The sequence below is a fragment of the Loxodonta africana genome, chromosome 10, assembly GCF_030014295.1.
Source record: "Loxodonta africana isolate mLoxAfr1 chromosome 10, mLoxAfr1.hap2, whole genome shotgun sequence".
NCBI lineage: Eukaryota > Metazoa > Chordata > Mammalia > Proboscidea > Elephantidae > Loxodonta > Loxodonta africana.
This window is the reverse complement of record NC_087351.1, coordinates 10,176,285-10,300,607: the sequence shown is the minus strand read 5'-3', so window position 1 is coordinate 10,300,607 and position 124,323 is coordinate 10,176,285. Positions and strand designations below refer to the sequence as shown.

General features: G+C 43.6%; 1 protein-coding gene, 2 long non-coding RNA genes and 1 pseudogene across 3 annotated transcripts; 1 reads left to right on the top strand and 3 right to left on the bottom strand.

The window, feature by feature from the left end:
* Positions 1–9,934: 9,934 nt before the first annotated feature.
* Positions 9,935–16,372, bottom strand: LOC135232578 (uncharacterized). Its single transcript, XR_010323098.1, has 2 exons — positions 16,111–16,372; positions 9,935–15,744 (listed from the first exon to the last, which is right to left on the bottom strand). It is a non-coding gene; the product is annotated as an uncharacterized LOC135232578 (long non-coding RNA).
* Positions 16,373–16,579: 207 nt separating this feature from the next.
* Positions 16,580–77,348, top strand: SQOR (sulfide quinone oxidoreductase). The gene is made up of 10 exons (XM_003420152.4): positions 16,580–16,676; positions 55,601–55,851; positions 57,903–58,073; positions 58,655–58,708; positions 64,064–64,258; positions 66,216–66,425; positions 69,667–69,850; positions 74,865–74,932; positions 75,234–75,412; positions 77,047–77,348. Exons 2-10 carry the CDS (start codon positions 55,618–55,620, stop codon positions 77,102–77,104), a joined length of 1,353 nt encoding a protein of 450 aa, XP_003420200.1. The 5' UTR covers positions 16,580–16,676; positions 55,601–55,617; the 3' UTR covers positions 77,105–77,348.
* LOC135232577 (uncharacterized) lies at positions 58,050–73,161 on the bottom strand. Its single transcript, XR_010323096.1, has 3 exons — positions 72,520–73,161; positions 62,562–62,638; positions 58,050–61,730 (listed from the first exon to the last, which is right to left on the bottom strand). It is a non-coding gene; the product is annotated as an uncharacterized LOC135232577 (long non-coding RNA).
* On the bottom strand, positions 62,651–63,875 carry LOC135232495 (polyadenylate-binding protein 4-like; annotated as a pseudogene).
* Positions 77,349–124,323: the final 46,975 nt, after the last annotated feature.

The following is a 124,323-nucleotide window of genomic DNA, read 5'->3' as shown; positions in this document are numbered from 1 at the left end:
CGTTCACTGCAGCACTGTTTACAATAGCAAAAAGATGGAAACAATCTAGGTGCCATCAATGGATAAATGGATAAATAAATCATGGTATATTCAACAACGATGAATCCGTGAAATCTGTGAAACATTTCATAACATGGAGGAATCTGGAAGGCATTATGCTGAGTGAAACTAGTCAGTTGCAAGAGGACAAGTATGAGACCATTGTAAGAACTCAAGAAAAAGTTTAAATGCAGAAGAAAATACTCTTTGATGGTTATGAGAATGGGGAGGGAGGGAGAGGGGTATTCACTAATTAGATAGTAGACAAGAACTATTTTAGGTGAGGGGAAGGACAACACACAATACAGGAGAGGTCAGCACAACTGGACTAAACCAAAAGGAAAGAAGTTTCCTGAATACAACCGAATGCTTTGAAGGCCAGAGTAGCAGTGGCAGGGGTCTGGGGACCATGGTTTCAGGGCACATCTAGGTCAATTGGCACAACAAAATGTATTAAGAAAATGTTCTGCATCCCGCTTTGGTGAGTGGCGTCTGGGGGTCTTAAAGGCTAGCAAGTGGCCATCTAAGATGCATCAATTGGTCTGAACCCACCTGGAGCAAAGGAGAAGGAAGAACACGAAAGACACAAGGAAAATATTAGCCCAAGTGACAGAAAGGGCCACATAAACCACAGACTCCATCAGCCTGAGACCAGAAGAAGTAGACAGTGCCTGGCTACCACCAATGACCGCCCTGACAGGGAACACAACACAATCCCTGATGGAGCAGGAGAAAAGTGGAGGAACCCCAGAAGACATGGCCCCCAGACTCTCTGTTAACCCAGAGCTAAAACCATTCCTGAGGCCAATTCTTCAGACAAAGAATAGACTGGACTGTGGGACATAGAATGATACTTGTGAAGAATATGCTTCTTGGTTCAGGTGTAACCAAGACTGAATGGGCAGCTCCTGTCCAGAGGCGAGATGAGAGGGCAGAATGGGCACAGGAAATCCGAGGTGGGAAGGGGGACTGTACAGTCACATTATAGGGACAGCAATAGGGTCTCGTAACAATGTGTATATAAATTTTTGTAGGAGAAACTAACGAGCTGTAAACTTTCACCTGAAGCACAATTAAAAAAAAAAAAGAGAACCCAACTTCCTAAAGTTCTTCGCTCTTCTCTGAGAGTGAAAAATAGTAGCTGCTACTTTTAGTGGTTCGGTAAGTGCTTTACAAGGGTTTCTGTGTATAAAACCCATAAATAATGGAAATTTCCAAATAGAGTATTTTAGGCCAGTCTTCGGACTGCTGGGGAAGGGACCTCTATGTAGCCACTGGAGAGGGCGTGAACTCCCACAAATTTCTTAAAGATTTTTGTGTATATGTATTTTTCCAGGAATCCATAAAAAAAAAAAAAAATAGATACCATTAATTCTTAAAAAAAAAAAATTCTTCCAAAACCATGCTTTGTAATCATCAAGCCGCTAAACCTCACTGTGCACAAATTAAGAAAAATTACTTTGTGTTTCTGCATTTTCCTTTTGGATGAGTGTAGTTTCTGTTTTCCATGTTTGTTCAGATTAACTGAATGTTCAAGACTTGTTCTGTAGCCAGCGTATGCGCATTGTTCTAGGTCAGTTTGCTTGTATGAGGCCAGATACCGTGTAGTCTTCAGGGTTAGCATTTGGGTGAGACTAGATTTGTTTTCAAAGCCAGCAAGAGAGTGAAGGGAGTAGCCAGGTAGACAGTTCTGATGACTGATTTAAAAAGCACGTGGAGCACATTTCCAAAGAAACAGCGTAAAGGAGAGGCAGTCAAAGAGAAACCAGGTACAGTTGGGGGGATGTAAGAGACGGGTGCCATCACCCAGCTGTCAGTTCATCATACTGTGGTGGCTTGCATGATGGCTGTGATTCTGGAAGCTATGCTACCAGTGTTTCAAATACCAGCAGGGACACCCATGGTGGATAGGTTTTAGTGGAGCTTCCATACTAAGACAAACGAGGAAGAAAGACCCTATGGAGCAGAGCAGAATATTGTCCCATGTAGTGCTGGAAGATGCGCCCTCTGAGAAGGCACTCAAAACACACCGGCCGCAGAAATGGACTTGAGAATGCTGATGGATGTGAAGGTGACACAGGGCCGGGCGATACTTGGTCCTGATGTACATGGGGTTGTCGTGAGTAGGAGCTGACTCGGTGGCAACTAACAACAACCGCAGGGAGTGGTACTCGAGAAAAAGACCAAGACGGAGGTGGAGCGGAAAGGCAATCCCTCCAAGCAGCTGAATAAGGGAGGCCACATAGGCGTGTAAGGAATAATAAATAAATAGAAATCCACCTATTTTAGGACAAAAATAATGTAAGTTTGCCGCCTATTGGTCACTTCATCATAAATGAAGACAAGGTTATAGGTGTTCGTTCTGGTTTAGACCATAAATATATTCCTAAATGTGCTCCAGGAAGCCTGCAGTGCTCAAATCCGGTTAAGGATGGGGCTGAGAATCACTCTTAAGTATACGTGGGTGCAGCTCACTCTATTCTGGGCTTGACTTATTAGTCCATTGGCAGAAACAGTCAAAGTGTGTTGAATATTTCATGCAAGGGAATACTAAGAAACAAAAATGCGTATATAGACTTGAAGGTTCTGGCCTCTGCTTTGCTAGTAAGATTTTAAACTTTAAAGCATATAGGGCCTTAGTAACATAGTAGTTAGGACTGGGGGCTGCGAAGTCAGACTGTTGCTTCATATCTCTGCTTGAGACTTGGATAAATTAAGCCCCGTGTGGGATTTTCACTGCCTAACCCGTGCCGTCAAGTCGATTCCGACTCATAGCGACCCTATAGGTCAGAGTAGAACTGCCCCATAGAGTTTCCAAGGAGCTCCTGGCAGATTTGAACTGCCAACCCTTTGGTTAGCAGCTGTAGCACTTAACCACTACGCCATATAGGGTCGCTATGAGTCAGAATCGACTCGACGGCAGTGGGTTTAAAGGATTCTAGGCTGTGAAAATGGTGTAAGTGGTTAAGTGTAGGAAAGTAGATGCTGCAATAACTGTTGAGATTTAGTCTTTCTCCATCAACTATTGGCTACTCAGGTCTCTTCAAAATTGGTTTTAGGGAAGAGGTGGACAGTTTGAGGGGGGGAAAAACAAAAACCCTGTAAAAAAACAGATGGGTTAATGCTGCCATCTTGTGGTACTCTGCTCCCCTAGGTCTACAAGTTCTAGTATCGTTTTAATAGGTTTGATCAAGAAGTTTGTCCTAAGCTTTTCAATTAAATTTTTTTTAGATGAATCAGAATTTTCCATATGGTCTGAACTTTTGTTTAAACAGTGAGATATTTGAAAGTGCTCTATCTGAAACATCCGATAAGATTTAAAACTTTGTTTTTCTAACTTTTCGAGTCTCCTAGTTTGATGGGATTGAGATTTTGTTTTTGTCTTTTCCAATTATGGTCAATTAATCTATCATCATCAGTCACGCTCAGAATCTTCCTAGAAAAATATTCCAGGCTAAAGATATTTTTCTGTGGGCGAAGGCCTTGGAAGTTCTGTGTTTTTACGAGGTAGGTAGGGCCTCAGCTGACTGGACCTGGGACGGACACCTGGCCCTCACACTCATGAGCAGTGATGAGCTGGCCTGGCAGGAAGAGCTCTGCCTAGATGGGGACTATAGCGAATCTCAGTGGGCTAGTTAAGTGTTTGTTAATTATTGTCTTGGGGGTTTGCATCAGGACACTCACTCCGAGAGAATCAGCCCTTTAGGAATTGAAGGAGAAGCCGACAGCGAGGGCAGCTGAGTGTTAAATGAGGACCTGTAGACTTACGTGAACTACTGCTGAACTAATGGTACCAAGATGGAACAAGGTGACCAGGGCCCTCAAGACGCCCTGGATCTTGAGTGAGCTTCCTGTACAAGACTCAGGAGACCTGGGGCTGGGTTTTTCTTGGATCCCTAGGGGATTTGGCTACTGGGTTAAGATTCTCGTTTCCACATTTCCACAGATATTTTTACAATACCACCCCTGCTCCCTTCTTCTCCCATTTATGAGATAATCTTAACACACTTAATGTGGTAACTACAAGCTTCTAGCATTATCGTCGTTGTTTATGTCCCTCTCGGCGTTCTCGTTGCTGCTGAGTGGATTCTGACTCACAGTGACCCTATAGGACAGAGTGGAACTGCCCCACAGGGTTTCCGAGAAGCGGCTGGTGGATTCAAACTGCTGCCCTTTTGGTTAGCACCCGAGCTCTAGCATGTTACGTTTCTCAAAGTGTTTTAGTACGCTTTATCTGATTTAATTATAAGGATGCTATATAGAGCTTGTGTATTTCCGAGACTGCTAATCCAGGGATTCAAGGAAGAAGATGCCCGTGACCAGCACCCAGATGCAATTCTGCAGTCAGCTCCACCCGTTTTCATTGCTCACTGAGTTTTTCCCTTGTTTTATCCAATTTCTTTTCTTCCAGTAGTCTCATCTCTGGCTGGATTTCAAAGCCCGGGTATGTCGTTGTTAGGTGCCGTTGAGTCAGTGCCAACTCATAGCGACCCCACGTACAACAGACGGAAACACTGCCTGGTCCTGCACCATCCTCACAAACATTGCCATGTTTGAGCCCATTGTTGCAGCCACTGTGTCAATCCATTTCACTGCTGACTGTCTACGACCCCAAGTATACTCCTAGCTTATTCCCAAACCTAAATTTCAGAGTCCCAGCTCTTAACGCTTTGTAACTTCTGAAGTTCTAGAGACAAAAGAGCTCCGGTAGGAATTGCCCACAGAAAGGTCTGGCCTATCTTCTTACTAAAAAGTTAAAGAAATGGATGAACCAGGAAGGAAGAGATCAGCTGTCTGGACACTAGGCACTCCTGGCTGATTTGTAAGAGCCAAAAGGAAATCCCTGTCTAGCGTTTCTGACAGCAGCTTCAGGAGATGGGTATTGCTGGTAGCGTTTTATGGCTGTGGAAGCTGAGACACATTGAGTCTGAGTAACCACCCAGCTCAGTAGAGCTGGGATTTGATTCTTGGAAAAAGCTGAAGCTACCACATCTCAGGAATTTTTGGGGGGTTGGAGACCCCAGGGAGGGAGATAGAAATAGACCTCAGGAATTTTACTTTAAATCTCTTGATAAAACTACACCCATGATGGGGAATTAGATGGATACACCATTTTACCTGCTAATCCCTTTAATGCGGTCTGATAATACTAGAAGAACTGGTGGGAGGGGCATGAGTCTCCCCATCAGGAGAGAGCCTAGTGGGAAGGATGCACAGAACTCTTGATTTTCCTACAAGCCTACCTTTATTCTAGGTAGGCCCTGAAGCCCCACACCTTTTGGGATAGAAACAAGCAGCAGTAAGACTAGAACTGGGTGAGATCTTCTCTCGAGATAACCACGATGCTGGAATAGACAGAAAAAAGGCAGAGCTGCTGGGAGAAACGAGCAGCCCCAGAATGGCCAGGACATTCCCGTTAAGGCAGGGCCATTCTGAGACGTTTCACCAGAACCACTACTTTGATAAAGCTGTCTTTGGTGTTGCCTTCCTGGGCCTGCCTTTCTGAGTCTGCATCCTACCCCTCAGCTCCATCTCTTTTTCGTACTTTCATGGCTTTGGGGGAAGAGCACAGCTAGGACGAGAAGGCAGGTTTTCTCACTGGGTTGCCCTGAGCAGTTGAGTTTCCTCCACTGTTGGCTGATGGGCAGTCTTTAAGTAATAATAGCACCAATCCATCTATTTGACGCAGTGGCAGCTTGGAGGCAAATGCCCTCATTTTCTATGGGGTGTTTCTGGCCGTTAACCATCTCACAGCCTGGGCTTTAGAAGAAAAATCTCGAGATCACTGAATTCACCCTCTTGGAAAAGGGGAGCAGGGAAGAGATTGCTTCTGAGTTAGGGCAAATGCTCCTTTCCTGCCTGGATTGAAAGTATAACGGCAAGGAGAGAAAAGGAGGCGGGGTGCACATTAGTCATGATACCCCTCTGCAGTCTGCCCTGGAGCCCTCTCATTCTACTGACTCACCCGGCCCGATGCCATCGACAGCGGCAGCTTGTGCTACCTTACAAGTCAGACCTGTTACGAAGACGCAGACTGCCATTCCCAGCAGGTGGTGTCGCACCCACCTTAGTCCTCCCCTGGGCTCCTGTGGCAGTTAGGAGAGATGGATACACACTTCCAGCTACAGGGAGCGTAGCTGACCAAGGGCCCTGGCTGCTGTGCTTCCAGACCCATATGCATTTTGCACAGAGACACTTCCTACAGGGAACTCGGGAGAATGGCTGGTGGTGACAGAAGATGGCTCTGTTGCTGAGAGACATGGGACTTCTCTAAAGGCCAACTTTTGTGCAAGGACTCCCTTTTGGTTTTGCTGAAACTCTGCTTGGCAGCCTAGGGTGCTTCCACACAGCCTTTCTTCCCTGTTCTCCACCCCGGGGCGGGGATCAGATGTGTGTCACAGGCTGATGCTTTTCCAAACTTTTCCAGCTCCCCTCCCACTTTGTCTCACAAGTGTTTCCCGGGATCAAACTCCTGCATATTTAATCTCACCTTGGCATCTGCTCCTTGAAGGATCTGGACTAACACAAGTAGTGGCCAGAAGTTGTCCAAGAAAACCAGCACTAAGAAGGAGACTGGGACTGGCTCACTCACTGCCTGGTAGGTGGAGAGAACCCCATCCTGACTGGTAGGTGGAGACCAGAGAGTCCTTGGGGGAAGATGGCAGCTCAATTGCTAAAGATTTCGCTGGCGATGACCTGAGAGAATATCCTGGTGGATGGAATGCTGTGGCAGGTGCAGCGATGCAGGCATTTGTATGGGGAAACAATGCCTACAAAGACAGCAGAGCTGGCAGATTACTGCTAAGTTGTATCGACACTCTTCAGAAGGATAATGGGAGACTGGTGGCTACTAACAAGTAGTTAATGGCTAAGTGTGAGAGCCAAAGGGTCAGCTTAGAAAGCTGCCCTACACCCCTGCAGTAGAAGGACAGAAGCAGTTGAGCAGCAGGCTGAAGGCCTAATTGCTAAGAGCTGCAGAGCTCCGAGGAAGCCTGAATGATTAGCCATTTTGGCTTATTTGAAGGTTGGCCCCTTTGGAGAAAACCTGGGATCCTGAAACCTGGGACAGGACATCTGGATGGATGCCCCTGATGATGCTAACTCTGTAGTCTTCCCTGGACCATCAGGGCTTGCAGAGCGGCCTACCCTCCCCTAGTAAGAACTAGCACTACCACTGCGCTGGAAGATGTGACAGATGCCTCTTCCTTACAAGGCAACAGGTGCCCCGTTCAGGAGCTGCTCCCACCTACTGTCCTGGCTGCTATCAGGGTTAAATCCCAGCATAACCTGACTAGGGCTGTGCTGGCCCTGATTAGGGAGGAAAGAGACTAAACACCTCAATAATTAAAAGAATTGCCTGGCATGTTCCAGCAGGAGACTGGGATTGGATTTGAGGGTTTTTGATCACTGGGGCCAGAATATAAGACTTGATAAGCAAGAATCCATTGACTTGGGTGCATTTTCTCTAGGAATGGAACTTAACACCCTACCAAGAATCCAGGGAATTGGGAAAACTCACTGCTGGAATGGCTCTTAGAAGCCTGAAAAAAACAAGGGCCTGTTCTCAACCAAGTAAAAATGCCTGATCTGTACTGGCTGACAGTAGAGGAAGAACTGAAGACCATGAGGGAAGTGAGGATATTGGAAGGGCTGTATTATATAAGGCAAGAAGACCCACCAGAAGATATGTGCCTGTGAGCAAAAGCCCTGTTCTCTGACCTGCCGATCTTGGGTTCGCCAGCCCCTGTGGCTGTGTGAATCAGGAGACACCTCTATCTTGATCCATGGACTTGGGGTGTTCCAACCTCCACAAATGTGTGAGCCATTTCCTTGATATAAATCTCTCTATATATGTATTTATCAGCTTTACTTGTTTTGCTTCCCTAGAGAACCCCATCTAAGAGAGAGCTCCTGGTCCCCAAAGGAAACAAACACTTGCCAGGGACATTGTTGAGGTCTTACTGAACTATAAGTTATGGCTGCTGACAGGGCACTTTGGACTGTTTGTGTCCAGGGACCAGCAGGCAAGAAGCAAATACTTGGGAGTAAGTGACCGTGGTCATCAGAGGAAGTAAGTGCTTTTACACAATGGGGGCAGGGACTGCATGTATGGAACCCAGGTGATTCACTAGGGCCCCTCCTGTACTCCCTTACCCCATTGTAACTGTGAATATAGATATGCAGCAACCCCAGTCTGAGAAGAATTTGATTGTCAAAAGTTCAGACCCCTCAGGAATAAAGGTTTGGGTCATACCATCAGGTAAATTGTCAAGACCAGCTGAGTGATAGCTGAGGGTGAGGAGGATATAGAATAGTGAAGAAGGGAGAAGGGGGAGGATGAGCACTACTTGTGGCCCTGAGATAACCTGTAATGATCTTGGGGGGCGTAATTATCCAAGAACCTCCTTCTTTTGAGTTCCCTTCGGAAAGAATGCCCCACAAGATCCCCGGAGGAGCTGCTCCTTGGACCTGTATGGAGAAGTAGATCTATGCGGCACACAGGTTGCACTGTGGTGGCCTTATGAACATGCCTCACAGACCTCCGACTACGGTGAACTTATTTGACCAGAAGCTCCAGCTGCTTCACTCTGAAATCCATCTCTGCGTTTGTGCTGAAGCCGTGCTTCCCACAGGCTGCTTTTAGGCAGTAACTGGGCCCAGCAGGGATACTAAAGCAGGCCCATTTCTCTGAGCACGACTGGCTACATAATATGCAAAGCCCAGTGCAAAATAAAAATATGGGGCCCCCTCTTCAAATATTGCTAAGAATTTCAGGGTGGCAGCAGCAGAACCTTAAATCAAGTGTGGGGCCCTGTGTGACTGCACAGTTTGCTTGGTCATGAAGCCAGCTCTGCTTGGGAAACAGGGGACTCCTGTAATGGTAGACTTTGGCTTGAGGATTCCCTGACAGCCTTGCTGGACCTTCCTTAGATGACATAGCTGTCTAAGAAGCTTCCATTCAGCCTTCCTTTCCTCTCTTCTTCTTTAGGGATCAGACTTGCATTGCAGACTGATGGCTGTCTCAACCTTCTCCAGCTTCCTCCTCATTTTCTCCTCTTAGAGTTTCCCTAATAAAATCCTTGCATGTTTAATACTGTCTTGCTCCTTGTAGTACCTTGACCAACACAGCCCCTCAATCCTGCTGTCCATCACATATGTATATAACAAACCCTTCGTTATGGCTTTGAGTTTACTCTCCTCAACAATTTCTAGTTGGGTTCCAGCTGGGCATTGCTTACCCGTAAAATGATCTGACTTCAGAGGTGCAATGCAGGTCATGCAGAGACTAAACTTCTTTTGTAACCCGTTTTCTTTTTTTAAAGATTTCCAGCTTTATATTTTAATGTTCAAGTAAAAGCATTCATCAGAAAAACTCCCACCTACTTGAATGAGCACACTTTGGCTCTTGTGGATGTGATCTAATTTTCTTCAGTTTTAACTTGAACTTGCATATGAGCAATTGATGGTCTGTTCCAAAGTCAGCCCCTGGCCTTGTTCTGACTGTTACTATTGAGCTTTTCCAATGTCTCTTTTCCACAAATATAGTTGATTTGATTCCTGTGGTGAGGCCCACATATATAGTCACCATTGATGTTGGTGAAAAAAGGTATTGAGTTGAACACTAATGACTGAAGACCAGACGAGTTGTGGAATGACATCAAGGACATCATACATGAAGAAAGCAAGAGGTCATTAAAAAGGCAGGAAAGAAAGAAAAGACCAAAATGGATGTCACAGGAGATTCCGAAACTTGCTCGTGAAAGTCAGGTAGCTAAAGCGAAAGGAAGAAATGATAAAGTAAAAGAGCTGAACAGAAGATTTCAAAGGGTGGCTTGAGAAGACAAAGTATTATAATGACACGTGCAGAGACCTGAAGGTAGAATACCAAAAGGGATAAACGTGGTCGGGATTTCTCAAGCAAAAGGAGCTGGTCAACGTTCAACCATTTCAGGAGGTAGCATATGATCATGAACCGATGGTACTTGTCTTAGTCATCTAGTGCTGCTATAACAGAAGTACCACAAGTGGATGGCCTTAACAAAGAGAAGTTTATTCGCTCACAGTCTAGTAGGCTAGAAGTCCAAATTAAGGGTGCCAGCTTTAGGGCAAGGCTTTCTCTCTCTGTCAGCTCTGGAGGAAGGTCCTTGTCATCTGTCTTTCCATAGTCTGGGAGCATCTCAGCACAGGAACCTCAGGTCCAAAGGATGTACTCTGCTCCCTGCACTGCTTTCATGGTGGTATGGGGTCCCCATGTCTCTCTGCTTGCTTCTCTGTTTTACATCTCAAAAGAGATTGGCTTAAGACACTACCTAATCTTGTAAACCTCATCAGTATAACTGCCATTAATCCACCTTATTACATCATAGTGTTAGGATTTTCAACACATAAGGAAATCACATCAGAAGATAAAATGGTAGACAATCATATAAGGGAATCATGACCTAGCAAATTGACAGACATTTTTGGGGGACACAATTCAATCCATTACAGCACTGGAGGAAGATGTCCAGGCTACACTGAAGGCATTGGTGAAAAACAAGGCTCCAGGAATTGACAGAATACCAGTTGAGATGTTTCAACAAACACATGCAGCGCTGAAAGTGCTCACTTGTCTATGCCAAGAAATTTGGAAGACAGCCACCTAGACTGGAAGAGATCCATATTTATGCCTATTCCAAAGAAAGGTGATCCAACCGAATGTAGAAATGATTGAACACTATCATTAATATTACATACAAGTAAAATTTTGCTGAAGATCATTCAAAACAGTTGCAGCAGTATATCCACAGGGAACTGCCAGAAATTCTGGCTGGATTCAGAAAAGGACATGGAACCAGGGATATCATTGCTGGTGTCTCCATACCTGTTTCCAAAGACCATCAGAATTAGTTTTCCTTCAGCCGATAAGGCCAATAATACACCTTCAGTTGCCTACCTCAGCGCTACCTCAGCTTTCCAGCCCCATGTCATAATTTAGTCCACAGGAATCTTGATCACCTTTCCTTCTACAAGACATCGCATGGTCTGTTACATTGAAGACATTATGCTGATTGGACCTAGTAAGGAAGAAATGTTAATGACTGTGCACTTAATGGTAAAACATTTGCATGCTAGAGGGTGGAAAATTATTCCCACAAACATCCAGGCACCTTCCACCTCAGTGAAATTTCTAGGCGTCCAGTGGTGTGGGACATGTCGAGATATTCCTTCTAAAGTCAAGGATAAGTTACTGCATCTGGCTTCTCCCGCAACTGAAAAGGACGCACAGTGCCTAGTGGGCTCTTTGGATTTTGTAGGCAGTATATTCCTCATTTGGGTGTATTGTTTTTGTTGTTGTTAGGTGCCATTGAGTCAGTTCTGACTCATAGTGACCCTGTGTTCAACAGAACAAAACACTGCCCTGTCCGGTGCCGTCCTCACAATCGTTGTTATGCTTGAGCCCATTGTTGCAGTCACTGTGTCAGTCCATCTCATTGAGGGTCTTCCTCTTTTTTGCTGACCCTCTACCTTACCAAGCGTGATCTCCTTCTCCAGGGACTGGTCCCTCCTGCTAACGTGTCCAAAGTATGTGAGAGGTGGTCTCACAGTTCATACTTGTAACAAGCATTCTGGTTGTATTTCTCCCAAGAGAGATTTGTTTGTTCTTTTGGCAGTCCATGGTATATTCAGTATTCTTCGCCAACACCACAATTCAGAGGTGTCAATTCTGCCTCTGTCTTCCTTATTTATCATCTAGCTTCCTCACGGATAAGAGGCGATTGAAAACACCATGGCTTGAGTCAGGTGCACCTTGGTCTTCAAGGTGACGTCTTTGCTTTTCAACACTTTAAACAGGTCTTTAGTAGCAGATCTGCCCAGTGCAACGCATCTTTTGATTTCTTAACTGCTGCTTCCATCGGTGTTGACTGTGGATCTGAGTAGCATGAAATCCTTGACGACTTCAGTCTTATCTCTGTTTTTCATGATGTTGTTTATTGGTCCAGTTGCGAGGATTTTTGTTTTCTTCATGTTGAGGTGTAACCCACACTGAAGGCTGTAGTCTTTGATCTTCACCAGTGTTTCAAATCCTCTTCACTTTCAGTAAGCAAGGTTGTGTCACCTGCATAACGCAGGTTGTTAATGAGTCTTCTTCCAATCCTGATGCCCCGTTTTTCTTCATATAGTCCAGCTTCTTGGATTATTTGCTCAGCTTACAGATTGAATAGGTATAGTGAAAGGATACAACCCAGACGCACACATTTCCTGACATTAAACCGTACAATATTCCCGTGTTCTGTCTGAACAACTGCCTCTTGATCTATGTACAGGTTCCTCATTAGCACAATTAAGTGTCCTGGAATTCCCATTCTTCACAATGTTATCCATAATTTGTTATGACCCACACAGTCGAATGCCCTTGCATAGTCAATAAAACAGGTAAACATCTTTCTGGTATTCTCTGCTTTCGGCCAGGATCCATCTGACCTCAGCAATGATATCCCCATTGAGGGCAGGAACCGTATATTCTTCATCTTTTTGTCCTAAGGGTTTAGCACTGTGTCTTTTACCCCATACAAGTGTGTTGTGTTCAACTGAGTGGTTCCTTGAAAAAAAAAAGCACCTTGCCATTGAATCAGTGTCAACTCATGGTGACCCGTGTGTTAGAGCAGAACTGCACCATGGGGTTTTCTTGGCTGTAACCTTAATGGCAGCAGATCACCAGGCCCGTCTTCCGCGAGGTGGTTCTCCTGAGGCAGAAGGAACAACGCAGATCACCAGGCCCGTCTTCCGCGAGGTGGTACTCCTGAGGCAGAAGGAACAACGCAGATCACCAGGCCCGTCTTCCGCGAGGTGGTACTCCTGAGGCAGAAGGAACAACGCAGATCACCAGGCCCGTCTTCCGCGAGGTGGTACTCCTGAGGCAGAAGGAACAGCCACCTGCATTCATTTGTTTTGAAGGAGAGACCGGAGTCTCCTTCACTTTTGGCTTCATCTTTTGTGGACATTGCTTCCCTCCCAGGTTCAGAGTTATATTTAAACAGGCGCTTTGCCATCTGCCTACCCTGTAAACAGCTTTTCCACAGCGCACGTAATTCCCATCTTTGAGAAACCGTCTTCTTTTTCTTGCCCTGGGCCTGATATTCATACTGTTCCCTTTGTCTTAAAGGAGGGATGTTTTAACTTCATTCTCCTCAGCACCTGGTACCACATCTGAGTGAGCATTTCTTAACAACAACAGCAATAAAATAATACTAGCACCTACCACCTGTTTACCAGGTAATTCTTCTGTGCCAGGTATGGCAGCATTCACTTTGTATGTATTAACTTATCTAATTGTCATTAAATCAGTTAATACATCTAAAGTGATCGGTCCCATATCTGGCATAGAATAGCACTCACTTGTCTATGCCAAGCAATTTGGAAGACAGTGACCAGGTCAACTGACTAGAAGAGATTAGCATTTGTGCCCATTCTGGAGAAAGGTAATCCAACAGAATGTGGAAATTATCGAGCAATATCCTTAATATGACACACAAGTAAAATTTTTCTGAAGATAATTCAAAAATGGTTGCAGCAGTACATCGACAGGGAACTGCCAGAAATTCAAGCCTGATTCAGAAGAGAATGTGGAACCAGGGATATCACTGCTGATGTCAGATGGATCTTGGCTGAAAGCAGAGACTACCAGAAAGACGTTTACCTGTGTTTTATTGACTCTGGGAAGGCATTTGACTGTGCGGATCATATAACAAATTATGGATAACATTGGGAAGAATGGGAATTCCAGAACACTTAAATTGTGCTCATGTGGAACTTGTCATTTGAACAGAACGGGGGGATACTTTTGTGGTTTAAAATCAGGAAAGGTGTGCATCAGGGTTGTATCCTTTCACCATACCTATTCAATCTGTATGCTGCATAGTTAATCGGAGAAGCTGGACTATATGAAGAAGAACAGGGCATCAGGATTGGAGGAAGACTCATTAACAACTCGCGTTATGCAGATGACGTAACCTTGCTTGCAGAAAGTGAAGAGGACTTGAAGCACTTACTGATGAAGACCAAAGACTATAGCCTTCAGTATGGATTACACCTCAACATAAAACAAAAATCCTAACAACGGGATCAATAAGCAACATCATGATAAATGGAGAAAAGATTGAAGTTGTCAAGGATTTCATTTTACTTGAATCCACAATGAATGTCCATGGAAGCAGCAGTCAAGAAATCAAATGACCTATTGCATTGGGCAAACCTGCTGCAAAAGATCTCTTTAAAGTGTTAAAAAGCAAAAATGCCTGTAAAGATTATAGCCTTGGAAACCATATTTGGGAGTTCCATGAATTGGAGTAGACTCAATGGCAATGGGTATACACTTGAGACAGGAGGATAGATTTTATCTCTATTTTATAGATGAGGAAATCCAGGCAAAAAGAATTGCCCAAAGGTGAGTTTGGGACTAAACTTACCAGAAAGACTTGATTTCAGAACTAGCATTTTTCTTATGTCCTAGAAGATCCCACTGGAGAGAGTAAGTTGGCCAGAGCCACACCTGCGCTCTATAGCATTCTACTGTCTATCTGTTGTCTCTGGTTGGTGCAAGTGGTTTGTACTTGACTACTAACCTAAAGGTTGGTGGCTCACACCCACCCAATGATGCCACAGAAGAAAAGCCTGGCGATCTGCTTCCCTAAAGATTAAACCAAGAAAACTGTGGAACAGTTCTATTCTGTAAAACAGCGGATTGCCATGAGTCGAAATAGGAGAACACTTTGTTGCTCTAGGGTGGAGTATTTTCACTACTGTACCATCTTGCTTAGGGACTCGGAATATTCATTAGCCAGAAGAGTGAAAGCTTGAATGAGTGAGTAAAATTCCAGTCCCCTTTCTCACTGTCTGGTGGGCAAGTGACTACCCTGTTCTACCTTTTATGCCTTTAGCTACTCTCAAGTGTTCTTTGTTGCAGTGGAAGGAGGGGTCTTAGGTGAGATAATGGAATGAGGACAGGTAGAAGCCCTCAGCATATGGGATCTTCTCAGGACATGTTCCTTCACTCTGAGTCTGATTCCCCAGCCACCAATCTCAAACCACCCTGCTTGTATCCTTCTCATCTAAACCAGGGTCTCTTAGCTGGGCTGGGGAGGTGGTGGGACTGGAAGGTGGGGCAGGACATTTTAGAAACATGGGGGAGTTTTTATTTGTCAGACGATTAGAACACAGTCTGTTGGCATTTAGATGGTGGAAACCAGGGTTGCTGACATCCTGTGCTGTGTGGACGGTCCCATACAACTATTCACCGAGTTGGAATATGACTCGATGGCAAGGGTTTTTTTTTTTTTTTTTTTTTAAGTCCTGCATGCTTTCTGGGGTCCCCTACTCTGTCCCAGCACTCAAGCATATGAAAATCAACTTTGGGGGGAGTTAAAAAAAATTAGATTCTAGGCTCAGATAATTATAAACACTAAGCATTTTGCATGGTTTTAATATACTGAACTTTCCAGGAATGGATCTTTTGGAAGAACTAAGACTGGGCTTCCTTTGTTCAGAGCTGCTTTGCCAGAGTTGTTCCCCGTATCAGAGAATCGCGTCCCAGAAGCAGGGCTGCTGGTAGCGCTGAGTTTGCCGATAGAGGCCTACAGTTCGCAATTGTAGCTGTGGAGCCGTCATGGTTTTATTGTAGAGGCAACCAGTGCCTCCGAGTGAAGATAAAAAACGGTGCTTGAGCTAAAAAAAATTTAAAAGAACTAATTATTCAAAATTTACAAATAAGTGTAAAAAAACAGTTTTAAAGATTATAAGTTTGTAGCTTCTAAGCTTCTGAAATTATTAAAGCTGAAAAGTGCAGTGATACTTTTGGGACACCCCGTATACAGTATAAAAAGGGCCGCTGGATCTGATGGGGTGGAGAACCACTCACTTCAACTTTGCACGTATCTAGAAAGAGCAGACAAATAAAACATTCTGGTCACACAGTTGGCCCAGAACACGTTGTGGAGGCGGGCGGCTGAACGCCAGCTCACCCAGCCTGCGCCCAAGGTCTGAGCGCGGCTCCAGCGCTTCCCAAGGGAAGTCGTTGCGCTTCTCTGTTACCTTATCTGTGAAATGAGCGGGGGAATTGGTGACTCTCGGGATACTCGTGGGAACCAGGTGGGAAGCACGGGGAGCGCTGGAGGACCCAAAGCGAACTGCCGGAGCTTTTATCGGCAGCGCACAGCCTCGGCTTTCGCCCGCCGGGTTACGCAACGCGGTTGACACCCTGGGGGCCGGAGCGTCCGGTGGCTTCCGTGGCCTCCGCTGACTCGCGAGGGCGCCGGGCAGCGCTCCAGGGCACGCGGGGGTCAGGGGCAAGTCGGGCCCCGCGGGCAGGGCAGCGGGCCGACTGGACTGGCGATCCCGGCTCCGTCCCCTGTGCGCGCTCCGGGCCCGGGTGCGGTCTGCACTAGTCCATGGGGCCGGGGCTGGGGCGCCGGGCGGGGCCGGCGGCGGGACCTTCCGGGACCTCTGGGGCGAGCCGCGCTCTCCCCGCCTCCAGCCTCCGCGGGCCGGGGGGGGACCGGGCGGGCGGGCGGGGCCCTAGCCGAGGCCGCGCAGCCGGGACAGGGAGCGATAGCTGTCGCTGCGCCACCGCTGTGGCCGGAGGCTCCGCTGGCACCTGGGTAAGAGGCATCTAGGGGTCGATCTCCGGCCCTTGGCCAGGGGAGGGGGACCGGGCGGGAACAGAAAGCCGTCCCAAGGCCCAACTCTGCCCCCGCTGCTGGGACTCCGCAGACCCCCGTCCTGCGCTCCAGACCGTTTTCCTTTTCCTTTCCCGCCCCCGGACACCCGCAGTTTTTGCTGCCCTGGCCCTGGACCCCGGGTTGCTGGGCTTTTCCTCCCCCAAATGTCGAGAGTCCCGGGCCAAGAGGCCAACCTGCGAGGGGCGGGTTAAAAACCAAAGTGGTCTTGGTGTGTGGGAATTTCTGGAGGCTTCCAGTTGTTGGCTGTGTCTCTCAGCAGGAGTGGGTGCTCAACCACGGGGGAGTCTGGGACTGGCGTCGGCCCTCCTGCCCGCAGGGGTGACATTTATCCACTAACAGTGCCCGAGAGACAGATGGGCGGTGGAGGGGTGAGCGGAGGCTGGAACCGGCGGAGGAGGACCTTTAGGGGTCGTGCTGGACAGAACTGGGAAAGGGGGGAAAGGCTCCTCTGATGGAATCGTGCTCCTTTCCTGTCCTCCTCATCTCTCTCTGTCAATGATGAAAATCTCAACCCGGCTCCTTGCTCAGGACACAGCGCGCGGAGCCTGCCTTTGCCAGTGGTCCCGCGGGGGAGGAAGGGCTCCGACCATGTTTTTTTCTTTTTATACCCGTTTGGTAGTATGGTGACGACTAAGGACCCCTTCTCAGAACAACGCTTTTAAAGATAAAAAATAAAAAGCAGAGTATTATAAAGGAAACTAATTCCAAAACACTTGTCACAGTAAAACAATTTATGATTTAATAATTTATGCGCTTCTTTACTAATGCATTAAATAAGAAGATCTGGCAGTGGACCTAATATCTGCCATACTTCTGAAGTAGTAATGAGCATAAGCGCTACTTTCAGATAGAGACAACTCCTGCGGTGTAACGAACTGTCTGTGGTTTCTACAGGAGGCCATCCCAGACACCGCTAATACTGCTGTGGCTTGTTGCCTCTGTTTATTGTTGAGTAAAATGTTAAATTTCTGTTAGAGATTATTGAAAATAAAGACGTAGCTTTTTTCCTACCCAAGTTTACCAGCCCCAGGTTAAGAGCCTTTGAGATTGGAAAAGGCACAGCCCAGGAAGTCAGGTGACCAGGCTTCTGTACCTGACACTTAAAAAAAAATTTTTTTTTATTGTACCTTAGATGAAGGCTTACAGAACAAATTCGTTTTTCATTGAACAGTTAGTACACATATTGTTTTATGACATTGGTTAACAACCCCACGACATGTCAACACTCTCCCTTTTCAACCTTGGGTTCCCTATTACCAGCTTTCCTGCCCCTCCTGCCTTCTAGTTCCCCACCCCTGGGCTGCTGTGCCCCTTTAGTCTCGTTTTGTTTTATGGGCCTGTCCAGTCTTTGGCTGAAGGGTGAACCTCAGGAGTGACTTCATTACTGAGTTGAAAGGGTGTCTGGGGGCCATACTCTCAGGGTTTCTCTAGACTCTGTGTACCTGATACTTTCATTGACTAGTAGCATAACCTTGGTTTTTGAACTTCTCTGTACCTCTTCATTGTACAATGAGGATAATGTCTTCCAGAGTATTGAAGGCACTTAGCCCTGCACCTGGCATACAGGGGTGAAATAAGTACCATTTATTAGTGCCTGTTCCCCTGACTGGAGCCCTGGTGGGTGCAGTGGTTAAGAGCTCCACTGTTAGCTAGTTTGAATCCTTCAGCCGCTCCTTGGAAACCCCATGCGGCAATTCTGCTCTGTGCTGTAGGGTCACTATGAGTCAGAACTGACTCGAGGCAATGGGTTTTTTTTTTTTTTGGTTCCCTCACAGAACTGCAAGCTCATGGCCATTACCATTGTACCCCAGTCCTAATACATGGAAGGTACTCAATAAATATGTACTGAATGAATAAGTGGATTGGGGAGGGTTGCTTATGATTACATCTAAAACCCGCAATTTGTCGAGGAGATAACTGATGGTTTGAGAAATAACCGTGTTTAATTTTTAGGCTTGTTTTTTCACTGGCTGAACAAATACATAGAGACATCTGGAGCTGGAGCTCTGGAGATGTCAGTCAGGGGCCCCAGGCCTGTGAGTGCAGTGGTCTGGCATTCTGCCAGGGAAAATGAACTGGAGTGTTGGTAGGAAACCAGCATTCCTTTGCATAACAGTTTCTCCCTCCATCTTGCCTGTGCTAATCCTATGTGTTGTAACATGCGAAGTGTCTCAATCAGGGTTGGAGACAGACCCGTGACGAGGCACTTCTGGGCACGGATGCATGTTCATCTTTCCTCTTTTCAGCTTTTCCTGCCCCCCCTCCACCCACATGCCTCCTCTCTGACCCTGCAGCTTTGGTAAATAGGAGCAGTGGGGTTAGGTTGCTAAAAGCTACCCAGACCAGGCCTGAAGTCAACTATGTAGTTGCTTCTTAATTTCCAGCCTGAAAAGTCTTTATAATCTAGCAAACGTAGTTGGCAAAAAGATGAAGAAAAGCAGGTCCAGCCAAGCATCCCCTTAGTGCTAATTTTGGGCAGCAAAATGGAGAGAGAACTTTGTAAAAAACAGGAAGTTCAGAACGCATTGGGGCTATCTGTGTCCCTGGGTGGTGCCAGTGCTTTGTTCTCGGCTACTAACCTATAGGTTGGCGGTTCAAACCCACTCGGCAGCGCTGCTGAAGAAAACTCTCCATCTGCTTGTAAAGGTTACAGCCAAGAAAACCCTGTGAAGCAGTTCTAATCTGTAATACATGGGTCACCATGAGTTGGCATTGACTTGACAGCAACACGTTCTGGGGCTATCTATGCCTATAACTTTGGGAAAGGCAAAAACTGGACGACTTCTATGCTAAGCCATGATTCCAATGTGCTTTTAGGGTCCTCCTCCCTCCTGCCCCAAACTACCCAGAAGAATATTATATACACTTTCTACAGACATTCTTTATGGTCCCTAGAATCCTGTCTGAGGTCATTGAGGCCTTATTCACCTCGATGATTCTGACTCACATGAAAAAAAGAACTGGGCATCTCCAGTTAATGACCTAGTTTATCTCTTGTGTCCTACATAGTAGGTGCTTTATAGATGCAAGGTGGGTGATGGTGTCGATGATCTCCCTTAAGTATCAGGAACTGCCGTTGTTATGTGCCATGGAGTCAATTCCAACTCATAGCGACCCCATTTGACAGTACAAATGCCCCACAGGGTTTTCTAGGCTGCAATGTTTACAGGCGGAAACCCCGGTGGTGTAAGGGTCAGCAGTTCAAATCCATCAGGGGCTCCTTGGAAACTCTATGGGGCAGTTCTACTGTGTCCTATAGGGTTGCTGTGAGTAGGAATGGACTCGACGGCACTGGGTTTGGTTTTTTTTTTTTTTTGGTTAATCTTTATGGGAGCAGATCGCCAGGTCTTTTCTCTGGTGGAGCCAATGGGTGGGTTTGAACTGCCAGGCTTTTGGGTAGCAGCAGAGTGCTTAATGATTGCGCCACCATGGAGGAGCTACTCCCTTCTAATCACAATGAGTTTCCAAGTTTTGACCCCAGCCCTGCCCTCAGGAAGCTTTTATTCTATCTGGGAGCTCCAGCCCTGTCTATGTCAATGGAGAAGACATACCTGTGTATTTATCTTGGGACCAATTCCTGACTTCTGGAAGGAAGGCCTGTGTATTTCACTCTGTGATACTTTTATGTTTCCCGGGCTATTTGATCTAAAGGTAGCCCATGATGTTGCCATAGGAAAATAATGTGTTTTAACCAAGGCTTTGAATCAGTTCATTGTGGTTCGAACCCATTCACATTTCTAACAAGTTCCCTGCTGAGAATTTGCATTTTTACACCAGATATACTGAACCAGAATCTACATTTTAATAAGATCCCCAGGTGATTCTTATGTATAACTTGGGCAGAGGAGGGACTGGTTAGAAATGTTCAGAGCCCTGGTTTTTTTTTTTTTTTTGTAGGGGAAGGGATGATTTTGTTATGTCTAGGATAGTGCATCTACTCACAACAGTTGCCCAGCCAATCACGGTTGATAATGGTCCAGGAGTGGGACTTGGGGGAAGAGAATGGGAGATATGCTTTCCATTCTGATTATGCTCCAGGTCTGTCATTCTTATGTTCTATGTCCCTTGTTATTCTTTGCCACAATAAGTCACAGCTCCTGTCAATCTGAGGAGTTAGTGGAACAAGTATCCCCACTTGAGTGCCTTTTTGTGTAACTCTTTTTCCCTCTTCCCCTCGTTTATAGAATCACAGGGTTTTAGAGATGGAAAGAAACTTTGAAGCCGCCCAGTCCAATCCGTAATTCCATCAATGAGGAAAGTGTGGCCCCGAGTGGGTAAAGACTAGCCCTACCTGGCACTGCCTGGAATGTGGACTCAGGTCTCCTGATTCCTGAAACTCCTTCAGACAAGGCTTTACCAGGGCGATAACTGTGCCATTTCATTGGGCATAGTAATGATATGAGCTGTTAGGGAACCTGACACACCTGCTACCTGCCTACACCTCATCCTATCCTAACCATTAAGGGATTGAGTTTAGTGTCTCTCCAACTATTTTCAAATAACAGATGTATAGCCTTTAATTAAAGAGTCTTTTTCTTGTTGTGTCAAGACCTCACGCACTGGATGCCCAGTCACCTGATTATGGTGAAACTCCACCCTTCAGGGCTCCTTTCAATTGAGACTCTGAGCAGGAATCCCAATGCTCCTGAGGCCTATGACTAATTTTATTGAAATCGTTGAACAGGTCCAGGAAACCAAGGCCTAAATTGAGCCCTGACGTGTGACTGAGAGTGAACTAATTCCGTATCAGGCCTCCTGCTCCAGTGCATTGTCTGGGGATGTGTACACACAGGCGTACAAAAACCAAACCAAACCTACTGCCGTGGAGTTGATTCCGACTCATAGCGACTCTATAGGGCAGGGTAGAACTCCCCACAGAGTTTCCAAGGAGCGGCTGGTGGATTCAAGCTGTGACCTTTTGGTTAATAGCCAAGTTCTTAATTACTTTGCCACCAGAGCCCCACAAATAGGCATTCGCAGACGTTAAGAGAAAACTTGAAATATGCTTACTAGAGGCTCACTGTGAAAGATGGAATTGAAGAGGAGCTAAGTTGTGCTTATTTATACAATAGAACTTGAGACGTAAAGCTCCCACTGGCTAAAGCAAGCAGAGTAACAAGACATTTTTTTCCTTCTCTAAAATTTAGTCAAAACCTTTAACTTTACATTGAAATAATCCAGTTGACTGACTTATTATTTTTCCTTTCTGGTTCCAAAATGTGAGTTTTCCTTCTGTAAATTTTTGTTTTGTGCTTGGAAATTATATTGATTTGGTGAAATTGTCAATCCCTTCTCATAGTAATATCTTCTCTGATTGTAAAATAAGTATCCCATTAAAAACCCATTGCCGTTGAGTTGATTCTGACTCATAGAGACCCTATAGGAACAAGTAGAACTACCCCATAGGGTTTCTAGCAGGGCTTTGAACTGGTTCATTTCGGTTTGAACCCCTGCTGAGGATTTGCATTTCTACCCTAGATGTGCTGAAGCAGAATCTACATTTTCACAAGATCTCCAGGTGATTCTTATGTACACACAAGAATCCTTACGCCTAGGACAGTGCATCGACCCACAACAGCTGCCACAAATTCTTATGTATTCATAAGAATCATCTGGGGGATCTTGTTAAAATGTAGATATTGATTCAGTATATCTGGGGTGGAAATGCAGATTCTCAGCAGGGATTAGAACCGGAATAAACTGATTCGAAGCCCTGGTTTCCAAGGCTATAAATCGTTTTTTTTTGCTTTATGTGATTTTTATTTTAACAACTGTTTGCACCATGCAGGGTCTCCCAGGACACTCCACAATCCTGTGTACTGAGCGTATCTCAAACAGGCCATGCTGTGTCCATTCTCAGGGCTTCTCAATGTGCCTTTCTCTGCCTGCTTTGCCTTTTCCTTGTCCCACTAGCAAGCTCCTGCTCGTGATTTAGCAGGTCCTGCTTCCATGCTATCCCTCTGACTCTTTCCCTTTCATCATCGCCTGCGTCCCCACTGTAGTCTGTGTGTATCTGTATCAGGAAAGTTACAGAACACACCAGGGTGTGGAAGAGGAAAATTAATACAGACGTCTTAATTTGATTTTTAAGGTTTTCCTTACCCAGGACACCAAATATTAACCATAAAAAGCCTGACACAAACTGCAAAAGCCTGCCAGAAACTGATTTATAGTGATGTAAATTTGTCTTATCCCGCTGGAAAAGGAAGGGCTGTAAATCTCTACAGAGGCAGATCACCAGTCTTTTCCCCAGTTGAGCTGCTGGTGGATTTGTGTGCTTAACCAGGGCCCCACCCATTAAAAGAAAGCTGTAGCCATTGGGTCGATCCACCTTAAATAGCAGTGGGAACATAAAGAAGTATAGGCTAGGGAAACTTGTAGGGAGCTTTCAGCAGCAAAGGGAGCCACTGTTTTACTTGTAAAGTGCCCATTAGCCAACCTACCAGTTGCTGTCAAGTCGATTCTGACTCATGGAGACCCCAGGCATTGCAGACTAAAAGTGCGTTCCGTAGGGTTTTCATGGCTGTGACCTTTCAGAAGCAGATACCTGGGCCTTTCTTCCAAGGTTTGAACCACCAACCTTTTGGTTAGTAGCCGAGCGCTTAACTGTTTGCACCACTGAGGCGCTCCTGCAGTACTCATTTTTAGTAACTTCTTAAAGAAAATTCCTACAACTCATCCCTAAAGAGTTAAGGAACTGAAAAACTCAGTGGCTCCAGACCTTGAGTTATCAGGAAGTTGTATACCATTGTTCCCATTTCGTGGATGATAGTCCTTGTCCACCAGTGGGGCTTCACAGCTTAATATTTAAACAAATGTTTGGCCTTTTAACAGCTCTGAAGGTACAATTCCAGCCTGGCCCTGCAGGGCTAAATGAAGATTGCTGTACCCTCTTTATTTGTTAACAATATAGTAATCCACTTCCTGCATACCAGGAGAGGATAATGCCAGCATTACACAAGAGGGTGTGTGCCAGGAAAAAGGGTGCAGCCTGTATAATCCTGTCCCATAATAACACTTATTTGGTATTCAAGGGGGGCGGTGTCCTTCTCCCTCTTTGGACCTTTGCTACACATAGAGTAATCCAATACTGTTAACTTCCTCCACCCTCTCTTCGATATAGCCACCTGAAGAAGGTCATAGCTTTTCTATCACATTCTTGTTCTTTATCCCCTATTGCAATTTGTTGCAAAACTTTCTTCAACATGTGCCTTCATTTCTGTTTCCATTGCCTAGACCCAGCCCTCGCTGGTGCCTGAATTTCTGAAACAGCCCCTTAAGGGATCTTCATATCTATGGTTTTTCTGTGACACTAGGCCCTTCTCTGCTGGTGTAGTGGTTAAATGCTCAGCTGCTAACTGAAAGGTCAGCGGTTTGAACCCACCAGCCGCTCTCCAGGAGTGGCAGTCTACTTCTGGAAAGATTACAGCCTTGGAAACCCTATGGGGCAGCTCTACTGTGCTTGGTTTGGTTTTTGGTTTCTTATTCATCGCTGTCTCCCTAACGCCTAGCACAATATCTGGGCTTAGCACAATGCCTGGTTTGAAGTAAGTACTCAGAAGTGTTGAATTCAACTGAATTGCCCCAATTCATCCTCTTAATACTTCCCAGGAGGTCTTTCTAAGACTTTGGTTTCATTAAGAACCTCCAAGGATTCTCATTGCCACTAGCAGGGACTGAAACTCAAATGCACACCAGGAATGCACACCAGGGCCAAGCAGGTAATGTAAATGAGTGACAGAACGAGGGCGAATTGGAACCCTGTGCAGGTTTGAGGTGAGCAGTGGCTGTGCAGTTCTGGCCAAGTGTTGCCGTGGGAGAACGTGGACCCAGTGTGGTCAGAGAGGCCAAAATCCTGGGCTTTTTTTTTTTTTTTTTTTTTGGTGAGATAGCCAGAATTTTTAATGTTGGCAACTAATTTAAAAATTAAAAAATACAACCTGGTCTGCATTTGGCCTGCAGGTTGCTGGCTTGTGACACCTAGGTGGGATTACGATTATCTAGGATTAAAATTTGAAACCTAAACTTTATTAACATACGCCCATCCAACCTAATTTCTTCCTTTTCCCAGTGTGCACCTGCTCTAGACTGCTGCCCTCCTTCTTCACAGTCATGGAATGCTCATTCCAAGCAATCTCACTTCCAGAACTTCAAACCAATCTCTCCAAAATTAGCCCAAACAGGCTTTGCATTGAGTTCCCCGCTTCTGCTCACAGAACTCCTTTTTCTCAACTGCCTGGATGTGAACTTTGGCTTGTTTTTCTCCCAGGGGCTCTTCCCATTCATTCTCTCTTCCCAATTTCCATCTTATCTGAATCTTTGCATTTTTAATGCTAGCGCCTAATTCAGTCACTCATACCTGGACCACTGCAGCACCTTCCTGACTTCCTGTAGTGATTTTGTCTCCCCTCCCTGACCCCAGATGCATCTTCTCAAAGTTGCCCCTGTGTTCTGTTACTTCCCAGAACATTGTTTTTCCATATAAAGCCTCAGTTCCCTGGCATGGCCTTTTAAAATTTGGCTGAAGATATTTCTTCTTGTCTGGTTTTCTCAACATCAGTCAAATCTAGTTGGTCTTCCATTGCCCAAACTCACTGTACCAGTCAGGGTCTCTGGGCAGCAGTACTGTGTAGGAGGGTTTAATGAAAGGGCTCTTTACAGAGGTGGGGACAGGGTTAGGGGAGGCACACAGGGTGGTGGGGGATCTTGGGCCCTGGAGCAACAGGTAGAGAGTGGTTACTAGAATTCTGAGAAAGAGCTGTAGCTCAGGAGAGGGTCACCACACAGGAACCAAGGGCTTTGGCTCAGGAATATAGGCACTGCCAAGCTGAGGCTTTGCAGGGAGGGGGCTGGGGGAAAAAACACCTGACCTCACTCTGTTCTCACCCTAACCTCTTACCTTCCCATTGCCTGAACCCAACTGGAAGCCAGAGGGCAAAGGAGGCCAGTTGATGGACTCCTCAGAGGTAAGCTGTCAGGGCTCAAAGCACCAGCAGAGAAGGGCAGAGAGTGTATCTCCAGGACAGTCGCAGCCTCTTTGAGTCACTTACCATGCTATTCCCTCCACTTGGTATATCCTCCCAAAGCGTTTCCACTTACCAAACTGCTCTCAGTCTTTTAACTCCTGCTCAGATTTCACCTGTTTTGCTAAACGTTCATTTGTTACTACTTCTCTCATCAAACACGTGTATGGTTTACTGTATTGGGCACTTTGCTTCTGCTTAAGCTGAAGGTAGGTGGATGTGGACACATCACCTTTTTAGCTTGGATAAGACACGTCCTAGTTATCTGTATTTTCCTCAGTACTCAATAAATATGTTTTCGAGTGATTGAAGTTCTACCTTCGTTCGTTGTGTACAGTGTATGGCATGTAAAGGTATTGAATAACCATTAATTCATTCCTTCTTTTTGGCAAATATTATTGAGACCCTTCATTGTGCCAGGCGCTGTGTAGGTGCTGGGAATAAGATGGCGAACATGTCATAGCAGGACCATGTGCTGACAGAGCTTACATTCTAGAGGAATGGAGTACGTGTTAGTCCCACTTCATCCTGCTTTTTGAAATGCCCTTTTTTGTTTCCTCATCTTAGTCATGGACCAAAGCCCAGCCCGAGTCCCAGCTTTTCTAGTTCCTCCAGTCCATGCTGATCCTACCAGTCATATTGCTACCCCACCCTTCTGGAACTTTCTTGGGTCACTGAGTTATTTGTTGATGTTTTGATGCATCTGCTGTCCCAGAGAGCCTGAAACCTCTCAGTGGTTTTAGACTCTGATTTTGGACTCAGGCCCTACCCGTCCCCTCTGACACTTGTGGAACATCTAGAACATCTGGGCCCTTCCAGTCATTCCGTGGGGTGGTTCAGATGGGTGTTGGTGGCAGGCCCATTACTTCTGTAGTCTACTAAGAGTGCAGCACTAAGTTCACTGGCCGCCTTCTCAGGAATGGTTGCCAAAAAATGGGGTGCCTTCATTTCCAACATTGAAAAGGGTGTTGGAGTTAGCATCCAAAGACTTGGGTTTATATCCCAATTCTTATATTTAACTTGCATGTTATTTCTCTGAACCTAAGTTTCAGCGTCTGTAAATAGGAACAACAATACCTACATTATGGGATTGTGCAGATTATGTAAGATGATGTATTATGGGTTAGTTTCGTATTGCTGCTAAAACAAATTACTGCACACTTGGTGACTTAAACAATGCAAATTTGTTTTACAGTTTTGGAGTTCAGAAGTCTGGTATGAGTCTCACTACGCTAAAATCAAGGTGTTGACATGGCTACATTCCTTCTGGAATCTCTAGGGGAGAATCTGTTTTCTTGCCTTTTCCAGCTTCTAGAGGCTGCCCTCATCTTTGCCTCATGGCTTCCTTTCTCTGTTTTCAAAATCAGCAATGTTGCATCACTCTGACCGTTCGTCCATAGTCACATCTCCCGCTGACCACAGCTGGGAAAAGGTCTCCACTTTAAAGGACCCAAGTGATTATAGTTGATCTACCTGCATAATGTAGGATACTCTCCCCATCTCAAGATCCTTAACTTAGTCATATCTGCAAAGTCCTTTTTGCCACATACCCAACCCACCCAGTGCCGTCGAGTTGATTCCGACTTACAGGGACCCTATAGGACAGAGTAATATATTCAAAGGCTCTAGAGATTATGACATATACATTTTTGGGAGTCTACTATTGGAGCCCTGGTGTTTTTGTGGTTAAGAGCTCGGCTCCTAACCAAAAGTCAGCAGTTCAAATCCACCAACCGGTCCTTGGAAACCCTATGGGGGCAGTTCTACTCTGTCCTATAGGGTCACCGTGAGTCAGAATGGACTCGACAGCAATGGTTTTCTTTTTTTTATAATTATACTGTCAGGAATCCTGGTGGTGCAGTGGTTAAGTGCTTGGCTGCTAACAGAGACGTCGGTGATTCAAAGCCACCAGCTACTCCATGGGAGAAAGATGTGGCAGTCTGCTTCTGTAAAGATTACAGCCTTGGAAACCATATGGGGCAGTTCTACTCTGTCCTATAGGGTTGTTATTAGTCAGAATTGACTCGATGGCAATGCTGGCCCCCAAAGATTCATGTCTGTCCCACATGCAAAATATACTCACTTCAGGTTTCCCAAAATGTCAACCCATTACAGCATCAGCTCAAAGTCTGAAATCTCATTTAAATTTCATCATCTCAAAAGTCTCAAATCTCCAGACACTTCACCAGTCAGAACATTCAAGCAGACAACAAATATGTGAAAAGATGTTTGTGATCATTAGCCATTAGAGAGTTGTAAATCAAGACAATGAGATACCATCTCACCTCTGCAAGAATGGCACTGATCAAAAATTTGGAAAACAATAAATGCTGGTGAGGTTGTGGGGAGATTGGAACTCTCATATACTGCTGGTGGGAATGTAAAATGGTATAACCACTATGGAAAATGATATATATGGTGCATCCTTAAAAAGCTGGAAATAGGAATACCATGTTGTTGTTGTTGTTAGGTGCTGTCAAGTTGGTTCTGACTCACAGTGACTCTGCACAACAGAATGAAACACTGCCCGGTCCTGTGCCATCCATACCATCGTTGTTATGCTTGAGCCCATTGTTGCAGCCACTGTGTCAATCCACCTCGTTGAGGGTCTTCCTCTTTTCCGCTGACTCTGTACTTTGCCAAGCATGATGTCCTTCTCCAGGGACTGATCCCTCCTGACAACATGTCCAAATTATGTAAGACACAGCCTTGCCATCTTGCTTCTAAGGAGCATTCTGGTTGTACTTTTTCCAAGACAGATTTATTTCTTCTTCTGGCAGTCCATGGTATATTCAATATTCTTCGCCAACACCACAATTCAAAGGCATCAGTTCTTCTTCGGTCTTCCTTATTCATTGTCTAGCTTTCACATGCATAGGATGTAATTGAAAATACCATGGCTTGGGTCAGGTGTACCTTAGTCTTCAAGGTGACATCTTTGTTCTTCAACACTTTAAAGAGGTCCTTTGCAGCAGATTTACCCGATGCCATGCATCTTTTGATATCTTGACTGCTGCTTCCATGGCTGTTGATTGTGGATCCAAGCAAAATGAAGTCCTTGACAACTTCAGTCTTTTCTCCGTTTATCATGATGTTGCTCATTGGTCCAGTTGTGAGTATTTTTGTTTTCTTTATGTTGAGGTGCAATTCATACTGAAGGGTGTGGTCTTTGATCTTCATTAGTAAGTGCTTCAAGTCCTCTTCACTTTCAGCAAGCAAGGTTGTGTCATCTGCATAACACGGATTGTTAATGAGTCTTCTTCCAACCCTGATGCCCCGTTCTTCTTCATATAGTTCAGCTGCTCAGGTTATTTGCCCAGCATACAGATTGAATAGATATGATGAAAGAATACAACCCTGGCACACAGGAATACCATATGATCCATTATTCCCACTCCTAGGAATATATCCTAGAGGAATAAGAGCCATCACACGAATAGACATATGCACACCCATATTCATTGCAGCATTATTCACTGTAGCAAAAAGATGGAAACAGCCTAAGCGCCCATCAACAGATGAATGGATAAACGAATTATGGTACATACAAACAATGGAATACTACACAACGATGAGAACAATGATGAATATGTGAAACATCTCACAACGTGAATGAATCTGGAGGGCATTATACTGAGTGAAATAAGTCAATCACAAAAGGACAACTATTGTATGAGATCACTATTATGAAAAGTCAAGGAAATGTTTATACACAGAAAGAAACAACCTTTGATGGTTATGAGGGAGGGGAGGGTGGGAAGAGGAAATCACTAACTAGATATTAGGCAAGGGTTAACTCTGGTGAAGGAAAAGACAGTACACAATATAGGGGAAGTCAGCACAACTTAATCAAGGCAAAGGAAGACTCTTAGAGGGACACAAGAAAAAAAAAAAAAAGAACCACAGTAAATACTACAGCATATACAACCCTACAACAACAGTAAAAATAACTTACAAGCAGATACTTATGAAGATAGGTGTGCTGAATAGGGGAGGGAGGGCATATAGGAGTATACCCACGTACATATGTAGGTTAGGCTGTGGATATTTTTACATACATATTTGTATATACAGCATGAATATTCATATATATTATAGAGCACAAAGGAGGCACGGTCATGGAAGATTCCCAGAAGCATCCAAATACTTTGAGGGACTGAGTTACTGGGGCTGAGGGCTGAGAACCATGGTCTTGGGGGACATCTAGGTCAATTGGCATAACATAGTTTATGAAGAAAATGTTCTACATTCTACTTTGGAGAATAGTATCTAGGGTCTTAAAAGCTTGCAAGCGGCCATCTAAAATACATCTATTGGTCTTATCATGTTCAGAGTAAAGGAGAATGAAGAAAACCAAAGACACAAGGAAAATATTAGTCCAAAGGACTAATGGACCACATGAGCCATAGCCCTCACAAGCCCCAGAATTAGATAGTGCCCAGCAACCACTACCAGCTGCTCTGACAGGGATCACCACAGTGGGTCCTGGACAGAGAAGGAGAATAATGTAGAACAAAATTCAAATTTACAAAAAATACCAGACTTACTGGTCTGACAGAGACTGGAGGAACCCCTGAGACTTTGGCCCCTGGACACCCTTCTAACTCAGAACTGAAGCCACTCCTGGAGTCCACCTTTCAGCCAAAAGTTAGACAGGCCTATAAAAAAATAATATTACATGTAAGGAATGTGCTTCTTAGTTCAATCAAGTATATGAGACCAAATGGGCAATATCTGCCCAAAAGCAAAGACAAGAATGTGGGAAGGGACAGGAAAACTGAATGACTGGAAATGGGGAAATCAGGGTGGAAAAGGGGAGAGTGCTGACACATTGCAGGGATTTCAACCAATGTCATGAAATAATCTGTGTATAAGTTTTTAAATGAGAAGATAATTTGCTGTGTACAAGCTTTCACCTAAAGGTGCACTATTTAAAAAAAAAAGTCTCATTTAAATCATCTAAGGTATGGGTGAGGTTCTGGGTGTGATCCATTCTGGGGCACAATTCCTCTCCATCTGTAGACCTGAGAAACTAAAGAAACAAATATCTTCACCCAAAAGAGAAGGTGGAGCAGGCACAGGATAACAGTATCAACATTCTGGTTCAAAAAGGGAGAAAATAAAAGGAAAAATGGAGTCACTTTTCTCAAGAATTTCAAAATATCCAGCTGGGCAAATTCCATAAGGTTTTAAGGTCTGGGAATAATTTGTATGGTTCTTGGCTTTGCCCTCTGGGCCTATGGCTCTGCCCTCTGAGGCTTCCTTCATTTTTTATGAAATGTAGCATGTGTTTGGAGCCCTGGTGGCATAGTGGTTAAAAGCTCAGCTGCTAACCAAAAGGCCAGCAGTTCAAATACACCAGGTGCTCCTTGGAAATTCTATGGGGCAGTTCTACTCTGTCCTATAGGGTCCCTATGAGTTGAAGTTGACTTGATAGCAATGAGTATAGCATGTGTTTGCACTTGAGTGGTTTTGTCGGCCTGTTTCCTGCAGGTAGAAGCTTGGAGATCCAACATCTTTCATTTGGGGTTGGGGAAATAAATACCTGAACTCACTCTCTTCCCACCCTCTAATCTCTTACTGGTGCCTCCCATTGACCGAACCCAATTGGAAGCCAAAGGGCAAGGGAGGCCTGTCCAATTTGGCAGTGTTTCTGCTGTTATAAAATTCTCAAGAATCCTGTGGGTCTCCTGTGTATGTGACAAGGGTTCACTCCAGTAGATAGAAGATCTTTCCTAGATAATACCATCTCTATTTTCGTCTTCTGCTGAAATGACTGAGGGGTTCTATGAATCACAAGCTTCTTCCCTTCAAAGAACCTTTTGTGTAACTGAATAATCTGACTTTTTGAACTTTCTGAGGTATTAGCAAAAGGTTGTACAGACATCTTTGTCTTTTTCTCTAGAGCACACTTTCCTCACTCCTATCTCTTAATTTTAACATATTTTCCAATCTGGATAGGCTTGGAATTTCCCAAATTATCAAGTTTAGTTCCTTTTTTATTTAACAGTTCTTCCCTTGATTTATCTCTTTTCTTCCATTTACCTAAAAACGGCAAAAAGACACCAGGCCACACCTTCAACATCTCCTTGGAAATATCCTCAGCTAAATGTCCAATTTCCTCATTTACAAGTTCTGCTTTCCACATAGCTTCAGGGCACAATTCTGTTACGCTTTCTGCCACTCTATAACAGGAATTCCTTTCCTCCAGTGTCCAATAACATGCTCCTCATTTCCTTCTGAACCCTCGCAAGCAGTGCCTTTAACATTCATATTTCTGCTAATTGTCTGTTCATGACAATTTAGGTATATTCTCTAAGGTTTATGTTTTGTTTTCCATGCTGCTCACTATTTTTCTGAGTCTTCATTAACACATTCATTAATATTCGTACTTTTACTAACAGTCTGTCCAAGGCAATCTAGGGTTTTGTTGTTTTTAAATCATACTCCTCAACATTCTTCTAGCTTCTGTCCACTGCCCAATTCCAAGCATAACCCAAAGCCAGGAAAAAATGGGAGATAAATACCCCAACTGCTCTTTGGACTCCCTCTGAGCTCCTGCTAACACCTCCCACTGGCTGAACCCAACCAGAAGCCAGAGGATGAGGGAGCCCAGGTGATGCAGTCAGCCTCTCCAGGCATAGCAGGGCAGAAAAGGGTGCAGGTTGTATGTAGAGGGAGGGAGCAAATGGAGAAAAACTTGGAAGAAAGTTTAAAATTTTTTGAAGTATTTAAATCATTGATATTCTCCTTTCTGATTTAGGTTCTTGGTGTTGTGCTAAGGAAGTTTTTATCTTACTCAGAGATAACATCAATGCCACTTAATTTTTTTTTCTAGCTCTTTTGTGGTTTGTTTTTAACATTTAAATATTTAAATTAGACCTTGTAATATTTAAAAACTTTCCCCTGAAATTTGGCTCACCTTATGCTTGGCCTGTGTTATCAGCCGCTGGCAAGCTCTGCTGTTCTTCTCTTAGTGTCCAAAGCTAATAGACTGGGAGTGTGACAAGGGCTGGCTGGGGCAATCTATCAGTAGAGGTCCTTCCAGGTAGCAGACAACCAATGAATACTTGTGGAAACATTCTTAAGTAGCAGCAGGTTTCATGTATTGTTCTTTCCATAATGATACACTGATATATGCGTAGTAACTAAGTGTATACATTTTGTGCAGGAAATAAAATCTGTAAATAAACATATAGCTTAGATTGTGTGTCCTGATTTTCAGTTCTGGAAATTTGGTCACTGTAGGTTTGTGACAAGTTCAATAGTGGCATAAACCTGAATTTTCACACGTACCCTCCAGAAAACCCAATCCTTGAGCATCTCTCCCAGCATTTCTGCCTGATGACATTTCCCTCTTTATCAAGGTTAAATGAATAAAAGAGATGTGAAAACTTTCCTTGGTGAAAAAGATAGCTCCCATCCCCACGGGATGGGTGGTATAGTTGACAAAGGAAAGGAAATCCAGGTGCTTTATTCCTCCAGAGTAATTATTGCATTAAAGGATCATACTGTAACTGTTATTTAGTTGCAAAAATTTGGCCCAACCACCCACATAATTACAACACTCTACACTAATATGTAATTAAATTGCGTTGCATTCTAAATGCCACCTGTTGGTTCACTGGACATGTAAGGAGAAGGAACCCAGCAAAAATTTGTTAAACATTTAAAATCTTCCATCTGACCAAACGCTCGGTGCATGCATTTTAATGTACGACTCACAGTAGCTCAGGAAGACGAAGCAGTCAGTTGCCTCCCTGGTTTCACGAAGTGTCTAATCCCGTGCCGAGATAAATGCTATGAGTTTGCATACATTATTAGTAAGTACTTGAAATTAAGATGAAATCATGTTAAGGAACCATAGCATTTATGGGGCAATGTTTGACGTTTTCCCGGCACCCAAAGCAGTGCTAATTCAGGGACAGTAACAATTTCTTTCCTGATATTTCTCCAGATTTGGATTTTTACGGTTTAAATCACAGGCTGAAGGGTTTAATCCCTGGAGTGTCCTCCATATAATAGGCAAAGCGGTGATGTTTGCTTTGGTTCTCTCCCTTTCTCCTTCCCTTTCCTTCCAGTTGGAATCCTGGTTTTGTCCTTTATTGGCCGTATGCCTTGATGTAACGAGTACCCGCACTTTTCCCAGTTGTCAAATGGGGATGGCAATGCCCACCTGGAGTGCCTAGCATGGTGCCTGCACACAGGAGCCTGGTATAGAGCAGTGATGAGCAAGTTTTACAATAGGGGTTGTGATCTAGTTTCGGATTGTCCAGAGCAGGTATGTTATGTGAGAAGGGCTTGACAAAGCTCGCCCCTGGTGTAAGGAGGGGTTTCCTAGTTCAGCGAACTCCTTAAGGGTGGCTTTCTTAGTCACCTAGTGCTCCTATACCAGAAATACCACAGTGGATGGCTTTAACAAACAGAAATTTATTCTCTCACCGTTTAGGAAGCTAGAAGTCCAAATTCAGGGCACCAGCTCCAGGGGAAGCTCTCTCGCTCTGTTGGCTCTGGGGGAAGGTCCTTGTCATCAATCTTCCCCTGGTCTAGGAGTTTCTCAGCGTAGGGACCCTGGGTCCAGAGGATGCGCTCTGCTGCCAGGGTTTCTCTCTTTTTTCTTTTTTTAATTGTACTTTAGATGAAGGTTTACAGAACAAACTAGTTTCTCATTAAACAGTATACAGGTTGTTTTATGACATTGGTTAACAACACGATATGTCAAGACTCTTCTCAACCTTGGGTTCCCTTTTACCAGCTTTCCTGTTCCCTCCTGCCTTCTAGTCCTTGCCCCCCCTGGGCTAGTGCACCCCTTCAGTCTTGTTTTGTTTTATGGGCCTGCCTAATCGTTGGCTGAAGGGCGAACCTCGGGAGTGACTCCATCACTGAGCTGAAAGGGTGTCTGGGGGCCATACTCTCAGAGTTTCTTCAGTGTCTGTCAGACCAGTAAGTCTGGTCTTTTTGTGTGTGTGTGTGTGTGTGTGAGTTAGAATTTTGTTCTACATTGTCCTCCAGGTCTGTCTGGGACCCTTTATTGAGATCCCTGTCAGAGCAGTTGGTGGTGGTAGCCAGGCACCATTTAGTTGTACTGGACTCAGCCTGGAGGCTGTGGTAGACATGGTCTATTAGTCCTTTGGACTAATCTCTCCCTTGTATGTTTAGTTTTTTTTATTCTCCCTTGCTCCCAAAGTGGTGAGACCAGTGTTGTATCTTAAATAGCTGCTCACAGGCTTTTAAGACCCCAGATGCTACTCACCAAAGTAGAATGTAGACCGTTTTCTTTATAAACTGTGTTATGCCAATTGAGCTAGATGTTCCCCAAGATCATGGTCCCCACAGCTCTCAGCCCAGCAATTCTGTCCCTCAGGGAATTTGGCTGTGTCTATGGAGCTTCCATGACCTTGCCTTGTACAAGTTGTGCTGGCTTCCCCAGTATTGTGTACTGTCTTACCCTTCACCAAAGTTATCTATTTTCTATTTGGTGTTTTTCCATCTCCACCACTCCCCTCCCTCGTAACCATCAAAGATTGTTTCTTTTTGCGTGTAAACATTTTCATGAGTTTTTATATCAGTGGTGTCATACAATATTTGTCTTTTCATGATTGGCTTACTTCACTCAGCATAATGCCCTCCAGATTCATCCAAGTTATGAGATGCTTCACAGATTCATCATTGTTCTTTACCGTTGCATAATACTCCCTCTTCTTTATGTACTGTAGTGTGTTTATCCATTCATCTGTTGATGGGCATCTAAATTGTTTCCATCTTTTTGGTATTGTGAACAATTCTGCAGTGAACATGGTTGTGCATATGTCTATTCATGTGACGACTCTTATTTCTCTAGGGTATATACCTAGGAGTGGGATTGCTGAACCATATGGTATTTCTATTTCTAGCTTTCCGAGGAGACGCCATATCGTTTTCCAAAATGGTTGATCATTTTGGATTCTGACCAGCAGTGCATAAGAATGCCAATCTCCCCACGGCCTCTCCAACATTTGCTTATTTTCTGTTTTTTTGATTCGTGCCAATAATGCCGGTGTGAGATGGTTGTGGTTTTAATTTGCATTTCACTAATGGCTAGTGATGGTGAGCGTTTCCTCATGTGTCTGTTGGCCGTTTGAATGTTTTCTTTGGTGAAGTGTCTGTTCATTTCCTTTCCCCATTTTTTAATTGGACTATTTGTCTTTTTGCTGTAGATGTGTTGGATTTTCTTGTACATTTTAAAGATAAGACCTTTGTCTGATTTGGAATAGCTAAAAATTTTTTCCCAGTCTGTAGGCTCTCTTTTTACTCTTTTGGTGAAGTCTTTTGATGAGCATAAGTGTTTAATTTTTAGAAGATCCCAGTTATTTAGATTATCTTGAGTTTGTGTGTTGTTGGTTATGGTTTGTATCCTAGTAATGCCATGTATTAAGGCTCCTAGCATTGATCCAATTTTTTTTCTTTTATGATCTTTATAGTTTTTGGCCTTATATTTAGGTCTTCGATCCATTTTGAATTAGTTTTTGTATATGGTGTGAGGTATGGGTCCTGTTTTGTTTTTTGCAGATGAACATCCAGTTTTGCCAGCATGTTTGTTAAAAAGACTGTCTTTTCCCCATTTGATGGACTTTGGGCCCTTGTCGAAGTTTAGGTTACAGTAAGTGGATGGATTTACATCTGAGTTCTCATTTCTGTTCCATTGCTCAATGTATATCTGTCATTGTACCAGTACCAGGCTGTTTTGACTACCATAGCTGTATGGTACATTCTGAGGTCAGGTAGTGTGAGTCCTCCTACTTTATTCTTCTTTTTCCAATATGCTTTACTTATTTGGAGCTTCTTCCCTTTCCATATAAAGTTAATGATGTTTTCCCATCTCTTTAAAGAATTTTGTTGGTATCTGGATCGGGATTGCACTGTACTTGTAAATTGCTTTGGGTAGAATTGTCATTTTCACAATGTTGAGCCTGCCTATCCATGAGCATTGTATGTTTTTCAATTTATGTGGATCTCTTTTGGTTTCTTGTAGTAGTGTTTTGCAGTTTTCTTTGTATAGGTCTTTCACATCCATGGTTAGATTTATTCCTAAGTATTTTATCTTTTTAGGGGCTATTATAATTGGTATTGCTTTTGTGATTTCCTTTTCATCCTTCTCTTTATTGGAGTATAGGAACCCAACTGATTTTTGTATGTTTATCTTGCATCCTGCTACTCTGCTGAATTTTTCTATTAGTTTCAGTAGTTTTCTCGTGAAGTCTTTTGGGTTTTCCGTGTATAGTAGCATATCATCCTTAAATAGGGACAGTTTTACTTCTTCACTACCAATTAGAATGCCCTTTATTTCTTTTTCTTGCCTTATTGCTCTAGCTAGGATTTCCAGCACAATGTTAAATTAGAGTGGTGATAAAGGGCATCCTTATCTTGTTCGTGTTCTCAAGGGGAATGTTTTCAGCCTCTCTCCATAAAGGATGATGTTAACCATTGGCTTTGCATAAAAAAAAATTTTTTTTTTTTTTAGATGCCCTTTATTATGTTGAGAAATTTCCCTCCTATACCTATTTTATTGAGACTTGTTATCAGGAATGGGTGTTGGACTTTGTTGAATGCCTTTTCTGCGTCAATTGAGGTGATCATGTAATTCTTTTCTTTCCTTTTATTTATGTGGTGGATTATGTTGACTGATTTTCTAATATTGAACCGTTCTTGCATACCTGGTATGTATCCTACTTGGTCATGGTGTATTATTCTTTTTGATATGCTGCTGAATTCTGTTGGCTAGAATTTTGTTAAGATTTTTTGCATCTGTATTTATGAGAGATATTGGTCTGTAATTTTCTTTTTTTGTGGTGTCTTTGCCTGGCTTTGGTATTGGGGTTATGCTGGCTTCAGAGAATGAATTTAGAAGTATCACTTCCTTGTCTATGTTCTGACATAGTCTGAGTAGTACTGGCGTAAGCTGTTTTCTGAATGTTTGGTTGAATGCTCCAGTGAAGCTGCCTGGACCAGGTCTTTTTGGGGGGAGAGGTTTTTTTTTTTTTTTTAATTACCTTTTCAATCTCTGCTTTTGTCATGGGTCTGTTTAGATTTTCAACATCATTTTGTGTTAGTTCGGGTAGGTAGCGTATTTCTAGAAATTTGTCCATGTCCTCTAGGTTTTCAAATTTGTTGGAGTATAGTTTGTCATAATATTCTGTTATGATCCTTTTTATGTCAGTTGGGGCTGTTGTAATGTCCCTCGTTTCATTTCTTATTTGGGTTATTTGGATCCTTTCCTGTTTTTCTTTTTTCATTTTGGCCAGTGGTTTGTCCATTTTGTTGATCCTTTCAAAGAACCAACTTTTGGTTTTGTTGATTCTTTCTATTGTTTTTCTATTTAATTTATTTCTGCTCTGATCTTTATTATTTCCTTTCTTCTGGTGGCTGTGGGCTTTTTGCTGTTCTCTTTATATTTGTTTGAGTTGTGTAGCTAATGTTTTGATTTTGTCCCTTTCTTCTTTTTTTGATGTGTGCATCTATTGCTATAAATTGACATCTAAGGACTGCCCTTGCTGTGTCCCAAAGGTTTTGGTATGATGTGTTTTCATTCTCATTTGATTCTAGGAATTTTTTTATTCCATCTCTGAGTCTGATTTTTTCTATTACCCAGTGGTTTTTAAGTAGGGTATTATTCAGTTTCTATGTAATTGATTTTTTTTCCCTTACTCTTCCCGTTGTTAATTTCTACGTTGATGGAGTTGTGGTCAGAGAAGATACTTTGTATTATCTCAATGTTTTGGATTTTGATGAGGATTGCTCTGTGGCCTAAGATGAGGTCTATTCTGGAGAACATTGCATGTGCATTGGAAATGAATATGTACTTTGCAGCAGTTGGGTAGAGTGTTCTATATATGTCTATGAGGCCAACTTGGCTGATTGTGTACCTTTGTTGAGTTTCTTTCCAGATGTTCTATCCTTTACCTAGAGTGATGTATTGAAGTCCCCTACTATTATTGTGGAACTGTCAATTTCTATGTTCAGCACTGTTAGATTTTGTTTTTTGTATTTTGGGGCCCTGTCATTGGGTGCATAAATGTTTATTATGGTTATGTCTTCATGATGGATCATCCCTTTAATCATTATATAGTACCCTGTTTGTCTTTTATGGTGGGATTTATTTTGTTTTGTTTTTTTAAAATAATTTTTATTGTGCTTTAAGTGAAAGTTTATAAATCAAGTCAGTCTCTCACATAAAAACATCATATATGCCTTGCTAAACCCAGTACACCTTGCTACATACTCCCAATTACTCTCCCCCTAATGAGACAGCCCACTCTCTCCCTCTGCTCTCTCTTTTCGTGTCTATTTCACCAGTTTCTAACCCCCTCCACCCTGTCATCTCCCCTCCAGGCAGGAGATGCCAACATAGTCTCAAGTGTCCACCTGATCCAAGAAGCTCACTCCACACCAGCATCCCTCTCCAACCCATCGTCCAGTCCCATCCACGTCTGAAGAGTTGGCTTCGGGAATGGTTCCTGTCCTGGGCCAACAGAAGGTCTGGGGGCCATGATCACCAGGGTCCTTCCAGTCTCAGTCAGACCATTAAGCCTGGTCTTTTTATGAGGATTTGGGGGGCTGTATTCCACTGCTCTCCTGCTGCTCCCTGAGGGGTTCTCTGTTGTGTTCCCCATCAGGGCACTCATTGGTTATAGCCGGGCAACATCTAGTTCTTCTGGTCTCAGGATGATGTAGTTGCTGGTTCATGTGGCCGTTTCTGTCTCTTCGGCTCGTAATTGCCTTGTGTCTTTGGTGTTCTTCATTCTCCTTTCATCCAGGTGGGTTGAAACCAATTGATGCATCTTAGATGGCTGCTTGCTAGCGTTTAAGACCTCAGACACCACTCTTCAAAGTGGGATGCAGAATGTTTTCTTCATGGATTTTATTATGCCAATTGACTTAGATGTCCCCTGAAATCATGGTCCCCAAACCCCTGCCCCTGCTACACTGGCCTTCGAAGCATTCAGTTTATTCAGGAAACTTCTTCGCTTTTGGTTTAGTCCAGTTGTGCTGACCTCCCCTGTGTTGTTTTGTCTTTCCCTTCACCTAAAGTAGTTCTTATCTACCATCTAATTAGTGAATACCCCTCTCCAACCCTCCCACCCTCCCCCCTCTCGTAACCACAAAAGAATGTTTTCTTCTCAGTTTAAACTATTTCTCAAGTTCTTATAATATTGGTCTTATACAATATTTGTCCTTTTGCAACTGACTAATTTTATTCAGTATAATGCCTTCCAGGTTCCTCCATGTTATAAAATGTGTCACAGATTCCTCACTGTTCTTTATCGATGCATAGTATTCCATTGTGTGAATATACCATTATTTGTTTATCCATTCATCCTTTGATGGGCACCTTCGTTGCTTCCATCTTTTTGCTATTGTGAACAGTGCTGCAATAGGTGTGAATATATCTGTTCGTGTAAAGGCTCTTATTTCTCTAGGACATATTCCGAGAAGTGGGATTGCTGGATCATATGGTAGCTCTATTTCTAGCTTTTGAAGGAAGTGCCAAGTTGATTTCCAAAGTGGTTGTACCAGTTTACATTCCCACCAGCAGTGTAGAAGTGTTCCAATCTCTCCACAGCCTCTCCAACATTTATTATTTTGTGTTTTTTGGATTAATGCCAGCCTTGTTGGAGCGAGATGAAATCTCATTGTAGTTTTGATCTGCATTTCTCTACTGGCTAATGATTATGAACATTTCCTCATGTATCTGTTAGCTTCTTGAGTGTCTTCTTTAGTGAAGTGTCTATTCATATCTTTTGTCCATTTTTTAATTGGGTTATTCATCTTTTGCAGTTGAGTTTTTGCAGTATCATGTAGATTTTAGAGATCAGATGCTGATCGGAAACCTCATAGCTAAAAATTTTTCCCAGTCTGTAGGTAGTCTTTTTACTCTTTTGGCAAAGTCTTTGGATGAGCATAGGTGTTTGATTTTTAGGAGCTCCCAGTTATCTAGTTCTTCTTCTGCATTCTTAATAATGTTTTGTATACTGTTTATGCCATGTATTAGGGCTCCTAATGTTGTCCCTATTTTTTCTTCCACGATCTTTATTGTTTTAGATTTTATATTTAGGTCTTTGATCCATTTTGAGTTAGTTTTTGTGCATGGAGTGAGGTATGAGTCTTGTTTCATTTTTTTGCAGGTGGATATCCAGCTATGCCAGCACCGTTTGTTAAAAAGACTGTCTTTTCTCCATTTAACTGTTTTGGGGCCTTTGTCAAATATCAACTGCTTGTATGTGGATGGATTGTTGTCTGGATTCTCAATTCTGTTCCATTGGTCCATGTATCTGTTGTTGTACCAGTACCAGGCTGTTTTGACTACTGTGGCGGTATAATAGGTTCTAAAATCAGGTAAAGTAAGGCCTCCCACATTGTTCTTCTTTTTCAGTAATGCCTTATTTATCCAGGGCCTCTTTCCCATCCATATGAAGTTGGTGATTTGTTTCTCCATCTCATTAAAGAATGTCGTTGGGATTTGGATTGGAATTGCATTAAATGTATAGATCGCTTTTGGTAGAATAGACATTTTTATAATATTAAGTCTTCCTATCCATGAGCAAGGTACGTTTTTCCACTTACGTAAGTCTCTTTTGGTTTCTTGCAGAAGTGTACTATAGTTTTCTTTGTATAAGTCCTTTACATTTCTGGTAAGATTTATTCCTAAGTATTTTCTCTTCTTGGGGGCTACTGTAAATGGCATTGATTTGGTGATTTCCTCTTCGATGTTCCTTTTGTTGGTGTAGAGGAATCCAACGGATTTTTGTATGTCTATCTTGTATCCCGATACTCTGCTGAACTCTTATTGGTTTCAGTAGTTTTCTGGAGGATTTCTTAGGGTTTTCTGTGTATAAGATCATGTCATCTGCAAATAGAGATACTTTTACTTCTTCCTTGCCAATCTGGATGCCCTTTATTTCTTTACCTAGCCTAATTGCTCTGGCTAGGACTTCCAGCACAATGTTGCATAAGAGCGGTGATAAAGGGCATCCTTGTCTGGTTCCTGATCTCAGTGGGAATGGTTTCAAGCTCTCTCCATTTAGGGTGATGTTGGCTGTTGGCTTTGTATATATAAAAAAAAATGCCCTTTATTATGCTGAGGAATTTTCCTTCTATCCCTATTTTGCTGAGAGTTTTTATCATGAATGGGTGTTGAACTTTGTAAAATGCCTTTTCTGCATCAATTGATAAAATCATGTGATTCTTGTCTTTTGTTTTATTTATGTAGTGGATTATATTAATTGTTTTCCTAATGTTGAACCATCCCTGCATACCTGGTATGAATCCCATGTGGTCTTGAGTTATTTTTTTGATATGTTGTTGAATTCTATTGGCTAGAATTTTGTTGAGGATTTTTGCATCTATATTCATGAGGGATATAGGTCTATGATTTTCTTTTCTTGTGGTGTCTTTACCTGGTTTTGGTATCAGGGATATGGTGGCTTCATAGAGTGAGTTTGGTAGTATTCCGTCCTTTTCTATGCTCTGAAATACCTTTAGTAGTAGTGGTGTTAACTCTCTGAAGGTTTGGTAGAACTCTGCAGTGAAGCCACCCAGACCAGGGCTTTTTTTTTGTTGTGAGTTTTTTGATTATCTTTTCAATCTCTTCTTTTGTTATGGGTCTATTTAGTTGTCCTACCTCTGTTTGTGTTAGTTTAGGTAGGTAGTGTATTTCTAGGAATTCATCCATTTCTTCTGGGTTTTCAAGTTTGTTAGAGTACAATTTTTCATAGTGATCTGATATGATTCTTTTGATTTCAGTTGGGTCTGTTGTAATATCACCCATCTCATTTCTTATCCGGGTTATTTGCTGCCCCTCCTGTTTTTCTTTTGTCAGTTTGGCCAGTGGTTTATCAATTTTGTTGATTTTTCAAAACACCAGCTTTTGGTCTTGTTAATTCTTTCAATTGTTATTCTGTTTTCTATTTCATTTCGTTCAGCTCTAATTTTTATTTGTTTTCTTCTGGTGTCTGTGGTTTCTTTTGTTGCTCTCAGTCTATTTATTCAAGTGGTAGGGATAATTCTTTGATTGTGGCCCTTTCTTCTTTCTGTATGTGTGCAGTTACTGATGTAAATTGGCCTCTGAGCACTGCTTTTGCTGTGTCCCAAAGGTTCTGATAGGAAGTCTTTTTATTCTCATTGGATTCTATGAATTTCTTTATTGCATCCTTGATGTCTTCTATAATGCAGTTGTTTTAGAGCAGGGTATTGTTCAGTTTCCAAGTGTTTGATTTCTTTTCCTTGCTTTTCCTGTTATTGATTTCCATTTTTATGGCCTTATGATCAGAGAAGATGCTTTGTACTATTTCAGTGTTTTGGATTCTGCTAAGGCTTGCTTTATGACCTAATATGTGGTCTATTCTAGAGAATGTTCTATGTGCACTAGAAAAGAAAGTAGAGTTGGTTGCTATTGGGTGGAGTGTTCTGTATATGTCTTTGAGGTCAGGTTGGTTGACTGTGGCATTTAGATCTTCCGTGTCTTTGTTGAGCTTCTCTCCGGATGCCCTGTCCTTCACCGAAAGTGATGTGTGAAGTCTCCTACTATTATTGTGGAGTTGTCTATCTCACTTTTCAATGTTGAAAGAGTTTGTTTTATGTATCTTGCAGCCCTGTCATTGGGTGCATAAATATTTAATATGGTTATATCTTCTTGGTGTATTGTCCCTTTAATCATTATATAGTGTCCTTCCTTATCCTTTCTGATGGATTTAACTTTAAAGTCTATTTTGTCAGAAATTAATATAGCCACTCCTGCTCTTTTTCGATTGTTGTTTGCTTGATATGTATTTTTCCATCCTATGAGTTTGAGTTTGTTCGTGTCTCTAAGTCTAAGGTATGTTTCTTGTAGGCAGCATATAGACAGATCTTGTTTTTCAATCCATTCTGCCACTCTCTGTCTCTTTATTGGTACACTTAGTCCATTTACATTCAAGGTAATTATGGATAGGTATGAATTTAGTGCTGTCATTTTGATGTCTTTTTTTGTGTGTTGTTGACAGTTTCTTTTTCCCTCTTAATTTTATATGCCGAGTAGATTATCTTTATATATTGTCCTTTCCTCATATTTGTTGTTGCTGATTTTGTTTCTGCTGAGTCTGTATTTTTTTCTTGTATTTTATTTTTATGAGTAGGATAGTTTGTCTCCTTTGTGGTTACCTTATTATTTACCCGTATTTTTCTAAATTTAAACCTAACTTTCATTTCTTTGTATTGCCGTATCTTCCTCTCCATATGGAAGGTGTATGATTACATTTCTTAGCCCCTCTTTATTATTCTAACGTTGTCTTCTTTTATATAATAACATCGCTGTTACCCTGGTTTAAGCTTTTTTTTTTATAATCTTGCTTTGTTTTTTTTTGGTTTCCCTGTCTGGGTTGACTTCTGTTTGCTCTGCCCAGTGTTCTAGTCTTGGGTTGATACCTGATATTATTGATTTTCTAACCAAAGAACTCCCTTTAGTATTTCTCGTAGTTTTGGTTTGATTTTTATGAATTCCCTAAACTTGTGTTTATCTGGAAACGTCTTAATTTCACCTTCATATTTAAGACATAGTTTTGATGGATATATGATTCTTGTCAGGCAATTTTTTTTCCTTCAATTTTTTAAATATGTCATCCCATTGCCTTCTTGCCTGCATGGTTTCTGCCGAGTAGTCCGAGTTTATTCTCATTGGCTCTCGTTTGTAGGTAACTTTTCATTTGTCCCTCGCTGCTCTTATAATTCTCTCTTTATCTTTGGTTTTGACAAGTTTGATTATAATATGTGTTGGTGACTTTCTTTTAGATCTACCTTATGTGGATTTCAATGAGCATCTTGGATGGATATCTTCTCATCTTTCATGATATCAGGGAAGTTTTCTGCCAACAAATCTTCAATAATTCTCTCTTTATTTTCTGTTATCCCTCCCTGTTCTGGTACTCCAATCACTTGTAGGTTATTTCGCTTTATAGAGTCCCACATGATTCTTAAGTTTTCTTCATTTTTAAAAATTCTTTTATCTGATTTTTCTTCAAATATATTAGTGCCAAGTGATTTATCTTTGAGTTCAGAAATTCTAGCTTCTACTTGCTTAATTCTGCTCCTCTGACTTTCTATTGAGTTGTCTACTTCTGTAATTTTATTGTTAATCTTCTGAATTTCTGATTGCTGCCTGCCTGTGGATTTTTCCAGCTTATTAAACTTTTCATTATGTTCCTGAATAATCTTTCTAATTTCTTCAATTGCTTTATCTCTGTGTTCCTTGGCTTGTTCTGCTTATTGCCTCATTTCCTTCCTGATGTCTTGAAGGGTTCTGTATATTAAACTTTTGTATTCTTCATCTGGTAATTCCAGGAATGCACTTTCATCTAGAAGATCCCTGGATTGTTTTTTTTTTTTTTTGAGAGCCTGTTGAGGTGATCATGGTTTTTTTCTTTATGTGGCTTGATATTGCCTGTTGTCTCCAAGCGATCTGTAAGTTATTGTATTTAGTGTATGCTTGCTTATTGTGTTGTAGCTGCTTGCTTTTTTTTGTTTTGGTATACCCCTGTGGGTTGCTTGAGTGAGCTAGCTTGATTATTTTTGCCTTTGGAGCTCTGACATCCTGTTCCCAGATGGCTAGAGCTGTTATTCAGGTATATCAGTCTAGGAGTCTATTCAGTTTTCTTGTATGAATTCATCTCAGGTTTCTAGGTAGCTAATCATCAAGTATGTGGTATAGGCTCTCTCCTACAGTCTCAGAGGGGCATGTGTGATTGGCGTATATACCGATATCTGATTGTAGCAGGGGGTCACACTCTGAACAAGGCAGGGGACTGAGAACGGACTCCTGAGTGTCTCTGAGTATAGTGCGTCCCTGTTCCCTAGAGTGTGCAGGTGAATGGGTTCTGCAGATTCACCATGGGGACCCAAAGTTTTTGGTTGTAAGGACTGGGAGGTACCAGTTATCTTTGGCCCCTGTCGTGGATGGCTGGGTGACCTGAGTGGAGCTACCAGTCCTTAGGTCTCTGATGTGGGTAGGTGAGGACCTTGTTTAATAGGCAAAGCAATGTCAAACATCAAACACCCACCTCTCCACTGCACAATTGAAATCGTTGGCGTCTGCCAACAAGGGCCTATTCTTCCGAAATAGGCCCACACAGGTCCATGCAGAAGGGAAAGGTGCTCAACGTCCATGGACGGTTTATGCCTGGACAGAAGCTGCTTCTGGCCGGAGCTCCCCAGTTAGTGGAGCTAGCAAATTATCTTTTCCCCCAAATGCAAATTTTTTCCTTCCCCAAGGCCAGGAGGATGGCTCTAGGTGCCTATCTCAGGCCCAGGGAATTCAGCAGCTGAAGCCGATTTGTGGGCGGAGGGGGGTGGTGCATTAAAATATACGCAAGTGCTTAGCTTTTGCTGAGAGCGCCGTTCTCCTCAGGTTCTGGAGGTTTGATTAGGCTGTGTGGCTGGCTGCTTCTCCCTGAGGAAACTGCAGCTGAATGCTAGTAACAGCCTGCTGCAGCTGCTACCACCGCTCCAGGAACGATGCCTGAGGGTGCCCTGTGATTCAGGTCCGGTAACTCCTCTCCACTTCTGAATGGTCTCTTCCTCCCCCTGCCCCTGAGTTCGTTTTCTAAGCTTGCTTTTGAAGCTCAGGGCGCCCAGTGTGTCACAAATAGACTTGTTTCACTTTTTTTTTGGGTCTTTGTTGTAAAGAGGGCTCGCCAGAAGCGAGTGTCTATTCCACCATCTTGGCTCTGCTCCCTCGGTGGATTTTGTTTTAAAGTCTATTTTATCTGAGATTACTGTTGCTGCTCCTGCTCTTTTTTTGGTAGCTGTTTGCTTGCTGTATTTTTTTTCCATGCTCTGATTTTTCATAAATTTACGTCTTTGTTTATAAGGTGTGTCTCTTGTAGAGAGCATATTGATGGATCCTGTTTTTTTTTTTTTTAATCCATTCTGTCAGTCTGTGTCTCTTTATGGATGCATTTAGGCCATTTACATTCAGTGTAATTATTGATAAGTGTGAGCTTATTTCTGTCATTGTATAGTGTTTTTTTTTGTGGTGCTGACATTTTATTTGTTCCTCTTACTCTGCTGTGCTGAATTCCTTTTGTTTGTGGATTTTTTAAAATTTCTTTTATTTTTGTGTTTACTGAGACTCTACATTTTTCTTTTAATAAGTAGGTTTGTTAACTTCCTTTGTGGTTACTTTGAAATTTACCCTTATCATCCTAGGTTTGAACCAGTCTATTATTGCTTGGTATCATCTTGATTTCCTCTCCATTAGAAAGTTCTATACCGACACAGTTTATTTCCTCTTTTATTGTTCTGTCGTTGCCATTTACAGATTAACCTCTCTGGTTCTCTGTCGTAATATTTTTGGTTTTGGATAGTCCTTGAGAGTTCATTTCCTAGGTTCATGTCTGGCTGGTTCAATCTTGCATCCTAGATTCAGGCTGTGGTGTAATGTTGTTTGTCCTCAGACCAAAGGACTCCCTTTAATAATTCTCTTAAGTTTGGTTTGTCTTTTACATATTCCCTTAATTTCTGTTTATCTGGGAATGCCCTAATTTCACCATCATATTTGAACGAGAGTTTTGCAGGATATATTATTCTTGGTTGGCAATTTTTTTTTTCACGGTTTTATATATGTCATCCCATTGTCTTCTTGCCTGCATGGTTTCTGCCAAGTAGTCAGAGTTTAGTCTTATTGTTTCTCCTCTGTATGTGACTTTTTGTTTTTCTTGAGCTGCTCTTAGGATTGTCTCTTTGTATTTGATTTTAGCAAGTGTGATTATGATATGTCTTGGTGCTTTTGTTTTGGGGTCTGTCCTATACGGGGTTTGTTGAGCTTCTTGGATGGTTAGCTTTTCACCTTTCATGATATTAAGGAAGTTTTCTGTCAGCAGTTCTTCAATGATCCCCCCTGCATATTCTGTTTTCTTCCCCTGTTCTGGAATTTCGATCACTTGCAAATTTTTGCTTTTGATTCTATCCCACATAATTATCAGACTTTCTTCATTTTTCTTCGTTATTTTTTCTCATTTTTCCTCAGAGTAGTATCCAAGTGTTTGTCTTCAACTTTGCTTATCCTGCCTTCCATCATTTTAGACCTGCTCCTCAGCCCTTCTATGACACTGCCCATTTCTGAAATCTTGTTGTTTATCTTTTGGATTTCTAGTTGTTGTTTTTGTATGAATTCTAGTTGTGAATTAATTTTGGCATTTTGTTCCTGTATTATTTTCCTGAATTCTTCCGTTTTTTGGTCTGTATTTTCCATGAATTTGCCTGCCTTTTCCATAAATTTGTCTATGTTTTTGTCATTTTTGCCTACTTTTTGCTTCAACTCTTTGATAGATCTGAATATTAGGGATTTGAATCCCCTATCAAGTAGTTCTAGTGCCTTTTCTTTGTGGAAAGTCACCTGGTGCTTTATTTTGGATGCCTAGTGGAACCATCCTGTCCTGTTTTTTTTTTTTTTTTTAATGTTTTGGTATGGTCTGCTGTCTTTGGGACATTCAGTAGTTATTTTATTTGTTGATTGTTGATTTTTTTTTTTTTTTGTCCTGCTTCTTTGTTTAATTTGGCTGTGTCTGAGCAGGCGGGCTATATGTTCTTTGTTGTTTGCTCATCTGTGGGCACAATACTTTTCACTTCCTTGTCCAGTGGGCAGGGCCAGTTGCTCAGCTATGGTGCAGCAGGGCAGGTCCAGCTGAAGGGGAAGGGCTGGGATAGGTTGTTTTTGGCATGTACTAGGGCCAACAGGGTGGGCTGGGAATCGGTGCAGGGCAGGTTCCAGTAGGCTGTGCCTGTGCTGCTTGGAGGTGAGATGTTCAGTGCATGGTGCAGAAGGTGTGTGGGGCCACTTGGCTGTGCCCTGTCCAAGCAGAGAGGCCATCATGAGATCTGGATCTGGGAGAAGTTAAGCCTGGGAGCTTCCCCACCTCTGAATCTTTAGCTCCTGATAATGTTTCTGCTGCTGCTGCAAATGGCATTCAGAAAAATTTGCTCTATGCAGAAAGAACTCATCCTAGCTATGGCCCTGCTCCTAACTCATTGTGTGACCTCACCTCTCTGAGCCTCAGTTTCCCCTTTTATAAAGTTGTAATAGTACCTCAAGTGTGGGCTCAAGTGTGAGCACTGTGAATTGTCTGTTTTCTTCATTGGTTTTGTAAGTGTTCTACAAAAATGATCTGTTGAAGGTTGGCCCTGTGGTTATGGTTATTGTTGTAGGCTTGAGATAAAACAACTATGAACCCTACAAAAAAGACTGACAGTCTCCTTAAAAACAAAATTGCTGAAATGTTGATGATAAGCCTTGCTGGCTTGGTAGACATTTAAGAATGTCCTGACTAACCCTGCTTATTCCCTTGCTTAGGGGTGAGCTCTTTTTGAACTCAGCCAGGTGTCATAGCTGCTCACAACCCATTGCGTGGCATGTCACATGACATGAGATCACGGAGCTTTTGACATGGTGATCTGCACTGTTTGTCCAGGGAGGGCCTGCTGTGGAAAGGTGGACTCCTGAGACTTGTTTAGACCAGGGCCTGGAACCAGTGGCCAGCGATGTAAATAGGGGATGCTCAAGAGGCTGTCTTATCTCTCGACAATCAACAGTGATTTTTACTTCACCAGTTAGGTCAAAGATATACAAAAGCATTTATTTTGATTTTTTGAAGGAGGTATTCAATTGATGTAGGATTAAAATCATGACATTACTTAATTGTAAAATGTATTGTGCGTGCCACTTGTGAAATGAAAATTAAATTTGCCTTATTTATTGATTTTTTTGAAAGTGTGTGTGTGTTCCACCTTGTAAAAATGTAGAGAGAAAGTGGCTACATTCTTCTGTACCATTGGTAAAACCAAAAAACCAAACCCATTGCCATGGAGTGGATTCCAACTCATAGCAAACCTATAGGACAGAGTAGAACTGCCCCATAGGGTTTCCAAGGCAGTAATCTTTACGAGAGCAGACTGCCACATCTTTCTTCCATGGAGTGGCTGGTGGGTTCAAACCACCAATTTTTCAGTTAGCAGTTGAGCACTTAACCAGTGCACCATCAGAGCTCCTGTATCATTGGTAGTTAATTCTTATTTCCTAACCTCACAAGTACATACATTTAAGGCTAACTTCTGAGGAGACTAAGAAGTCATATTAAACTCAAGTTTTTTAGTTATTTTGTTGACAGAAGTTTTCTGCAACTTCAAGTTTGGCTTTTTCTTTCTTTTTTTTTGGCCTTTTGGCTTCTGTTGTTAAGATTGTGTGACCGTTGCTTGCCTCAATTGTCTATTGTTTAGTTGTTGAGGTAGACTTGGCTTAGATCAGGAATTCCCGTTGGTTCCTAAGTGAAGTATTAAAAATAATGGCTATGCATTGTTGCCCTGGGTTGTTTCTAGTCTTTGGTGTTGTATCATGCTCTGCTTTCTACACAAACTGCCTTAGATTACGGCTCTGGCCTTTCTGATCTGGGAGTTTAGGTAATGTTATACTGTTAGACTAAGAAAATTATCAAGATTTTCAGGTGGCAAAGGGCCAGGGATTTGGAAACTTGGGATATTTCCTTTAATACATTCTTCTGTAGTTTTGAAATTGTTTATAGCTCAAAAGTGAAATTTGATTGCAAAAGCGTGGGCATTCTGGTGGTAGCTGTTATTAATGAAGTTAATAAAACTGGTTCAGAGGACTTTGTGTTTATAAATGTGAAATCCAGCAATGGGTTATGGATAACTGCTGAAATAAAACAGAACCTAGCCTTCATGGCTGAGTGAGAAAAATATTTGCATAACATCTTCCTCTTTCAAGAGGAAGAACCATGGGGTGTTAGGCTGGAAGGGAGCTAGAAGGTCAAATAACCTCAGATAGTGTTATGAATTGAATTGTGTCCCCCTAAAATGTGTGTCAACTTTGCTAGGTCATGATTCCCAGGGTTGTATGGTTGTCCTCCATTTTGTGATCTGATGTAATTATCCTATGTTGTAAAGCCTATCCTCTATGATATTAATGAGACAGGATTAAAGGCAGTTATGTTAATAAGGCAGGACACAATCTACAGGATTAGGTATCTTCAGTCAGTCTCTTTTAAGATATAAAAGAGAGAAATGAGCAGAGAGACGGGGGACCTCATACCACCAAGCAAGAAGTGCCAGGAGCAGAGCGCATCCTTTGGACCTGGGGTCCCTATGCTGAGAAGCTCCTAGACCAGGGGAAGATTGACGACAAGGACATTCTCCCAGAGCTGATAGAGAGAGAAAGGCTTCCTCTGGATCTGGAGCCCTGAGTTTGGACTTTAGCCTCCTAAACCATGAGAGAATAAATTTCTGCTTGTTAAAGCCAACCGCTTGTGGTATTTCTGTTATAGCAGCACTAGATAACTAAGACCAGTGGGGTAGCTGGAAACCAGAAACTTAGCCAGGCCACCTCCTAGCTAGATCAACCCCCCCTCCCCCCCAAAAAAACCTGTTGCTGTTGAGTCTATTCTGACTCGTAGCAGCCCTTGTAGGACAAAGTAGAACTGCCTCACAGGGTTTCCAAGGAGCACCTGGTGGATTTGAACTGCCGAACTTTTGGTTAGCTGCTGTAGCTCTTAACCACTGTGCTACCAGGGTTGCCACCTCCCAGATAGGTGGTCTTTTTTTTTTTTTTTTTTAAACTCTTTCCATTGGCTAATGGGGCTAAGACATAGATGTCTGGGCCATGAGAAAATAGTTTCCCTTTTCTGGAAAGTGAGGGGTTTTGCTGTGATTCTGTCATTTTGAGGACACCTAGAAAGAAAGGCAGGATTCACCATATAATTTCTTCTTCCTTCTGAACCAAACAGGAACACCCTACTTGCTGATTACTTCCACTCATCAACCTTAAAAAAAAAAAAATCAAATCGAGTAATTAAAACATATTAAAATGTAGAGCTCATTAAAGAAAACTTGGGAAAAGCTAAGAAATACAAAGAAGAAGAAAATATCAATCATAGCCAGTACCATAAAAAAATGGCTTCTGTATTCTGGGAAGTGTGGGTTTTTTTTTTGCATTTAACATTTTTCTCATCAGCATTTTTGTTGTTGTTGATACATAGTTCTTTAAAGATCCTAGATAGCAAAGCAGAGTGGTTTAAGGCTGAGGCTCTGGCATCAAAGCGCCTGGGTTCAGATCACAGCCCACTGCTTACAGGCTGGACAACCTAAACAGAGTAACTGCTCCGGCTTCAATTTTAACATCTGTAAAATGGGTATGATAATGGTGGCCAATTCAAGTTAAATGCTTATTTATGTGATTACTTAATATGCTTTAGTTATTATAATTAAAATAAATAGTTTATAAGTATAAGATTAATATATGTACGAGGGTAAGTCAAAAAGTATTGCTACAAAATCATAGAAACTTTTATTAAACAAAAATATCAAAACGTGAAACTATTGTTTCCCGACATATCTAGGTCTCTACACTTCTGAAGGCCGTGTTTCCCTCTCTCTAGCCCTTCCCTGAAGAATTCTGCACTCTTTGATTTACACCACGTCAAAATGGCAGTTCTGGCATCCTTGAGGGACTCAAATTGTGTTTCTTTTAGATGTTCTTTGAGTTTTGGGAACAAAAAGAGTCTGAAGGGACAATATGAGGGCTGTAGGGTAAATGGGGTAAGGTTTTGCAATAAAATTCTTGTAGGACAGCCCTTGCTACCCTCAAAGAATGACCAGGTGCGTTGTTGTGATGGAAAAAAATTCCTCAGTGCAAATTTCCTGGCCTTTTTCTCACCAATGCAGTTTTCAATTTTCTTCAAACTTCTTCATAAATAAACCCCCAAGGTCGTCCTGTGCCCTTCAAGAAAACTTATCAAGATTATCCTTTTGGGGTCCCAAAAAACAGTCACCATGACCTTCTCAGCGGTCTTCCCTCCCTTGGCTCATCTTTGAGGTCTTTCCCACCTTCCTTAAAACACTTGATTCATTTAAAAACTGTTGTATCATGTGGGGCAGCATTCCCATAAACTTGTTGCAAAGCTTCAATGATTTGGGAAGATGTCCACTTGAGTTTTGTTAAAAATTTTGATTTTAGCCCTGACCTTAAAATTGTTTTTTTTGTGGCACAAAAAGTATTCTTTTTTTGGAAGACAATGAGACTAAAACAAGTGTACTACTGCGAGGACTTGTCTGCAGCCAGCCACTGATTGCAGAGGCGTGTTTGAACACGTTTTGTTTGAGATAAACCTGTGCATGTATGAACTGGAGCCGTTGTAGCAATGCTTTTTGACTTACCCTTGTATATGATAGAAACTTTTATAAAATGCAGAAAAGCAGAAGAAATCAAAACCACCCATTTTTCTACAACCCAGAGGAAACCACTCACACAGTGGTGACTTTGGCTATCTTGTTTTTTCTATGTATTTTCTTTTGCGTAGTTGAGATCATATTGTATTTTCAATTTATATCCTGATCATAACATAAGCATTTCATATGCTGTTTGGAAATATAATTTTAAAAGGCAACACAAGTCATCGCGTATAACTATATTTTACTTAATCTTAATCTTGCCTACCCTTCCCCCAACCATATTAAATTGAAATAATCATAGATGACTCTTGGCTTAATCAGTCACAGACCAGTGCCTTCCCTGATCTGTGCACAGCCTAGAGTGTTTTTTTTCTGTCCCCAGAATGTAATCAGGTCCAACCTACAAACTAGTTAATTGAGGATGGACCATATCATGAATACGTGTGAGAAGCATCTTTGCGATAGGTTTTTCCCCCTTCTTCTTCAATCTTACAGGTTATTTCCTTAGACTAGATTCCCGGAAATGGAAATGCAGGGTCGAAGGATGATAAATGTCGTTTTCTAAAGGTCTATACTAATTCTAAATTGGCAGCAATAATGTATGAGCCTCCCCCCTTTACTGTGGGCCTCCAAGGCCCCTTGTCCAGCTATGTGTTGCTTCTCAGATCTGAAATGTTGGGGACATTTTCAGGGGTGCCAAAACTCTGGAATAGAGTTAATCTTAATTAAAACAAACACCCTGGCCCCTTCTTCCCACTCCCACCCCTCTCGCTTCCTCTTCCCCAGGGTCCTTCCTTTCACAGCCCTTTCTCCCTTCCCACCTTTCTCTAATTCCCTCATGGAGCAGTCCTCTTCTCTAATAAGTGGGGAAATGATATAATTAGATCATTTCCATGGAGAAGTTAGCCACCTTAGCAGTTGAAAGCCTTACTCCCCAGCTGGCTATTTGCATTTTAATAAGGAGTTCTTGGAGCAGTATTTCACCCAAAGGACTGAAGGTGATGGCGGAATTTGGAGCACTATAATGTACAGAGAGGGAGATACTTGAAGTCTGGGCCTTCCAGTTATACTAAGTAGATGACGTCCTAGATGTAAGGCCAGTTCTATGGACAGGGTGAAGCAAAAACCGGCCTTTGAGAAGCTGTAATTTCCTCACTGCTAAAAGTAGAAACGTTTTTCCTGAAGGTAAAGGACATCTCTTGGAGGAGCTATTAAGGAGAGATTGCTTACTGAATTGGATATAATGAAAGGCTGGTCAGCAGCGTGTGCAGATATGGCACATAATATATAATTTTATGATCGCAGGCAGGGTTCCTTTTATGATTTTTTTATCATCTAGTTGAAATTGCTAAAGGCGTGGAGGGCCTTTGCTTGCGTTTCTGCATGCAGTGGTTTGATTAAATCGCATGTCCCTGGCACAGAACCAGGAGGCCTCTAAGAGGGACTGAGGCCTTGGTGTGAAATCAGTTCAGAAGGTAGGTCCTGAACAGTGGGTTTCTTGCTGGACTGCTCCTGTTCCTGCAAGGTCTCAGGTACCCTTTGTGGTCAGAATTATACAGTCTCTATCTGTGGACTCATTAGTCAATTCTGATGGACTGAAAAGGCAAAGACAGGGTTGAGGAGTATGCCAGAGAGGGGAATGGGTGGCTGCTGGATATACCAGATGATGCCCTAGATTTTATGGGTGGGCAGGCATGGCTACAGACTATAAGGAAGATCTTAAAGGGTGGGGGATACCTGGTTCAGACAACATCCTAAACCAAAAACAAACAAGCAAGCCCCCGCCTCCAACCCCAAACCTGTTGCCGTCAAGTCAATTCCCATGTGTTACAGAGTAGAACTGCTCCATAGAACCGTAATCTGTACGGAAGCAGATCAACTAGGCTTTTTTCTTCCATGATGCTGCTGGGTGAGTTTGAACTGCCAACTTTTAGGTTAGTAGTTGAGCACAAACCATTTCTGCCATCCAGGGACCTATAACAGCATTGGAACCGCCTCAAAAAACCCAAGCCCATTGCTGTCAAGTCTGACTCATAGGGTTTCAAGGCTGCGATCCTTACAGAAGCAGACTGCCACATCTTTCTTCTGGTGGGTTTGAACTGCTGGCCTTTCATTTAGCAGCTGAGCACTTTAACCACTGTGCCACCATGGCTCCTTTGTATTAGCAGCCAAGGTAGCTTAAGGAATCCTGATGGTGCAGTGGTTAAGAAATTGGCTGCTAATCAGAAGGTCGGCAGTTCGAATCCACCAGCTGCTCCTTGGAAACCCTATGGGGAAGTTCTACTCTGTCCTGCAGGGTCCCTATGAGTGGGAAACACTCGATGGCAATGAGTTTTAGATAGCTTAAAAGGAGGGGGAAGGGGAGAAATGGAAATTTTAGTCAAAATTGTTAGCTATTAATTGAGCTCTCTCAGGAGACCTTGGGAACATAGCCAAAGGGGAAAATGGTCTCAAGAGGAGATTGAGGGCAGCTGGAGCTGGGCGGATCTCGACCTCCACTTCCTTCCTGAAAGAAAACGCTCTGGTGCCATAGTGGTCCGTTCCTTAGCACTCAAAACCTTGTCTATTCCCTTCTAGCCTGACCTACCCTAAAGATGACCCTGCTGGTCCCTGTGGTGTCCAGCCCCCGTACCCGGCTCTTTGCCTGTTTCCTCAGGCTGGGCACCCAACAGGCTGGCCCACTTCAGCTGCACACAGGAGCCAGCTGCGCAGCCAAGAACCACTATGAGGTGCTGGTGCTGGGTGGGGGAAGTGGTGGCATCACCATGGCTGCCCGCATGAAGAGGAAAGTAGGTGCAGACAATGTGGCCATCGTTGAGCCCAGTGAGGTAAGTCTCCCTTGTTGAGGGCCTGAGTGTGTACATGCATGTGAGTGTGTTAGGGAGGGGGTGGGATATCTTCCAGAGCTTCTCCTTCTAGGCATAAGAAGCAGCATGTCCAAAAGGATTGGGAGAGAGTAGAGGGAGGCAGGGAGGGAGGACAGCTTTTTTGGCTTTCTGTGTTCCCTTCCCACCCCTAGTCTCTTGTCCAGAAGAAAATCAATGGCCATTGTACTTTCTTATCTCTGTTCCTGCCTGGAGGAACTTGAAATTGCACTACCCCCCATCTCCTCATCCTTCTCCAGGCAGAATCAGAGATAACCTCTTGAGAGGAGTCAGTGGATTTGAGAAATTTAAGTGCAAGTGACAGGGGTCAGGGAAGATGGAGCAAGGGAGAGAACAAATTCTAAGGCAGAAAAAGGTAGCAGACACTAGAAGGGAAGACTAAGTTGGGAAGTGTTTATAAGGCACTATTTCATGAGAAGCATTTTAAGATTGTCCAAAATCTTCAGAAAAATATTCAGGATTTTGGTGCCATGCCTGTTTCCCAAAGGACTAGACGTGCACCAGCTGAGAGCTGTGTCCTTGTGCAGGAGAGCAAAATGGATTCAGTGCCTGTTTAGGTGGGAGTAGGGGTAGACATCATTTTCAAGATGTCTCCCAATATTGAATAGGCTACCCCGGGCTTTGTGGTAATCACTCTTGCCTTCTCTGTGTTCTGAGAGGAGGCTAGAGAACTCTCTGTGTCACTTTCCTTTTCAAGGTGTCTCTTCAATTCAGTGATGACATTTCAATGAGAATGATCAGAGAGCTGTATCAGGTGGACATTCCCTCTGGTGTATAGTGTATCATGACCAACCCATGGGCACTTTCCCACCTGTGCCTGGTTTAGTGATTGCTGGAGCTCATGCTTGTTCAATGTATAAAAAAACCTGAGTTTGTATTTTCATTCTGCTTCCTGTTCAAGGTGGTCTTGAAATGGATGAACTCTCATAGATGGTGACCCCTCCCCATCTCCTTTTTGACCACATCCATTATTGGCTGAGGGGAGCTTGCAAAGGCATTCCTCATGTCCTCTCACTTCTCTGTGGGTTCTGAGCAGTCCTGTCCTACTACTTTGAAGGATTTAGGCAATATTGAGAGCTCTTGGGTCCCTTAGTCCACTCCATGAGTGAGCTGGAATTCTGAGAGACCAGTTAGCCAATTTGCCCTTTGCCACCGAGTCTAAAACTTTCACAACTAAATCAAGAGTGGACCATCAAGAAAACTCCAGAAAACAGTGAAAGTTTGGCATATGTTGCTTTGTGATATAGGACCTGGTTCCTACAGACTTTGGGGGTAAGACCTTTGAGAAGTAGAAGGGGAATAAAAAGGGAGTGTCTGCAGTCCCCCACGGGCTGTGGAAATACAATTGGAAGTTGATGACGTTAGGAGGCTCTTCAGAAGTGGCTGAAAATTTTCCAGACTTACCATAGTCCCTACATACTTCTGAGGAGCCATATTTAGGCTGCTGGGCTTAAGTTTTTTTCTACTTTTGTATACAAATACACTGATAATATATGTGTATATATGTATGTGTGTGTATATATATATATATATAAACCCAAAGCTGTTGCTGTTGAGCCAATTCTGACTCATAGTCACCCTATAGGATAGAATAGAATGCCCCATAGGGTTTCCAAGGAGTGCCTGGTGGATTTGAACTGTGGACCTTTTGGTTAGCAGCCATAGCTCTTAACCATCGCCCCACCAGGGTTTCTTGGGTATATATAGCATGTATGTATTAAACACGAAATTAGCTTTTGGCAATAAGCAATGCAGTGGTTGCTAAAGATAGTTTATGACTTTTTTTTTTTAGGATCTTGCGAGAAATTCTCATGGTTGGGTGACCATCTTTCAGAGCTTAACATAATGGGAGAAGCCAATAGGGGAAACCGGCCTTCTGGAGACCTTCCTATGCTATGCTCCAGGGGTCAGAAGGGAGTAATTGAGAGTCTAGCTCATGTAGCCTTTTGATCAGCCTCAAACTGAAATGAACCCCCAAATACTTTGTTTCTCAGACACATTTCTACCAGCCAATCTGGACGCTGGTAGGTGCTGGTGCCAAACAGTTATCCTCATCTGGTCGTCCCACAGCGAGTGTGATTCCGTCCAGAGTAGAATGGATCAAAGCGAGAGTGGTTGAACTTAACCCAGACAAGAACTGCATCCGTACAGACAATGGCAAGGAGGTAACAGAATTGAAGAAGGGACTTTTCCATCCCATAAAAAAAAAAAAAAAATTTTTTTTTTTTTTATACAGATCATTAAATCAAGTACACTGGATCACATTCTTTTCAGTGCTTTCCAAAGAGCAGTTTCCCAATGATAGTATTGGTCTAACCCATATGACAAGTCAGTTTTGCTTGGGATTCACACATTACACCATAGATTTTAAAAGAAGCGATTGTCTTTTAAGATTAGGAAGTCATTCCTCTGTGCCTCAACATGAAAAAGTATTAATATAAGCACTGCCCAAATAAATGTAGCTTCTTTGCTATTATTCTCCACTGTGTAAAAATGCAGGGGTACCCAGCTTCCAGGAGCTAGGTGGGTTACTTGGTGTCTGAGAAGCAGTGAGCTGTGAGGCAGGAGAGCATCGGGGGCACAATGGAGGGCTGGAATGTGCATCCCTCTCTTCCTGCCTGCTCACCACCCACAGCCCCAAGTCACCCACATTAGAAAGTGAAACACATACATCTGAGGCCCGAGTTGGCCCTTGGGCTGCCACTTCTTGGGTACTGGTCTAAAATGGCATTGTTTTGTGTTGCAGATCTCCTACAAATATCTTATCATTGCTCTTGGAATCCAGCTGAATTATGAGAAGGTACTGTTTTAAACTGTTTCTATGCTCCATTGACCTATTTATCCCAAGATCAAGCACTGCACTTAATTGTTTTATATTAATTTGACAGGAAAAAGTTCTAAGAAATCCTCTTCTAGTTTTACTTCTCATAAGTCTTTGTGGTTTTAAAAAAGTCTTTAAGATTCCATCAATGACAACAATTTATGTTCTAGCTTTAAGCTTTAATCAGAGTTCAGCATATCCACGCCTTAGTGGTAATTCTTGCAAAATAGCAGCCTTTTTTACACTTACAAGAAAACTGCCTTTGTATGTAGGACTAAGTTGGCTATATTAAAGATTAAATTTTACTTTGTAAGTAAGATTTAGGGTATGAATTCTTAGTTATCTAGTGCTGCTGTAACAGAAATATCACAAATGAGTGGCTTAAACAAATTTATTTTCTCACAGTTTAGGAGTCTGGAAGTCTGACTTCAGGGTGCTGGTTCTAGGGGAAGGCTTTCTTTCTCTGTTGGCTCTGGAGGAAGGTCCTAGACTTTTTAGCTTCTTCTCCTGGGTGATCTTCATGTGCGTTGGCATCTCTCTTCCCCCATCTCTGCTTCTCTTGCTTGCTTGTTTAATCCCTTTTATATCTCAAAAGAGATTGACTCAAGACACACCCTGCATTAATCCTGCCTCATTCACATAACAAAGACAACCCATCCCCAAATGGGATTATAGCCACAGGCACAGAGGCTAGGATTTACAACATGTATTTTTGGGGGACACAATTCCATCCATAACATTCCACTCTTTGGCTCCCCAAAATTCCAGACCTTACCACATGCAAAACACATTCACCCTATCACATCATCCCCAAAGTCTTTAATTAAACTCCAAATCCAAACCTCATCTCCCGAATCATCTAAATCAAATATGGGTGAGACTTTAGGCGTATTCCATCCCTGGGCAAAATTCCTCTTCATCTGTGAACCTGTGAAATATAGAATGCAGGTTGTCTGTTTCTAAAGTACTAGAATGGAACAGGCACAAGGTAGAGATTTCCATTACAAATGAGAGAAGTTGGAGGGAAAGAAGGGGTAATGGGTATCAAGCAAGTCCAAAGCCCAGCAAAACAATTTACATTAGCTCTCAAAGGCTTGAAAATAATCTGCTCTTCTCTGAAACCATCTGGGCAACTTCCCTGCCCTCCAGACTCTGGGTGTTGGCCATGCTCTCTGGATTCCGGGTGGAGGCCCCTTGGCCCTGGGCTTCAGCTCTGCCTCCCAGGCCCGATAGGAGGGTAACTCTACTCCCTTGGCTTTGGGTGGCCTCATTTTCCTAGTCCATCTGAGTGGTGACCCCACTCCCTTGGCACATCTCTAACCCCATCTCTGCTTCCCTTGCTTGCTTGTTTAATCTCTTTTATATTTCAAAAGAGATTGTCTCAAGACACACTGTACATTAATCCTGCTGCATTCACGTAGTAAGGACAAACCATTCCCAGTATAACCACAGGCATACCCATTGCAGTCGAGTCAATACTGGCTCATAGTGACCCTACAGGACAGAGTACAGCTACCCCCTAGGGTTTCCAATTAGCAGCTGGTGAATTTGAACTGCTGACCTTTTGGTTAGCAGCCAAGCTGTTAACCACTGTGGTTAACATAGAGGCTAGGATTTACAACACAGATTTTGGGGGGACACAATTCGATTCATAAAACAGATTTTAAGGACATAACACCATTAGTAAGCTCATCAGGCGCTGTGAGCACTTCTGGGTTCTGTTGTGTAGAGGCTGGAACTTGTCATATGAAGTGGCTGGTGCAATATAAATGCTACCCTTGCAGTTCCTTAGATCTCTTTTTTAGCAAACTAGGGAGCTCTATGCTATCTGACAGTTAGTTGTGAGGTTCAGGTTTGTTTTTCTAGAACATAATGGAGTATTTATTACAATCTCCAGTATTTATTATAACTTCCAGACGTTTGTAGGGACTGTGGATAAATACTTGGAGCACATAAAGCATAGTTATCACCAGGCCACAAGCTATAGGAATGTGATCCAGGCGAGGATCTCATCTGAGTTGGCTCAGTAAGGAATGTGTTCTTGTGTAACTTGTATCATGACATGTCCAGGATGAAGTAGGTAAAAATGCCTTGGGATGTGTTCTGCAAGGTTCAGAGAAGACATGGATTGGTGTGACGGTTGGGGCACTGTTTGAGTCATGGTGCCATGATTCATGAGTCTCGTATAAGAGGACAAACTAAATCTGTTAGACTATATGGAGAAAAGTGCCAATTACAAATACTCCTGGGAGGTCCATACATCTTTAAAAAGCCCCGACCAGTGTTGACTGGTGATGCAAAGACAGTGTTATCTACACAACTCCAGTAACATGCCGGTTGCCGCCCAGTACGGCAACCCCATGTGTGTCAGGGGAGAACTGGGCTCCGTGGAGTTTTCAGTGGGTGATTTTTTTGAAGTAGGTCACCAGGCCTTTCCTCCAAGGCGGACCTGTGTGGGTGGACCTGAACCTTCTGCCTTTCAGTTAGCAGCTGAGCACGTTAACTGTTTGCACTACCAAGGGACTCCATCTACACAACAGTGTCTCCCAAACAGCCTGCAATGCCATGGGAGGAGGACTGTTTGAGAGACCAGAGCTGAGAATTCTTAGCAGCCTCTTGCAGCAAAACGACAATGACATTTAAAAGTGCCTGTTATCATGGAGTCTGTGCTTTCTACTACGTTAGGAATCCAGTGCTGATTCCTCACAATCACTTCTTCACTGAACAGATTTGGAGACTGAGGGTAGGAGATGGTAAGTAATTTAACCATGGTTACTGTGTTATTTAGAACCCTTTGATTGCAGGCACAAGAAAACTACTCAGGTTAGTGCAAACAAAAAAGGGGTTTATTTATGAGGATACTGAGGCATTTCTGGAACTCCAGGGCAGGAATGTAGGTGGACACTGGAAGGACTGGATCTCAGATGTGGGTTCTGTTGGAACCCCGGCAGCCCTTCTCTGCCTACTTGTCTCTCTTTTTCTCACTGGTTTCCCGAGGTCTCTGCAGACAGACATCCCCACTTGTTGGTCGCTTGGTGTGATAGGACAGTGCACATCTCAGTGTACAGCCTGATACTGTACAGCCAGAGGGGGAGCACATCCAATCTCTCACTCTGACCCTCATTCCTCCCTCTCTCCTCCCTCCCTCTCCCCTTTCCTTCCTTTCCCCTTCCTCCCTCTCCCTCTCCCTCTCCCCCTCCCTCTCCCTCTCCCCCTCCCTCCCTCTCGTCCTCCTCCCCCTCCTTCCTCTCCCCCTCTCCCTCCCTCTCCCTCTCCTTCCTCTTCCCCCTCTGTCCCTCTCCCTCTCTCCTTCCCTCACTTCCCCCTCCTCCCTCTCCCCCATCTCCCCCTCCCTCTCTCTCCCTCTTCCCCTCCGTCCCTCTCCCCCTTCCTCTCCTCCTTCCTCCTCTCCGTCTCTCCCTTCCTCCCTCTTCCCCTTCTTCCTTCTCCCTCTCTCCCTTTCCCCCACCTCCCCTCCCCCTTCCTCCCTGTCTTTCTCTCCCCTTCCTCCCTCTCCCTTCCTCCCTCCTCTCTCTTCCCCTTCTTCCCTCTCCCTCTCTCCCTACCTCCCCTCCCCTTCCTCTCTCCCTCCCTCTCCTCCCCTCTCTCCCCCACCCTCTTCCCCCCTCCCTTTCCCCTCCCTCTTCCCCTCCCTCCCTTTCCTCCTCCCTCTCTCCCTCCCTCCCGCTCCCTCTTTTTCCCTCTCCCCATTCCTTCTCTCCCTCTCTTCCTTCCTCCCTTTCCTCCTTCCTCCCACTCTTCCTCTCTTCCTTCCTCTCCAGTCGCAGTTCCCAGGGAAGCAGCTCCCACTGGATGAGGGCTTATAACTCACCCTTCATGACTCAGGTCTTCCTAAAAGGAGCTTGTTACTACTTAAAGGGCAGCTTTTTCCTTAACAAAGTCTTCAGACTAGAGAAAAATGACAAAGGAAGTAAAAGATCATCTGTTAGTTTTCCTCTTGCATAGCAAGTTTTGCTCTGGGGTCCAGGACGTGTGGCAGTCCTTTGGGAAGAGCCTTTGGCTGGTGGTCAGGGGCCTCAGTGTCCAGCTGTGAAAGATTCTGGGAGGGCCTCTCAACTTTGTTCTGCTTACAGTTTCCTCATCGCTTCTGTAGGCTTATGATAGTTCCCTAGCACCCTCAGATGTGTACGATAAGAACCCCGTGTTGGCATAGAGTATAACTGAAACATTCTAGGTGTTTCATAATTGACCTTTTGATACAAAATGATGTATTAAACTTGCAATTTTTGGTTCTTGATGTTGAGGACCATAGGACAAGCTAGGAAGTCTTCAAACTTGAGCTGAAATCCATAAGGGGCTATTTGGCTTTTGAATTGGTTTTTCCTTGTCTGGGAGGTAGCAGTAGCAGTAGCACCCACCTTCTGGGCAGCATCTTTCTTGGCACGATGAGCCTGTAGAACTGCCACAGCTTCATCTACTTTGGAGCAGACAGACTCTGGAGACCCCAGCATGTGCTGCAGCTTGGAGTTGATGACCTCCAGCAGCATCCTGTAATCTATCCAGCTAGGCTTGAATGCACTGTTTGGACGAGTGGGATCTGCTTGTGCTCCCGCGGGCGTGCTGTGGCCAGCATGGAGGTGGTCAGGGGCTCCTTTCCCTGCACGTGGACTGCAGAGGCTGCATCGTAGGGTGAGGGCTGTGGACGCTGGAGGCATATCTGTATGGTGCCACAGCCCGAGGAGCAGTTCTGCACAGCTGTGGGAACACTGGCTTTCTGAGCGGTAATAGGGAGGCCAGGAGAGGCCAGGGCATTACCAGCTGGAGCCAGATGGCAAAGAGTTGGGCAAGGCCCAGACTGGCGTATAGCACTTGGCATTCCTTGAAAGGCTTGAGGTCTCCCATCTTGGTGCCAGCGTGGGTTAGGCCTCATCTGTGCTAGCTGGTAGGTGTGTAATACGGAGGTCTTCCTTGAACCTGTGGAAATCTGGCACAAAGTAGCCACAAGCTGAAGTCTGAAACTGATTTATGATGGTGTTGGCAGGGAGTGTGCTCATTCCTGCCATCTGCTTCATATCTTGGCTGGTCAGGTGAGCCCTTCTCTCTTCCTTCTCTGAGCCAGGGCAACACACAGTGGCTTAGGCAGAAGGGTTCCCCTGGGCTGAGTCCCTTCTACGGTTTGACCCATGACTTCATGTGCCACAGATTGGGTCTTAGCAGACCCCTCGCCCACCTTGCCTGCTCCGTTATGGGTGAGTATTAGCAGTAACAAAGATGCTGAAATACTAGAGAGGTTGTAGAAATAACAAAGAGCGAGGGCTATAAAGCCGTTTGCACTTCTGTTAAAAAATAGTTTCTTTGTGTGCTTTGTTGCAGATTAAAGGCCTACCAGAAGGTTTCGATCATCCCAAAATAGGGTCCAATTATTCAGTTAAGACGGTGGAGAAGACATGGAAAGCTCTGCAGGACTTTAAGGAGGGCAACGCCATATTTACTTTCCCAAATACTCCCGTGAAGTGTGCTGGAGCCCCACAGAAGATCATGTATCTGTCGGAAGCCTATTTCAGGAAGGTATGCTTCCCGTCCAGTCGCAGAGACCAGGGCAGCAGACAGCACTAATTCCACCATGGCCAGAATTGCATTTTTATCGCTGTCACAACACCTTTTTGTTTCTAAATTTTTATTATATATGTACAAAATCATGTAACTGAAAGTTTACAAAATAGAAAAAAGGAAGAGGAAGTCTCTCATAATCCAACCACTTTAATACAGCTGCTGCCGTCAATTTGACACGTCCTAGGTAGTTGTTTTCCTACTCGTGGCTTTTTTAAAAAAACATGGTTACAATCATAATACACATTCCCATGTAGATATATTACGTGTTATTAAATAGCCTTTGTAACATAACTGTTTATGTGTAAAAAGTCTACTGGGGAGATATGCTGGAGATTGTTTATTCCCGTATGGGTAGATAACTTGATAGTTTCAAATTGTTCATTTTTGTACATAATATCCTCAGCTGTTCCCACTCAAGTTCAAGTTGTGAATATTTTCTGGCTCTTGATATACCCCTTTTGGAAACATAATAGGCAAAACTTACAACTTCAAACCTGAGTGGAAAGGGCTGAAGAGGCCTCTTGTAAGAACAGGTGTACGTGACACAGGCCCTGAGGAGAGCTGCTTGAGCGCCCCTGCCCTTGCCTGGGCTGTGACATTCGGTTTACCGAGGAGTGGTTTGAGCTGACACAGTGGCAGGATTCAGAGCAGCCTGTGTTTCTGTAAAAGCACAGGTGGAGGAGGAGGGGGGAGATGGGGTGAAGAGCTGTTGAATGCGTGCTCAGTACCTGGCACTGGCCAAGCCTCCCCCTGGGCTGTGTAAACTCGCAGCCACCCTGTGGGCGTGGGAATTAAGGAAGAGTTGCAGTAATTGCTTCTGGTTAAAAGGACGTTCATTCTGGGTCTTAAGGGGCTGCAAATGGTGAGATCGAGGTGAGCGAATCTTAAAGGAAGCTGAACAAAGGAAAAGAATAAGAGACCAGCTGCTGTTTCCCTTGCGGAAATCCTCTTTTCATAGCTCTTTTTCCCCAAGAGGAAAGTGAGCGACAGCCTTGCTTGTGAGCAGGAAGCAACACCTTGGGTAGTTCAAGGATTGATAGGGATGTCTTTCACCTTGGAATATGCTGTCTTTAAACATCTTTCACCTGTGCATAAAAGGAAGTTTCTTTTTCAGGTGACAAAATATCTGAGGGATTTGGGGGAATACTGCCCTCCCTGAAACAAGTGAACAATTCTAGAATGTAACAGCCAAGGAACAGGAGATCCGTCTGCTTCACTGCTGTTCCCTCAGCACTTGGAACAGCACCTGGCCAACTGTTGTTGTTAGCTGCTGTCAAGCTGGTCCCCAACTCATGGCGACGCCATACACAAAATGAAATACTGCCCGGTCCTTTACCATTCCCATAATTGCTTGCCGGTCAAACCATTGTGATCCATAGAGTTTTCATTGGGTGGCTTTTGTAAATAGACACCAGGCGTTTCTTCCTAATCTAGCTTAGTCTAGAAGCTCCCCTAAAACCTGTTCAGCATCCTAGCAACATTCGCTGACAGATGGGTGGCGGCTTCACATAAGATGCATTAGCCAGGAATCGATCCCTGGTCTCCCACATGGAGAATACCAATGAACCACAACTGCCCCCCCCACCTTCCAACCTTGTTAAATATTTATCATCAGATCAATGAATGTATGAATAAACAGTTCAGCTCTATCCACCTTTACCTGAACTCGATATTCACTGCTAGCCTTTAACTCAACAGTGCCCACCTCAACCCACACTCAAGGGTGCACTTGGTTCCTGTGTTGCTAACAGAAGATGAGGTGGTGGATTGGCCCACCCATCACCCCGCTAGGGCACAGTGATGGAAAAAGCTAGCAAGGTTTCTTCTGAGGGTTTTAATCCTTGTCTAGGTTTTTAAAAAAGTGGATGGAGTGATGCTTTGGTGTTATTTCTCTTCTTTCCTTTTTTCTCAGACGGGGAAGCGACCCAAAGCCAATATCATTTTCAACACTTCTCTGGGAGCAATTTTTGGAGTGAAGAAGTATGCAGATGCCCTGCTGAAGATCATCCAGGAGAGGAACCTCACTGTTAACTACAAGCAAAACCTTGTTGAAGTCCGAGCCGACAAACAAGAGGCTGTTTTTGAGAACCTGGACAAACCTGGAGAGACCCAAGTGATCTCAGTGAGTGGCAAGGCTAAGCTGTTGGCCTGAGGTGTCGAGCGTGGGACAGTGCCATAGATGCCGGTGCACTGCGGCTCCCACCTCCCTGTCTGCCATCACGGTGTGTTGGGGCAGGCTGGCTAAAACGACACCTTAGGGCAGTGATAGGGTGAGAAACCCATTCCTGTTGAGCAACCCTTTAAGACAGAGTAGAGCTGCCTCCTCCCCCCAATAAGGTTTCCAAGGCTGTAATCTTTACAGAAGCAGATTGCCACATCTTTCTCCCTCAGAGGGGCTGGTGGGTTCAAACTGCTGACCTTTTAATTAGCAGCCAAGAGCTTAACCACTGTTCCACCAGGGCTCCTGATAGTGTGAAAAGGTGAACTCAAATGAGTGGGGAAGAGAAAGAAGCGAGAAGTTGCACCTGTGCAAGGAGAGGAGGGCTTATCTACTGCTGCTGAGTAATTTTTATCCCATCCCTTTGTCAGTGCTTTTCCTGGCTCCAAGTCCCTTGAAGCAGCCAAAAATATCCCAGAACTTCAGTTATCGTCTAGTGTTCAGAAGCCATCGAGTCAACTCCAACTCCTGGTGACTCCATGTGTGTCAAAGTAGAACTGTGCTCCTAGCGTTTTCAATGGCTGATTTTTGGGAAGTAGATAGCTGGGCCTTGCTTTCAAGGCGCCTCTGAGTGGACTCAAACTTCCAACTTTTTGGTTAGTAGCTGATCTCGTTAACCATTTGTAACACCCAGGGACTCCAGAGTTCAGGAAAGCCTTCCTTAAATGTATGATCTGGTGATTGTCTCAATCTCTGGCTTTTGAGAGACAGCCCTGCTTGTGAGCAGGAAGCAGCTTCGGGGGTAGTTCAACAATTGACAGGCGTGTCTTTCACCTGTGGAATGTGCTGTCTTCAAGCATCTTTCACCTGTGCATGAAGGGAAGTGCTTAAAAATCCTTCTTGAAACGGCTGGCAGAGCTACCACTCTTCTTGGAAAGGCCTACCTTTGTTGTATGGGCTTGGCCTTTTTGTGTCTCAGCTGCTTCTTCTGTGTGTGGAAATAGACTTTTGTTCCTGTTCATGTGTGAAGAGGATTAAGAAAAAGATGCAAAAGCACCTGAAGAGGTGTGCATGGAGGAAGCATTTGTTTACATCATCCTGCCAAGTGCTGTTAGCAAAATGAGAAGGCATTGCACAGTCACATTTTACTCATTCAGCATTTTTAGAAGAATGAAGGTTTCCATAAAATGAATTTTGAAGTGAACCAAAGATTAATCTTTTAAACATCAGAACTTCAAATTTTAAACTTTTTAACTCAAGCTTTTTCTAAAATGTATTACACACATCTTTCCTTTCTTAAATAAAGTGTATTGAACACTGAAGTTTTAGTGTTAATGGCTAGAGAAGAAGCTACAACCACAGTGTTCATTTTTAATAAATCCATAAAATTAACTATAATGGTAATTTTTAATAAATCCATAAAGCAGGTCCTAGTATTTCTTTTGAGTAGGATTTTAGCTCAAGTAAAACTCTATACCTTGATCATGATTTTGTAAAACTACTTGACTTTCCTTCTAGAGAAGATGTATGAAATTTGGCTGTACCGGGGAAATTCAAGCACATTAACTCCAGCAGATAACGATGGCTCTGGTAAGGCTTAGACCTCAGTTCATAAAAGCAGCTCTAGTTGACTGCAGAAATGCAGAAGTGGCCCTAGTCATCTGGTGGAACCTCAACCATCTGGTGGAGACTGGTTGTTGGCCCTTCATCCATTCTCCTGCAGACACACTGTATTAGTTTCAACATACACAAACTATGTAGCTTAAAACAAGAGAAGCTTATTCTCTCATAGTTCTGGAGACTAGAAGTCCAAATTCAGGTGTCAGCAGGACCATGCTGTCTCTGAGGAAAAGGGGAAGGCCCTTATCCCTCCCAGCTTCAGGTAGCTCCAGGTGTTCTTGTGTTGTGGACACAAATCAATCATAACACACGTTCAGCGCCTTAAGGTTACTGAAGCTTATAATTTTATAATCTGAGAATTAGAAAAAATATAAGTCATCTTCCTATTTCCCCTTCCTTCAGCGATTGCTGCTGAGCCTGGATGGAGGTATGGACAAACTTCTCATGGGAACTAGCAGCTATCGGGAGCCCTGGTGGTGCAGTGGCTAAGAGCTTGGCTGCTAGCCCAAAGGTGGGCAGTTTGAATTCACCAGCCACTCCTTGGAAACCCTATGGGGCAGTTCTACTCTGTCACTATGAGTCAGAATGGACTCAACAGCAATAGGTTTTATACAGCACCTATCGACTCTTACAGGCCGGAATTGCTCTAAGATGCCAACAGTTTTTCACTCTAATGAAATATTACTTGAACATTTGAATCAATTTGTCCTAAAGTGGACCACCAACAAATTGAAATTGCTAGATGTAGTTCTTTAAAGCTAAATTTTAAACTTTTTATTAAAAAGAATAAAAAGAATGAACTTCAAAAAGTAGAAGAACATTACCTAAACAAAAAAATTAAACAAGCCATCAAAAGCAATCAAGATGGGTCAATGCACTATTGCCAAGGGTAACCCTGATACAGTTTTATTTTTTTGAAGAAAAGTCCACCATTGCCCCTTGTACTGCTAAGTAAACCCAGTACCAAATCAGACCTCTTGCCCCTCCAAAGTGCTAGTCAATATGCTTGACATCTCTTATTTCATTTTAAATTGGTTTTTGACTGTTTCCTTTGTGTCTTGTGAGATGACCCACATTTGGGAATGGTGTTTATTTACTAGCTCCTAACGTGGCCTTGACACGTTTTAGGAACTCTGATGACCTTTTTTCAGAATAAAACTGAAGTACCAGATTTTTCAAATCCATAGCTGAGGGTCAGAAAGGCAGTACCAGATTTTACAGATCCATAGCTGAGGGTCAGAAAGAGAGCAACTGCAACACACCTTAATTTTAGTAATGATAGAAACACCAATGGATTCTTTCCAAATATTAGGTTCACCCCAGTACCTTGCATCCCCCTTGCCTACTGCTAAAGGCATCACTTGGACTCTGTATGGGGAGAAGAGAATGGTTATTTATTTTACCACCAGTCTCCCTGGGAGTATGTAAGATCTTGGAGAAGGCACGAATGAGTATAAGCACTAACCTGTATAATACTTCATGCAGTCATAATACATAATACAGGGTAAGAGAAAGATGGCGGAGAACTTGCAGGGCTGGGGAAATAGTGAAAACCCACACATTTGGATGTTCTCCTTCTGTGTAGTATGAAATGCTCCATGTCACACCACCGATGGGCCCGCCAGATGTCATCAGGACGAGTCCTGTGGCCGATGCTGCTGGCTGGGTGGATGTGAATAAAGAAACTCTGCAGCACAAGAGATACCCTAACGTGTTTGGGATTGGGGACTGCACCAACCTGCCGACATCAAAGACCGCTGCTGCAGTGGGTAAGATAAAGAGCTATGGTTCTCCCCTTCTCAAAATGATGTCACCCCAAGACACTGTCCTAACAAAAACAGACGTTTGGCACCAACAGCATTCCACTAATAATGAGGAAACTTGTTTGCTGTAAAAATGACTTTGACCTCCCTGACACAGAAGCGAGCTGTCAGTGAACCAAGGGCTGTGAAGAGAAGGAACCATGGTTTCAGTGCTGTCCCCAGAGAAGCATGGTCTTCTCCACCTTTCCTAGGTCAGAGGCTTGTTTTCAGGGGAAGGGGCGTTACAGGGAGGGTAGCACTTTTCCAGCTTTCTGGAATTCTGCTACTTCTCATACTGTGTGCCCACATCCCTGGCACTCTTTGCCCCTGATGCCAGGCAAGGTGGCTGTTTTTCTTCTGCTTGAACCACCGTAAAACTAAGGAATCATTTGTTTCCCCAGAACACACGTGGAAGTCAGTGAAAGCTTGTGGACCAGAAAATTGCTCTGTTAAGACAAATACAGCAAAGCATGCCCTGATTGGTGCATGATTAAGGCCTCGGCCTGAAAAACTAAGTCCTTAACCTCACTGTTCTGCACTAGCAGTGACTGGGAGAATTGCCTTTTAGGTTGTGTCCTTTACAGACAGGAGCTGTCTCCTCCAGAGGCTGTAAAACATGGGCCTCCCTGCTGTGTTTTGTGTGAACTACATACCGGCATAGCATGTTGTGTTACTTTCACTATTTCAACGTAAGAAAGGCTTTCTAGGAAACCCACTGAGTGTCTTTTTTATTATTATAGTAACTCCCCCCAATAGAAGATCTCAAATATCAGCAAAATTTGAAAGAAAGTACAATGAATAGCCATATCGTTGTTGTTGTTAGTTGCGGTTGAATCAGTTCCAACTCATGGTGACCCCGTGTGTGCAGAGTAGAACTGCCCCGTAGGGTCATCAAGGCTGTGACCTTTGGGAGCAGATGGCCGGGGCTTAGTAGTTTAGTGCTTGACCGTTTGCGCCACCCAGGAACTCTTGACACCTACATGCCCTTCAGGTAACCAGCTATTAATATTTTGTGACATTTGCTTCGTCACTTAATTTACTTATGTACTTTTTTTGCTGAGTCATTTGAAAGTATAGACATGATACTTCACCCTTAAATACTTCAACCTTTATCTTCTAAGAAAAATGACACAAGACCATTATCAAGCATAAGAAATTGATCATTGCATGATAAAAGCATCTAATATATAATACAGTTTGAATTTCTCCACTTTTCCTAAAAATGCCTTTTATAGCCCTTCTCTCCTTCAATCCAGGATCCAATCAAGGGTCACATACTGCATTGGTCGTCACATTTCTTAGGTCTCTTTTAATCTAGAACAGCCTTCCTGACATTTGATTTTTTTTTTTTTTTTTTACTTTCATGGCATTGGCATTTTTAAAGGGTGCAGGCCAGTTATCTTTGCAGGATATCCTATGATTTGGAGTTGTCTAGTTGTTTTCTCAGGGGGCTCTGTCAGCGCAATGGTTAAGCTCTTGGCTGCTAACTCAAGGGTTGGTGGTTTGAACCTGCGCAGTGGCTCCCTGGGAGAGAAGACCTGGTGATCTGCTTCTGTAAAGACTACAGGCTAGGATATCCTATGAGACAGTTCTACCCTGTCACGTGGGGTTGCTATAAGTTAGAACTGACTCCATGGCACCTAACAACAACAACAGTTATTTACTCAGGTTAGAGTCAGGTCACACAACTTGGCAAGGGTCTCCTCGGTCATGCTGGTACCTCCCACTGCTCACCTCAGGACCCATCCACTTAGTTTGACCCGTTATTGGTGAAGCTAAATTTTGTCATTGGGTCAAGGGGGTGGGATGTCCACCAGTTCTCTCCATTATAAGGAGACTTTTCTGTTTGTAATTTATAGGTTGTGTGTGGGGCGGTACTTTGAATACTTTTACATTTCAGCCAGTGTAAACCTACTGAATTTATGTGGTGAAAATGCCTGTGAAGTATGTGAGACCCAGATTACCCCGCCTTTAAAAAAAGCCTACTTAAAAAAAAAAAGACAAAACAAGAAACCCAAACATTTAATTCAATGTTTTGAATAAAAAAAAAACCCCTGTGCTGTCGAGTGGATTCTGAATAGATAATATTAAATATGATTAGACAAAAAGCTATAAAGGAAAAGCCTTGCTCCCAGCCCTGCCTTCCATCTGCTCAGTATCCACATTACTCGTCACTTTTCTTTCTTTTTTAACTTTCCAGAGTTTCCTTATCCAAATACCAGCAAATAAGAAAAACGTTCCTATTTTCTCCCTTTTGACACAGAGTGTGGCAGACTGTGTACACTGTTCTGCCTGCTGCATTTTTCACTGAATGTATCTCAGGACATAGCGTCCACGCTGTTTTTACCATCCGTATTTTATTGTATGGTTGTTCCAAAACTCATTTAACAAGAGGACTTTGAATTTGTACTTGGGTTGTTTCTGACCCATTGTATTTCAAACAGTAGCGCAGGGAGTGTTCTTCTTCACGGGCTCTTCTCTTTCAACTCTACATAACGAGTCCCAGTGGCCCCGCAGGAAGTCTCACTTCTCACTCTCTGCTCACTTCCTTGTTCTCTGAGTATCTGCAGGAAATGCCTAAGCTCGTTCCCCTAATCTGCCCTTGTGTTTCTCTGGCACCCAGCCCATTGTCTTACCTCATTCCAGACCACCACACTGTTGTGAGACCCCATCTTGCCACCCCGAATCTGGCTTTCTAGGGGCGTGTGCTTCTTCCTTTGCTTCTCTTTGCCCTGGGACTCTTCCTTAATTGACCGCAGCACAGACAAGACCAGGATGTGACGTTTAATAGAAGTTAACTGAAGGCTTGGGCATAACAGGAAAACCACCAGTTTTCAGTGAGTTGGCTCTGACTTATGGTGACCCCATGTGAACCAGATTAGAACTGAGCTCCATCAGGTTTCCAATGGCTGATTTTTCAAAAGTAGATGACCAGGCCTTTCTCCTGAGGTGCCTCTGGGTGGATTTAAACCTCCAAATGCTCAATCATTTGTACCAACGAGACTTAGGGCATAACAGCAGCGGGTTGTGATGCCTGGAAAAACAGCTCACGCACACCTCCACACACATGCCTTAAACCTGGACATTGAGTGTGGTTGCTGTCAAGGTCCACCCTCTTCAGGCTGATCTCTGCTTTCCCTGGCCTTGATACCCAGTTTCGGGGGCCTCTCAGGTCTCCCCCATACAGATCCCAAGCCCTGTAAGTTCCCAAAGAGGAACAAAGTTTCTGAAAAGGGAAATACAATCATCAGAGATATTGCTTTGCCCACGATGAAGAGAGCCATTTAATATTTTTAAAGCAGAGTTGTTTACTCTTTATATTTTTTGAACCCCTTCATTCTGGAAAAAAATTCATTGCTTTTTTGATTTGGGGGTGGTGTCAGCAACCTTCAGCCTGTGGGCCAAAGGCATCCCCGCTGTCTGTTTTCATACAGCACGCTAAGAATGGCTCTACAGGTGAGCACTGGCAATGGATTCAATGATAAGGAGCATGGACTCTGAACCCCATTAAGTGAAATGTTATCCCGAGAAAAATAACCCCATTCTTCTCAGTAATAGACCTATATTTTAAGAAGTATAATAAGTTATTGTCTTTTGAATATTGTCAAAAACATTTTTGTGGATATATATTTTCTCTCTTGTTATAGAATATCTTTGATATTGCCCACAAAGCCTAAAATAGTCACCGTGTGGCTCTTTACAGAAAAAATTTGCTAACCCCTGATTTGGGGGATTAAAAATAGCCACTGTAGTGAGCATTTTGCAATGCAAAGGTAACCCACCCTTCCTCAAAAGTAAACCCAGTCTTCCACCTCTAGAGACCCAAACTGCTTGTAGCTTTAAAGGAGCACTTTTAATTAGTCAAAATTGAACACGAACTGGGACTAGATCATATTAAGGAATTATTGTCAATACTTTGGGTGTGATAATCCTTCTGTGTTAGAAAATTCCTCATCTATTGGAGACACACACAGGAGTGTTTGTGGGTGAGCTGGAATGATATCTGCTCTGCACAGACTCCAGAAAGCACGAGTGTTGTGGACCGCAGAGTGTGTGAGACAGGGCTGAAGGATGGGGTTCACTATATTAGGTTTTACATTTTTCATAATAAAAAGGACAGCCTCCCCCACTCTTGCCATAAAATTATATTTATATGCATGTATATATGTATGTGTATATACCAACAAAACAAAACAAAACGAAACATACACACACACACACACACATACACGCACACAAACCTGTTGCCATCAAGTCAATTCTGACTCATTCCGACCCTATAGGACAGAGTAGAACTGCCCCATAGGGTTTCCAAGGAGTGCCTGGTGGATTTGAACTGCTGACCTTTTGGTTAGCAGATGACCTCTTAACCGCTGCACCACCAGGGCTCTGCGTATATATATGTGTGTGTATATGTATAAAATATCTATCTACAAATATTTATCTCTATCTATCTGTCTATCTATCATCTATCTATCCGTCTGTCTATTTTTGGTCCAGACTTGGTCAGGGCAGTCCATTACAGGCGATTATTTAATATTTTGCCTGTTTATATATCCCAGGGCTACCAGTCTGGACTGTCTGTGAACAGGGACACGAGGACATTCTGGATGGCCAGGGGAGGAGGCCGGGCACACAGACCACTGACTGACCTCCAGGAGGAAGGGGACTAGGGTTAGGCTAAGACCAGCCTTGTTTAAAATTCTTGTTTGAACTTGCCAGCCCTCCTGTTGGAGAGAGCTGGTTCTTTAGTTTCAAATTCACGTGGAAATTTTGTGTGAGCTTTTTAAACCTAATGAACTGAAGTGTCCCCTCTGGTGGTCAGAAATAGAAGTGGAAAGAAGAGTCGTGTTCTAGTTACAGTCTCAAGGGGTGGGGAATGGAACCTTCTTAACCTGTTCGTGTTAAAATTATTTGCAAATTCGTTTCCATGGAAAACCTAAATGCTTGGATTTTTCTGACTTTCCCATTTCTCTTATAGCTGCTCAGTCAGGAATACTTGATAGAACAATTTCTCTGATTATGAAGAATCAAACGCCAATAAAGAAGGTACGTATGCCTTGTAAGGATCAGCCTCAATTATCGTCTTCCATTCTGTAGGAAAATAGCATTTCCCCATGATTTTGCCACTTTCTTAGTTTCTCTAATATGGACACCTCAGCTTTTGCCTTTATCACTATTTTTTGTAATATAATTCATCTATTTCACTGTACAAAAATTAGGATACACAAAAAAAGAAAGAAAAGGAAAAACTGGAACTACTGAGAGCAAGTAATAGATTTTAGAGGGCTGCCTATATAATAGTCTGAAAGAAGCGCACTTTCCAACTCAGGCTCCTTTTTAATTTTAGTATGACGGCTACACATCGTGCCCGCTGGTGACGGGCTACAACCGCGTGATCCTTGCAGAATTTGACTACAATGCCCAGCCTCTGGAAACATTCCCCTTTGACCAGAGCAGAGAGCGCCTTACCATGTACCTCATGAAGGCTGACTTGATGCCTTTCGTGTATTGGAATATGATGCTCAGGTAAGTGCATCACCTGGTGTAGACTTGTAGCCCCAAGTACATACCTTCTAGCATATTGCACCAACTGGTGCAGTGTGATCGTTTCAAGGAGGCCTTCACTTCAGGAGAAATCCCCGCCTAAAGCAGGACTGGCTAATGGGATCCGCCTTGCCGTGCCATTTCTCATGGGTTAGTGATGGAAGGCTGTGAAGGGTTCCAAAGCTTTGGCCAGGCTCAGTGGGAAAGAGGGCTGGCCTGGGTGAGGGAAGGGGAGTGGTAGCATGTCTACCCTGTTGGGGGATGCAGCCTCTTTTCTTCATTACGAGCAGTGACCCACATCTACTGTCAGTCATGCTCTGGCCTTCCTTGCTTCTGGGTAAATGATAAAAGTAATAATAATTGATAAATAGCAGTTATTTTATTTGTTAATAAATACATAACAAGAAATAATTATTATTACACACATATAATCAGTTTCACTTGTCAGTATTTTCTTATCTATTACCTTATTGTTTTTATTATGCTGTAGGAAACAGAAAACATAGTGATTAAGAGCATGGACTCTGGAGTGGGGTAGACCTGCGTTTTTGTCATGCCTCTGCCGTTTACCCTTATGGCTAGTTCCTTCAATTCTTTGTGTTTCAGCTTTTTATTCGCAAAATGAAAGTAATCTCACTACCTCATTGGATTATTGTGGGGATTTAATAAGCTAGCGTGTAGAGAGACAAGGACACAGTAGGCATTCAATAAGCATAAAATTAAAAAAAAATTAATTCTTCTTTATTCTGAAAAATTGACCTGGGTTCCCTATTACCAGCTTTCCTGTCCCCTCCTGCCCCTAGGTGTGCTAGTTTTGTTCCATGGGCCTGTTCAACCTTTGGCTGAAGGGTAAACCTCAGGAGTGACCTCATTACTGAGCTTAAAGGATATCTAGGGGCCATACTCTCAGGGTTTCTCTAGTCTCTGTCAAGCCAGCAAGTCTGATCTTTCCTTCTGAGTTAGAATTTTGTTCTACATTTGTCTCCAGCTCTGGGACCGTCTATTGTGATCCCTGTCAGAGCAGTCAGTGGTGGTAGCCGGGCACCATGGAGTTGTACCGGACCCAGTCTGATGGAGGCTGTGGTAGATGTGGTCTATTAGTTTAACCAGGGGTAATTTTGCCCCCCACACCGGGGATATTTGGTGATGTCTAGAGACATTTTTGGTTGTCACAACTGGGGGCAGGGGGAGTACCACTGGTATCTGGTGAGTAGAGGCCAGGGATGTTGCTAAACATCTACAACGGACTGGACAGCTCCTTAAACAAAGAAATATCTGGCCCAAAATGTCAGCAGGGCCGAGGCTGAGAAAGTCTAACCCACACTCATTGTGTGAATGAAAGCAGAGAGGATAGCAGTTTGCTTGTAATGCAGGCTCCACACAGGGTTGCTGGACTGAGTCAGCGTGCCCAGCTCACACAGCCAGCCAGTGCCAAAGCTACAGCTGGCAGCAGGCCATCCCCCTAGCCTGGGATCTCTCTATCTCACAGATAAATCTTGATGTATGTGCTGGTAAGCATGTTGTCTGAGCAGCCTGGCTCCCATCTCAGGATCCTGCTGGCTGAAGTCACCCCATCTCTTTTGCTGCAAATATCTTTTCTGTGCTATTTCTTCCAGGGGATACTGGGGAGGACCAGCCTTCCTGCGGAAGTTGTTCCATCTGGGTATGAGTTAAGGGTGTTTCGACCCTTGCTCCCCTTGGATGGCATCTAGACCAAAATCACACTCATCGATTGACCAAGAGTGGCACAAAGGACTCGGAACCTAGCCCTGTGAAGAATTTACTCTGGATGACGGTGACTAAATGCCTCCTTTATCAATGTTTTTAAACAGCTGCCATGTGGGCTTGATTCTTTGGAAACATTCAAATGAAAGGGCAAACCTCTATTTTCTAAATAAAAGTTGGTTGTTGATTGAGATCCTATGAGAAAATGTTATCTTGACTAGTAGGCATTAAAAGCTGTAACTCTAGGGGAAGTTACTAAACTCTTTACGTTCCGGTTTTCTATAAAGTGGGGATAATAATAGCGTCTACCTTATTGGGCTATTGGGAGGATTAAATAAAGCAATACGTCAAATGAATTGTGCCAAGCACTATTCTTAATTGCCTCAAGTCAGTCAAAAGTCAACTGGCTGCCACAATGTGACTTGAAATGAGGTATCTCATCAGACATGCGATGAGCTCCTTTATTGGAGGGTCCTGCGGGTAGCTGGCCAGACCCAAGCTGTGTGGATTCTGGCTAGTTTAGATCAGAGAAGGCTCTTTGTATATCTGTCTACAGGATATATAAATACATATAATAGACATATACTACTGGATATACTATTGGTCTTAGAGGCTCAATGATGGCAAGAATTCATTACTCTCATAAGCATTTTTTGGGTGCCTAATATAGTGTGTGGGTTTAATATAGGTAAGGTGCCCTGGTGGCATAGTGGTTAAGATCTCAGGCTGCTAATCAAAAAGCTGGCAGTTCAAACCCAACAGCCACTCCTTTGGAAACCCTGTGGGGCAGCGCTGCTCTGTCCTGTAGGGCCACTATGAGTTGGAATTGCCTCAACAGCAACGGGTTTGAACATAGGTGAAGCCCTGGAGATTCAGAGATGAAGCCTTTGCCCTCAGTGAGTGCTGTTTGATTACTCACGTGTCTATCATGTGAAGTGCCAGGTTAGATGCCCCGTCTGCATGCACTCAAAGCATTCAGAATGTGCTTAGATTAGGCAACCAGGGAAAGTATCCAGAAGAAGGTGAAGTTTGAGCTGAGTCCCTCTGTTAGTCAGGACTCATTTGGCTGCAAGTGACAGAAAACTAACCCAAATATGCCTGAGCAAAAAAAAAAAAAAAATGTACTGACTCATTTAACTGGGAAATTTAAGGGTAGCCTTCAGGCTTAGCTAGATCCAAGATCTCAAATTATATAGTCCGAGCGCTCTCTCTCTTTTCTTCTCTCAATTCTGAGTCTTTCTTTTACTTCAGATAGACTTTCTCACTGTGGCTGAGGCAGAGGCTACATGGATGTTTTTCCAGCTTGGCCTGCCAAGAGGAAAAAAAAAAAAAAAAAGAGTCCTTAGACCAATTCCATGATTATCTCTTGACAGAGCCCTGGTGGTGCAGTGGTTAAGAGCTATGGCTGCTAACCAAAAAAGGCCAGCAGTCTGAATCTGCCAGCTGCTCCTTGGAAGCCCTATGGGGCAGCTCTGGTCTATCCTATAGGGTAGCTATAAGTCTGAGTTAACTCAGCAGCAATAGGTTTTTTTCTTTTTGTATGTTAGAATAATAAATAAGTAAACAAACAAATGTGTTTCTCCACTCTAAATGAGAGCAGGGATTTGTGTGCTTCTGTTCCTGGCTGTGTTAGTAGTACCTAGAACAATATGAATGGCACACAGTAAGTACTCAACAAATATTTGTTGAATGATTCAACTAACCAGCTAAAGTTTGGTCATGCATCCACTCCTTACCTGGGTTTGCTACCAGGGGAAGGAGAATGGCAGAAAAATGTTCTGTGCAGTCCAAAACAATTATTACCACAGTCTTCTATGGTCCTGAAACATAAGCAAAACTTAGCCAGGAGCAGAAGAGTGGGACGCTTCCCAGGTATGGGGAACAGTGTGTACAGTGATGGAGGTGAGAGGACAGGGTGGGAATGGGCTAATAGAGGACTTCGTGCTGAATCTTCTGTTGCTTTTTGTTCTTCCAGCTCCACTTTCCACATATGCGCCCTGTTTCTGCCCTGGGAGACTGACCTGCATGGTCCATAGCAATGGTCTCTCCTGCTGCCTGGGTTCTGGTTGGGTTTGCCCAATGGGGAGTGCTGGTAGGAGCTGGGAGAGAGGGAGGAGGAGAAGTGGGGCATTTGTTCTTCTGGCTCCCTCCCTGTAGGGTTGCCTTGGGCCCTGTGATGAGGTAGAAGAGCAACTGAGAGTAAGAGTTTATGAACTTTTACAGCCATTGGACAGAGGAATTTTTCTGTCTGTTGAATCTAGTAATAAAAAAAACTTTTGACATGCATTTTATATGTGTTTGTTTCTTACTTTTTTCCTAGTAATTTGTTTTATTAAGTTTTATGAAAGTACTAGTCTGAGAAGAATTAGATTAAAACTAAACCAAACCAAACCAAAATGAAAACGAAAAACCCATCCTGGTCCTTTAGTACCAACTGTTAGAGAAACACTGTTTCATACAACTCTCTCCTTTTGTGTTCTGGCAACGCTCCCTGCTCTCATCTCAGTGGACCTCAGGGTCAAAACAGCTCCATGGCTGCGAGCCCCATGTTACTGCACTGTGCCTTGTGGTGTCCTGAGTCTGGGCCCTATCTTTGTAAATAATACCACCTTGAATTATCCTAATTTGACCAGGTCTTCAGCTTCCTACTGGAACCCTGACTGACACAAGGTAACCTAAAAGTGTTGCACAGCCATTGACAGAGATTACCCAGGAATGACAGGAGATGGTAGCAGCATGCGGGAGCTGTGGATACTGGAGCAGACTCCCGGCAGAGTAACCAAGGCCAAGGCCAAATTCAGATAAGCGATAATTGGGGCAATGACAGAAAGGAAAGAAGTGAAGGGAAAATTTCATAGATATTTAGGATATTGTATCAGTCAGGATTCAGTTGGTAGGAGCCCTAATACATGGAATAAATAGTATACAAACTGTAACTAACAGTGCACAAACACCAGAAAAGAAACTAGATAACTGGGAGCTCTTAAAAATCAAACACTTATGTTCATCAAAGACTTCACCAAAAGAGTAAAAAGAGAACCTACAGACTGGAAAAAAAAAATTGACTACAACATATCTGACAAGGGTCTAATCTCTAAAATCTATGAGATATTGCAATACCTCAACAACAAAAAGACCAGTAACCAAATTAAAAATGTCTTTACCAAAGAAGACATTCAGGCAGCTAACAGACACATGAGGAAATTCTCATGATCATTAGCCACTAGAGACATGCAAGTTAAAACTACAATGAGATACCATCTGACCCCAACAAGGCTGGCACTAGTCCAAAAAACAAAAAATAGTAAATATTGGAGAGGTTGTGGAGGGACGGGAACACTTACGCACTGCTGGTAGGAATGTAAAATGGTACAACCACTTTGGAATATGGCTTGGCACTTCCTTAAAAAGCTAGAAATAGAAATACCACACAATCCAGCAATCGTACTCCTAGGAATATATCCTAGAGAAATAAGAGCCATCACAAGAATAGACGTATGCACACCCATGTTCATTGCAGCATTGTTCACAATAGCAAAAAAAAGGAAATAACCTAAGTGCCCATCAACAGATGAGTGGTAAATTATGGTACATACACGTAATGGTATACTACACAACAATAAAGAACAATGATGAATCCGAGAAACACCTTACAACATGGATGAATCTGGAGGGCATCATGCTGAGTGAAATTAGTCACAAAAGTACAAATATGGTATGAAACCACTATTAAACGGCTCAAGAAAAGGTTTAAACACAGAAGAAAGCATTCTTTGATGGTAGTGTGGAGAAGGAGGGAGGGGAATTCACTAACTAGGTAGTAGGCAAGGATCATCTTCGGTGAAGGGAAGGACAACCCACAATACAGGGGAAGTCAGCATGAGCAGACCGAAACAAAAGCTAAGAAGTTTCCTGGACACATCCAAATGCTCTGAGGGACAGAGTAGCTGGGGCTGGGGCCTGGGGACCATAGTTTCAGGGGACATCTAGATCAATTGGCATAACGAAGTTTATTAAGAAAATGTTCTGCATCCTACTTTAGTGAGTGGAGTCTGGGGTCTTAAAATCTTTTGAGCAGCTATCTAAGATGCATTAATTGGTCCTAGCCCACTTGGAACAAAGGAGAATGAAGAACACCAAAGACATAAGGAAAACATTAGCCCAAGAGACTAAAGGTCTGCATAAACCAGGACTCCACCAGCCTGAGACCAGAAGAACTAGATGGTGCCCGGCTACCACCAATGACTGACTGCCTTGACAGAGAACACAACAGAGAGTCCTGGACGGATCAGGAGAAAAGTGTAGAGCAGAAGTCAAATTCACGTAAAAAGACCAGACTTAATGGCCTGACAGAGACTGGAGGAACTCCTGAAACTATGGCCCCCAGATGCCCTGTTAACCCAGAACTGAAACCATTCCAGAAGCCCGATCTTCAAAGATTAAAACCAAAAATACCCACTGCCATTGAGTCGAATTAGGGCTATAAAACAAAAACTAATACACACGAGAAGTGTGCTTCTTAGTTCAATTGGATACATGAGACCAAATGGGCGGTTCCTGCCCAGAGGCAAGATGAGAAGGCAGGAAGGGACAGGAACTGGGTGAATGGACATAGAGTACCTGAGGTGGAAAGGGGGAGTGTGCTGTCACATTGTGGGGATTAAAAAAAAAGTCGGGAAAACAGAAACCACTGTATAAATATTTTGAGCAGAAAGAAATTAAATATTGCAGGGGTCATCAAACTGCAAACTGTGGGCCAAACCCAGCCTGCTGCCTGTTTTTATAAATAAAGTTTTATGGGAACACAACCATGCCTATTTGTTTATGTATGGTCTATGGCTGCTTTTGTATTACCAAGGCAGAGTTAAGCACTTGTGACAGAGACTGTATGTGGCTCGCAAAGCCTAAAATATTTACTCTTTGGCTGTTTTCAGAAAGTTTGCCAACCCCTAGGATATTGGGAAATAAGAGCTTACAGAACTCTAGGAAAAGCTGTGGGAAACACCTATCATGGAAAACGGAAAACCACTGCTGGTTTTCTGACGACCAGGAGACTGCAGAAATCTCAGTGATGTCAGCGGCCTGCCACATCAGGGGAGGTGATTGCCCTGTGCAAACGCTGCGTCTACAGATGTACGTGCCTGCCAGTGCCAGGGAGGAACAGGGCTTCTCCTCTTCTGCCTTCCAATTTGGAGCGAGTGCCCCTCGATGGCAGACTCTAAAGAAAATTGGTTGTATCCCTGGATACAGAGGTGAATGTAGGAGGGGCAAGGATACGGAAGACCAAGGCCTTGGGACAACCAGTGAGGGTGAGGGATTTGGAGGCTGAGGCGACTCCCAGGCTTGGGGGATTGTGATGGGCTCCTGGAGAGGGAGAGGAGTGGAAAGAAGATTCTGGAGAGAAGGAGAGGCACTGTCAGAGGTTATACTCCAAAACTCTGCCAACCGCCCCAGCGGGGTTTCATTCAGACTCCTTTACTCAGTGATACTTGTGGAGTAAAGCCGGAGTATAAAGTACTTTTGAAATAATAATAGTAACAAAAATAGATTTTCCAAGCCTGGGACTAACAGCTCTTGCCACAGCTGATGAACATCTATCTGGCTTGCAGGCTAAAGCAACCATAAATCTTCCTTTCAGTAGGCTTAAAGGAGACTTTCCAGGAATTGGAAAACACTGGAAATCTCTTTGGCTCAAGGGCCCTGCTGGCATACAGAGACCTGTGAATGCCAGAGAGAGGCCTGAAGCAAAGCAACAAAGCAACAGGAGAGGTTGGAGGGAGAGAGGCTGGAGGGAGAAGAGGTGAGAGGCAGAGGGGGGAGAAGAGAGAAAGGGGCTCACTTGGAGCTGGGCTCATTAAAAAGGTGACAGTTCATCTGATCCCTCTGTGGGGCAATGGGAGGGCATGGGGAAAAGCATTGGGGCCACAGCTCCTGACCGGCCCTCGGCCTCTGCCCCAGCCTTGTTTGCTGTCTCAGTGGTCAGTCAGGGCTCTTCCTTCTTCCCACAGTAGGCTCCTTCCTGTTGACTGTGAACAGGCCCTGAATTAAACAAGCTGTTTTTGACTCAAAGGGACCTCATGTGACAGAGTAGAACTTCCCTATAGGGTTTTCTTGGCTGTAATCTTTACGGGAGCAGATCACCAGGTCTTTCTCCCACAGAGCAGCTGAGTGGGTTCAAGCTGCCAACCTTTCTGTTAGCAGCTGGGTGGTTAACTGTTGCACCCCCAGGGCCTTCTCCTATACCCTCCTCCTTCCTTATGTGAGCAAATGGAGGCAATGAGGAGACTCAAGGACCTGATCGTGTGCCTTCTCACTCCAGGAAAGCCAATTTTATTAGCTTTACTCCCCCTAGTTTGGTAATATTCCAGGTTGAAAATACACGTTTACATCCTACTAATCCACCTTACATCCGGCTAATTAGTGGTTGTCTTCTAAATGAGAGTTGCCTTCTAATGGTTTTTATGTGCAAATACAATATTGCAGGCGCTTAAACATCAACATACCATAAACTGCCAGAAACACAAACAAACCTGTCATGAAAGAAGTATAGCCAGAAAGCTCCTTAGAAGCAAGGATAGTGAGACTTTGTCTCACGTACTTTGGACATGTTATCAGGAGGGGCCGTCCCTGGAGAAGGACATCATGCTTGGTAAAGCAGAGGGTCAGCAAAAAAAAGGGAAGACCCTCAATGAGATGAATTAACACATTGACTGCAACAATGGGCTCAAACATAGCAAGATTGCGAGGATGGCACTGGACCAGGCCGTGTTTTGTTCTGTTGTATCTAGGTTCACTATGAGTCAGAACTGACTAGATAGAACCTAACAACAACAACAACAAACATTGATACCCATGAAAACAGCAGAGTAATTTGAGTGGTTGTGGTTAAGATGAACCCTTTCTAGAGTCCAATTTACAAATTTAGAAAAGGGCTGTCATTTGAGACAAGAAACAGTATGTTTGCTGTCAAGGATGTCTGAACGACTTTCAAGGTCACATAGCATATACCACATGTGTGTGAGTTTGTTGTACTGTGATGGCTTGTGTGTTGCTGTGATACTGGAGGCTTTGCCACTGGTGTTTCAAATACTAGCAGGGTCACCCTTGGTGGACAGGTTTCAGTGGAGCTTCCAGATGAAGACAGACTAGGAAGAAGAAACTGGAGATTTACTTCTGAAAAACTGGCCAGTGAAAACCTTAAGAGTAACAGTGGAACATTGTCTGATACAGCCAGAAGATGAGCCCCTCAGTTTGGAAGTCACTCAAAAGATGACTGGGGAAGAGTTGCCTCCTCAAAGTAGAGGCTGCCTTAATGATGTGAATGGAGTCCAGCTTTAGGGACCTTCATTTGCTGATGTGGAACAACTCGAAATGAGAAAAAACAGCTGCAAACATCTATTAATAATTAGAACGTGGACTGTAGGAAGTATGAATCTAGGAAAACTGAAAATCATAAAAAATGAGATGGAATGCATAAAAATTGATATCCTCAGCATTAGTAAGCTGAAATAGACTGGTATTAGCCGTTTTGAATCAGAAAACCATATGGTCTACTATGCCAGGAATGACAAATTGAAGAGGAATAGCATTGCATTCACCATCAAAAAGAACACTTCAAGATCTATCCTGAAGTTCAATGCTGTCAAAACAGAACAGAACAGAACAAAACAAAACAAAACAAACCCACTGCTGTCAAGTTGATTCTGACTCATAATGACACCAGAGGGTTTTCAAGGCTGTAAATCTTTACAGAAGCAGGCTGCCGTGTCTTTCTCCTATAGAACCACTGATGGTTTTGAACCACCGACCTTTGGGTTAACCACTGCACCATCACAATGCTGTCAGTGATAGAATAATATCCCTATGCCTACAAGGAAGACCAGTTAATACAACTATTATTCAAATTTACACACCAACCACTAAGGTCAAAGATGAAGAAACTGAAGATTTTACCAGCTTCTGCAGTCTGAAATTGATCAACGATGCAATCAAGATGCATTGATAATTATTGGCAAATGGAGTTCAAAATTTGGTAGTTGGAATATATAGACTTGGTGATAGAAACAATACCAGAGATTGCATGATAGAATTTTTCAAGACCAACGACTTCTTCACTGCAAATACCTTTTTTAAACAACATAAACAGTGACCTTAGACCTCACAGGATGTAATACACAGGAATCAAATTAATTACATCTGTGGAAAAGGCAATGGAAAAGCTCAATATCAGTCAGAACAAGACCAGGGGGTGACTGTGGAACAGATCATCAATTGCTTATATGCAAGTTCAAGTTGAAACTGAAGAAAATTAGAACAAGTCCATGACAGCCAAAGTACCACCTTGAGTATATTCCACCTGAATTTAGAGACCATCTCAAGAATAGATTTGAAGCGTTGAACCCTAATCACCAAAGGCCGGATGAGTTGTGGAATGACATCAAGGACATCATACATGAAGAAAGCAATAGGTCATTAAAAAGACAGAAAAGAAAGAAAAGTCCAAAATGGATGTTACAAAAGACTCTGAAACTTGGTCTTGAACATAGAGTAGCTAAAACAAAAGGAAGAAATGATGAAGTCAAAGAGCTGAACAGAAGATTTCAAAGGGCAGCTTGAGAAGACAGTATTATAACGAAATGTGCAAAGACCTGGAGTTAGAAAACCAAAAGGGAAGAACATACTAGGCATTTCTCAAGCTGAAAGAACTGAGGAAAAAATTCAAGCTTTGAGTTGCCATATTGAAAGATTCCACAGGGAAAATATTAAACCATGCAGGAAACATCAAAAGAAGATGAAAAGAATACACAGAGTCACTGTGCCAAAAAAAATTGGTTGACGTTCAATCATTTCAGGAGGTAGCATTTGATCAGGATTGGAGGAAGACTCATTAACAACCTGCGTTATGCAGATGACAGTCTTGCTTGCTGAAAGTGAAGAGGACTTGAAGCACTTACTGAGGAAGATCAAAGGCTATAGCCTTCAGTATGGATTATACCTTAACCTTAAGAAAACAACTGGGCCAATAAGCAACATCATGATCAAGGGAGAAAAGTTCGAAGTTGTCAAGGATTTCGTTTTACTTGGATCCATAGTCAATGCCATGTAAGCAGCAGTCAAGAAATCAAAAGACACATTGCAATGGGAAAATCCGCAGAAAAACCTTTTTAAAGTGTTAAAAAGCAAAGATGTCACTTTAAGGACTAAGGTGAGCCTGATCCAAGCCATGGTATTTTCAATCGCCTCATATGCATGTGAAAACTGGACGATGAATAAGGAAGACTGAAGAAGAATTGACACCTTTGAATTATGGTGTTGGCAAAGAACACTGAATATACCGTGGGCTGCCAGAAAAACAAACAAATCTCTCTTGGAAGAAGTACAACCAGAATGCTCCTTAGAAACAAGAATGGCAAGATTTGGACTAACATACTTTGGGCATGTGCTCAGGAGGGACCAGTCCTTGGAGAAGGGCATCATCCTTACTAAAGTAGAGGGTCAATGAAAAAGAGGAATGTCTTTAATGAAATGGATTGACACAGTGGCTGCAACAATGGGCTCAAGCATTACAACAACCGTAAGGATGGTGCAGGACCAGGCAGTGTGTCATTCGGTTGTTGCCATGAGTCAAAACCGACTCAATGACACCGAACAACAACATACCAAATGAGAAGCAGAACTGGAATTTGAACCCCAGTCTGTTCTCAAAGTGTCTTGGGAAAATTGTCGATACCAGGAGTACTTTGGAAGGCTTCTCCCTGATCAGCAATGTCCTATTTCTGCTCAAGGAGTAAACTAAAAAGGAGAAATGTGTTAGACCACATTCTTTGATTTGCCAAGTAACAAAAAACAATTTATTGACTTATGCATCTAGGAAGTCTGGCAAGGTGACCTGGCATGGTTGGATCCATAGGCTCATCTGTCATCAGGACTCAACTTCTTCTTTCTTGATCTCTCAGCTCTGGTTGTGTGTGTGTTGCTTTCTTTCTTAGGAATACTCAATTCTCACGTTGACAAAGAGGCCCCTGGCAGTGTCAGACTTACATGGTCCTCTGAGGCCATAGCCCTGGAAAGAGTATGTCTTTTCTGATTGCTACAGTAAAAATCTGGGGAGAGTTTTATTAGTCCAAGCTGGGTTTGTGACCTTTCCTAACCCAACCATGTGCCCAGTCTTGGGGGAGCAGGTTGGGTCAGCCCTGTGTGAGCCACATGGACTGAGAATTGTGGGCGGGGTGGTTCTTCAATGAGATATTGGGGTTCAAAACCTATGCTGACTACAAGGATGAGGTGGACACATCTGTCGTCTCCATTATCAATGTTAATTAATTAATTAATTAATGCTACAAATATATCTTGTATGAGGCCTGGCCGGTTTCTGGGAGTCCTCGGGTAATAAGATGAGCTCTGGGAGGAAGCTCCTCTCCCACACTCCAGAGGATCCTCCTGGCCAGGACGAACTGCAGCTCCTCCGGGGAGGACGAGTTTTCCACGTGCTGACCCCAGGGATTCCTGCCAGTGCCTGCTTACAATAGCTCTTTCAGCTTCACGGGGCCTCTCAGTGAGATCTGTAACAGAACCAATGAGATCATGACAGCCGGAGAGGGTGAGGGAAAGGAGAGAACCCCCCTGCCCCCTACATGTGTTCCTGAAGCCTGGGCTGTGGGCTCCCCCGCCACAGAACAGGAGTACCTGCATGCCTCGGAAACCTGGGCTCTACTGCGTCCCTGTCCTTTCAGTTCTTCTTTTATAAACAGTTGCTTGTTAGAACAGTTAGAAGTAACGCCAAGCTGTTTATGTTTACCACCAAGCAGCACGGTAACACCAAGTAAAGAAGCTCCAACTCCCTCTCAGGGGGCCTTGCCCCTCTCTTCAGCCACCTTCCCTACCACACCACTTGGGTGGATTATGCAATAGACAAGGTAAGCACTCTGGTTACCTTGCTTACCAGTCATCTATAGTGAACAATTTCATATTTTTTCACCACACCAAAGATCCTGCTTCTAGGTATGGCTGGTATCTATCTCTCACCCAGCCCCATAGCACCTCCCTACAGAATCAAAGCCTCTTTCCAAATTTGCAGTCCCTCATGGGGCAGATGGTGCAGTAAGCAAAGTAAGCATGGGCTTACTTGTGGTTACTTACTAATCTGTAGTGAACATTTTCACATGGGCTTCACCACATCTTTGGTATTATAACCGTTGATGTAGGGAAACCCATGTCAAATTGTTCACTGCAGAAGATCTGGTAAGCAAGATAAGCGCAAGGAGAACCCACAGTATTTCAGATGGACCACACACTTTCTTTCCTTACACTTTTGCACACACTTTCCCTCTGCCAGAACGCCCTTCTCCGTCTGGTCAGTGAGCTCATAGAGTCATTCAAATGCTGACTATAGGAATGAAGGTTTTCCTCCTCAGTGCCTTGTGGCATCATCCTTGAAGTCCAGCTCAGGGTGCTGTGGTGATATCGCACACCCCATCTTCCCCCTGGTGGGCCTAGGAGAGCAGGGACTTCGATCTCCCTGCTGGGGTTACAGGAGAGAGGAGTGCAAAATGCCCAACACTCAGTAGGCTCTCAATAACCTTTCTTACATGAAAAATGATGCATACTGAGACAATGGGGAGGAGGGGCTTACAACGTGCTCCACCAATGCAGGATTTCAGTAGTTTACCCCCGCCCCATATTCAGTTATGTAGCACAAAGTTGCTACGAATTGAGTTTTAACATTGATCTCTAGTTTCTCTTCTAGTTTGAGACATAAGCCTTGGGAGAGAAACCAGGAAACCGGACGTGGAACCAATGTTTTCGTCCTTGTTGGTGTTAGGCGCCGTGAAGTTGGTTCTGACTCATCGGACTGTATCTACGCACAACAGAATGAAACCCTGCCTGGTCCTGTGCTGTCCTCACAATCCTTGCCATGCTTGAGCCCATTGCTGCAGCCACTGTGTCCATCTCATTGAGGGTCTTCCTCTTTTGCTAACCTTCTACTTTCCCAAGCATGATGTCCTTCTCCAGGGACTGACCCCTCCTGACAACATGTCCAAAGTATGTGAGACCTACTCTCGCCATCCTTGCTTCTAAGGAGCATTTTCGTTGTACTTTCTTCCAAGACAGGTTTGTTCGTTCTTTCTTCCAAGACAGGTTTGTTCGTTCTTTTGGCAGCCCATGGTATATTCAACATTCTTTGCTAAAAACTTCGCCAGAAACTCAAATATTTTTAGTAGGTGAGACTTACTGTGCATAAGGGCACTAGTAAGGAGTGAAACTAACTTGAGGTTTTGGATAAATTCTGTGGGTGCTGGGAGGAGGGCAATAGCATTTCTTCTGAGGTGAGTTGGCTCCGCCATTACGGTAATCGCGATCATAATCAAAGCGTTATTAATAGCTACAGCTGACTGAGCACTTTGGGCCAGACACCTGGATAGGTGATTTTGCATTCATTCTCTTTTTTAATCCTCACAGCTACACTACTGGAAGGCATTTTGCCTGTTTTACAGACGACGGAGGCTTGGAGTAGTAACTTACCCAAAGTCAAGGTGGCTAGGAAGCGACAAGGTCAGGCTAGAGCCTCAAGAGGGCGCTCCTCTCTCTTCTTATCGTACTACAGTTCTTGCTTTTCCTCAGGCCGCCCTTTGACAAACATAAAAACCCACACAAACGCCTTATTTACTTGTTACTGGAGATGAACAGCCTTGAGAATATGGACTGTATGTAGTACGAGCACGTTTCTGGAAGTGGAAATTAGGTTACACCTGGTTTGACAGGAGGCAGACTTTTGAATTTAGGAGTCCTGTAAAATCGGGGTTGTTGATCACTGAGGCCATATGGGGCGAAGCTGTAGAGCAAGGAGAGGCCTTTGTGAGTCACGGCTGGCAAGCTGCCCTGTGCGTCTGTGTGTGTGCCTGTGTGTGCCCGTGTGTGTATGCATGCAAGCTGGCACACTTACCTAAGGCTTCTTCCCAGGTTAGTCTGGTCTGGTGCTCCCTTGCCCTGATGTCGCTTTGGACTAAAGCCTTGAGCAGCTGCTTTCCTCTGCCTAATAGAACCTAAAGGCATCAGTCTTCCTCTTTCTCCATTTCCCTTCCCTTTTTTCCCCTTTCTCCTGTCCCGTGGGTCTGGCTGAGTGTCCTAAAGCTCAGTTCTACCTGTTTCACTCCTCACTGTCTATTGAATCAAACCCAGATTCTTTAGTTGGGGGCTAGAATACTGGTGGTGCAAATGGCTAATGGACTTGGCTACTAACTGAAAGGTTGGTGGTTCGAGTCCACCCAGAGGGGCTTTGGAAAAAAGGCCTGATGATCTAATTCCAAAAGGTCAGCCACTGGAAACCCTATGAATCACAGTTCTACTGACACACATGGGGTTGCCGTGAGCCAGGGTTGACTCAAAGGCAACTGGTTGGTTAGGATACTGGATTAACTTTCCATTTATCACATACAAGTAAAACTTTGCTGCAGATCATTCAAAAGCGGTTGCAGCAGTACATCGGCAGGGAGCTGCCAGAAATTCAAGCCGGATTCAGAAGAGGATGTGGAAACAGGGATGTCATTACTGATGTCAGATGGATCATGGCTGAAAGCAGGGAATACCAGAAAGATGTTTACCTGTGTTTTATTGACTATGCAAAGGCATTCGACTGTGTGAATCACAACAAATTATGGATAACATTGTGAAGAATAGGAATTCCGGAACACTTAACTGTGCTTATGAGGAACCTGTCCTAAGACCAAGAGGCAGTTGTTCGAACAGAACAGGGGGATACTGTGTGATTTAAAGTCAGGAAATGGGTGCGTCAGGGTTGTATCCTTTTACCATACTTATTCAATTTGTATGGTGAGCAAATAATCTGAGCAGCTGGACTATATGAAGAACGAGGGATCAGGACTGGAGAAGACTCATTAACGACCTGTGTTATGCAGATGACACAACCTTGCTTTGTGAAAGTGAAGAGGACTTGAAGCACTTACTGATGAACATCAGAGACCACAGCCTTCGGAATGGATTACACCTCAACATAAAAAAAAACAAAAATCCTCACAACTGAGCCAATAAACAACATCATGAAAAATAGAGAAAAGACTGAAGTTGTCAAGGATTTCATTTTACGTGGATCCACAATCAACACCCATGGAAGCAGCAGTCAAGAAATCAGAAGACTCATTGCATTGGGAAAATCTGCTGCAAAAGATCTCTTTAAAGTGTTGAAATGCACTTTAAGGACTACGGTGCACCTGACCCAAGCCATGGTGTTTTTAATCGCCTCATGTGCATGTAGAAGCTGAACAATGAATAAGGAAGGTGGAATAAGAATTGATGCCATTGAATTATGGTGTTGGCGAAGAATACTGGATATACTCTGGACTGTCAGAAGAATGAACAAATCTGTCTTGGAAGAAGTACAGCCAGAATGCTCAGTAGAAGCAAGGATGGCAAGACTTCATCTCACATACTTTGGCCATGTTTTCAGGAGGCACCAGTCCCTGCAGAAGGCCATCATGCTTAGTAAAGTAGAGGGTCATTGAAAAAGAAGACCTTCAACAAGATGGATTGATGCAGTGGCTGCAACAATGGGCTCAAGCATAACAACGATTGTGAGGGTGGGGCGGGACTGGGCAGGGTTTCGGTCTGTCGTACACAGGGTCGCTATGAGTTGGAGCCAACTCGACGGCACCTAACAACAGCGACGACCTCCTAACGAATGAGACCAGCCTCGCTCACCTCTGTGTGTTTGCTCATGCTATTCCTGTCTCTGGTGTTAATTTCCCTCACCCCACTGCGTGTCTAAATTCTACTTATTTTTTACCAGAATTGGTATCGGAATAGGCCCTTTTTGATCGCCCCATCGGGAAGTAACTGCTGCGTTCCCTATCTGTCAGTTCCTACAACACGTGTACCTACCATATCTACCTTGATTTAAAGTGACAGGTTTTAAATTTTCATTAAAGCATTTTGGATCTATTGATTGCCCCCACCAGGCTTTAGGCTTCTAGAGGGCAAAGACTCTGTCTACCTTAGACATTTACACCTTACTGTTGTTTTTTTTTTTTTAGGTACCAGTGTTGGGTCGTGATGCTGGTTAACTGCATTCTGTGGCTCCCATGATAATCAGCTTTTTCCAAAATACAGCTTCCCGCTTCCTGGGCCTTCACCTAGGGGTCCTGTTTAGGCTGGTTTGGACTGAAGCCTGATAATCTGTGTTACATAAACAGGTGGCCCTCATCCTCATGGCATCTACCACTCCTGCCCTGATGGCTCCCCAGCTCACATCATGGCTTCACGGGGCAGGGGCGAGGGCTCCCTGTGACGGAGGGAGGAAGCATGGGTGAGCTGGTAGTGGCTGTACACCGACTGTGTTACTCCACTGCTGCATTCGAGTGTGGCCTTACATGTAAAGCACTTAAAATAGTACCCTACAAGCACACAAACACGATAATTGTTAGCTATTTTAATTATATTATACAAATGAAAGTTATCATTAACAAAGATAATGGCACAGAAAAGGGACTGGTGAGCGACAAAGACGTACCTGAATTCTTGCCATCCGTTGGCTCTTCAAGAACCCAGCAGTGCGGGCCAGAAGAGTTGTTTCCTTTTTTTCATTTTTTATTTGGAAATAACTTCAAACTTACGAAAAGTTGCAAACATAAAATAGTACCTGGGGCACCCATAAACTCTTTGTCCAGATTTACCTAGTGTAATATTTTATTTCCATTTACTTTGTTTTATTATTTGTGTTTTCTCTCTCTTTCTCCAAATATATAGCATCTATGTACATATATATTCATATACACATACATACATGTATATATACACACACACAAACACACACGTACTTTACGTTACAGATGGAATTGTGTCTCCCCAAAAGATATGTTGAAGTCTTAAGCCCCAGTACTTGTGAACATGACCTTGTTTAGAAATAAGGACTCTGCAGATGTTATTAGCAGGATGAATAGGGTGGGTGCTAATCCAATGTGAGTGGTGTCCTTATAAAAGTGAAGAGACACAGGGAAGATGGCCACGTAACCATCTTCCCTTCCAGGTCTGCTTGGCATGGCTAGGAAGATATACAGAGTGGATGAAAGCAAAAGAAAAAGCTTTATTTAGTTGGCCATGTAAAGGAGCACACCAGACTCTGGTCACCAAGGTGTCTCCCCGAACTATTGTTTAAGGAGTTTATATAGGTACGGTAGATCAGGTCTGGGGTCCTTAGGAATACCCCAAGGAGGGGCTAACTTGTTGACTGGTTTGACCCAAAAAAGTGTTTCGGGGCGGTCCAGTCTTTTGCACCTGTTCAGTCTGAATGGGGGGGGCCACAAAGATGGCATTTTGCCCACGTCCGGGGCTTAGATGGGGGTAGGTTTTTCGGCCTTTGACGTGAATAGGTCATCTGAGGGATAGGGTCGTCCATACTGCTCATGTCAGGCAGGCCTGAACAGGTTCAAGACCAGTTTTGGCTGGACTGAAGACCCCAGTCCCTTGTTTTCTTTAGCTGAGTCAGAACCGGAAGTATACCTAAATAAGGAGATATTCTAAGGCAGAGGTTAGTTCCCATATTACTTAATAATGGGAGAGCTTAAACGTAAGGAGTTAGTTCTCTGTATTACAGAAGGTGGCAGGCACAGCCCCTTGTTTATTCAATATGGCTGGCGTACCGCCGGTCTCAGCCACGTGAAGGTGGAAGCAGAGATTAGAATTATCCACAAGCCAAGGGACGCCAAGGATTGCTGGTTCTTATCAGAAGCTAGGAGAGAGGGATGGAAAAGAATCTCTCTCAGAGCCCTAAGAAGAAATCAACATGGCTGATACCTTGACTTCAGACTTCTAGCCTTCAGAACTGTGAGACAATACATTTCTGTTCTTTTAAGTCCCCCAGTTTGTGGCCCTTTGTCATGGCAGCCTTGAGACCCTCACACACCAAAAGTGTAGAATATATATGTATATACATCTTTTTTTTGTGCAAATAATTTGAAGGTAAGCTACCTGTATCATGACCTTTTATGCCTAAGTACTACCCGAAAACCCTGGTGGTGTAGTGGTTAAGACCTACGGCTGCTAGCCAAAAGGTAGGCAGTTCAAATTCACCAGGCGCTCCTTGAAAATTCTATGGGGAAGTTCTACTCCGTCCTGAGGGTCGCTATGAGTCAACGCTAACCAGATACTACATTATGCTAACTACTACAGTATTAGCTGTACTGAATACACAATAGAGATATTCTCTTACCACGCGTACCCTGATAATCACAATAGTACAGTTACCAACTTCACCATTTACACTGATATAATATTTTACATAAGCTACTGCCCACATTCTAATTTTATCAGTTAATCTAATATCCTTTATAACATTTTTCCCCTTTCAGTACAGGACCTAGTTTAGGGTCAGGCATTGAATTTGTCTTGTCTCTTTAGTCTCCTTTAATCTGGAATATTTCCACAACTTTTTTTTTTTTTTTGTCTTTTATGATATTGACCTTTTGAAGGGCGTATTTTCCCCCTGCCTCTTTCTTAACGGGACATTCCTCATTTTGAGACTGGTATTTCTTCTTGATTGGATTGTGGTTGTGTGTTCTTGGCTGGAATGCTGCATGGGTGGTGTTGCACAGGGCCACCGTTCCTAACAAGACAGAGGCCCTGGTGCCAGAGGAGCCGGGGGTGGCTCTTGTCTACTTCCTGGCTTGGCACCAGAAGGCCAGTCAGGGATGCTGGAGTGTACGAAAATGAAGCCATAAGTTTCAGGAAATCTCGGGTGTGGTCCCAGATAAACAACACAGCTGGACAAATGCGAACTGGAAACATAATTAGAAATTCAAGCCAGTAGAATTAGGCCAAGCAATGTCATCCCAAGGTTAAAGCCAGCTGCACGTTTCAGTGATGCAATGTTTGATTTCTGAACAATGACATTCGCTGGCTGTGTGCGTGTGTATATATATATATATCTTATCTCTAAAATTGTTATCATTGTGTCCATTTTACAAATGAGGAAACTGGGAAACAGGGGCTTGGGGAGGCAGTAACTCGCCCAAGTCCATGTGGTCAGCAGCGGAGCTGGAATTAGAACTCCAGCCTGTCTGACTACCTATGCTGTCTCCACAAGAACAGTGCTTTTGTTTCAAATGTTCCTCTCACATTCTGGTTTGAGGAAGGTGAGGGACCCAGAGAGACCTGGAGCTCTGTACCGAGGATAGGGAACCCATTCTCAGGAACGGTGTGGTCAGGTGAGACAGCTCCTTACCGAGGCTGAGAACACCATCCCGGCATTTTCCTTTGAGTCTTGAGAGATGCCTCTGGGCCCAGAGGCTGTTAGGCTTGTGGCTCTGTGTGTGCGTGCCTCAAGTTATGAGTACAATTTTGCTTCTCTCCTAGAAAAGGTAAACCATCATTTTAATTATTATTTATTGAGCTCTACTCTGAGGTCTCTGAACTGCCATTTCTTCATAATAATAACTGCAACAATAATATAAAAACCCAGCAACGATAATGATAATTGCCTACCTCACTGGGGTGCCGTGAGGATAAAATGAGATAATGAACTCAAAAGTGCTTTGTAATCCAAAAAGAACTACCATTATACTGACACTTTGCTAAGTATCTGTTATTATCACTGCTATCCAGATATTGGGAGGGTCAGCAGTCTTGGCTGTTGTGTGGGCCTTACTCTCTTACGCGGAACAGAGGGTTTATCTGATGTCAGTCTTCCTTTCGGCCAAGTGTATAGACATCGCCTCCCTCTTACTTGGGGGAGACAACTGGCGTATAATGAGTGTAAACCCTGTTCCAGATGCTTTGCATATACTATCTCATATGAATAAAAATAAAAATTCTGTTTTATAACTATTAATAATAGTTATAAAACAGTATTAATAATACTGTTATTTTTCCTGAACCATTTAAGGACAAGCTGCTGACATGATGTCCCAACACCTCTGAATACTTCAGTGGGCATTTCCCCCACAAAGGCACTTTCCTAAATAACCACTGTATCCATACCCATTGCTGCTGAGTTGGTTTTGAATCATAGCGACCCTATAGGACAGTGTAGAGCCGCACCATGGGGTTTTCAAGGAGTGGCTGGTGGATTTGAACTGCCGACCTTTTGGTTAGCAGCTGAGCTCTTAACCACTACACCACCAGGGCTCCAATAACCATCCCATTGCCATGGAGTGAATTCTGCCTCACAGCGACCCTGTCAGACCCAGTACAACCTTCTAAATCAGAAAATCAACATTGGTACATTTTCATTCAGTCTACAGACCCCATTTCAAATTCTGCCAACTGTCCTAACAATGTCATTTTCTTCCTTCTGGTCTAGGATCCAGCCTGGGATCATGTGTTGTAGACGATTGTCATGTCTCCTTGTTGCTATTAGATGCCATTGAGTCAGCTCTGAATCCTGGCCACCCCATGTAAAACAAAACAAAACGAAACATTGCCTGATCCTGTGCCACCTTCATAATCATTGGTATGTTCAAGTTCACTGTTGGGGTCAGTGCGCATTTTGAGTGCTATCTAAAATAAAGGGCTCTCGCGTCTTTTTAGTCTTCAGTCTGCGGTAGCTCCTTAGTATTTTCCTGTTTGTTATGATGGTGTAGATTTTTCTGTACACTCTCTCAGATTTTTTTTTGAGTACATGCTAATTTAGACAGAATGCACCTTATAAGCAAGGATATTGAGATTTCGTCTCAGATACTTTGGACATGTTATCAGGAGCAATCAGTCCCTGGAGAAGGACATCATGGTTGGTAGAGGGTCAGCGAAAAAGAGGAAGTGTTAAGTTCTGTGTACATAGGTTCACTATGAGTTGCAACCGACTCAACGGCACCTAACAGCAACAACAATTTAGATGATCAGGAGCCCTGGTGGTGCAGTGGTTAAGCACTTGACTGCTAACTGAAAGTTTGGTGGTTTGAAGCCAACAGCTGCTCTGTGGGAGAAAGATGTGGCAGTATGCTTCCATAAAAATTACAGCCTTAGAAACCCTATGGGGCAGTGCTGATCTGTCCTATAGGGTCACTATGAGTCAGAATTGGCTTGATGGCAACCAGCATGACTTGAAAGGTCCAAAGAGTACTGATCTTCCATTTTGAGGCTGATCCTTAACCTGGGTCTGCCTGATATGTCCTCATTATTAGCCTCAAGACATGTGTTCTTGGCAGGAAATCCACAGATATGACATCATGCTCTTCTCAGTGCCTTACATCAGGCGGCATAGATGCCAACTCTTCCCACCCCTGGTGATTTAACTTGATCACCTTGTCAGTTTGGTTTCTGTCACATTTCTCCACCATGAATCCACCATTTTTTCCCCCATTGTGATTAATAAGTATTTGGTGGAGATACCACTTCATATTTTGTGTCATCTGCATAACGCAGGTTGTTAATGAGTCTTCTTCCAATCCTGATGCCCCACTCTTCTTCATACAGTCCAGCTTCTCAGATTATTTGCTTAGCATACATTAAATAGGTATGGTGAAAGGATACAACCCTGATGCACACCTTTCCTGACTTTAAACCACTCGGTATCTCCTTGTTCTGTCCAAACAACTGCCTCTTGATCTATGTACAGGTTCCTCATGAGCACAATTAAGTGTTCTGGAATTCCCTTTCTTCGCAATGTTATCCGTAGTTTGTTATGATCCACACAGTCGAAAGCCTTTGCACAGTCAATAAAACACAGGTAAACATCCTTCAGGTATTCTCTGCTTTCAGGCAGGATCCATTTGACATCAGCAATGATATCTCTGGACTTGAAGCAGTTACTAATGAAAATCAAAGACCACAGCCTTCAGTAGGGATTACACCTCAACATAAAGAAAATAAAAATCCTCACAACTGGACCAATAAGCAACATTATGATAAATGGAGAAGAGATTGAAGTTATCAAGGATTTCATTTTACTTGGATCCATAATCAACACCCAAGGCAGTCAAGAAATCAAAAGATGCATTGCATTGGGCAAATCTGCTCAAAGGACCTCTTTAAAGTGTTGAAAAGCTAAGATGTCTCCTGGAAGACTAAGGTGTGCTTGACCTAAGCCATAGTATTTTCAATCGCATCATGTGCATGCGAAAGTTGGACAATGAATAATAAGGAAGATGGAAGAAGAATTGATGCCTTTGAAGTGTGGTGTTGGTGAAGAATATTGAATATACCATGGACTGCCAGAAGAATGAATAAATCTGTCTTGGAAGAAGTACAACCAGAATGCTCCTTAGAAGCAAGGATGGCGAGAGTGCATCTTACATACTTTGGACATGTTGTCAGGAGGGACCAGTCCCTGGAAAAGGACATCAGGCTTGGTAAAGTACAGGGTCAACAGAAAAGAGGAAGACCCTCAATAAGGTGGATTGACACAGTGGCTGCAACAACGGGCTCGAGCATAGCAACGATTGTGAGGATGGCACAAGACTGGGCAGTGTTTTGTTCTGTTGTGCATGGAGTCACTCTATGAGTTGGAACTGACTTGATGCACCTAACACCACCACCACCACCACCACCACTTCATGTATGTTGTTTTACAGATAAAGAAACAAAAACTTAGGAAGCTTAAGTACCTTTCCAATGTACTTTTTCAAGTAAGTTGGGCTGGGATTTGAACCCAGGCCTGCTGGATGGCTGAAGTCTTTTCTTACACCAGTACAGCCAACTCAAAGCCCACCCACTAGCCAAACTTGGAATATCATGTTTCCCATGACTTGCTCACATGGTCCCCAGTGGGTGTCCTGAGCACCTTCCCTCCTTACCATCCTTTCTTCCTCCCATACTTATCTAGAAGCTATGATGTACCAGGCACTGAATTAGGCATTGGAGATATAGCAGTGAATGAAACACAGTTCCTACCATTGTGGAGCTCGCATCTATTGGAGAGAGACCTGAAGTAATCACACAAATACGTGCAAATCAGGTGATGCTAAGTGTTGTGAGAAAGAATGAAGCAGGAAAAGGGATAGTGGATGGTGTGTAAATGAGGGTGTGTCTGTCTCTCTTACTGCCTGTGTGTGTGGTGATGTGTGTGTGTGTGCATGCATGTGGGCGTGTACATGTTATTTTACATAGGGCACATCTAGTACTTTCCTGTCTCCATGCCTTTGCTCATATCAGTAATTCCATTTGACATACTTTCCCTTGTTTACATTTGAGCCTGAACTTGAAGTTTTTCCTCTCCTCCATGAAGCTTTCCTTGATTGCCTCAGAACCAATAATCCTCCCTTTCTCTGAGCAAACACCAGTCAGTAGAAAATATGGGTCTGTATATGAGAGCACATTATGTTATTGTGATAAAATTATAATTCTAGGTAGTATTAATGACACACGTTCTTTGAGAGCAAGAGCTAATCCCATTTATATATTTCTTCATCCCTCTTCTATGTTCTCTCTCCCTAGACCAGACAGTAGATGCTTGATCAATTTTAATTAAAAAATAAATAAATGAACCAGTAAAGATAGACTCAAAGAGAGAAGGGAAAGATGGTGCACTTTCAGGAGTTAGTGGGATGATGATTTTGGGGACCCTTCCCAGAACCCTCAGCTATTATCACGTCAACCTCCAGCTTCTGTGAGTCTGAGGGTCCTAGAGCCCCTTCTGCCAGGGTTTTATTTTCTAAACTTCAGAGATGGCAGATGATTGACTGACTATTTCACATCAGATGTCAGTGTCGGCTGCTCTCACAGTCATTTATGATTGCTTTTACTCCCTGGTGGGTTCCTGCAGCAGTTCTTGGAAAAAAATCACCACGTCAAATACCAGTATTTTTAGACTAAAGCAAGCAAGGAAGCAAAAAAGGCTGTGAGCAATCGGCTCAGAGTCCTCCCGTTATCTCACTTTTCTATTTTTTCTACCCCCGAATAAACATGATACCTTCCAAGTTTAAAGTCTAGGCCAGATATGTTCTGCCCGGCAGGGATTCCTGAAGTAGCGTTCTCCTAGATTTTTCCGCCATTGCACGGCTGCCTTTGAAGAGGGCTACGATGAATTGCACCAATAATGCTGTAGGTGGCGCTGTGTACTCGGTGCATGGTGGTCAACGTGCCTCGAAGATTTCCGTTTTTTGGCAAGGATGACATCTGGCATCTTTTTAGTTAAACTTGATCTATGTGCTCAGCTTCTGTGGAACAAGACTGAGAAACAGATTAGCTGATTTCTGACCCTCAATAAAAGGTCAGCCATTCTGTGCTCAAATGTAGCGTTTACTGTGGGCTGGATCGTGTCCGGGTGTAGGCTTTGGAATTATGCCCTCAGGCTGTGAAAATGATCCTCAGGTGTTTCTTCCCTGCTTTTGTCTGAAGAGCCTTTTCTGGGTTTTATAGTTCAAGTAGAAAACCTTATCAGAGTCACGTTTTAAACCTGTGGTGGTGGGTTGGGGTGAACAGAAGTCATCACCTTCCTTCGGAGCAGCAAGGCTGCTTGGTGTTTTAGCTAACATAGCTCGACCTCTCAATCCAATGAGCATTGCCCTTTAAAAGTGGGCACCTGTTAAAATGAAGCCTTCGTTGCTTCCCACACTTCCCCCAACTCTTTGGAGCTCCTACTTTGTTAAAACTCTTTGAGAAAGTCAGAAAAATAAGTCTCACGATTTTATGGTGGTTCTACGATTTTGTACCATCCTTTTCTGGACACTGTATGTCACCTAGTAGCAGAAAAGTGGGTGCTGAGTGCATCAGCTATCAGTCAAGCTGCAGGGTCTCAAATTCCTTAGTTAAATGTGGAGGTTTCAGGTTTCATAGAATGAATCTGTCTTATCTTTATAGAATGTGAACATGTAGCATTGAGAGAATTGAAAAGCACCTTACAACCGTGGACTAGGTAGCCTTGTGGTATATTACAATTCTAATTCCCTAAACACATTTACTAAAGGCATTTCTAACTTCAGGTTTCTCACATTTTTTTTTTTTTTTGCAGTGAAAAGGATGAGATGACGCTTCCCAGCACATTTCTATAATAAAGTTATCAAAGTTGAATTTGATTATTTTTGTTGTTTTTAGTTTTCAGGTGACTTCTCTTTTTACTTGTGACCAGTAGATGGCTCTATGGCTTTCCTTGAGTTGGTAAACGAGTTAGTTCAGTGCCACATAATGTAGGAGGGTAATTCACTTTTGCTCTAGCTGGTAGGGAAATCTTGAGCTATTTCATTATGTTCAAGAGGGGAGGGGAATGGCTGGCGTAGTTACTTTTTTTTCCCACTCCAGTACCATTACCATCCCTACACTCTGGCTCTGGATCTTTGAAAGCCCTAGGGTATGTGTGTGTGTTGTCCACATGGAGTTGTCACATAGTGGAGTAATCAGATGATGACTAGGCCTAGGGGCACAGGTGAGCATCAGTCCTTCTGGATGGTCAATGGGAAGTGTGGTCTCAACTGTTGATAGAAGATCTTCCCCAAATGCCAGGGGGATGGATCTTCAGTTCTGGGAGTGTAGAATGCCTTTCAGATGAAATGGAATCTGAGCCACCTGTTAGCACTGACTCAGCTTTCATTTGTCTCCTTAGTGCTGAGGGTTCTTGCTTGAGCACAGGCAGGCTAAGGAAGAGTGTCTACGAATGCTGCCTCTGCTTCTGTCCACATGATCCCTTCAAATCAGGGCCCTTTGTCAGTTCTCATCACTTCCTTTTCCCTACTTCTTCCCCATCATTCACTTAAGGGGTGGGGAAAATGCTTCGTGCCTGATCACATATTCTTCTGAATTTCTTTGTCTCACTCTTCTGTGGTGGAGATCTCAAGTGCTCACCCGTATCTTGTTCTCCTTTTTTCCCTGGGCATGTGGGAAGATGGAGCTTTCCCGTCCCTCCTGTTGTAAGGTGGGACCACGTGACTTCTAGTCAATGCGAAGGAAAGTGATTCCAGGCTAAGAAATTTAAAAGTGAGTGTTAGCTCTCCATTCTTTCTCTTCCTCTGCATCATCGAACTTCAAGTTTGTATATTCTAGATGAAGGAGGAAGTCTCAACCCCAGTAACATTTCTTGTGCTAAAGCTGCTGATATTTCTGGCTCATTTTTTGATGTTGTATAGCCTAATATTAATCAGGCAGACCTTGACTTTTGAAAACAAAAGCTAAGCATCTGGCTCTTTAGTTCTGCAGTTCCGTGGGCAACTCCTCTTTGAGCCAATGGGTGCTTCAATACTAGATGCATGAATGGGGTTGGGTAACAGGGAAGTCGGGAATATCAAGGTGAAAAGAGTGAGTTAACAGATTAAAATATTGTACTGCTGCAATTACTTAGGGCCCCAAGAAACCTAAGAGAATTTCTCTTGCAATGCGATGAATGGCTTTTATATGACCTTTCTTGCCATGGTCTTGTAACTCTTACCAAATGATTTTGTGGAACTATGCAAATAAGGTGCTTGTGGCCCACCAAGGGGATTGGGTAGCTTGCTAATAATGCAAATAAGGTGCATGGCACCCTTTTGGAGGATGGGACAATGCAAATAAGGCGTGTGGAACCCTGCTGAGGGGATTGGTCAGTTTTGCCATCCTGCTAGGCTTAAAATCAGCCATCCCAGAGTCAGAAAAGGGGGCTGACTACCACTAGGAAGAAGAGACGGGAGTGGAGAATATCCCTCGGATCCAGGATTCTGCACTGAGACTCTCCTAGACCCAGGAGACAGAGAGCCCGCGGGGAGAGAAGGCTGATTGTCTTCAGCCCAGAGGCCTGCTGGCCCGTGGGGAGAGAAGGCTGAGTGTCTTCAGCCAAGAGGCCTGCCGGTGGAGTGGGTGCCTCCAGGCTAACTTGCTGGTGGAGCCAGGCTTGCTTACCTGTGGAGCAAGAGAGCTGAGCACCTTTAGGCCAAGGCTTGGTGGTGGAGACAGGTACCTCTGGGCACTTGTTGGCGGAGCTAAAGAGCTTTGTAACACTTGCCCGAACAGGGCAGAGACTGGGCCGAGGGGCTGAGGACCAGAAAGAGGCCTGTCTGAGGGCACGGCTGAGAAGAGCCTGTCCTGACTGAACAACTGTATCCTGAATTGTAACCTGTTACTTCCTTAATAAACCCCATAACTGTGAGTGATATGTGGCCATTGCAGTGAATCATCAAACCGAGCAGAGACGTAGAGAGTGCTGTGGGGGAGTGTGGTGGTGTCAGAAATGGTAAAAAGATTGGAGGCTGGAGGTGTGTTTGACTTCTGCTTCACAGGAATCAGCCTTGGGCTATTGATCTTTATTCTCCCTTCCCCTTGTGAAGTTAGAGGAGGTCAGACACCTCTGCCCTGCCATTTTTACACTCTTAGTGTTCAAACTGTGCCTCAAGGTCTCGGAGATCTGCTGAGGCGTTTGGGGTGGCATTTGTCTCTTCAGTCAGACCAACGCTACCTTTATCTTCTTAGAGTTCTGTGTGAGATTTAATTTAAACAAAGAGTTCTGCCGCTAAAGAAAATTTAAAAATCACTGCGACACTTCTACAGCCAAAGGAGTACAGATTTCGTGAGCAGATGAAGCACTTGTAGCTTGAAGTTTAGTTTGATTTAGCCAGAGCTCTGTATCAATGGATTCAAGGTCATAGGCTTCAGTTCACCTCAGTTCCTTGATCCTCTAGGTGACTTGAAAAAGTTTTATGACTCACAGAAATAGATTTGCACAAATGCAGGGTTTACTCGTTACAGGTCTTAATACATTTATTTATGTTTTTAAAAGATATTTATGGAAAACTCCAATGACAAACAGTGATGCAGCAGTAATACTAAAACCATAGCCTGAAATGGCACGTATGTGCTTCACATGCTGTCAGTCTACATCCTATGCTCATAGCAGACATTGCTAATTGATTACAGAACTCTTTGCTGCAAAATCCAGACATAGATCTAGACTTCTTCTCAATACAGTGCTCTTGACAGTCTCTTTTAACTGATTCGTATTAGCAGATGAAATGAAACCCCTTTGAATTCTGGGCTTTAGAGCTGTGGTAAAGTTGATGACTGAGTGGTCAGTATTTCTTGAAAGCCCACAATGGACACACTGACCATATTTTTCAAACCTAAATTAGAAATGTTTTCCATGTAAAGTTTTAGTGAGGGTGAGTACTTGAAAAGAGAATACATCAGTCATGATCCTGGCAGGTAAAATCACCAGAAATGATCAAACTACAGAGAACTTACTAAATGGAGCTATTTACAGAGGTTAAGTACCAAAAAATCCAAACCAAACCCATTGCTGACGAGTTGATTCCAACTCATAGCAACACTACAGAACAGAGTAGAACTGCCCCATAGGGTTGCCCAGGCTGTAAGTCTTTATGGAAGCAGACTGCCACATATTCCTCCTGTGGGGCAGCTGATGGGGTCACACTTTTCAGTTAGCAGCTAAGCTGCTTAACCACTGTGCCAACAGGGCTCCTTAACTTAAGTACAGGGTAAAGGGAACCAAAGAGGGAAGGTGAAGCATCAGGTGTAGCAAAAGTGGAAAACCACTCTTACTCCTTGGTCTGAAGGAGCAAGGGGAAGAAAGAGTGTTACCAGATCCTGGGAGGAGGTGGAGACTTGAAAGAGGAGCCACTTGATAGGAAGTATGGCCTCTGGCGCAGGAATACAATTACTGCCACAACTCAGGCAGGGAAGGCAGAGAGGGAGCTGGAGCAACAACCATCCTGACCCTGCTCTCCTTTCACCATTTCATCTTCTGGGCCTTCCAGTGTCTGAACCAAGGATTCGAACCAGTTCATTCTGGTTTGAACCCCTTCTGAGAAGTTGCATTTCCACCCCAGATACACTGAATCAGAATCTACATTTTAAGAACTTGATTCAGTATATCTAGGGTGGAAATGCAACTTCGCAGGAGGGGTTCAAACCAGAATGAACCGGTTGGAAGCCCTGGACTGAACCCAACTGGAAGCCAGAGGGCAAGGCAGCCCAAGTGATCCATACCAAAGAGGTCAGCCTCCAGAGTACAGAGAAGGGAGAATAGATCTGGTGGGTGATGTGAAGAGTAATCAGCACAGAGAACTACCTGGACCAGCTTTATAAGGGAAGAGGCTTTATTTGACATGGTCACTGCTATATCTCCAACATCTGGAACAGAGCCTGATACACAATTGCCATTGTTATTATTAAGTATCGTCCAGTTGGTTCCGACCCATAGCAACCCTGTGTACAACAGAATGAAACACTGCCTGGTTCTGTGCCATCCTCATGATCCTTGTTATGCCTGAGCCCACGTTGAGTATCTTCCTCTTTTTCGCTTACAGAACATGACACACAGTAGGTAGTCAATAAATGTCTATTGAATGAATGGATAAATATCCTGAGTAACTGGATATATTGTCTTTATTACAAAATACCCTATTCAGAATTTAGAAATTATTGGGGTGGGTCGTAAAGAAGTACCAGATATTGCATTTGTCCACTGGGAAGTTGACTTTTAACATATGTCCAAAAGGGTATGTTTAATTTCATTCTAGTCATCTGTAAAGTGAGTTCGAATCTCTAGTGAGGTTATGTAACTTCCAAAGAACTTCCATTTCCATTTAAGGTATCTTTTTTTTTTTTTTTTTTTAAAATCACTCCAAAACTTAGTAATTCAAAGCAATCATTTTATTTTGACAAGGTTTGGTGGGTCAGGAATTTTGGAAAGACTCAGCTGTGGTGGCTGGGATTGAGAGGATCCGCTTCCAGCTTTGTTTCTTCACTCACATGTCTGGTACCTCTCCACATGGCTTCTCATCTTTCAGTACCTTTCCAAATGCCTTGAGATTCTCACAGCTTGTTGGTCTCAGAGTATTCACACTTTTTAATTGGTAGCTGGCCCCCAAAGGGCAGGAACCAGAATCTGCCAGGGAAGTTAAAAGCTGTGGCTGGAATAACCACAGTCATTGCTGCTGCACCCGGTCTTCTGTTGGCCAAAGCAATCACAGGGCCAGTCCCGATTCAAGGAAGCAAAGACACAGACTCCATTTCATGACGAGGGAGTAGCAGGTTCACATCGCAAAAGATCAGGTGGGATAGAAAATATTGTTGCTGCCAATTGTGGAAAATACACCTGTCACAATGTCATTCATATGGCCCTTTGTTCAGCTTGTTAGATGGCTACAGGCCTTTCTCAGGACCTGCTCTTTTAAGCTACAATATGTTAAGCACTTGGTGTATTCCAGGCACTGTGCTAAGTGCTCGACATGCATTTTCTCGTTTAATCCTCACAGTCACCACGGCACAGCTTCTATAATCTCCATTTCTCAAATGAGGAAGATGAAGTACAGAGAACAGTGATTTTGCCTAAGGTCACGCAGGTAGTAAGTCAGACTAGCGTTGTTTCAGAAAGGGTTTATGACGCTTAAAAAATACATATAATATCATGACGTGGAATAAAATAAATAGGCTAGAAAATTGCAGTCAAGAGAAAAGGTAGGATGAAGTGGGGCAGGAGGTTAATGCACAAAGTGCTGGCACCAGGTTCTGGGAACTCGCTGGGGCAGGCCACAAATTTGGCGGTAAGCTGTCTACTAACCAGCGCAAAGAGGGAAACGTGAGCAGTTTCTACAAGATCAAAAGGAGCCAAGCGCAGATAAAACTCCTTTCACGGTCCTCAGGAATATAAAAACCTACATCCTCAACAACCCTCATTATTTGGTTTCATATCCCTGTTTCTTTTAATGCGCATCAATGTAGGCTGAGGTGTGGGACAGTCCCAAGTCCAAAAGTATGTCCCTAAACATGGATAGAAATATACATCCTGGACAACATGAGAAACAAATGCCCATCAGTAAATCCAGAGTATCCACTGCTCCGCCCTCGAACACTCAGAGAGAATGTTAGCCTTGGACAGAGCTAAGGATAGGGCTTTGAACTGGTTCATTCTGGTTTGAACCCCTACTGAGAATTTGCATTTCCACCCCAGACATACTGTATCAAAATCTACATTTTACACAGTGTTCCAGACAGAGTGGGAGAAAAATGCAGAACAAAATTCAAATTCACACACACACACAAAAACAAAAAAACAGACATCGGTCTGACAGAGACTGGAGGAATCCTGAGACTATGGCCCCAGACACCCTTTTAGCTCAGAACCAAAGTCACTCCTTCAGCCAAAGATTTGACAGGTCTTTTTTTTATAACATAAACAATAGCACAGGTGAGGAAGGTGCTTCTTAGCTCCATCATGTAAGTGAGACCAAACAGCAAATCCTGCCCTAAAGCAAAGATGAGAAGGCAGGAAGGAATAGGAGAATGGGTTGAACGGAAATGGGGAACACTTGTGAAGAAGGGGAGAGTGTTGACACATCTTGGGGAATATAACCAATGTCACTAAACAACTTGTGTATAAATTGTTGAATGAGAAACTAATTTGCTCTGTAAACTTTCACCTAAAGCACAATTAAAAAAAAAAGCTACATTTTAAAAAGATTCCCAGGTGATTCTTATATGTACTAAATTTTGAGAACCACTGTTCTGCTAGTGTATTGGGAGAATGGGCCCAGAGCCTTCTCTGACAATCAGCTGGGAATTGGGTCACCTCTCTACTGGTTCCTTCTCCTTATCAGTTTATCAGTGAAGACTTCCGGCTCTTCTGGGCACACAGTAATTTCTCTGTTTCTGGCACATGCATGGGCGCCATACAAAATCTGGCTGAACCCATTTCTATATCTGTTCCCAGCAGGGAAGTAATGGGGTCTCTCATACTACAGTACAAGAAGGGGAGCATGCAATATTGTAAGAGCTGGCCTTGAGGGTGGACTGAAGGGGAAACAGGCTTTTCGAGGCTGAACGTGAGCACCATCATGTGGTCCACTAGCTCACTACCATTTGCTGAGTCATTCTTATGTAAGCCTCTGGCTTGTAGCCACTCGTATCCACCACACTATAAAACCTCCGCCCTCCCACTTTGAGGCACGGAGAACTGCTTTGGTCCTGCAGCTGCCCAGGACTCTCAGTGTATATAAGCCTCCCTAATAAACTACATTGCCGCCACACTGGAGTTGTGCTCTCCATTTTTGTAGGCAAATTTCAAGTTACTGTCCATGCCTAGACATAGTGGTTCTCAGAATTTGTCCCTAACCAGCAGTGTTAGTATTGCCTGGGAACTTGTTAGATATGCAAATTCTCAGGAGGGAAGATCTCTCAATTCTCCTTAAAAGGGCTGGGGTATCTACCTGGTGAAGGACAGCTGTAAGGAGACCTGGCTGGGGGAGAAACTCCCAACTCAACTGAAATAAGTGAATAAATTAATTCCTCCTTCTGCGTCCTTGAATTGGAGTGAGTTAAAGAAGCAGAATTTTTCTTGCTGCCCCTCCTGACAGTGATTTTTAAAACAAGTCAAAATAAATAAAAATGTAAGAGAAGAAAAAAAGGAAAAAACACTTCAGTAAAATAAAAGCAGGGTAGGAGGCTAAAAGAGCATTAAAACTAAAACATTGAGACATGGTAAGAGAAGGTTAAAAGAAAAAGAGTAGAATAAATATTACGACATGAAAATAAAAGCCTAATACAGAGAGAAAGTTAAGACTTCAAATAATAAAAAAAAGCAAGAGGTTAAATAAGGTTTAAGATAAAAGAAATAGAAGAGTAGAATTATTGAAAGAAAGCAGAAGGAACAAAGATTAATGCTAAAATCAGACTAAAGTTAAAAAACAAAACTAGCAAGATATGAATGCAGTTTAAAAACAAAATAAAAACTAAGAATGAAAAGATAATAAATACTTTCGAAGGTAAAAGATAATATAAACCAACAAGATACAAGGTTAAAGACATCAAAGTGAAAGCGATAAAAGATTAAGAGGATAACAGGCTAAAACTTGGGGGAAAAAAGTTAAAAACATAAAAGTAGATGGGTTTGAAGCTTAAGTACAAGATTAAGGAATTAGGAATGCTCTCTGAGTGTTAATACTTTAACAAAGAGGATTAAGAGAAAAATATTTTAAAAAGAGAGAAAAAGAAGCGTGAATTTAGGACAGATAATGAAGCAAGAGTAAAGGAGAATTAAAAATAGCACAAATAAAGACAAGAAAATTCTTAGCAATAATAACCAGAAAAAAAGCTAAAGAGCTATATAGAAAGCCTGGTATGTTTCCCTGACTAACAAATATTCAAAACCCACAAAATATCTTTATGTTTATAATATCTATGTAATAATAATATGTTTATAATATCTATGTATTATAAACACCTGAGGTGGGTCTGGGTTCCTGCACTTTACTGGGTCCTTATTGTAGTACCAGCAGCATTAATGGTGAGAAGAAGAAGGCAGGAGGGGTTATGAGATGGCCTTTACATTCTGCCCAGAAGTTTGCACCCTTTGCCCTCAACACCTCCTTTTTCAGTGATGATACGGCAGTTGGTCTATAACTCAACCAGCTGGGGTTGGGGTGGGGCCAGCCCAAACTATGCAGACATCTTGGAAAAAATCACATGAGAAAGTAAATCATTGCCCAGAGGAGTAAAGGAAAGATGGTGGAGGTGGGGGTTCAGGAGTGGATGGGAGGAGGAATTACAAGGAGTTCTTCTCAGTGAAATAGGAGTTCATGTTGTCTTCTGAGAATGAGAAGGTAGGATCTGGAATGAGGAGAGCGAAAATGATTTGGTACAGCTGATGGGTAGGGAAAGAATACAATACTTGGAGGAAGACTCATTAACCACCTGCGTTGTGCAGATGACACAACCTTGCTTGCTGAAAGTGAAGAGAGCTTGAAGCACTTACTGATGAAGATCAAAGACCACAGCCTTCAGTATGGATTACATCTCAACATAAAGGAAACAAAAATCCTCACAACTGGACCGATGAGCAACATCATGATAAATGAAGAAAAGATTGAAGTTGTCAAGGATTTCGTTTTACTTGGATCACAATCAACACCCACAGAAACAGCAGTCAGGAAATCAAATGATGCATTGCATTGGACAAATGTGCTGCAAAAGACCTCTTTAAAAGGTTAAAAAACAAAGATGTCACTTTAAGGACTAAGGAGTGCCAGGCTCAAGCCGTGGCATTTTTAATCACTTCATATACATATGAAAGCTGGACAATAAATAAGGAAAATTGAAGAATTTACACCTTTGAATTATGGTGTTGGTGAAGAATATCGAATATACCATGGACTACCAAAAGAACAAACAAATCTGTCTTGGAAGAAGTACAACCAGAATGTTCCTTAGGAGTAAGGATGGCAATACTTTGTCGCACATAGTTTGGATATGTTATGAGGAGTGACCAGTCCCTGGAGAAGTACATCACGCTTGGAAGACCCTCAATGAGACGAATTGACACAGTGGCTGCAACAATGACGTCAAGCATAACAACAATTGTGAGGATGGTGCAGGACCAGGCAGTGTTTTGCGCTGTTGTACATAGGGTTGATATGAGTTAGAATTGACTTGATGGCAACTAACGACAACAACTGTGGGGTCACTGGTTGTGGTAGTGTTCTTGCCTCCCGTATGGGAGACCCAGGTTCAGTTTCTGGCCAATACATCTCATGTGCGCCCACTGCTCATCTGTCAGTGGAGGCTTGCGTTTTGTTATGATGCTGAACAAGTTTTAGAGCAGCTTTCAGACTATGACAGACTAGGAAGAAAGGCCTGATGACCTGCTTCCAAAATTCAGCCAACGGAAGCCCTGTGGATCACAATGGTCCAATCTGCAACCAATCATGGGGACAGCACAGGACCAGGCGGCATTTTGTTCCATTGTGCGTGGAGTCGCCATGAGTTGGGGGTGGTCTCCACAGCATCTAACGACAACAGCAATATTTGATTGTAGGATCCTAATTATGAGTCACTTTGGCCCTGATATTACCGGGGAGGTAGAAATGTGGAAAGTGCTGAGGGGTGTTTTGTTTATTTGACACCGGCTGAGTTGATATAGCTAACTCCTTTTCTATATGGGTGTGACGAATTCTACAAACACTGGTAATGCAAGAGCAGACTTTTTATTGCAGGATTTTTTTCTTTTTCTTTTCGGGGTGGGGAGACTTCAAGTAGAGGCAGGGAGGTGGGCCATTTAATAACCTCTTGTAAGTTTTGATGGTTCACAAATACCCACCCATTGCCGTCCAGTAGATTCCAACTCACGGCTATCCTATAGGACAAAGTAGAACTGCCCTGCAGGGTTCCCAAGGCTGTAATCTTTACCAAACAGGCTGACACATCTTTCTCCTGTGCAGTGGCCAGTGGGTTCGAACTACTGACAGTTCAGTTAGCAGGTGAGCACTTAAACCACTGTGCCAGCAGGGCTTCTTGCTCACAAACGCATTTGTAACCAAAGATGAAGAGTAAAAACAGACACCTTGAGAGTAATTGAGAAGAGTACTGGTTTGGGACTCAGGACGCCAAATGGGTCATTACAAATAGTTGGATTGCTAACACTGTTGCTAAAGTACCTTAGATTCCTGGCATATCAGACAATAGATATAAAATACCCCTGTGTGCCTGAAAAAATTTTCTGGGGCAATAGCTTCTGGCAACCATTCCGCAGGCAATTACAACACGAATTCTCACACATCTGCTTAGTGGATGGCCTATCTGTGATGCTTAACAATGATGATTTGTTTCTGGTTGGATGTGTTAAATTGTTAGCTATCAAAAATTTTATGTGCGGGACTGCTGGGAATGGCGAGACTGCAAGAGCCTTTTCAAAGTATGCCCTCCACAGGGACAGCTCAGCTTCTGTGCGTCGCCCACACCAGTTTCTGTGAGAAGCCAGAGGCTGGACCATCGATCTGAGCACCAACTCAGTGGTTTAAAAATGTCCTGGTCAATGCACTGATCCTGGATAATCTGGCCCCACCCCAAAGGCCTTTGGCTACTGTGCGAATTTAAATGCCCTGACATTGGAGACCTGCTGACCATGGTTCCAGGCTGCTCTGGGGCGTGCGATAAGAGGGAAAATGGGCTTGACCTTGGTCCCCTAATGGAGGGGTTGTGAAAATTCTCCTTGGAAAGGAGCTGGATGGGGCCTTTGAGAGAGTCGAACCAGAATTGTCTGTTTTTTTCTTTTTCTTGGTAGATGAAGAAATGGAAGTCTAGAATTGTGAAACAATATACCCAGGGTCACAAAATTAATTTGTGTCAGAGGCAAGACTTGAACCCAGGTCTCTTGTTTGAGACTTACGGGGTCTTTTCTTTCTCACCACTTTAGTAAGGTTTGGTCTATAGGAATATGATATACACGATTGCCTGCAAAAGGGTGAGAAAGAGTTGTCATTTTGTCTTTGTGTCTTTTCACCCCAAATATGTGTGACTGTGTGCGTGCATGAGTGTGTTTTGAAATGTTACTCTATTAGGACGAAGCAGAGATCATCAGGGAATATTACAAAAATAGTCAGCCCTATAGGAACAAAAGCCTGCCTCCTCTTGAAGGGTCCCCCTAGTGTGCAACAGAGCATCCAGGGCTGAGCAGGGAGCTACTATTTGTGGAGAGAGAGTGGGAGGGGTCAGCGTGAAGCCTAATGTTGCTGACCTGAGTGCTTCTGTGTACGGGGCCCAGTGACATGGGTAGGTAGCTTCTAGGTTGGTTCCCAGTGACTCTCACCTCCTGGTGTTCACACCCCTGTGTAATCCCCTCCCCAGAGTGTGGGCTGGACCTGGTGACTTGCTTCTAACTATGAGAATACTGCAAAAGATCTGAGGTGTCACTTCTGAGGTTAGATTACAATAAGGCTCTGGCTTTTGGCTTGCTTCTCTTCTCTTGCTCTCTTGCTTGCTCACTCCGAGGGAGGCCAGCTGCCAAGTTATGAGCTGCCCTATGGAGAGGCCCATGTGATAGAGAAGTGAGGAAGGCTTTCAGGCAACAGCTGGAGAGAAACTGAGGCCCTCAGTTCCTTGAGGAACTGAATCCCACCAACAACCATGTGCAGGAGCTAGGAAGAGGAGCCTCCCCAGTTGAACCTGGAGATGAGTGCACCCCTGCTGTCCCCTTGGCTATAGCTTGTGAGAGACCCTGAGCCAGCAGACCCAGCAGAGTGGTTCCTGGATTCCTGACCTATAGAAGCTGTGAGGTAATGAATGTGTGCTGTTTAATCTGCTGAACTTTGGGGTAGTTTTTTATACAGCCACAGACACTAATACAGATACATTTGCTCACCCTCACTGAAGAGCGGTTTTTGGAAGGCTGGTAGTGGAGTGTAGCATCCATCTTGCCTCCCCAAGTTAGCATTTTTGAACTATAAGCTCCTGCCCAGTGCAAGGATATTCCTTGCCACAGTGTGAATTAATCTTTGGACAGCTTTACTATTTTACATTTAGTGCTCGTGAAACTCTGATAGCCACCAGCCTTCACAGCATCAGACGTGGCCTTGCGTTGGTTGAGTTCTGAGGTGATAAAATGTTTACGGACAAGCATCTGAAGCACATCTAGTGTTATGAACTTCATCCAAAGCTATCTACATTGATAGGCTACCTCCACCATCAAGCATCACCTACTTATTTTGCAACTCACAGGTAAGACCAGAGCAAATATTGTACTGTGTGAGGTTTCATAAATTTCCCCATCATTCTGGGCATTTTGGAAACCCTCGTGCTGTAGTGGTTAAGAACTATAACTGCTAACCAAAAGGTCGGCAGTTCGAATCCATCAGGCACTCCTTGGAAACTCTATGGGGCAGTTCTACTCTGTCCTATAGGGTTGCTATGAGCCGGAATCAACTCAATGGCAACAGGTTTGGTTTGTTTTTTTCCTGAACATTTTAGAACACTCACCATCACTGGTATTTGAGCTCTATTCACTTAGACATTCAGAAGCAATCTATTCAAGATTCCAGCCTCTGCTTAGCCGTGTGAAGAGCAGGTTTACACAAGAACAATGCACTGGGACCCTCAGCCTCAGCGTCCACACCCCAGGTTTGTTTCTGACGTTATCAGTAGCTGTTGAGTTGATTCCGACTCATGGCGACCCTGACCCCATGGATGTCAGAGTAGAACTGTGCACCATAGGGTTTTCAATGGCTGAATTTTTGAAAGTAGATCGCCAGGACTTTGATCTGAGGTGCCTCTGTGTGGACTCGAATCTCCAACCTTTCAGCTAGTGGCCAAGCTCATTAATAGTTTGGACCTCCCAAGGACTCTGTTTTCTGATACAGTGAAACCTGTGAGAGCTGGAACTTGACAGGACTGCCTTGTTTTTCCTGGTCTCACAAGTTTTCTGCCTTTGACAGGGTGCAGTCTTTTAGTGGAAAATATTTGTGTTTTCCTTCTCTGACAGGTTTCCACCTTACACAGGTTCTGGCTTACGTGGGCTTTACTGTATTAGTTCTAAGGAAGTATACAAGCTACAACCAGAACTTGTTAAATTGCTCATCAGAGTTGGGAATTGCAGAACTTATTAAAAATTGTTTTTTTAAATCGTTTCGACAAAGGTTTTGCCTTCTTTGTGTCTGTCTGCTAGATAAACAGGAGGCAGTGTGGGAGTGGTTGGTGAAAATGGCAAGGACTTGGGAGGTAGGTGGATCTGAGTTCAAATTTTGGTGTCATCACTTACTGGGGTACATCACTTACTCTCCTGAGCCTCAGTTTCCTCATATATAAAATGCGGACAATAATATCTAACTCAAGTGATTGCTATGATTTGTTTAATAAGATAAAATACGTAAAATGTCTGATCCCTAGCTGCTACTCAATGAAGAGTAACTCTTACTGCTGCTGATTGAGGTCCTGCTGGACCCTCCTTCAGGTCTGCCACGCTGCCTGACAGAGACAGATAACACAGAGCCCTGATTCTTGAGGTGCTTATAGGCCAAAAAGGGAATAAACAAAACCAGCGTGGTGCTCGGATGCTCGTTCTGGAGAGGGATGCATCTTTATGCTACTTCGTTGGCATTTGTAGGAGCTAGTTGGGTGTGTGGATGTGGGGTAGGCTGGGAGGTGGGTGAAGCCCTGCCTGATGATTTGAAGCGACAGTTCTTTCCTTTCACTTGTTCAAAGCTCTGTTAGGTCTTGCGCTGCACTGTGGATCTTAGCCCTCCCTCGGCATTGGGACCATGTGCAGCCCGAGATCCATCAGGACCAATGTCCACCTCACCCCTGAAAGTTCTGATTCTGAATTTGGTTTGAGGTGTGGTTCCAGCCTTCAGGCGATTGAAATATGTAACTGGAATGAGAACCACTGGGCTAACCACTACAGACCCAGGGCCAATTGCCATTTGGGTGTTCCAAAGTGGTTCCAGATAAGAAAAAAAAGAATTATTCTGCTTCAAAAGAAATAAATGTACAGATTCAATACAATCTCTATCAAAATTTGAGAAGCAATTTTGCAGAAATGGAAAAGTCAGTCCTCAAATTTATATGGAATTGCAAGGGGTCTTGAATATCCAAAGCAATCTTGAAAAAGAAGAACAAAATATGAGGACTCACACTTTCTAATTTCAAAATGTACTGTAGAATTACATTAATCAAACAGTGTGGTACTGGTATAGAATAGACATACAGATCATGGAATAGAATAGAGAGTTCAGGAACAACCTGTACGTCTATGACTAATTGATTTTTGACAAGGGTGCTTATACATTCAATGGGGAAAGAACAGTCTCTTCAACAAATGGTCCAAAATGATGAAGTTGAACCCATAACTCACACCATATATGAAAATGAACTAAAAATGGATCAGTGACATAAATGTAAAAACTAAAAATATAAAATTCTTAGAAGTAAACATAGGGTAAAGTTTCAAGACTTTATTTTTGACAATGGATTCTTAGATGTGACACCAAAACACAGGAAAAAAAAAAAGATAAATTGGACTTCATCAAAATGAAAAATTTTGTGCATTAAAGGAATTTTTCAAGAAAGTGAGGAGATAGCCTACGGAATGGGAGAAAGTTATTTGGTAACGATGTATCTCATATGGGCTCAATATCCAGAATATATAAAGAATTCTTGCAGCTCAACAATAAAAAGACAAGTAATTCAATTAAAAAATGAGCATAAGATTTGAATAGACACTTCTTTAAAGAAGATATACAAATGGTGAATAAGCACATGAAAAGATACTTAAGGTCATTAGCTATTACAGAAATGCAAATCAAAACCACAACGAGGTACCACTTCATACCCACTAGGGTGGCCACTATGAGAAACACGGAAAATAAAAATGTTGTTGAGGATGTGGAAAACTGGAACCCTCGTGCACTGCTGGTGGGAGTGTAAAATGGTATTACCTCTGTGGAAAACCGTTAGGCAGTACCTCAAAAAGCTAAACGTTTAGTGGTGAAGGTTATACAATATGATGAAAGCAATTAATGTCACTGAATTATACATGTAAAAAATGTAAACATGGAAAATTTTTTGTTTTATATATATATGTATTTTTTTTTCTTTTTTTTTTTATTCCTTGATGTTGGGTGCTGTAGAGTCAATTCCAACTCATAGAGATCCTATATGTGACAGGGTAGAATAGCCCCATAGGGTTTCCTGGGCTGTAATCTTTACTGAAGCAGAGCACCAGGTCTTTCTCCCGAGGAGCTATTGGGTGGGTTCAAACCACCAAACTTTTGGTTAGCAGCGAGCACTTAACCGTTGTGTCACCAGGGCTCATCTATTCAGCACGCACACACAGAAGTTAAACACAGAGTTTCCACAAACACTGTTGCTGTTGAGTCAACTGTGACTCGTAGTGACCCCATGGATGCTGGAGTAAACTGTGCTCCATAGAGTGTTCAATAACTGATTCTTAGAAGTAGATCACCAGGCCTTTTTTCCAAGGTACCTTTGGGTGTACTCAAACCACCAACCTTTCAGTTAGCAGCAGGGAACTTGAACCATTTGTACTCAGGAACCCAGAATTACCGTATGACTGAGCAATTCAGCTCCTAGGTATATATACCCAAGAGACCTGAAAACAGGAACTTAAACAGATACTTGTACGTCAGTGTTCACTTCAGCATTGTTTACAGTAGCCAAAAGGTAGGAACAACCCAAGTGTCCATCAACAGACGAATGAATAAACAAAGTGTAGCGTACCCATACAATGGAATATCATTCAGCGACAAAGAGAAATGAGGTCCAACAAACAAAACAAAAGAAACAAACACAAATAGAGAAATTAATGGTAATCTTTCATGGGGATAAGGGAGGATGAAGGCTGATTGCTACTTGGAGGAGGAGGAAGGGGCATGTCTTAGTCATCTAGTGCTGCTTTGACAGATTACCACAAGTGGATGGCTTTAACAAAGAGAAATTTATTCTCTCACAGCCTAGGAGACTAGGAGTCCTCATTCGGGGTGCCAGCTCCAGCGAAAGGTATTTTTGGTGGGAATGTAACTAAAGGCTATCACATCAGGGGGCCATTGATGTCGGTTTGTCTCATTGGTAACATCAATGCCTTCAGTTATATTCCTGCTCATGCAGTGTCTCCCAGGAATGGTCAAACATCTAGAGTTCTCTGTGCCTAGACAGGGTCTTCCTCCTCCCCCAGATAAAGTGATCCTTAGCAGGAACTAAATTTCTGTGCCATGAGAGATCGCCTTCAGTTTTCATAAGTTATTTTGGGGAAGGGGTTGAAGGAGCAAAGAATCCTTGTACTGGTCACCCAGATAAGAGCAGACTGGGTTGGTCAACAGAATCGTATTTCTCCGTATGCTTTTATCACGTATGGCACCATGGCTTACAACAGGAAACAGACTTTTTTTGCTATGCCACGGGGACGCGCACTCTGGTTGTTCTCCATGGTTGGGGAACTCAGCATGTCAATTCTCAAGAATGATGCCAAGGGGCGGTTTTGCCTGTCTACCACGATACTTGTTGTGGATTGAATTGTGTCCCCACAAAATGTATGTCAGCTTGGTTAGGCCGTGATTCCCAGTGTTGCGTGGCTGTCCATCATTTTGTGATCTGATATAATTTTCCTATATGTTGTAAATCCTAATCTCTGCCTGTGGTTAATGAGGCAAGATTAAGTTATGTTAAAGAGGATTAGGGTGGGATGCAGCACCTTTACTCCTTACTCAGGTCACAGCCCTGATCTGGTGTAAGGGGACTTTACCGAGGTGTGGACTGCATCATCTTTTATCTTACAAGAGATAAAAGGAGAGAGAAGCAAACAGAGAGATGGGGACAGATACCACCCGGAAAGAAGCACCAGGAGTGGAGCGTGTCTTTGGACCTGGGGTCCCTGCCCTGAAAACTCCTAGTCCAGGGGAAGAGTGATGACAAGGACTTTCCCCCAGAACCAACAGAGAAAAAGCCTTCACCTGGAGCTGGTGCCCTGAATTCGGACTTCTAGTCTATACGTTGAGAGAATAAATTTCTGTTTATTAAAACCATCCACTTGTGGCATTTCCGTTATAGCAGCACTAGATGACTAAGACAATACCCCCATCCCCCCCTTTTTTTCAATGAGTGGGTACTGATAGAGGTGTTTTTATTTTCCTCAGTGGCCACAGATTCAATTGTCTTAAGATGTCTCACTGATCACTTTCAAAATGGAGGGGGTGTTTATTTCAGTTCTATTAAAATCAGTGATTAGTTCTCAAGGAAGGAGAAAGAAGGGAATAAAAATGAACATAGTTGAGGAGGAAAATTTATAGAGCGGTAGATATAGAGAGTATGTGGGTTTGGAATATATCTGCATGGCTGTTTGTGGAGGAACTCTAATGGGGCAGGGGCTAAGAGCTTGGTTGCTAACTGAAAGGTTGGCGGTTCAAACCCACTGGCGGCTCCTGGGGAGAAAGATGTGGCAGTCTGCTTCTGTAAAAATTACAGCTTTGGAAATCCTCTGGGACAGTTCTACTCTGTCCTACAGGGTCACTATAAGTCTGAATTGACTCAGTGGCAATGGGTTTTGGTTTGCTGCACAGCAACAAAAAAAATACTCTTCTTTTGTCCTTTTCTGATAACAACATTTTGTGTTTTCAACTGCAGGCGTAAGTGGGAAGGAAGCATTCTTTGATCCTTGCCCTAAGGGCAGTCTGGGCTGATTAGGGATGCCAGGTTCTGAGTGCCAAGGCTCTTCCTGACCCCATAATTGCCTGCTGTGGCCAAAGACTGCCCTGAGGCCAGCTACTAGCTGCTGCCTTCAATCTAGCAGGCTCCGACCTCCTGACTCCACCTGGTACAGACTTCAAGAGGTGGCCAGGGATCAGGCCCTCTCCAGACAGTGGTTGCTGGGTAAATGGCAGGTGGCCAGGACTCTCAGTCCTCCATGTGAGGTCTTCCAAAAAGGAACAGCAATGGCCTGCGAGGACATTGAGGAAAGCTGCCTACTCAGAAGACGAAGATGCAAGGTTTAGTCAGTGAGGAAGGAATGGAAAAAAATGGGAAAACTTTTTCTAGAAATCAAACGAGATATTATAAGTAGACTGGAAACCAATTATCCTCAAGTAAGTAAGAGAAGCAGAAATAATAGCTGTTACGGGGAAATTTTATGTGTTGCGTGGTGTGAGTACGAGAAGTCTGAGTGATAGGATGGCCTACGGTGCTGGCCAACCCACCACTCTCAACTGCTGCTAATAGAGGAATCAGCCAAGGAATTGGACTAGACCCCCTGGGAACAGCCCCTTAATGTGGGTCACTCAGAACAAGATGAAAGAGGAGGGAAAAGAAGCTGGAGTGGGAGAAAAGAGGGGGAGGAGGAAGAGAAAAGGGGGAAGAAAAGAGAAAAAGTGAGAACCCAGTGACAAGATAAAAGACATTTCACCTTGAAATCAGTCTCCTGAAAGTTCTTGGCCACTATCTTTTAAATTAAAGAAAAGGATCGGGCAGTTTACCCAGTTAAGAGACTATTGTAGTTTGATAGAAACATCTTTCTGTAAATAAATAAGTGAATAATAAATAAAATGGAAAACAGGAATAATAGAGAATGTTGCTGGTAAATTTGGGTTTGTGTCTTAATAACGTATTTATTTGTCCCACTGTGGGAAATTTTCCAGATGTGGAGCAAAGTAGACAGCCAGGCGCCTTGTGAACACCCCCCACGGCAAGCCTCCAAAGTGTGCCCCGACTCACTTAGGGCCTGGTAACTGTGGGAGAGTGCTGGGAATTATAAACCACTGGGCAAGTGGGAGGAAGGTACTGTTGTTCTAGCCAAAGACAATGAGGTTGCATTTGAAGGAGCGATGGGGCTGCTTTCCAGGGGCAGAGCTCTACCCTCTGCCATGTCTCCCCACTCTCTGGTCATCTGCAGGGATCTGCAATTTGATAGAGAGCCAGGCAGTACCAAGGGCAGATCCCCAGTGACAGGAAACCCGAGAGGAGTTGAACCAATAAGGAGACTTCCTGTGGTCATGCTTGGACAGAGGACACCGGTGAGAAAGCAAAGCTCCAGTGGAGGGAAGGCTACAGAGTGAGGCTGGCAGAGTAGGGAATGCGGAAGGACAGGGTGGTAGGTGGGTAAGCAGGGATATCCTGGTGAGCAGAGGTGGAGACCATCACCCAGCTGTCAGTTTGTCGTGCCGTGCTGAATTGCATGTTGCTACAATGCTGGAAACTATGCCACTGGTATTTCACATACCAGCAGGGTCACCCATGTTGGGACAGGTTTCAGCAAAGCTTCCAGACTAAGACAGACTAAGAACAAAGGCCTGGCCATCTACTCTGGAAAATTAGTCAGTGAAAGCCACGTGGATCATAACAGAATATTGTCTGATATAGTGCTAGAGGAAACCCTGGTGGCGTAGTGGTTAAGTGCTACGGCTGCTAACCAAAAGGTCGGCAGTTTGAATCTGCCAGGCACTCCTTGGAAACTCTATGGGGCAGTTCTACTCTGTCCTATAGGGTCGCTATGAGTCGGAATTGACTCAGCGGCAAGTGGGTTGGTTGGTTGGTTATAGTGCTAGAAGGTGAGCCCCCTAGGTTAGAAGTCACTCAAAATACACGGCGGCCACAACAGAGAGGTGTAGCAAGGGGGGGCTAAAGGCGGGCATTTGCCCCCAGGCACACTTCTGAGGGGGTGCCAGATAAGGCCAGCCGGCAAATAGTCATTCCTGTTTCTTAGGACATCATTGCCTTCTTTCTGTGTTTGAAGCATGTTCTGGTTCCAGTGTGAGAAATGTGGCTTCTCAGGGCTGTCAGCGCCCCGTCCTGCTCAGTCACAGACGGAACAGGCTTACCCTGCACTCATTTTGGGTCTTTCTGATGGTCATGGAGCAACCAGAACACGGCAATGAGCCATGGGGGACACACATGTTGAGCATACGACCTCTGCTCACATGCACGCACCATTGTCCCGTCGGTCTTCTCCTACAAAACACAAGGGCAAAGATAAAATTATTAAGAACTGCGGAGTGTTAAACCGAGCGCCGGGCCTTCTGAGGGCAGGGTGCTGTGTGACTGCGCAGGGTGTATATCCGGGCAGGGTGCTGTGTGACTGCGCAGGGTGTATATCCGGGCAGGGTGCTGTGTGACTGCGCAGGGTGTATATCCGGGCAGGGTGCTGTGTGACTGCGCAGGGTGTATATCCGGGCAGGGTGCTGTGTGACTGCGCAGGGTGTATATCCGGGAAGCTGTTTAGTCATGCTGAAAAGGACGCATTCTACCTGTAGCAGTGTTCGCAGGAGTTGGGAACTAGGGCTGTGGTTTGTACCCAAGAATTATTTCCTTCTGCTTTTATTTTAATTTAGATCTTTTAAACTGAGGAGCTCATTTTTATTTAGAAATGTTATCACTTCTGTAATTAACCTCACATTACAAGCCAAATCAGCTTCTGCTAGATTAATTTGACCAGGGGGATACAGAGCTTGGTGAGGAGCAGGGTTAGCAGCTGGGCAAGTCTGAAATCCCCAGAAAGCTGTCAGTCAGGCTCATTTGGCAGAGCAGTTGGCAGACCTGGGGCACCACTGTGAGAACGGGCCAGCTCTGGAGGCGGGAGACCCAGCTGGGTGGGGCAGCTGAGGGGAAAGGGCACAGCAAGCAGGGGTAAGGCAGACCCCAGACCCTTCCGTGGAAGTTTTGGCAGAGGCCGCTGGTGGCCGTACCTGCTGGTGCGCTGGGCGTGATGCCCACAGAGCCTCTGGAAGGAGTGGCAGGCATCTGGGCGGGCTGCTTCAGAGTCTGATCTCATTATTGGCAATAAGTCAAAGGATAGAAAACTAGTTTCTGGGGAACTAGCCTAGATGGCCAGCAAGGCTAGGATCCCAGATCCCAGAGGAAGCTGAGGAGAAGAAGGCAAGGGTTCAGGAGCTTTGGGGACAACCTGGACATGGGTAGTCAGGGTGGGGTTGTGGTATAAGAGACAAGGCAAAAAGGAACCCTGGGCTGGATCTGGGATGTGCTTTTGGGGCAGGAGCATTCTCCAGGGTTAAGAGATGTGAACCTCTGAGCTCCAGTTGGTCTTCTATTTCTGTGACTACAGGCTGGGCCGGGGCCTAAGGGTGGGCAAAGCGGCCCCAGCTGAGGGTTTGGAAAGATGCAGGAGTAGGGGGCCAGGAGAGTTGTTACTGAATCTACCCTGTTTCTGCTAGAACGCGTAGGTTTATTCCCACTTGTATTTTCTGTGTGGGAAATTAGGCTGAGACAGACACATTGGCCCTCCTTTCTCCATGCAGAACGTGGCTGCACATGACCCTGAAATGTACATCCATATTAGCCTGTCAAGGGGTTCCAGGGCTCAGAATTCACCGAATCCTGTACTGGTCCTTCTCCTCAGCATTTCCAGTGCTTAAAGCTCAGCGCACACAAAACACAAACAAACAGACAGAAATTCACAAGCCAAATTGTTTAACTCCAACAAAACACAAGCGAAAAAAACAGGTGGAAAGATAGATAAATAAATAAATCTTCATACTGGAATCTATGTGCAAACATTAAGTATTGCAGTAATTTCCAAACTATAGCCCATGGCCAATGCTCATTAGGCCTGTGGTTCAGTCAAACGGTCTGCCTCTCAGCAGGCTGAGGACAGGCAAAGGGACCTCTCATACCTCCAGCCGCTCTGACAGAGGCCCAGGTCACTTCAGGATTCTTTGCAGTTCTGGCCTCCCCAGCCTGCAGAAACTGGCACTTCTTTTGAGTTAGGAATCCGAAGGTATTTGGTCACAGGGCAAAAGGCTGATGTGTGTGGGCTTGTGGGGCTGTGTGGTAGAGAGCCTCCGTTTCCAGACATGATCCCTGCTGATTTCAATTAGTAACTGCAGCGCATCTTAATTATTACCATATTGTCCTTCGGCTTCCAAACTGTGACTCCTGGGTTTGGTTCCTGCCTCTTCTTTTCCGTGAGGTTTTGTACATCCTTGGGAAATCAGAATTCAACCATTCTCTAATACAGACGAAAGGGCAGGTGATTCGAACTCTTTGGCATTTCCCTGAAGTGTTTCGTGGAGCTGATCCGGTGCCTTAGTTCGGAATGCATAATTAATAGGGAGCCTGCTCCCGCCCCTACTAAGCTGCCTGATTTACATCACGAGGCTGGAAGGTAGGGACCTGGACTGTCAGCCAATCGGAATTCCCGAGGACAGGCAACACAGGTCAGGAATGTGTCTTGACTGGCCTTGAAGGGAAGTGGAAATAACCAGGCTTTGATTTTGCACCTGTGGTCACTGCAGGCTCCGAGAGACGGCATTTTCAGATATTTCCTGCGCTTTCCTTTAGAGTCACAATGCGTCAGGCTCAGCTAAATGAAGAACTAAATTAAAACTGTCATCTCAGCTCATAAATAACAGATGTCTAATGCATTGAATTATTTATAGTCTTGAATCTCTCAAAATGAAGATGACTCTACACATTTTTAATGCAGTTCTTGGTAATTTGCCGCCTGACTGATAAGATTTGCTGATAATCCCGGCTTGCAAACATGAAAAATAAAACGGAGACTGACGCGTTTCTTTCACGGGACTGCTTCTTCGCTCCCTTGTGACTTTAACAAAATTTAAATTAAAGTGAAATCTAATCACAACAAAATGATGTTCATATACTCGTATTAATAACTGAGTTTTCTGAGATCGTGCGGTAGGTACCTCGGACGCCAGAGGGCCTGGTACTGCTGGAGTGTCAGTGCTGCAGGCTGTCTTCTTGCCAGCGGGTTGTGCTCGCACTGATCACGGTTTAACAGGAAAACCTAAGCGCGTGGCCTCGGAGAACACCACCATGACCATGCAGGCAAGAGGGGCAAGGACTGAAGCACGCTTACAATGCCAATGTGATTTCAGGGAGAGCAGAAGGTGCCCTTCAGCCCTAGAATATATATATATTTTCACTTGGGCGCAAAAATCTTTAATGTCTCCATCAGAGATAAGATTCTAAAATGACTTAAGTTCACCCTGAGATATAACTGGCCAATGTCAGATCCTGAGAGTAATTTTTATTTAGGGGAGAGAGGAAACAGTTAAGATGCC

Coding starts and splice junctions, on each gene's coding strand:
- SQOR (XM_003420152.4), top strand. CDS start 55,618: ATGACCCTGCTGGTCCCTGTGGTGTCCAGCCCCCGTACCCGGCTCTTT. Junction 55,852..57,902: donor CCATCGTTGAGCCCAGTGAG/GTAAGTCTCCCT, acceptor TTTGTTTCTCAG/ACACATTTCTACCAGCCAAT. Junction 58,709..64,063: donor TCCAGCTGAATTATGAGAAG/GTACTGTTTTAA, acceptor GCTTTGTTGCAG/ATTAAAGGCCTACCAGAAGG.